At 29.4% G+C, this 105,715-nt stretch overlaps 7 protein-coding genes across 9 annotated transcripts; 5 read left to right on the top strand and 2 right to left on the bottom strand.

The window, feature by feature from the left end:
• The first annotated feature begins 4,605 nt into the window (after nt 1-4,605).
• LOC107438677 (lysozyme 1B) lies at nt 4,606-14,654 on the top strand. The gene is made up of 5 exons (XM_016051006.5): nt 4,606-4,820; nt 7,392-7,483; nt 12,519-12,576; nt 14,302-14,377; nt 14,523-14,654. The coding sequence occupies exons 1-5, from the start codon at nt 4,682-4,684 to the stop codon at nt 14,596-14,598; spliced, it is 441 nt and encodes a 146-aa protein (XP_015906492.1). The 5' UTR covers nt 4,606-4,681; the 3' UTR covers nt 14,599-14,654.
• Nucleotides 14,655-17,065: 2,411 nt separating this feature from the next.
• LOC107438680 (mitochondrial fission process protein 1) lies at nt 17,066-26,700 on the bottom strand. 2 transcript variants are annotated; one of them, XR_015428683.1, is made up of 4 exons: nt 26,185-26,700; nt 23,298-23,425; nt 19,344-20,705; nt 17,066-19,219 (listed from the first exon to the last, which is right to left on the bottom strand). XR_015428683.1 is itself a non-coding variant. In XM_043048440.3 (3 exons), the coding sequence occupies exons 1-3, from the start codon at nt 26,240-26,242 to the stop codon at nt 20,421-20,423; spliced, it is 471 nt and encodes a 156-aa protein (XP_042904374.2). In that variant the 5' UTR covers nt 26,243-26,700; the 3' UTR covers nt 17,066-20,420. The 2 variants fall into 2 exon arrangements, 1 of the variants encoding a protein (XP_042904374.2); XM_043048440.3 differs by having other exon boundaries at nt 17,066-20,705.
• Nucleotides 26,701-28,957: 2,257 nt separating this feature from the next.
• Nucleotides 28,958-36,215, bottom strand: GatC (glutamyl-tRNA(Gln) amidotransferase subunit C, mitochondrial). The gene is made up of 4 exons (XM_043048444.3): nt 36,060-36,215; nt 35,347-35,513; nt 33,538-33,641; nt 28,958-29,141 (listed from the first exon to the last, which is right to left on the bottom strand). Exons 1-4 carry the CDS (start codon nt 36,138-36,140, stop codon nt 29,107-29,109), a joined length of 387 nt encoding a protein of 128 aa, XP_042904378.2. The 5' UTR covers nt 36,141-36,215; the 3' UTR covers nt 28,958-29,106.
• A 36-nt stretch (nt 36,216-36,251) lies between these two features.
• Plekhm1 (Pleckstrin homology and RUN domain containing M1) lies at nt 36,252-43,147 on the top strand. The gene is made up of 2 exons (XM_016051012.5): nt 36,252-37,685; nt 42,244-43,147. Exons 1-2 carry the CDS (start codon nt 36,435-36,437, stop codon nt 43,081-43,083), a joined length of 2,091 nt encoding a protein of 696 aa, XP_015906498.3. The 5' UTR covers nt 36,252-36,434; the 3' UTR covers nt 43,084-43,147.
• A 5,212-nt stretch (nt 43,148-48,359) lies between these two features.
• Nucleotides 48,360-50,494, top strand: LOC147805952 (THAP domain-containing protein 2-like). The gene is made up of 2 exons (XM_087150033.1): nt 48,360-48,713; nt 50,401-50,494. Exons 1-2 carry the CDS (start codon nt 48,500-48,502, stop codon nt 50,463-50,465), a joined length of 279 nt encoding a protein of 92 aa, XP_087006159.1. The 5' UTR covers nt 48,360-48,499; the 3' UTR covers nt 50,466-50,494.
• Nucleotides 50,495-58,285: 7,791 nt separating this feature from the next.
• Nucleotides 58,286-76,639, top strand: LOC107438682 (tubulin alpha chain, testis-specific). The gene is made up of 4 exons (XM_016051013.4): nt 58,286-58,441; nt 72,620-73,169; nt 74,761-75,288; nt 76,187-76,639. Exons 2-4 carry the CDS (start codon nt 72,642-72,644, stop codon nt 76,484-76,486), a joined length of 1,356 nt encoding a protein of 451 aa, XP_015906499.1. The 5' UTR covers nt 58,286-58,441; nt 72,620-72,641; the 3' UTR covers nt 76,487-76,639.
• A 10,289-nt stretch (nt 76,640-86,928) lies between these two features.
• Nucleotides 86,929-98,029, top strand: SF2 (splicing factor 2). 2 transcript variants are annotated; one of them, XR_011636721.2, is made up of 6 exons: nt 87,026-87,297; nt 90,282-90,460; nt 91,231-91,403; nt 93,332-93,514; nt 95,810-96,687; nt 97,698-98,029. XR_011636721.2 is itself a non-coding variant. In XM_016051014.4 (4 exons), exons 1-4 carry the CDS (start codon nt 87,131-87,133, stop codon nt 93,476-93,478), a joined length of 666 nt encoding a protein of 221 aa, XP_015906500.1. In that variant the 5' UTR covers nt 86,929-87,130; the 3' UTR covers nt 93,479-94,188. The 2 variants fall into 2 exon arrangements, 1 of the variants encoding a protein (XP_015906500.1); XM_016051014.4 differs by lacking the exons at nt 95,810-96,687; nt 97,698-98,029 and having other exon boundaries at nt 86,929-87,297; nt 93,332-94,188.
• The last annotated feature ends 7,686 nt before the right edge of the window (nt 98,030-105,715 follow it).

The raw sequence follows: 105,715 nt of genomic DNA, 5'->3' as shown, positions 1-105,715 counted from the left end.
TTAAGGTACAAAAACTATGTTATTCTCTATAATTATGTATGAAATATAAAATCAACATAGCGAAATGTAGAGATGGGATGTAGTTTTGCCAGAGGCAGAACTACATCCATCAGTGAACTAAATCAATCAACTGTCGTAATTTAGGTGTTGTGAATGCAAGTAACTATTAGCACTGTTCCTAATGGTTGATATGTATTCTCATTCCTATTCGCATTCCAACTGATTGCTATCTAACTGATTGATCGTTGATGGATTGCTAATGGTAGTAGTAGTTAATTTACGTCGCACTAGAGCTGCACAATGGGCTATTGGCGACAGTCTGAGAAACATACCTGAGGATGATCCGAAGACAAGCCATCACAATTTTGATCCTCTGAAGAGGCGATGGCAGCCCTGCTTCGGTAGCCCAACGACTTGCACGCGAAGTCGAGCACTTTACGGTAGAGGAGTTCAACGAGGACCAAATACACCTAGTGGACAGGTAAGTGAAGTGATGGCAGCTTAGACTCCACTATAACTTTCGGGTGTAGAGAGCTAACGCAAAAAGTGGCAACGCCAATAGAATTTTTATAATTTTTTTCAACGGAATCCAAGAATGTGGACAGTCTGATCATTCATGTGGCTGTTGAAATTATTTTTATGTTTTAGTGAAAAAAATTTATTGATTTCTTACTTAATACACTTAGTTCACTAACACTTGGAAAAATATTTTCTGAAACTACTCAAATTCCACAGTAGCTGAAGGGCATGAGAATCAATAAGTTTGAATTTTTTAAAAAAATATTTTAATGCAATTGGGCCATGATAGGCAAAATGTACCGATTGAGTTTTCTTCTCCTTAAAGAGCTGTCATGACGTTATAACCAAACAATAATTACTGATAATGTCAGTGTTATTAGTGACTTTGAAAAACGTGGTAATATTCTCCCCTTCCCCTTGTCACATCTTGATGCTATGGTACTCTTCTGATTTCCTCTTTCGACTCCCGGATTTTTTCTAGTATTTTTTACCTATATATTTTATTTTCCCATTTTTCGTTGCGTTTTTTTTATTTTTAAATCTGTTTCTTTCCTCTCTTTCATCTTGTGAGTCATCTATCATAATAGACTATCACAGTCTCGTAGTAGATATACTATCGCATTCAGCTTGTACCTATTTAAACTATTTATGTCTTATGGCTACCAAAAGGATTTTAAATAAATTAAAACAATATCTGACACCAGACAAGTTTTACTGCCCTTTTACATGGAACAAAAATATGTAAAATTCTATGTATGTGACAGCTTTATTTCGCATATTAAGTTATTGCTCTCCAATTCTTTATCTATATTTGTGAATAAGAAAAAAAGTTTTTCTAATATATCCTAAGATAATATCTTAGCAAAAATATGATACATTCTGTTGACAGAAAATGTCAATAGAACTTTTATTACATTTTGACGCGAGTGCTGATGAAATCAAAGTGAGTGAACATGACGTCTACACAGTCTGAAGAATCAATTAAAATAAAAAGCTCAATGACTATAAAGTCATGTCAGCCAGCACTATAAATGTTTACCAATAGACAATTGGATAAATCTTAAAAATTTAACCTATTATGGTGCCCAACAAAAAAAAAGTGCGGAAACAGAAAAAATATTTTTTAATGTTTTTTTTTCCAGCACAACTCGATATTGTTCTAACCAGCCTGCGCTATTGTGCTAGTTAGATATCAATCCAATGTGCGCATAGTGGTAATATATTCATTTTAAAATAAGTTTGAGCTATGTACCAATTTTCTTCTCTGAACTCTACCATTATAATATTAAAAATATACACTATCATACTTGCCAACTTTTAATTCCTTCATTATGATTTTTCCCAGTGGTATTAAAACGGAATTAAAATTTCAATTTTAAGCAACGAAATGCATTGTAATTGAAAACACTTGAGCTGAAATAGTTGAGAGTAACGCATAATAATATATATGCGTAAGTTTTTTAAAAATAGTGGTGATCAAAATCATTTAAAAATTAAGTTTATAAAAGAAAAATTTGTATATATTTACTACCACTTTAAATGTAAAAATAAAATTTTACGCCAAATGCGTAAAAGTTGGCAGGTATGCATTAAGAATACAAAACGGCTGTCAACTTTCTACGCTTTTTATAAAAATTTGTTCTAAGTGGTAGCTAAGTTGATGTTTTTATGCAATACTTTTCATTTATTGAAACTTATTTTCCACACCACTACATATAAATGATTTAAAAATTCCCTTTGTTCTAGCTCTCTCGGGGGGTGGCCTCCCTGACAGAGCGGTATCACCCGCCAAACACTGTGTGAAGCGTAGAGGTAGCGAGTTCGAATCTCGACCTAACCCTGGATATATTCGTTGTTTATGTCCTTCTCTAAATTGTTCTATCTGTCTTTCTACTTGACAAAGGTTTATAAGCCTGAATTGAGCAAACAAGTCTGCAAATGTATTTAATTTGAATTCTAGTTCTCCCGTGACTAAACTGTCCGATTTCACTGCTAAGATTAAAGTTATGCTTTAACCTAAAAATTTCCAACAGCGCCATTAAATATTTGTCATTATTTTTTTAATCTTCCCAGCCTGTGGCCTCAGAACTGAAATTATTATCCAGTTTGTACATTTAATTGCATCGCAATGACTACGTCCTATTTAGAAAAGTCTAATAAAAACAAGGCTAATTCATAATAAGAATATAAATAACTTTTTAGGAACAATGCATAGGAATGCGTTTGATCAACGAATTAACAATGGAAGAAAAACAAAGGAAACAACAACGAAAGAAAATTAACTATGAATAATCATTGTTAAAAGATTGCGAATTTGTATTTATTTCTTCCGTTTGCAAATTTTTCATTTTAATGAATTAGTTTTTAGGAGTTAGTTCCAAGCATTTAAGCTATTTGATGCCGAATCTAAATTTTTTTTACAATGACGTAAAAATTAGTAAATATATGTTTTATATCAAGCAAATATTTCTTTATGTTACATACCCTCCAACGGTTGAGAATTTTCGTGAAATTTGTATCCAGTAATGGTGAACTAAACCCGAAATTTTTATATTCAATAAAATTTATAAAAATATTTAATCATAAGATCAAGATCTTGACCTTATATCTATATGATCTTTTATCCGCCTGTTTAAATTATTTAAATTTAGTGGTGAACAAAGTTCTTCTAATTCCAATATATTGAACTGTTAATGCGTAACCTTTAGCTCCTGGTGAATTTCGAAAACTTCGTTACTTATGCAGTAATTAAAGGACTTACTGTTGCCAAACATTTTAACTTTTAAACAACAGTGCTCCATGTTTACATATTTTTAGTTTCTATTTAACATATTTTTATCGTTATTATATCATGGTAAACAGAATTGCATTGTTTTCACAAAATAAATTCTCATAATGAAACTCTAGGTCTACCACTTTTTATTTTTTTAAGAAAATTAACATTATAAAAGAACGCTAGACACGGAAGGATTAAAGGCATTTAAAAAGGGCTGGTTTGATAGTGAAATGAAGCATTCCCGGAAAAGTTCGTTGTGGATCTATGAGGTATGGATGCTAAGGTTCCATAATTTCTTAATGGTATGATTGTGGTCAGAATTGCGGACAGGCCGTCTTTACTTCCCGTGCGACCTGGTATCCATCGATCCGATCAATCCGCCACTGAGGATCGAACCCCAGTTCTTAACTGAAGACAGTTCAGTGCCGTAACCACTGAGCCATCGTCGTTTGACAGTACTGTTTCTTTTTATATAACCTTCGTTGAACAGCCGATCCAATTTTATGGGTTAACGACTACCCCTGTACAACTCCGTAGACTTGTAATTTTGAACCCAATCCAGAAGACAAGGAAACTCCTGGATAGAGTATTGGGAGAAATTTGCCTTCTTGGAGGACTTTTTGATGGAACCAACCCGCATTTGCGTTACATAAAGAGGAAGACCACAAGAACCTCCCACGGTTAGCCTGATAGCAAGGGGACTCGAACCTATGATCCGCTGAGGATATTTCACTTCAGCACGGTGGTCGGTGAAAGCCGGATGCGGAATTCGTATCGACTGGGATTCGAACCCGGTTCGCCTCATTGGAAGGCAAACGCTCTATCCCCTGAGCCATCGCGGCTCTGACAGTACTGCTTAATTTTTTCCACAAAGAAAAAGTGCTTTTTTAAAACTTTGACGTCATCTCATTTTTCCATACTGGCTTTCAAAATGTTAAAAATACGTGCACAAGTACCGAGTATGTTCAGGTTGGTTTCCAAAGTATCACGTGAACTCGAAATTTTTTTTATTTGTTTTTATTCTGACAATTTAAGGCAAGGTTTGAAATCAAACTATCTTTTAAATACGAATAAGAAGAAAAAAATTAAATAAGAAATTGTTTTTCAAATTATGTATTGTCTGTTGCAAACTGTTAAAGAGCACAGAAACAAATGTGTGAAGAATGTTTTTCTGTAACTGTTAGAAATTCAACTGAATCAATTTATTTCACTAAATTAAATTGACTCAGTTGTGTTCTTTGTCACTCTAAAGCGATAAACACAACTAGTCAGTTCAGGATTTCTCTTCAAAATTACAAATATTTCGTCATAAATAACGTCATTTCCCTGAGAAACCGAGTACAGGTGGATTTGAACATTCTCAGTGAAAACATTAGATGCAGCAACATGGCGCAAACGAGTTTGATTGTCATCGCTTTGTGTGGTTTTTTACCAATTTTTATCAAAGCAAAAGTCGTCAGTCCGTGCGCTGTGGCAGATATTTTCATGAATAAACTACATCAAAAGAAAGCTAATGCTGCGAACTGTAAGTAAATTAAGAATATTACGGGTATGGTTTATGTTAGATTAAGCAAGATATGCAAAACGCCTAACGTCCGAGAAATGAAATCCGCGAATTATTTAATTGTTGTACGCGAAGACTGATGAAATTTACTATTTTATCTTGAGAAACTATAAAATTCGTTTTAAATGAAAGTATAAATCTAGGAATAACTATTAAATTCGTTTGAATATATAACTAAGAAGGATATTTATGAAAAAATTGTTTAAAATTTGCAATGTGTTAAATAAATTTCCAAACAAGGATATTATTCATTAAAGATATTAAATTCTGCATTTAAGAGAATGAGTATGCGTTCGCATAAGTAAAGCTTTTTAATTCCAATTGATCTTTTTATAGTGGTAGAGAAATAAAAATTAAATATATAATTACACTAAATTTTAACAAAACTTCAGACCCTGAGCAGCGTTGGCTCAGGGGATAGAGCGTTCGCCTTCCAATGAGGCGAACATTGTTCGAATCCCAGTAGATACAAATTCCGCATCCGGCTTGCACCGGCCACATTGCTGACGTGAAATATCCTCAGTAGTAGACGGATCATTAGTTTGAGTCCCCTTGCTGTCAGGCTGACTGTGGGAGGTCCCCGTGGTCTTCCTCTCCATGTAACGCAAGTGCGGGTTAGCTCCATCGAAAAGTCCTCCCCGAAGGCAAATTTCTCCGAATACTCGATCCAGGAGTTCCCTTGTCTTCTGGATTGAGCTCAAAATTAAATTACAAGGTTACGGAGTTAAACATTTGTAGTCGTAAACCCATAAAATTGGGTCGGCTGTTCAACGATGGTTATAAAATAAAATATTTCAGACCCTGACGAAAAGAAAAAAATTGGTAGTAAAACTATTTGCTTTCCATCTTTTTTGGAGGATGAGGGGGAAATATTTATTATTATTAGAAACTATTAACAAGTAAAACGTATATTTACTTATTAATAATTTCGCTTCACAACTGAATATGTATGATACTAATATGGAACAAAAGGTTAGTCACAAATATTTTACTTCTTCCAAACAAAAGGGGATGGAAAGGAAATAGTTTTACTGCCAATTATCTTTCCTGGGTCAGTAATAACCCGTAGTTTATACTTAAAAAAGAATTAGCTACCTTTAAAAGAATGTAGTACTTTAAAGTACCGTTATTAAATACAGGGCTTTAAATTACTGATGTGTATTATCCTTGCCATATGTATTATCCTTGTATTCCTCGCCATCAACCAAGTTTACGGACAAACCTAACTAACTGGTATAAAGTTTCTAAAAAGATATCCGGAAAACTTACTGCCTTATCTTTTCAATTTATTATTCTGAGAACTGAAACCTTCGCAGAGATTGCTTAACAGAAATATTATTTTTAAATGATTATGAAGGTAAAGTGGCAAATTTTCGAATCTTTTTTTTTCTTCCTCTTCTTTTTAAAAATTCTGCTTTCATTTATTTGTTTTTCTGGGCGCTGGTCATCTTAGCTAATTGAGAAACAATGATAGATCACTTATTGGATAAAAGTAAAGTTATTTAAGTAAGAAGTTCGAAAATATACTGGGTAAAAGAGCTTTGTTTTAAATCAATTTTTGGAGACAATAGAGACGCATGAATTTATCTCGGCAAGTTCGAAATATGTTTAAATCTTCGGGATAGGTGAGTCATACATACATTCATATGGAATACGAATGGAAAAATTAAAAACCATTAATGCCTGGAAACAAAAAGTTGTTATTATATAAAAAAACTTTTATGTTAGTGGTACCCCCTTTTTTTATCAAACTAAATACATTTTCCATTAATTATTACTTTAGCTTTAAAAAAATTTGCACTGTGTGTAGACTTCAAAATCAAATATAAATATAATTATAGTTAATATGTTATGGAAGATCGAACTATCTAGTTTCTTCAACAACAACAAAAAATCTTAATATTGAAACACTTGAACTACCACTTCTTGCATTTTGAAAAATAGAATTGTATTTTTAAAAGGAAAATGGGTTAAATATGGGCATGGTTAATTTGAGGTTTACTTTTTCTTTTACTTTAATTCTAACATATTTAATCAATGTTGGTGCTAAATATAACTATATAATTTTTATCTTGAGCTAAGTAGTAGTGAATTAAATAAATAGAACTATGCATTATTGCCTTATCCACAAGTAAACTGCCGAAGAAATATCTTAACTACCAGTTTCATCTTCTTTACGTTGATTGATACCATATGTGACCCAGATGTCTCGAAAAGGTTAATTGTAGTTACAGTCAGAGAGAGAGAGTGATATGCGATGGAAACGATTCACCCATGAAATTCAAAATTTGTTCAAAGTCAATGATATAAGAAACTATGTAAAATCAAAGAGCATCCAATGATTGGGACACAAGTAAAGAAATAAGTAACAACCAACGAACCAAAAAGATCATTAAAAACACACCGTTATTACACTTAATCATAAATTCAACATCGTGTTTTTCTTTTTAATGTTTTCAATTTTTTTTTATAACATGTCAATTATTTTATTATGCCTTCAATCTAATACATTTTCCCACCTTTAAAATCCAGTTGCCTGTCTAGCGAAATATGCGAGTGGATTCAATACGCAGGCAGTTGGAGAAACACACAAAGATGGCAGCGACGACTTTGGAATATTCATGGTAATAATATATATTTAACTGTATTGCAAGCTTTAATGGTTTCAGAGCCAATGTTCCATTTTAGAACATGTATCGCTTTCAAAATGTTAAGGACTGATAACTTAGATCTTTTATTCTTAGCGCTTGCAATTAGAGAATCTGAATATTCCTATACATCAACCAGAATATATTAATAATATAAAATTATATATCTTGTAATGTATATACCATTCTAAAAATTATGCACCAAACTCCTGGTACTACTCTATCAATCAAATATGGCACTAAAACTCAAAAGATTGCTCAATTTATCCATGATCAGCCCCTTCCTTACATATGCCTCACCAATCTTGACAAATATAACACAAACTCAGCTGAACAAATTAATAGTCTGCCAAAATAAAATACTAAAAAAGATAGCAAAAGTCTGATGGTTCGTAAGAAACTACGCAATACACCCCAAAATAGATGCAATCGACGAACATATGGCAGAATTAAATATCAAATTCTATGAAAAAGCCACCTCTTTCTCTGCAGCAAACTTCAAAGAAATATTCCTCTTTGAAAATTTAACTGAAGACAATAACATCAGACCAATAGCAGCATACTATTGCAGTAATTCATGATAGTGCATAGACATCAATAGCATATACATAACCTCATTTTTACCATACCAGCTTAGCACAAGTTACACCTCATATTTTTACATTATGGTCTTACCACCCTACTGCATATGACTTCACTGTCAGAGCTCAATGTTCATCTATCGACATGAATACTCCGTTACTTCATTTGCATTCCACTGCTTCATCGAAACACCACAAAGTTCAAGTTGGAGACAAATGGGAAAAGGGCCGCAAACGGACTCAGCTGCCCAGATATTTAATACCAGCTCCATTCTGTTCTAAAATCGAGTAAATTATTAAACCAAATCGATTATTAATTGTACAAAATAACAATATAATTTAAATGTAAATCTCTAACCATATTTTTATAAAGGCACTTTTCCCATTACTGCAAAATAAGAACCTGGTATGCAAACGGTTAATAAACGGAAGAATACAGCGGGTGTGTATGAAAATTGGAATCGGAAATGGAGCTTGAAAAACGAATTTGATCCATTTCCTTAACTTAATACATTGTTATAAATTAAACGGTCGACTATTATGTTTTTTTTCTTTTTTTAGTACTCAAAAGATAATCTTCGTGATGTTTGCAAGCGCTCTCTTTGGTCAAAATCGAGTTTCACAGAGAGTTGATTGCACGTTCTTTGGGAATTTTTTTTTATCTTTAATCGATTATAGCTGGTTGTTGTTGTTGCTAATTCCCATCTGGTCTGATGGGGTCAGACCAGATCAATAAATCCGTTGACATTAAGAAAATCCGAAACCAGAATGGGAGAGGAATGAATGTCGTTCCGGTCCAGCCCTAAACAGTTCAAGATGTGCTCAGGTGATGCCTGGTTTTTTATATCTGGTAAACCGTATTAGAAGTTTGAAAACTATGTGAAACAATAAGAATTGAATTCTTTATTCATCCCATCATTAGATCAAAAGTTATTCAGGGTGGTCCTTTTTTTTGGAGCACTGTACAGTCAGCAAAAAAAAAAAGATATCACCCTGAATAACTTTTGTTCTAATGATCGGATTTTCACGATCTAAGTGTCAATCTTAATGGTTCCCGGGGGTGACCTCAAATATGCTAATTAATTAGTGCTAACTATTAATTAAGTTACGAAATCAGACACAAAAACGTACTTTCTCTGAATAAACATGTATTTTTTTTTACATATTTGGATTCCTGACCTTCAAAATAGGGGGGGTAGACAAAATTTCGAAAAAAATGGGTTGTAAATTAGGTGGCAATAAGGATTTATATATCTGGCGATGGTTTAAAAATATGCCAAATTACCTCGCCATAGAAGGGGAAATAATTTATAACAACCATAAAGAAACTGAATGAATGACAAGATGGGAAAAGATAGTGCTTCTCGTTGCTAAGCAACCAAAAGAATTTTTCGCGTTGCTTTCTGGGCTTTTTTTTTTTTTTTTTTTTTTTAAATCTCCTTTAAAAAGGAAATTTAAATAAATTAATAAATTATTTTTGATTCTCCAAGATTACAGAATCTTTGAATTTTTATCTGACATTATTTATTTTTTTAAAGCTGTTTTAATGTAATTTGTATGACAGTTTTGAATTAAAACCAAATTTTCATAAGTTATCATAAATTTATGAAGAGTTGTAGGGTTAAATGCTTTTGCCCCTCACTTCGAGTTTCTTAGGAAAGGAAAGAAAAAAAGCGATCAAGCAAAGGTGGACCTGAAAAAAGATAGCTATTCTGATGCATAATCGCAAAATTTTATAGAAATCACGGTATTTATTTTCGATAAAATTGTAAAACTTAATAAATGTTATATGGCATTTTAAAAGCATTTTGATATATATATATATATATATATATATATATATATATATATATATATATATATATATATATATATATATATATATATATATATATATATATATATATATATATATATATATATATATATATATATATATATATATATATATATATCATAATAAATAAAAACAAAAAAAAACACGAAGAAAATTACGAAAAATAATAAGTTTTATTTATTGCGCATAAGCTGCAAGTAAATAGAACTCATAAAATAAGTAAATAAGTTCAAAATGTAGAAAAAACTTGGGAAAAATTACAGAACAATAAAAAAGGGGGGAAGAAAAATAATAATAAAAAGTAAAACTGCAAGAAACCGGAAAAAAAATTCCGAAAAAAGGAAAAAAATTTCTAAAAATATCCGGAAAATAAAAGATATAATCTTTTCATCAGCTTACACGATTATATCAGCAAAAAAATAGCACTTTCTATTATTGTATCAGTATAGACAAAGTAAAATATATCAATGCAATAGTTTGAGAAGCACTCAAAAAAATTTTACAAAAAAATTACAAATGTAATGGAACACAATAAAGTAAAAATATCAAGCGAAATCAGAAAATTAAGTATAAAGAAGAAACAGAATAAAACATGAAACGAAATCTATAAAGCGAGCTGCGAATTCAAATGAACTTATTACATGAACGTGAAATTTTTAAAGAATGATTTAAAATATTTTCGAAAAAGATAGCCACATTACAAAATATGAAACCAAAAGCGGAAATTGAGCTAAAAGCTTAAATAGAGGGCTTTTGTATTAAAGTGCGTTCTTACTGCAGTGTTGTAGTGCGTTTGATTTGTTAGTTACCAAGGATGGGCCCGAAAATGGATGTGAGCAAGGAAATATTTATTATACTGGATAATTTAAAGAAGTTAACAGTTAATAAATTTAAAAAATTAATATTTATTTAAGAGAAAAAAATAGAAAGGAGAAAGAAACATGAATTGCCTGTTTCGCACATAATTTTAGCCACAGATTTGCCCGACATGGATTTGCGCGGGAAAAAATTATATAAATTAACAAAGAAATATTTTGGTAAATATATCTACAATAATATACGATTAACTCAATGATATTATATAACAAATTTTATTACTTTAGTTAGGAATCTATTGTTTTTAATCAAATTTCGAACGGGTTTTTCGATTTGTTTTTTGGATAAATAAAGTTTCATATTAATGTTCCCGATCATGCTTGGTATTTATTTATCGACCCACTGAAGGGATGAAAGGCTGAGTCAGCCTTGCCCGGCCCGAGGAACGACATCGCGAAGCGCTACCGCTCAGCCACCGGGCGAAGTTTTAAGATGATTAAAAATGTTGACTACGCATTAGTATTAATAATTATAAAATATATATTCAAGAAATTGATAAATATATTATTCCAAATCTATGCATACGTATGTATATTATTGAAATTGTATCAGTTATTGAAAAAGAAAATCAAAAATTAAAAAATAATCACATTAAGTAAGCACAATCTGGTGCATAATCATATTCTATCAGATGCACGCCTTTATAAAACTAGACATTCGTTGAATAAAGTGTTTTTTATTCAAAATGTTTTATTCATAATTTCTTTACTGAATTACAAATAAATTATTAAATGACTAAAAAGAAACATCGTATTTTATAGTTTGAAAGAAATAAAAATAAAAAGATTAGCAAACGATTATTAGCGAAAAAAATATGAATGAAATTTTACACTACGCGCGCGAAGTCAAGTTCCTCGCAAGTTTATCACATTTTAATATTAATCGCCCCATTTAATCATTTTTTTATTGTCGCCAAATTATTTTTTTAAAAATAATTAATTTTAATTTTTTTCAGATTCTAATAAATAAAAACAGTTGAAACTTTAGATTTTTCTATTGAAATATATGTAGATTATTATGGTATAAAAAAATTCATACCTTATAATTCAATATTTTTTCATCCTCACTTTAATTAAATAATAAAAAATAATAAATAAATATTAAAAATTATTTTTTGCATGAAATTATCTTTGGGTAAATGAGTTTTATGAGTGGGTGCAATTTTTTTTTGAATTGCTTCATTAGTTTTGAAAATATGACTGAAAACGCAAAAAGCGAAATTAACATTAAGGGGTACGAACTTTGGATCGCTCTCCTAACCAAACTATGGGGACCACATTTCCCAGATTGCGGCTACCCCCTATATTTTGAAGGTCAGGAATCCAAATATGTAAAAAAAAATACATGTTTATTCAGAGAAAGTACGTTTTTGTGTCTGATTTCGTAACTTAATTAATAGTTAGCACTAATTAATTAGCATAATTGAGGTCACCCCCGGGAACCATTAAGATTGACACTTAGATCGTGAAAATCCGATCATTAGAACGAAAGTTATTCAGGGTGATATCTTTTTTTTTTTGCTGACTGTACATTTAATAGAATTGATAATCATATGGTGATGCTTTCGAATCCTGCAGAATTTATGAAAAATTGTACTTATTAGTTTAAAAGTTTACTTTATTTCATAACCACTAGGAAATATCTTCTCCGAAAAGTGTATAAGTCCCCAACTACGTAATACCATAATTACTTATGTGCATACATTATTAATTTTTAGATCAACGACAAATATTGCAGAAAAGGCACCAAAACTAGCTGTGGAGTCAGCTGTACAGGTAATTTTTATAACATCATTTATTAATAATATGTAGGAGAAGGCGTTGTACCTTGGAACAGTTCAAAAACAAAGTTGTTTGTTTTTACTTGGGTAAAGATTACAGTAGAAATTAAAGTAATCTCTCATTGCTTACCATTTAAAGAATCTGTAAGCACTTCAAAACTAAAAATATGTTATTTTTAAAAAGGGAAGACAAATTATTTTTTACACCTTTGCAAAGGTTCCTAAGCGGCAACACCATGTTTTACCTTGGGTTGCAGGATATTGTACTTTGATACTAAATGAAAATTTAAAAAATCTAACAAATAAATCCTATTTAATGAATATAAAATACAAAACGTAACAGGAAAAATTAAAAAAAGCTTCTTTATCTACCAGATTAGTCCACGGGCATGTTATGGTTATGTACACTGAAATCCACAGGAAACTTGAGTGATTGCGGATATCCTAACAGTGTCTGTTATTTTGTGACATAATAAAAAAGTTTTCTTCTAGCCAGCAAATTTAATTCAAATAAAACGGTCCCCTTTAATTTCGCCACATTTGTAATCATAATGAAGAAAGGATACGTCCATTTTTTCCTGGAGGAACACACCGTCTATCAATTCTTGCTTGCTCATATCTTCTTCGTCAAAAAAGTTTTTTGTTCATCCTTAGAACTGGAGAACCTAATAATTTTGACTTTGGTTTTCTTCTCGGCGAGTTTTTTTTCTTTCGCCTGTACCAAAATCCACCATAACTTTCAGCAATTTAATAGTAAAGCTCTTCAATGCATTTATTAGAAAAATTTTTATGTGTTGTACCTTGCAACGTCCTAAGGTACCACTGCAATTTAGTTCTAGAGTACAACGCATCGGGAAAAAAAAACATTTCCAATAAAAGTATTTACGGTTAGAGGTTCAGATTAAGTGACCAAACCATTAAATAGAGCACAACTAAAAGTTCGATACATTATCTTACTTCTTAACACAAATCAAATCGGGAAAAAATAAATGAAATAATAATCATTAACTTTCCAATGAAATTTTTTTCTTTCATTTTCTAGCTCCCACAAATCTCTGATTAAAGTTGCTAGCTTCTCTACACTATCTCTTGGTGGCAAAGGGAACAACTATGCCAGGTTAATTTTGTTAGTCGCCAATTGACAGCAGGGCTTTGTATATATATATATATATATATATATATATATATATATATCAAATTTAGTTTTCCTTATAAATTTACCATAGTTTCCAATCTGCTCTCACATGGACCCCAAAAGGAAAAAAATACTTTATATCGAAAGCACAATACTTTATATCACATAACGTTAAACAAGTTAAAGATCTTATGTATTTCAATACAGGAACAAGTCAGGTTTGTTGCTAATGGCAGACTTAGATAGAGGGATATGCTGAAGGCCTTATGTGCCTGAAATTATGAGTGAAAGATTGTTCAGTAGTATATAAAGCGGAAGCCAAATTTATGATTAAAGATTTTATTCTTAGTTTTACTTATTCGAATTAATATGATTTTGCCTATTAACCAAGAAAAACATTCAATCATGTACACAAAAGCCCCCCCCCCATGTTGTTTACAAGTGCTGTACAGGCGAATTCTGGGTACCTTGTCCTTTTAAAACCACATTAAACTGTCTCCTCAGGTGCATAATTGGCTAAAAGAGCAGGGTTGGCAACTATGCTATTCTATAACGTTGTCATACATTGCATTTATTTTCTTGTAGATCTAGTGTCAGACAATATTGAACATAGTGCAACATGTGCGCTGGCTATCATGGAAAAGGAAGGATTTTCGCATTGGTAAGGAAATATCTCCTATCTTCAGGATTTATTAGAAAATATTTGCAAAATACTTTTATAAATTTATTGCAGTTGAAGGATTCGTTTTAATTCTTAGAGATTCTAAGCAATCGTGATTAAGGCAGTATTTTTCTTTCTTTTCTAGGCCAGAGTGGAAAAATTGTCAACACATCCCGACTTTAAGATTTATTGATAAATGTGATGTAAGCCCGAAAGGCTGAAAACCTATAATTCTATTGTAAATTGAAGAACAAAAAATTAGTTTTAATTTTTACCACTTTCAGAATATAAAAGTTCGACTCAGTTCAAACAATTAATGTGCTGTAAATGTTTCTGATAGTTTTTTTTAACGATTTCTTGAAGAGAATACACTACATAATTGCTTTTTTTAACGATTTCTAAAAGAAAAGCAACTATAAAGTTGTTGTTTTCAACGATTGTTGTAATGAAAAGCAACTATATAGTGGCAATGGAACAATATAAATTTATAGCCATTGTAAATTAAAATAATTTAAAGTAAAAATGCTTTCCATTTGCATCTACATTTTAGAATGCTACATTTTAGTATTTCTAAAAGAAAAGCAACTATAAAGTTGTTGTTTTTAACGATTGTTGTAATGAAAAGCATCTATATAGTGGCAATGGAACAATATAAATTTATAGCCGTTGTAAATTAAAATAATTTAAAGTAAAAATGCTTTCCATTTGCATCTACATTTTAGAATGCTACATTTTAGTATTTCTAAAAGAAAAGCAACTATAAAGTTGTTGTTTTTAACGATTGTTGTAATGAAAAGCATCTATATAGTGGCAATGGAACAATATAAATTTATAGCCATTGTAAATTAAAATAATTTAAAGTAAAAATGCTTTCCATTTGCATCTACATTTTAGAATGCTACATTTTAGTATTTCTAAAAGAAAAGAAACTATAAAGTTGTTGTTTTTAACGATTGTTGTAATGAAAAGCAACTATATAGTGGCAATGGAACAATATAAATTTATAGTCATTGTAAATTAAAATAATTTAAAGTAAAAATGCTTTCCATTTGCATCTACACTTTAGAATGCTACATTTTAGTATTTCTAAAAGAAAAGCAACTACAAAGTTGTTGTTTTTAACGATTGTTGTAATGAAAAGCATCTATATAGTGGCAATGGAACAATATAAATTTATAGCCATTGTAAATTAAAATAATTTAAAGTAAAAATGCTTTCCATTTGCATCTACATTTTAGAATGCTACATAAAGATTCACGTCTCGCAATTAATGATTAATAAGCAATATGTTAAGGCGGCCGTAAGAGGTTCAGTATATCTTGTTCAAAACCTTATTTTGAAATTGAAAAAAAAAAATTTAATTCTGATTCTATCGAGAATTAAATAAATATGATTAAAAAGAAGTAAATCATTGAACTAAAAACTAATTTTGAGTCTTACAACCATACATGACTAATACTGGACAACATCTGAACTTCTAATATCGCGATAGTGATGAGAAAGGTTTTCTTCTTTTTCTTCCTACAGAAATAAATTTTACTCATTGGGTAACGATGTAGTCGGTATTTATAGAGTATCCCTATTTTTTGGTATTTACTAAGTGTCTGTTTTTTTTGTTTTTTTTTCTTTCGATATTTATCCAGTCTCGGAATTTTAGCGACTGTCAGAATTTATCAAGTGTCGGTATTTATCGAGTGTCGAAATTTTTTTCCGATATTTATCGAGTGTCAATACTTTCGGTATTTATAAAGTGATGAAATTTTTCAAAACTAATCTGAGGTCGATATTTTTTTAATAACCGTCATTGAACAGCCGATCCAATTTTTTGAGTTTACGACTGCTTATTTTATTTTATATTATAACAGTCATTGAACAGCCGACCCAACTCCGTATCCTTGTAATTTTGATCCCAATCCAGAAAACAAAGGAGCTCCTGGATCAGTACACCCAAAGGTATTGATTTGTTATGGGAACATAGAGGACTTTGCGACCCGACAGAATTAGCGTGCATCAGAAACCAGCTACTATATGGCGAGTCTTCGGCCTGTGGAGATCGAACCCACGATCTCTTCGACATGGGCTCAGTGCCCTACCAACCAGGCTATCCCGGGCCTTTTAAGAACTACTTATGTTCAACTCCATAACCTTATAATTTCGAACCCAACCCAGAAGACATGGGAACTCTTGATTCAAGTATTCACCTTCGCAGAGAACTTTTTGATGGAATTAACCCGCATTTGTGTTACATAGAGAAAAACCACGAAAACTTCCCAGGATTGGCTTGACGACAAGGGGACTATAACCCACAATCTATCACTGAGAATACTTTACGTCAGAACTGTGGTCAGTGCGAACCAGGTGCGGAATTGGAATCAACCAGTCATCGCGGGGATTCGAACCCGGTTCACCTCATTAGAAGGCGACCGCTTTATCCCCTGAGCCACCACGGCTCCATATCAATATTTATCGTATTCACGATATATTGTGAGAATATGTCCTCAATATCGCTATCCCGATAATTAAAAAAGATCGATATTTCGTGATACATCGCCCACTTCTAATTATGACAAATTCCAAATGGTTTGTTTTCCATTACCCATTCCAAATCATTAACTTTTCGTCATAGATTACACTTTTTTTTAAAGAAACCTTAACCTTAACGGTAAAAAAAAAGAAATAACGACAGTATAGAATAAGTAAACATGCTTTATTGAGCTTTATTAAAATGATTATTTGCTTTATTGAAAATGATTGCAAGAGAATAATAAATAAATTTATTGCTACAAAATTAACTCTTTTGGAGTTCCAAAGTTTGTATTTTAAAATTTCATGAAAGGCACTGAATTATTCATGTTAATAACACAAACACAAGCAAAATTTCAAGCATATATACTACAAAAATATATTAAATATAAAATGAGATCATAGTTCTCACATAGTATTAAAATAAACTTTGAAGGTAACAACAGTTATTTTCTAGAAAATGACAAAACACACATAACAAAATGGATGGAAGGCAATTGAGCAAAAGGTCCAAAAATACTTTAGAGTGAGGGGGGGGGGAAGATTTGCCAACATTAAATAACCACTATCTATTCAATTAAAAAATTTATACTACACAAAATCGTATATTGTAATTCAGAAAAAAATCTTAGATAAGAATGAGACATTTAATAGACAATGAGATAATAGATAATGAGACAGATAGATAAATGAAACATTTAGGATATTTATATTGACGGTAAAAAGTACAGTGAAATACTCTTCTTAAAAGTAAAATTAATAAAGAACCACAAACACCCATGAGAAAAAATAAATATTTCCAATAAAAATGAGTAAATGTATAAAAAAATTTTTGTTTTCTCCCATTCAAGAAATAAATAGCATTTAAACATCAAACATAGATTTAATTGGCAAACTTCCAAAAACAAATTTAAAAAAAATACTCAAAAAAATTCAGCAATTCCTATAAAATGTGTTAATATTTTAGTTTTTCCATTTAAAAAATACCTAAGCTAGTCATATATTTAGCTATTTCATTATTACATTTGTATATTACATTGTAGTACTTAAAATTAAAAAGAACAATAACATACTGAAAAGTGCGTAATGATTCTAATAAACTATGTTTAAGATTTCCTCCCCCCCAATTTAGAAATTGAAGTAGAGAAAGCATGAAAAATACGTTATGAGGCATCACGCTTAACTTTCCAGTATGAAACAAAAAAAGTTCTACGTAAGTAGATTTATGTTGGCACCATTATAACCTAACTTTATTTATATACAAATATAAAATTTCACTTCTTCATTAAATCATTGTCAAATTACATCTTGCTTTTCGTTGATGCGAGAGTTTGATAGGTCCTAATTCAAATTATTGATGGCTCAAATATAAATCTCAATATTCAATAGCTCAAATATTTTAAATAGGCACACAGAAATTCAGAAGTACTCAGAATTCTCCACAGAAATTCCGAAGGATTCATAGTTTCGAAGCGGAATCACTGAAGTTATAAGTGCACAAACAGATAACTAATTAATTGGTATATTTGGAACGTGTTACTCAAAAATAAACCTAATCAATAGCAAAATAATATTTTCATTCAATATTTGTACAGTAATATTTCAATATTTGTACTTATTAATAGATGCATAACAAATTAAACAATTCATATTTTAAATAGGCACCCAGAAGTTTGGAAGTATTGGGTCCTAAGGATTCAGTTTCCAAGGGGAATCACTGAAGTTATAAGTGCACTGATAGATAACCATTTAATAGGCATATTTGGAACGTACTACTCAAAAATAAACCTAATCAAAAACAAATATTTTCATTAATACACATCTTGAAACTCTCGAATATATCCCACACATCCAAAAAAATTTCATAACTAGGAAATTCCTTTCATGTTATTTAACAATTGAAGAAAATACTCCATATAAATTTTAACTCATATCATTTTTTTAATAATGAGGAGTAATTGAGGATTATTTACAAAGGAATATAATTATACTTCTCAAACAAGAAGCAAAATAAAAAATAAATAAGATAGATAAATACATCATTGGAAATTATATTATTACATATTTATAAACCCTTTAACAAAACATGACAGCAACTAGTAAATCTTTAATTCAATATGGAGAAATCAACATAAAAAAAGGAAAAAACCAATTAAAAAATGAATATAAACATAAAAACATAGGAAGAAATAAATTAAGCAACATATAAAGAAATTATACAAAATTTAAATTTTTGTTGTTACATACATAAGCTACGATACATATTTCGCATTTTATGCGTTATTGTAGGTGAAATTTAATCAGATAATTCTTATTCATCTTGCATAAAGAAAGATATAAAACTGGAGTGAAAACTAGTAACAAGAGGAGAACACTTAGGAAGAAATAATTTCTAAAATAAAGAACTAGAAAAGAGACTTTTAGCAATTGCCATTTACACAACAAAGCAATTGATTTACAAACAGAAGAAATTCTTAAGCTAGATGTAAAATCATTAGAATGCATTCCTTATTGAATAAAGGTTACAGGAAAAAATAACTTTTCTTAAATAACTGCATGCTATCTTAAAGACAAAAAGTGACACTTAAAGTAACAATGCATTAAGCAATGCTACACTGGATGAATAATACAATGCTACACCGGAGCACTATCTCCAGTGCTCAGTACAGAAATTATAAATTTATTTAAATGCAATATATCTATGATTAACACTAGTTTTGTCTTTCAGAAAGATTATCCTCATATTTTTATTTTGCTTAATGAAATATTACATGTTCTACTTTTTAAAAAAATCATCAATAAAAATTCTAAACACTTCTAAAGTATATCATAAAACACTAAATGCTTATTCATGAGGATACTACGACTATTCAAGTCAATATCAATGTAAAACTATCCATATAAATGGTAATATAAAACTATAAAGATTATACAATGTTCTATTATCAGAAAAACAACATCTCCAAGAAATTCATTTTTATGTTTTATCTGAACTCTAAAATGTTCTTTTTTTTTTTTCTTTTTTAAGTTAAGATTATCTAGATTGTATTATACCTTTCCCTGTTGTTTTCATAAAAGAAGAATGCAAACGACATTAACTGAAAATTGCCAAGAATATACCAGAAATTTACATAAATTCCACATAAAACATTTTCAGCATCTCCACAAGGAGAAATTAATTAACTAATTTAATGTTCTATCCACATACTAAAATATTTTAAAAATTAAGAACATCTAGATTATATTTCTCTTTCACTGTTGTTTTCGTAAAAGAAGAATGCAAACAATATTAACTGGAAATTCCTAAGAATATACTAGAAGTTTTCTAAAATTCTACATAAAACATTTTCAAAATCTCCACAAGAAGGACATCTTTATATTCCTATCCACATGCTGAAATATTTCAAAAATTAAGAATATCTAGATTAAATTTTTTCTTTCATTGTTGTTTCCATAAAAAAATGCAAACAATATTAACAGAAAATTGCTAAGTATACACTATAACTTCACATATTAAATTCTACATGAACCATTTTCTAAAAGTATTGTTCATTATAGAATCTACTAAGTGATCTATTGGTTTAACAATAAAAGGGATGCTACCAAGACCTATAGCTACTGTAGTCCATTTTCTAGTGGAAGACGGTAGTTTAGTATTTTTCTTTAGCAAATACATGGAGGTTGCACAAAGCCTATTGATTGTAAATCCTGGAATAGCTACAGAAGCTAAGGTTTGCCAAACTAGAGTATCCACAGCAGATGTAACTAGTTTTACTTTTCTGGAAGGGTCATTTTCATCCAGAATCTAAAAGATGAAAAAAATAAATTTTTTAATACAGATGTAATCAGAGCTATGCACATATGCTTAACTATTATACAATGTAAAATAAGCAGCACAAGAAGGCAAGATTATTAAAGTGTAGAAGAATAATGTAAAAAGTGATTATCATAAAAAAATTTAATTTTTAATTTGAAATGTGTCTGAGCGAGTCAGATTTTAGATATACAAAGAAAGCCAAGTATAAGGTAACACAGGGTAAGTCAATAACTAGTTTTATATCTTCAAAAAACTGCAAAATGTAAAGAAGTTTTAAATATATATACTGTTGTATGTATAAAAATTAATATAGAATTTTTATAAAAAATAAAACTTTCAAAAACATTAAAGAATAAATTTTTTCAAAATTAGGTGATGATAAAAGGATTGAAATCAGTGCTGAGATATATTGAAATTTTTAATACCACGATAAATTATTGGTTAATATCGATACTTTAGATACAACTCTAATGATATCTCTTAATTATATTTGCGATACAAATTAAATGGAATTTTTTCACCAATTGAAAAATCTTAAACGTTGACCCCCCAAATATTGAACATTATCTATTTAATGACCATTTATACATTTCAGATATATATGCATCATATACCTTACTAATTTAATGTCAGTTTTCTACAGATGTTCCTTTTTATTAATTTTTTAGAGAATTGGATTTAAAGAAAAACTATACGATACACTATAAAAAAAATAACGGCTCATTCATACAGAAATTACTCATTTCTTTGTTTTAGTATACACAGTTTGGAAAAAATAAGCTGGCCAATACATTTATTATACCGCCACTCGAAAGAAACAGCACTCAAGCAAAGCAGCTCAGTCGCTAATGTCCTCAAACTGTTTAACACTGTGCAAATGAAAAGATTTTAATCATTGGGTCATGATAAAGTCTGTACTTTTTGAGTATCAGTATTTATCGAATGTCAATATTCTTTGGTATTATTGGGTGTTAATGTTCATTTTTTGCTGATATTTATCGTATTCACGAAATATCCTGATAAAATATTTTTAATGTCTTTATTGCGGTAATTAAAAAATATCAATATTTTATAACATATTGCCCAGCTTTAGTTGAAACTAGTTACAAGAATCCATAAATTGCTAGTAAAAATTATTTTTTAAGTGATTTTGCATCCACATGAAGTTTTTCATCCTATCTAAGTTTGTGAAGAGACTAGTAGACAAAAAATATTAATTGATTTTTTACAAACATTTAAACTATTGAATGTGAAACAAGCTGCAATCAGCCAGTAGGTGTAGAATAATAACCGTGATAGAATTGTGGCTAGGGCGCCATTGTCGCAGAAAGTTACCGAGTTCTTCAAGAAAGATTTTTCCTTTGAGAAGTAAAAAAAATTGGTTTTCTTTTCAGCAAAAAATTTTCGAAATATATTATCTTTTCTACAAAATTATATTTAAAAGATTATTTTCTCGCACATTGGTGTAGAAAAAAAATGCTTGTGATTTTTCTATTCTCATTTGAGAATAATGAAAAATAAAAAATAATGAAGCAAAAAATTTTGGTCTTCTTTTGTACAGAAATTATCGGAAGATATGCAGATTTGCAGTTGATCTTTCCTTTAGAATAACAATCAAAAGATGCCTTTCTTGCACATCGGAGTAGAAAAAAACGTGTGTAGTTTTTTCTATTCTTGTTTGAGAATAATGAAAAATGAAGAATAATGAAGTAAAAAATTTGGTTTTCTTCTCTGCAGAATTTTTTGTTCTATTTTTTTATGCAGGTATTACTATAGATTTTCTCATAGTTTTTAAAATCCGATGTTTTTAATACGATATTATTTATTACAACAACTGAATCTCGAAATGAAAACACGCATTTAATTAACACTTTTTGAAGAGTATGATTCATGTGATTTTGCTGACGTTCTTTTTTTCGGTAGTTACTGTTACAGATTTCATGATTTTTTTAACTTTTTTTTTTAATGTGATGATGATTTACTTAATGCAAATAAAGAAATAATCAGTGCGTTTTTCTCCAACAAAATAAGAGAAGATCGCCCGTAATGTTAGAATTTAAAAAATATTACACATTCAATTAAATTAAAAATTCAATTACATATTCAAAAATTATTTTATTTGATCCCAAAAAAAAATTTTTTTTTGTGTAGTTGATGCTTTTGTTACTTTAAATTAGCAACATGTATATTTGTTCTTTTTAAAAGTAACTTGCAGAAAGATATTAGTATTAGAGAGGTATGGTGCAGGAATCTTGAAAAAATTCGGTCACAGGGAGGACAATATTCAGCAAATAATTTAAGTAAGCTAGTTTTCTATCACATAACATGAGGGATAATTCTATTCCAAAATATTTCCACTAAGAGATTAAAAAATACTGAAGGCATTAAGCTTTCTTAACCTAATAGTGAAAAAAAAAAGAATTACTGAGCATGTTCATGATATTGCAAACCATAGCATAATCATGAATGTGTGATATCTGCAAGCAACAAGTTTAAGAGCTGGTTTGTCCTTGACCTCATTTATTCTGCTTTAAATAATAGTTTAAGTTACTAAGGTATTAAATTCTATAAATAACTTACTTTATTCCTTTTTTTTACTTTATCTGCAGTATCGGCAAAAACATACCCAAACGCTACCACATAACTAGCATGAACAAAACTCTTTTTAACCAAAGCTCTGAAAGATTCTCCAACTTCATTTGCATAACCTGAAATTAAAAAAAATACATTAAAATAAAACTTATTAGACTGCAATAAGTACACAAAATTAATGTTACATTTCAATATGAAAAGAATACTTTAATCATTTTTAGCCAAATCTAGTTCTAAATTTATTATAATATATTTCAACACGACAAACAAATTTTCTTTCAAATGTAACTTTCCCTATGGCAGAATTTTTTTGGGCTTTCTGCAACAAACCTTTCTAGCACTATTATCTTTCTGAAAGATATTTTCAATAATAACAAATATACATGTTACTAAATTTTTTTTAAAGGAAAAAAAAACAGAAGCATTGTGTTTACAAAAAATAAATATATTAGGATAAAATAAAATGTTATAGAATTTTTTTATTTGAATATGAAATATTTTTTTAATTTCAATATTATGGGCGACATTCTCGCATTTTGTAAGGGGGAAAATACACTAATTATTTCCTTTTGCATTTTGAAAATCATCATATTGCAAAAAAATAATAAAAATCCTGAAATCCGTAGTAGTAACTAGTGGGGGGAGGAGGATGCCAATGAAATAACGAAAATCGGACTCTTGAAAAGGTGTTACTAAATGTATGTCTCGTTTCAAGATTCGGCTGTTATAATAAATAATAATAGAAATCAAAAGAAACTGTCAAAAACCAATCGATAGAATCATTACGTTAAAAGTTAAATATTCAGTATCGAGATTCGAATTTTCCATATTTTTATAAATATATCAGGTCACTTGAAAACCACGTGAAAATCAATATCACATATCTACCAACAATATAGAACAATGATATAAAACAATGGAGATTTTACAAGCAACATTATTTTGGGCTATGACTAAAGTTTTGTTACATCATGCATAATTATGTCAGTCAAAAAGAGAAATTAAAAATAGGAAATAATATAAGCACCTACATTTAGCGCAGTAAAAATTTTATGTACATAGAACTTAATCTAAGGAAGATTTTTTTTAAATCATTATTTATAATTACTTAAACTATAAACACTCAGCATACTGCAGTGCTGGCATTAGCACTATTTGTTGAGAAATAAGAGTATTTGCTATTAGCAGATACTTTATCGACAAAATTGTTTTACTTTATTTCTTCAACAATTACAGAGAAATTTGAGAATATACAGGTAAACAGGAGATAGTCGTAAAAATCAGGAGTTTTCGTTAAAAAAACAGGAGACTTGGCTTGTCAGGTATGATATCATTAACTGCTGAAAATACAATCGAAACACTGCATATATATATATATGCTTAGATATTATATATATGCTTAGATATTATATATATACAGTACAGAACCCGTTATCCGGAAATCAGTAAACCGGAAAACCAAAAAACCGGAACGAAATTCAATACATTTTCCCGCCATTTTTTTAAAAAAAAAAATTTTTTTCCTCATAAGATTTTAGGATTTTTCTTTCTTTTTTGAAAGATGTCTACCTTACCATCATTTTGGAAATAATCATTAGTGTATTACTTCATTTTTTCAAGATTATTTCCAAATAATTTTTTTTTAGTTGGGTTTAACAATTAAAAAAACGGCTTTTTGTAGCGATCCAGAAAACTGGAAAAATCAGTTATCCGGAATAGCGATGGTCCCTATCGTTCCGGATAATCGGTTCTCTACTGTATATTTACTATCCCAAGAAATTTTGAACACAGTATACAATTACTACTTTAGTTTTCATATTATGAAATGGATTATATCTATAATAAATGAGTTAAAGATTGGAAGTGAAAAATTGAATAGGGGTAACTTGTGTGGTACATCTCATCACCACTCTTGGACAAGCCTTTAACTTATCAGAAGTTAAATAATTAGTCAGAATCGTTTAATACCTTGATGAGCTTAGTTGGGATGAACTGGAACCTGTACAAAAACCTGTATCTCAAAAGAATGGCTAAAAAAAGTTCATTTTTCATTTATCATAATAATGATTGATATTTAAAACTGATCCATGATCAAATGAAAAAACTTCACTCTACTTTCAGATTAGATTTTAGTCAAACTAACCTCTCTAACTCTGTTTAATATTCTCTATTGATATTTACTAGTTAACTCATTTCTGTATTGGTTCCTGCTTACACCAAACACCTTTTCCAGGATGCCAAAAAAAAAAAAAAAATTTAACAAGTAAAAATCTTTAAAAAGTATAAAAAGAAAATTAATAACTTGCAAGGGGAGATTATAAGTTGGTCCCTTTTTGTAATGTTTTTCCTCAGTTCCTTTCATACCAGTACTAAGTTGGTGCCAAAACTTAATGATTACTTACCCTACCTTATCATAAATAAAAAAAATACAAATAAAAACAATATACATTTTATATGATATTGAACTGAAACAATCATTGAACCTGAACAAGCAGATTAGCACAACGTTTAAAATACATTAATTTAATAACTGTTAAAATTAATTTTAGTTATGATGTAAAAGAATTTTATATAACTTGCTTTATAGGCGCGAGAGGTTATGTTCATAAACAAAATATTTCCATAGATAGTTTATCTATTAAATAAATATAGTTGTATTCAAATTCACTTACATGACCGATTACATTTTTGTAATAAGCCAGTAAGCTAATAAAATAGTAAAAAACCGCATAGAAATGTTCTATGTTTAATAAATGCCTATTGGTTATTCTAATGCATTATTACATCATGTAAGTTACAATAATACAAAATAATTCAAAAAATAAAATAACTAAATTTGAATTCGAAAGATATATAAATAAATAAAAATATTTACCCAACAATCTAATAGGAGTGTCTCGATAAATGTCTATTTCAGCAGTTTGATCTCCCATTTTAATTTCAACTATGTCCTGCTTCACCTTTTCCCGTGCATGTCCTTTTGATTTTGTTTACATTACAGAGGATAATAGCGGTAAACTTTATACTCTCTGTTTCTGTCCTACTTAATGCTAAACTATTTCTCCCTAAAAATTTATTTTGAGGAGCACTTCAACTTCAACTCAAAAACATAATTACTACAGGACAATTCGAACTGAAGTTTACGTATGAAAATTCGAACATGCGAGTGAGAACCTGATTGGTTTAATTTGGAAAAAACTCGCTAATCATGTTCTCGCTCGCATCTCTGAACTCGCATATGGGATTTTTTTTTTCGCAGGTAATGTGACAGACCCTAACTAATGTGTTGTAGTAGTAATAATACTTTTATTAAGTCACATTTAAGAAGCTTTAGAAATATATTTCACTGATCTGGTTCTCATATTTCTCCGACGGCAATCGGGTGTGCGGCAACTGCATTTTGGCGTGAATGTTCCTTTTCACTTTTCCCTCGAGCCGCTTTGACAGCCCAGGGTCAACGACCTCTAAAGAGAGCATTTATAAGATTTTAGGAAATACGATATAACATTTCCTAAATTCATTAAAACCTGAAGGCATTTATATAATTATTTTATTAAAAAAACAAATTTGATATGCTTAAATATAGTGCAGCGGTGATACTTCATCAATTAGTAAGGTGTAGGTACTGTGGTAATAGGTTTTTACGACCTCCCTAAATAAAATTTTTAAAAGATTACATTTTCAATTTTAAAGTGAAATTGTTCACGAAGGTCTCCTGTACATGTTTTGATGAAAATCCCTTTTCAAAAAACATTTTAAATATAATTCTAAAACCAATCAAAGTACCTACAACCAATCGATATTTTTCGATTGCGTTATAGCAGAAATTTGAAGAAAAAGTTTCTATTTCAATTTCGATCCCTTCGGAGGCTATCAGTAGCTTTCCAAAAGCAACTTTTTTTTTTTGTTTCTAGTGAAAGAGTAATTTTATTTACAATGTCATCGGTTCTTTGACTTGATTGAAGAATAATCTATGTCAATGAAGTAAAAATATAAATATCTAATTATTTTTTATGAGTGGTTATTATAATCAGCTCAATCGGGAAGCTATCAAAAATTGCCAAACTATAATTGATACCAGCGAGGCTCATTTAATTATAGTAATAAGGGCCTAATATAAGTACTGTGATAATAGTTTTTTTTTTTACGCTGCCTAAACTTCAGCCTAAGTATCCAGCTTTCTTTTAAAGAATAGACAATAATCATCACTTACAAACAAAATTTGTATTAAAAAACCTAAATACTTTTTCAAACAATAGCTTAATTATAAAATATGGGGAACTAAATTTTTGTCATCGATTGTTCTTATATTGAGGTTTCAAGTAATTATATTGCTCTGAATTTTAGGATCAGAAGCTGATTTATAATTTTCTAAAAGATCTCCAACAATATCGGGTATGATTCTATGTTTACAAGGTGTCTTTTCGCACTAAATCGATGATTGATTAGATTGTTTTATAGAATGATATATATTGTTAAACAAGACATTTTAATGAAACTTTGATTTTTATCATAAGAAAATGTCAACATACTTCTGCTTTTTAGCATAGAACATAGATTTTTTTCCGATTTTACATCTAACAATCTCTCGGCCTTAGGCACCCATGACTGACATCTAATGATCACGGTCTTGAGACACAAATTTTACCCATGCAGTGAAATTGGGTAAGCAAAAGAGAACGTTTAAAATTAATTATTTTGTGGTTAAATTTTTAAATTTTATTTGAAAAAGCAATTTTGTGATTAAACTTTTGATCTTCATTCGACTAAACAATTCTGTGATTAACTGTTTTTATAGAAACCTAGAGATGCTTTATTTGTGTTTGTAACTTAATACTCAGGTTTGACTGTGATTTGCATAATTAGTTTTTTAATAAAAATCTAATTAACATTTGTAAATATCTGTAATAATATACTTTTCAACTTTTAATTCAATTCCTGGAATGCATATTTTTTTTTAACTTCAAAATTCTTTTTTTTTATTAGTTAACACAGTTTTTGGTTAATTCTGAAGAAGCTCAACATGATGATGGTCCTATCCACACAACTGTGTTTTCAGTAGTTACAGCTACACTCAAACTTTTCCCAGAACTCTGTTTTATCGTGTGAAGTACTTAAAAAAAATTTTTTTTTGCACAGTCAACTTATTATTTTTTAAATTGTTTTTTGCAGAAAGTACAGACACAAGCTGTCTGAACTGGAAAGGCTGATCAAATCGTCAAAAAAAAAATTGCTTAGAATAATAGATTAGCTCATATAAACATGAATAGTTATTTCTTAATAACTTTTCCCTGATAAATAATCCAATTTATTACTCTAAACAACTTTTAATGAATTTTTTCTTTAAGTTTTAGCATTTTTTTGAGCATGAGTGTAAATTAAATCTTGCAGAAAAATTTGTCTTTTAAAAGTAGTTGATTAGTGTCTACATTTTTAAAGTAGTTTGTAACTACTACTTTTAAAAAAAGTTATAGTGGTATGTAATAAATGTAGTTAACTACATTTTTAGTAAAGTAGTTGTAGTTAGTTACAAAAAAATTTAGTTTTTCTGACCACTGCAAAGAAAATCTAAAATTTTAGAGGTTTCACATATCATGCTTTGTACTTATAAATTCGGACAAATAAAGTTTTACTAAAATAACAAAACAGTGGTTTATAATAGATTTATTGTCTTTTTTTTTAAAACTACATTATATACAGAGAGAAGATTCATTGTAAAAGACAAATCAGTTATAATGAAACGCATGAATAGATTCTTAAATAACTGTTTTAATTTCATATTAAGCCTAGTACTCGGTTAGCTTTTATCTTGTTGATTTGTTGAATAAGTACCTAAAAATAAATATAAGCCAATGTATAATAAGTAATGCAATTAATAAAATAGCAATAAATAATCAAAGGAAATTAGTAAACAGTAAAAAAAATAAGACAATATAACAGTGATTGACGAGCTTAGTAGAAGAAAATTGTAAGCAACACTTTAATGAGTTTTAGAACATCAACTTTCGAAAACCTAGCAACAGTTGGAAGCTGTTTATTAAACAAATTTTTCTATCAATTATTGTAATGGGTAACTGCTGTACTATAGTGTACCAAAATACTGTGCTTTTTGCAACCTTTTATCACTAAGATCTTTAATTAAGAAATAATTATGCATAAAGATTGTGAAGATGCACGGGCAGCAGTGAAGAGAAATGTTGAATAAAAAGTTGTTTCCAATAACAAATTTTTAAAAATTTTTTTTTAAAAAAAGATTAAATCTTTAGAATAATGAAAAGGACACAGGTTCTCAAATTCTCTGTTAATACACTGAATTCCTATGTAATCATAATTCAATGGAACTCAACTACTTCTTGTTTGCTTACTATTATTTTCAATCCTTTTACCTTACGCAGAACTACTTATGAAATAAGTTATGCTAACATCTTCAATATTAAATGACAATAAATGTTCATTGGAACTGATAATATTGAATTTTTAACTTGAAATTTATAAACCAGTGAAAAAAATTATGCTTGCTATTTAATATCACATAATGGCTAAAGAAAAAATTTTAGAAAAAAAAGAGACAAATAGATAAGAGAATATAGATAGGTAATAGAAAGAGACATAGTTTTATTTCCTCATCTATACGCAAACATGTATTTTATTAGCATTTACTACTTTAAACACATTTTTGCAAAATGAAATTAAGAAGTTTTTTGCTAATGTTTATTCCCAAGCTTAAACAAAATGTTACATAATTTTATATTGATAAGATCACTAAAAAAGCTATGCCCAAAAAATAAAAAGATTTTCTCCACTTTTTATATGGGAAGTTTAAGTTTATTATGTTTGCAATCTACGGCATAAGTTTATTTCGACCACTATATATATATATATAGCAATTTCGAGGGTAAGCCCCTTAATTTACTGTTCTTGAATTGAAGTGCCACTTCATACTTTTACCATTACCTTTTTAATTTATTTTACGAACTTAGCACTGTATGAAATTTTGGTTACACATATTATAACCAAATTTTGAAATAAAGACAATACCAAGCAATATAAATTGAGAGAAACAGAAAAAAAGGAAATGAATTTAAATTATTTTGACAGAAAAGGCTTCGATTAATGACTATGCGCATCGCATATAGTTAAAATTTACTTGAAGGCAAAGCTTAATGTTACAAGAGCAGAAACGAGCTCAAGCTTATTAATTGAAACAAATTACGGATATACCTTACACACTGGAAAAACACTTTTCCACACTATTGTTAGCTATTAAGCAGAAAGTAAAGAGTTAAATAACTTGGAATTTTTGAGGGAAAAATAAAACATACCCTCGTCTATTAATATAATCCCTTATGTACAAATTCTGTTACACATTTCAAACAAAAAATATTTATTGAAGTAAGGGAAATTGGTCCATAGTACAACATATTGTACCTTGAACCATTGAATGTAGCTTCTAGTAGAACACTCATTATGAGTGATTTTTCTTTAAACTTGTTAGTCGATTAATTTTTTTTTTTTTTTACAAAATGTGAGTGGCATATTTGTGAAAATTGAGCTGGTTGTATTTAGCTTATAATGATCTAAGGTACAAATACACAGACTAGCCAAGGTACTATAAGCATACACTTTGTTGATTTTCATAGGACTTGTGCAAAAATGAGCTTTTACTTTACTTTTTTTCATTTTTTTAAAAAAAAGAAAATTAGTATTTTACTGAGATGACTTTTAGTGCCCACTTACTTTATTATTTATTAGTTCTGCTTGCAAGTTCTATAATGTTCAATTTTTTAAAAATTGATTGGAAAAAAATTCAACTAAAAAACAGAAAAAGCTCTCTATCACATGCCTGTGTCCAAGTTTTTGATAGGAACCCTCAGGGCAATAGAAAAAGAGGGAGACCAAAAAATATATTGTGCAGGACAATTGAAAACAATAGGAAAGACAAGGAGAGAGGCAAAATATCTGGCCACAAATAGGGTGAAATGGAAAGTTATGATAGAAGGCCTATGCTCCAATTCGGAGTAAAAAGGAATATGTATGTATCACATGCTCGTAAAACCTGAAATGGTCCCTAACACATCATGTAGCACAGCATATTAAATTATGAAATATACATGGGTTATTTTCTCAAAGCATTAACTTTTGCTTAAGACAATTAGGAAAAATTCATCTCATAATAACTTAGTTGGTAACTTTTACATTAAGGTCATATATCAATGACCAACAATAGAAAATAAAAAAAAATTGACAGTTTTAAATTGTAATTGCTTGGGAAAATGTAATTACTGTCTCCTCACTTAAATTCTTTAAATACATAAAATGTTAAATTTTTTTTCCATGATTCAAGAATTAAAAAGTAAATATGGGAGAACATATTAGGTAATATTTATTTGAAAATGTAAGTAACATTAATTAATTATTATTTATCGAGAATTTTGAAGAACTATTAGTAATTTTCTTAAGAATTTTCACTTTTTCACTGCAAAAACAATTTTGTATCACTCATATTTTTATATTACATAAGACCACATTTTTTAGGCTAGCACACAATGTAAAACCAAAACTTTTGTTTGTATTTTTAAAATGATTTTTTGAGTACAGGGACTGTAATGACAATAAGCTGGAAAAAAAACACCTTTTTTTAATGAAAAAAAAACACCTTTTTTTTCATTTCCAGGTATAATTTTTCTTAACTACACCATTTTCTCTATAATAAGTTAAAAACATAATAGATATTGTTTGTTTTACTCATTAAAATATATTTTGAATAATCAATCTAAATTGTTTATGGTTAGAAATTTGCTTTGGTGGCATTTTTTCAAATGACGTACAAATTCATTCTTTGTATATCTTGTGCCATATATATATATTGTTTCAATAAAGCCAAAGCTTTGGCTTTATTGATACAATATCAGAAAGCACTCTGTTTTGCGGATATAATCGTGTGGGCTGAAGAAAAGATTATATCTTTTCTTTCCGGTTTTTTAAATAAAATTTCATCCTTTTTCTTTTTTTTTTCTTCCTTTTTAAACTGTTGTTTGTTATTTTTTTTACTTATTTCCCCCCCCTTTTTCTTCATATGTCTATTATTTTTCTTTGTTTTATTCTTTATTTTGAACTTATCTAATGAGTTCTGTTTACTTGCAGCTTAAGCGCAATAAATGAAACTTATTGTTTTTCTTAACTTTCTTCATGTTTTCCTGTTTTTATTTATTAATATATATATATATATATATATATATATATATATATATATATATATATATATATATATATATATATATATATATATATATATATATATATATATATATATATATATATATATATTATATAAAATTAAGAAATGACAATGAGTAATTAAAGTTTTTGAAATTTTTAAAAATTAGTATTTTTTTAAGTTACCCTAATACTTATTTATGCTCACAATTTTTTAAATAAAAATTGACATAAAATCAAAATTATGAAATTCACTTGTTAATGTTGTTAAAATTATAACATAACAAAATGTGCAGACATTCTAAATTATTCAATTCTAATTGTTCTGAAAAGAAAGAATTATTTTTGCAACCTGGAAGTTATATTTTATTCAATTAGAGCAAATAGAGTATCCATTTATCACTGTTACACTTTCATAATATAGTGTTTCAATGGCACTTTTTGTACTTAGGATAGTAATTATACATAGTTGGGGACAGAAACAATATGATGTGTAGAACAAAGCATACAAATTATTTGAAGAATATTGAATATGCATATTCAAGTCGACATTCATATTAAATCAGAATATGTATGCTTTTATCACTGTTACACTTTCATAATATAGTAAATTAATTAAAATGTTCTGAAATGTGCATGGGGGACAAAGTACAATGATGACATTTTAACATAGTTTATTTTTTTTTTAAATATAAAATGTATCTGGTGCATATTTCTTTCACTCCAGGTCAGTATTTTAAGCAAAACATACCATTAAATAATAAAAATGAATATTTTAATGAGAAATATTGCTTAAGGATGCTAAAGTTAATAAATTGAAAAAATAACCTAATATAATTATATTAAGAAAGAAAAAAAAATACTTGAGTTAAAATGTTCACTAAAAGGTTGATTATTTCTACTAAAGTATTTTTTTGTCTCATTTAATGTTTATAATCAATTATTTTACAACTTAAATATAAAAGAAATATTTCAAATAAAATAAAAAAGCTGACAAATTATTTTATATTACCTAATGGAGCAACATAATAAAATTCTTCTGACACAGGTGCAATTTCCATTAATTCTTTTCTATTGAAATTTGTCTTAGCTTCATCATTTCGAAGATTTTCGTTTCTGAAAAAAATAGTGTTCAATAATTAATGCAAACTTAATATATATATATATATATACAGTCAAACCTCGTTAATTCGACACTCTCGGGACCTCTGAAAAACTGACGAATTAAGCGGAGTGACGAATAAACCGGAGTTGCATTGTTTTTCAAAAAATTTGGAAAATACCTATAAATTAACAATTATTACATACAGTAGCGAAATTTCAATTTCTTAAAATAAAAAAAACGTTAAAGAATTTGCATTAAAACAATTCAATTAAAACATAGCATCAGAAGAAAGACAAACAGTATGGTTTACATACTTGTCCGAATTCCGTTACCCCCTCGTAAGGTCAGAGAAAAGGAGCATTATTGCAACTCTTTCTGCAAGAGGTGATGGAAGGAAGGGTGAGACAAAAGGGCAGGGGAAAAACGCTTCCAGGGTCCGAATTCCAAGAACCAGTTGCCTACTGCGAATGGCAAAATTAGCCAAGTGGAAATTTCCGCAAAAGTTGACTGGAGAAAAGCAATTTCCCAGTGAAAACATTCTTTAAAGTGTCATTTTATCCGGAGTTCATAATTCCCCCATGACGTATTAAACGGAGTTTGCTAACACTGAATCCAATGCAAATCAATCGGGACTTGAAAATAACCGTCGAAATAACCGGAGTGACGAATTAAGCGAGTGTCAAATTATCGAGGTCCGACTGTATAAATATAATTTTTTTTTACTAATTTGACAATAACTATTGAAAAGAAGTTTACAGGATGGCCACTCAAATCAGCAAATTTCCCTGATTTTTCCAGGTTTTTCAGGAAAAAATTCTAAAATTTCCAGGTCAATGTGCTTTTTATCCCCTAATAAAGTGTAGGATGGATGCAAGAAAAGTGTCAATACATTATAATTTTTTTTTTAAATGTTATTTTATCATCTTTGACTCAGGGGATAGAGTGTTAGCCAGGTCACCTCATTTAAGAAACCATTAGAGTTTCATGTGGCATTTTAGTTTAACAGGGTTATAATGGACCAAATTTTTATGCAAGCATAAGTTGATGCTATTTCAACTGTTCGGCAATAAATTTCTGTCTTAAAGTGGGTATACCAGATGGTAAAATAATTTTCATTAAGAAAATTAGTAAATAATTTAAATTAGTAAAATGAAGAAAAATAAAAGAAAAAATTCCAGCTTTTCATGCCGAGAAAAAAAAGATTTTCTTTCCAGCTTTTCTTACCCAGAGAAAAAATTCCAGGTTTTTATCCAAATTTCCCTGATTTTACCAATACAAAAAAAAATCCCCTGATAATTCTAGGTGGGTGGCTATCCTGGTTAGGGAAAAAAGAATTCAAATTCATAATAGCTACAGTGAATGCATAATCAAATTTATTTAAACTAAATAGTTTAGAAATAAGATAAACCAGGAATGTTTTTATGTAGGTACTCCTGCCAAAATAATCACCAAGTTTCGGGGACTCCCACGCAATGGTCTGCAAGGAAAAAAATCACAAAATCTACAAAAATAAATAAATCACATAAGGGGACTAACTTGAAGGACTTATAGCCACCTTCAGACAAACCTCAACATTTTCTTAATTGTTTACTTTAACTACAATTGCTAAGTGGCAATTGTAGTTGGCACTAACAGAAGATGACAGGAAAATATCTCCAGTGAACTAATGATAAAATATTTAAAATGCTTTATTAAAGAAAAATTATGTATATAAACCTGTCATATACTGTATTAATCAGTGGTTCAACAGAATCTGTCTTGACTTCCATTAAATTATCAGCAAACTGTATTGATTTTTCAAGCCTCTGAATGCCAGCAGCAGTTGAGAAGTCCACCAATGCCAATCTCTCTAAGCTTTCTACAGTTTCTTTACTAACTGAATGCTAAAAGTATATAATTTTTAATTAAGACATGGAGATTTTGTAACAACTAATTTATATAAGCCTCACTTTTTTGTCTTTACATTACAATATTTGTATATATTTCCATTTCGTGATCTGTCACAGCAATAAAAAAAAAGCTTGTAGAGGTTTCCTCATGTTTGGCTAAGAGATTCCATGATGTTTTTTAACAGCTGCTCTGAAGCTGCTAGGATTTGGCGATTATTCTGCCACAGATCACGATACGGAAGTCTTCCCTAATATTTCTAAGCAGATTTTGTAGTGAACAACTTTGCAGAACAATATAAAAGGAAACTTTTTTTTTAACATGATTCCGTTAAAACAAGTTTTAATGATAAAAACTTGTAATGAATATTCAAAGATAATAAATAATTGTTTCGAAAAAATTTAGAATTTAAAAGTGCAATCGAAAACTAGAGTTAACGCGAACAAGTGAAATCATACGTTCAAGATTAGAAATTTTGCATAGGACATTAGACAAAATATTTATTAATGAATTATAAAGGTAGGTAGAATTATAATTTTTACCAAAACTGAGTTTCCTGAGAATTTTCTAGTAGAAAATTTAAATAAATGTTTTTTACACAAACTAATAAGAGAATAATTCATTTTGAATATTCTTTATGTTTACACTGCAGAGCTACAGTGGGAGTTACAGTTAAAATTTTAACAAGCAAACCACAGTTAAGCTTCCTTACAAAATTTTAAAATTATTGGCTCAATGAAAAAACATCTCAACTTTACACCGATATTAATGGTTTATTTGTTGACAAAAGAAATAACAGCACAAAGGATGCTGATAAAGTTTTCGAAACGAAAGTGACAGCGAATTAAATGTGCATGTAGTACAAAACAATACTATATCTTATATTTTCAATCATCATTTCATGAAAATTATACAAAATGGATATATTGTGGAAGAAAGCTACACTACCCAGCATTGAAGATTTTGCAAAGGATATAATCGTTAAAAAGAACTTAACCACTGAGTTAAGTAAAGCTATCCGGAATGTACAAGAAGAAAATGTTGGAAAATCAATCATCACCGATTACGAATCGAGTAATATCTTTTGCAATGTTTTGGAAGCAATATTGATCCACGGGTTGAAAGACAAGCTAAGTAACAAAATGTCATCTGTATTTAGTAGTTCACCTGACAGAATGCCAGAACCCCAATTTTGGTCTGTAGTTTCTCGATACAGTCACAGTAATGTTATCTCAGAAATAAAGACTTTTAGTAATATCACTACGGACATTGGTCGCGGCCGAGCTTGGTTGCGTGCATCGTTAAATGATGGTCTAATTCTAAGTTATATGAGCACAATGACTACTGATGTATCAAGTTTGCAAAAGTTTTATATCACTACAGCATTTTTGAGAGACAAAGAACAATCAGACATAATGAAACAGCTTTTAGAAGGAATCAGCGTATTCAGTTTTGAGTTATCTTGTAATGACAGTGCTTTAAATGTATGGAACAGTTTGCCTCTTACTTTGTCTAATTTATGGACACCCCCTGTTACTCCTCAACCTGTTATGCCAGCTGTTGATGTTATAGACTTTTTTACTGATCCAAAAAATCAAGCCAAAGCTGCAACTAAAAGTGATCAAAACAGTCCTAGAATTAAAAAATCATCAGTAATTGAAACTCAAACTGATATGCCATCATCTTCTTGTGGGGATCCTTCTAATGATTCTGATCATTTGAATCAGTCAGACCAAAATATCATTACTCATAATGTATTAAGTAGTGATATAGATGATGCAATTGCGACAAGAGTTAATGAGATGAGCGCTGTTCAAGGTGCGACTGTTAATCACTCTGATGATGCAGCAACTGTAGATGCGTTCCATTTAGAGGAAACCAGTTCAAAGATCTCATCATCAGATTCAGTTCCTGATTTTGGTCTGGAAATAGTTGATAGTGATTTGGAGTTCACTCATATTGGTTTAACCGGAAATAGATTGAGTTCAAAATGTGGATGGTCTTCGGCTTTTGAAGAACCAACAACCCCGACCTCACCAGAACAAGACCAGAGCTATGATTCATTGCTGCAGAGTTATAATAAAAATCTGAATAAAGTTGTAATTGGAACGCCTGAATTATCAGATACTTTTTCTTCCATAATGGGAAAGAATGAAGATGATTATTGTGTAAATTTAATTTATATATTCTTAAATTGCTATGAAGATAGGTTTGTTTGTCTGTCTACAATTATTTATTAAAATACTATCTTAAGTGAACATGTAACTTGCTTCGTCTGCAGTATCGCAAAAATCTAGACTACCTGGAAGATTTGGACAGCCCATATCCAGGAAATTCAAAATTGCCAATTTTAAATTATTTATAATTTAATAAGGATGTCCAAGTTACATGATCTAAATTATAAAAAAAAGGTTGGGGGGGTTAGATTCGATCGTGAATTCATGTGGATTTTTGCTCTTTATTTCTGTATATATGCAATTTTAAAAAATTGCTTATGATTTTTAAATTCACGATATTTTAATGTATCATGATATATAAATATTCAGTCTCACTTCTATTTTACTATGCTATCACTTCGTGATGATTTTATTCTCATCGTGTAGTCTTATTGCTTGTTTTTTTTTCTGGCACTTATTATGATGCATTTTGTCGTGGTTTTTAAAATCTCAATATTTTTAATTGCATATTATTGCAACAACAGCAAAATTTTGAACCACGCATTTAATTTTTGTTGCTTGATTTTTTTTTCTGGAAGTTATCACGCTGCATTTTTTCTTGGATTTTAAAATCTCAATATTTTTAATAACATATTATTGCAACAGTAAAATTTTGAACCACGCATTTAAATAATCCCTCTTTGATTTGCTAGTTTTCCTAAAATCAATTATTACGATACCAAGTAAAATGACATGAATTTTGAATTGGATATTTAAGTCATTATTTTTAGTATATTGCTCCATTGGTGAGGATTTCATTATTATTAGTTTCCGCTTTCTTATTGATAGTTTTTTTTTCGTAAATTATTAAGTAGTAAATAATTTATGTCTAATTTCAATTTCTCACAGTATTATTCCCAGTAAAAGCCATTTTTTAGAAAAATGACTGTGTTTTTTTTTTTTTTTTTTTTTTAAGTAGAATCAGCTTTTAAGCTGGACTTGGTTAAAGTTGTGCTTTCAACCTTGCATGCCCAATTGCTATGGATATTTAAAAATCTCAATAATTTTAATGGTACAATAATATAACTTTTTGCATGTCAGATTCATTAGAATTTTGTTCTAAATATGTATAGTTTTTTTTTAATACTCCTTCAACAGTTATTGCTTTGGAATTCCTCCCAGTTTTTATTTTAAAATCGTACTTTTGAATTAAAATTGATTTAGCTAGATTTTTTTTCTCATCATGAGTTAAGAAAATAAGTTTTTCAAGTATATAGAAGTAGTTTTGAAAAATTTAAAAAAAAATTTCCAAAATGCGTCATAAGGCATAAAGGAAAACGAAAATAAGGCTGCCAAGACATTGCACAAAAATTAATGTGTCAGATTTAATGGGAAAAATAATTTGATCCACAAGTTGATAAATTGGTAGTTATCAAAGCAAAAAGTAGATAAATTGTTAAAAGTTGATTACAGCAAAAAGTTGATAACGAAGAGTTTTGACCTTTTTACATCAACTATCTCATTTTTTTTCTTTTATTAGCCTTTTTTAGTTTTGAACCACTCAATTTATTTATGATATTCTAATTTTAAACTATAAAAAAATTACAATAAACTATTTTGGCTGCTAATAGTTGTGCTAACTATACTATAGTGCATTATTAAGTTTGGAAACGAATTGAAATTGTGTGGCAATAAATGAATTAATGCTTACCTATTGCTAATTGCAATAATTTTAGTTTTGTTAACTATATATTTTTTATTAATTTGTTTTATTTGCACTCTATATTTAATTAATAACAATATATTTTAATAGTTAATGAAACTGATTTAACTAACAGAATAATATTGCAGTTAGGTCTTTTTAACTCAATATGTTATTATAATGAATCAAAAATAAAAAAGAAGTATAAGTAAAATTTAATCTTATTACTCTGCAATGTTGCCAAATTCTTGATAGCCTACTCAATGCCACGTACTGTAAAAATTTGTATAGATTTTTTATCTCTTTCTTTTAAAAAAAAAAAATATATTTTTTCAATTATTTACTTTAGTTGTATTATCACTATTTTTAATTATTTATCTATTTTTCTACATGTCCACAATATTTCATACATTTGTTTGCTTAATGTTTTTCATTGTCTTGCATTTTAGTTTTGTGAATTTTATTTACATTAATTCTTAATTATTTTTTACTTTGCATGCAGTTTCTTTCTTAGAATTTGCTTTTTATTATTTTTGCTTTGCTTGTATCTTTCATTTATTGTTTGTGTTTAGATGTTTTTAAAATTTTTCAGTTATGCATTGGGTTTTTTTTTTTTAATTAATAATTTAATTTAGTATGTGAAGTAGTTTTTATATTTAATATAAAGAAGTTTTTATGACATTTAATAATTCATATATTTTTGTGATTTTTTCTGTTCTCATAGTATGCTCTTGATAATTCAAGATTGTTTCGAACTCAAATAATGCATGTTTTATAGTTTAAAATGAATAATAGTCTTAAAAATTATTATTTATTTGAACTTTAACATATTCTGGTCATATTTGAAGAATTACAATCATTGGTTACAAACAAATTATGTTTTCAAATTGTAGCACAATTATGTTTACAGCAGGGTTGGCAAGATTTTGCCGCAGGTGGAAAAAACCATGGTAAATACCGGTAAAAACTGTCCTGGCAAAAACAGGTTTTTGCCAAGCAAATTGGCAAAAAGTGGCAAAAACCTATATTCTCCAAGATGAGAGGACAAAAACACATTTTTTGTACAAAATTATTCCTAAAATTGAAATATATACTATGAATATAAATATAATTACAGAAAAATTAACAAAATCATTATTAAATCATAATTAAATGATAATGTAATAATATATAATTTTAGTAGTTTAAAACATTATTGATTGGAAAATTTGTGATTATTCTCTTTTTTCCAGTGAAATGAACTTATTTTAAATTAGTATAACTATAATTTAAAGCATAAAATATTTATCAACATGTGTAGTTAATTATTGTACAAATAATAATTTTTTATAATAAATAATAATATTATACAAATAATAATATTTATTTATTTGTAAAAAAACATTTATTTTAGGATTCTAAAATGAAAAGAGATCAAAAACTTTCAATCTTTTGAAAATTATTACCCTTATATTAATTATTAATATGTTAAAAATAATTTTTTCATGTAATGTATAAAAATTATTATTCCATATGATTGATTTAAATTTGTTTCAAGTATTTTGTAATAATATTTAATCAGCAATTTAGATAATTTGGTTTTTGCCGGTTTTTACCAGTTTTTGCCGGTTTTTACCAGGTTTTTGCCACTGTCCTGGCAAAAAAACCTTTTTGCCGGCAAAAACTCCAACCCTGGTTTACAATATTTTTTGCCATCAACATGTAACTATTCTTCTCCATACCTCGATCCATCTCTAGTAATTGAAACTATCTAGTTATTGTAACTATTCTGAATACTTTATTCGTAATTTATTTCATAGACTCTTAAATATCCCGAAAATGTATTTTAAAAAAAAGGATTCATCTAGGCAACAAGAAGTATATATTAGTTACGATATCTTAGTAATAATTAAAAAGCCTGTATTTGGATCTAAACATCTGATACTTTAAATAATTTAAATGACAGTTAACTTGAAAAAGGTGTCCTTATTTTAAATAAAATCTGGTTAACAACTATTTTATCTTTCAAAGTCCTGTATGATATTGTAGGTACTAAAAGTTGGAACTTAGTTTTTAGAATTTTTTTTTTCATACATAAAACTATATTATTTGCAACTAAAAATTAAACATTTTCTTACTCTCCTTAGATTAAGTAGAACTCAGATTAACAGAAATAAAATGCATTCAATATTTTTTATGTGTTTATTTCTCCCCTTTTTTATTAGTGTATTGATATTGATACAAAAATAAATTCTTGATCTCTCACTTTATATCTAATATTTCCCATACCTTGAATAAGATTTTTATATCTTTTAAGTTATTTTCTTGCATCTAAAATGAGATAGTTTTATCTTTATATTAAACTTACCTAAAACATGATTTACAGTTATTGTTGTTTCTTGATCTCATTATAAAATATTGTTTTGAATAATCTCATGTAAAAAAAGGAAAATTTATTTTATGTGTATTTACTTATTTTTTAAGACTACTTGAATAAGAATTAATATTTTTAGTATGGACTAAAAAAAATTTTTAAAAGAATTTTATTGATAATTATAGTTTCTAAAGAATTTTTTTTTTAAGAAAATGTTTTGTATCTCTTTTTAATTTAGTGTCTGCTTGTCACTTTATTCTTTTATTGAGATATGATACATTTGCATAATTTACTGATTTCTTAAATTTTTATATTTTCACTACAAAAAAAATTTTTAGAGAAACTATTTCTGATTATTTCAAGTAACTTTTGTTGTAAACAATTTTTCAAATATTTGTTTACTATTAAAAATGATATGAATGCGTCATATTTATTTCAACTGTATGATATTAATGATGCACTTTAGTAATCATTGTCTGAAATGTTAAAATAGACTTTTTTAAAATATTTTTTAGGAGTTTTCTGAAGAAACTAAATCTCCTGATTTGGATTTTGAGATTGTTCCTAAATACCTTTCCTCTGAACATGCTGATGAAGAAACTAAGTTACTAATATCTATTTTAGGAAAAGTATGCCCGGAACAGGGTCTTGACACTCAAAATTTTCAATGTTACTCTTGTGGAAGGCAAATTGGCTTTATTTATGGCAAAGCAAGGCTTTGCTATTATGATGGATATAATTATTGCTATGATTGCCATGATAATGAAGAAGAGTATGTTCCCGCCCGCATGATCCATAATTGGGATTTCAAGCAGTACCCTGTGTCTAAAAGAGCAAAAGTTTTTTTGTCAAGAATAGTCAAAGATCCTATGTTAGACATAAAAGAACTGAATCCTGTGATATATACAGCAGTTGAAGAAATGGCACAAATGCAGCTGTTAAGAACTCAACTTACTTTTTTGCGATCCTACATCTTCACTTGCAAACAGTCAATCGCTGAAGATCTGCGTATGCAACTGTGGCCTCGAGAATATCTGTACGAACATGTGCACTTATATGCGATAGACGACATTTTAGATATCCAATCTGGTGCTCTTGCACAAACTCTTCAGAAGGTTATAGCATTTGCAAAGAAGCATGTTTTAGCTTGTCAGTTGTGTCTTTTAAAAGGGTTTATTTGTGAGGTTTGTAAAAATTTGAAACCAATTTATCCATTTGATGTTGATACCACCTATCATTGTGATAAATGCCTTGCTGTTTACCATGCTGTTTGCATGGATGCTAATAAATATTGTCCTAAGTGTATCCGTCAGATGAAAAGAAGACAGTTGTTAGATTCTGCTATCGCTGACTAAAATTATTTAGTTATTCTTTCTTTTTTTTAATCTGTGAGGTGTTCTAAACTAATATGTCAGTTTTCAGGCCATTGAAAACTTTCTAATATAATTAAAGTGTTCCTTATTTTTTTTTATGTCGTCTCAACTGCAAGACATCATAAATTTTAAAAAAATTCTTTTAAATAGTATAATCAAATTTTGATTTAAAAAATCAGGTAAAAATTTTGTTTTTATGATAGTTTATTTTCTGTTCATATCTGGTAACAATAAATTAGTTTTGATACATATGTTCATCAAATAAATATAAAATTGTTACAGATCCTTATGTAGTCTTTTACATTGCAGTAATTGATTAGCTCAACAATTTTAAAGTGAAAGAACTTAAAAAAGTTTATATGTTTGTTTGTTTTTTTTCCCTTCTGTCAATTTGTAGTTTGTTAGCATACCTCTATATTGACACATGAAAATATTTGTTGCAAATAAAAAAAAAATAATACACTTTAAATGAAATAGTTATGATGATAGGTAGAAATCCCAATATTGATAGTTCTCAATTAATTGATATTCAAACCATGTGTCAGTTTTAAACCAAATTATTTTGTTTTTAAGTGTTATGTGTTTATATTATCATTTATGTAATGAAAATATTGCAACTTTAAATGTGCTGAAATTATTTTAATTTTTTACTTATAAATTAAGATCTGCATCTTATTTTCTTAATGATAGGTATCTATAAATAATGAGAATTATATATAGCACGAAAAATAAATCTAATACATTATCCCCCCCCCCTTCTATGGTTTTTATATTAACTACATTACATTTCGGTTTCATTTTAGTGACTTATATTTTTATTATTTATAAATTATACATTCTTCTGATTAGAATATTACTTAAAATGTACAATTTGATAAATGATAATAATCGGTGTGAATTAAAAAATTGGAGATAAACTAATATTTATTTTGTTACTAATATTTATTCCTTAGGAATTATGTTAACGAATTCTGAATATAAAGATTTATTATTTCTTTAGCCTTTTCTTTTCCAGGTACTATGAGAGAGGTTTATACCAAATTATATAAGAATATTTTATAATATTTATTTCAATTTCATTCTTTATCAATTTTCATTATTTGCTATTAAAACTAAACTGATTGTAGAGAATTTCAGATAATTTAAAATATTTTTGAAATGTTTCTACTAAATTTTCTATGTCATTTTGATTTTCTTTTCTCTCAAAGACTCTTAAACTCACGTATTTCAAACTTCATAGAAAATTTTTATGATATACACTTCAATTTGAATTTTGTTTAGTCTCTTAAAAATTAGTAACATTAATTTGTAGCATTCATACAGCAGTATTTATGAATCAATTTATTTAATATAGAATGCTTGATAAAATATACAAAATTTCTGATTTATTAAAATATTTTATTAATAAAATTAACTATTTTAATATTTAAGAAATCTTAACTTAAAAGTGTATTGTAAGCGTACTCTTGTATCAACCTTTATTAGACTTATGTTTCTAAAAATTTAAATTAATTTTATATTATATGTATTTAAATCTGGTTCTCCTCAGTTTCATCCTATAATTTTATTTATATAATTTTCTTCCTATAATCTTTTATAAGTACATTTTATTAAAAACATTTCAGCAAGTGTTGCATTGCACAAAATTCAAGTAATCATATGTATGTTCATCACTAAAAGTTTAGTTTTATAATTTCTGTGATAGACTTTAGAAATCATTTTTAAAGAAAATATTCAAAAATTATAACAATTTTCATACAATCATATTTCTTTTTCATGTCGAGATCTAGTCAAATTCAATCCTTTTTTTTTAAAAAAAAAGAGAGTTGTAAATAATATTTTAATTAACAAATCATTATAGATTTCTAAAACTATCTAGTACAAATTATCCTGTATCTAACTAGGTACAAATTATCCTGTATCTCACGGTCTTTGCAAATTATCCTGTAGGTCACGGGTTTGTGCACATAGTATGAGTTTAAGCCTAAAATAAAGTAATAATTGTTTTCATTTATCATTTAAGTCACCATAGAATAAATAAAGATATTTATATATTATTTTTATTAATTTTTGAATAAAAATTATGGGGAAAAATATATTTTTCCATAATCACTATTAGAAATTGTATCATAAGTATTATCTATTCATATTTTTGCATGTGTAGTTAAATGGCTTGTGTTAGATCTGCTTTTATTTAAAAGTTTTCTTCAAATATATTCTTGAAACATTTATTTTATACTGTAAAAATATCTAATCCTGAATGTTAATGAATTATTTGCAAGACAGTATAAAATAAAAGTTTTGTTGATCCAGTACTTTTCAGTCATTGAAAAATTAAACTAGATACTATTTAATCAAAGTTAATTTTTTAAGTTAATTCAATAATCAGTGTCAGATTAATAATTATAAATGTCTAATTGTGATAAAGATTTGAAGAAATTAGTACTTTTTCTTGGTCAGTATAAAGACATATAATGAGGAAATGAATAAATAAAAAATAATTATTTCATTCCTTAGGATTTCAAAAGCAATATTATACAAAAATAATAAATGCTAATACATTTTCTAACTACTCCTACCCTCTGCTAATTTAATTTTATATTGTAAATACGTTTATTTCGAGTAGTTAAAATATTTGATCAATTTAGTCAGTTTCTTTTACTTTTTTTTTTGGAACCTGTATGTATATATATAATCTTTTTATTATTTGTTTTAAAGAAAACTAAAATAACAAGTGTTACAGAACTATTAAAAATGTTAATTAAGGTGCTCTTAGTATGTGACTTAAATAAAAATTATATGACAAATGCACCATTTGAAGATTTTTATCTTGAAAGCAATATTTTTAATTAACATTTCTAAAAAAATATTATTTTGTTGTTCTTTCCTTCTGTGCTCTGGATGCATAGATTTAATTTGTATTCTATTTTTAAAGATTTTGGTTGTAAATAAAATATATTTAAAAAAATTTTTAATTTATTTTCTAATATAGTCATGCAATTTATAAAGACATTTTTATACCATTTATGTATTTTACATTATGATCATAGTAAAAATATATTTTGTAATATTGTTGAGCAAATTTACATAAGCCTATTGTGCAACTTTAATCTAAATGAAATATGGTAAGCTATAAGTTTAGCAGTTAACATTTCAAAAACTATGAACAAATTTTTGTAGTGAATATTATTATACCTAATAATTTAAAACCAAAACCAACTAAATTTAATCTGTACAAAAATTTAGACTCCAACACATAATTTGTTACAAATTAAAATATTTGTTTTCTTTTGAAAATGTTTTATTAAAAGTAGGTATCTTAAAATGAAACCAAGAATTAGATTCTAAATTTTTTGTAGCTTTATTCTATTAAAATGTTTGTAAAATAATTTTATTTCATTTATTTATTTGTCACTCAAGAAATAATTTTTTTTAAATGACCGTGATTTAATTTTATTGGTTATGTAATTAGTTCTTATTCTGTGATATCATACCTAAATTAGTTGATCAAGTACGTAATGAGACTGCCTTAATATATTTATATATATATTTTAATAAAACGTTAGTCATACGACCTATTTTAATGTGATCAAATTTTCTATGCTATTTTTTAATTTTCTAGAAAAGGGATTCCTAAAAGTTGTGAATGGATTTTCTTGTAAAAATTTTTTTAATGCAAGTTTAACTAAGTAAAAAATTTTTACATAATTTAATTATTTCAATAACGCAACTAATTTTTTTTATTGAATCAGAAAATTGTCTTGTAATTTTTATCAAAAAAAATTTATCAAATTCACTTAACCAACTTTCTGAGACATTTGTGCTAAGAATTCGCATTTTTCTCTAGAAACATATTTTTGTCGAAAAATTGGTCTATAAATAATTTCTCCTGTTAAATTAATATTTGTGGCAAAAAAAATTTAAAAAGCTACTGGGGACAAGATTACCTTGAGCTTTTTTTTATGCTAAATAATTGATGTAGTAAAGGAACTGTTCTCTTTCTAATGTTTTAATTATTGTTTCTATGATCCTTTTCACAATCTTCATTTATTTTATTTTTATAGCATCTGCTGTGGTCTTCCTGAAAAATATGTGTGGTGGAGCATAATGGTTATGCATATGAGATCTGTTATATAAGAAATATCAGTGCATGTCTTCAAGAGCCTGTGTCAGCCGGTTCAATTTATATTAAATTCTTCATGGTTAAACTATTTAATTGGTTTATTTTTTTATTGGCTCATATATTAATATGAATATATGTCAAAATTTTCCAGATTGATCAGACATTCCCATGATCCTTTAAACTTTGAGAGAAGAGGAGCATGTTAAGTTATATATATTTTTTTAGCCTCCTTCCCCCCAGAAAAAACCATTTACACAAAGTTTTAAAGTAGGCTTATCAAATCATTCTTTTGGCATCATGAGTTTGAACAAATCTCAGCAAATTAACACCATTCTTGAAGTCGAGAACTTACAGAAATGAAGGGATAATAACCGTGCGATTTAAAGAGCCCCTCATCTCTTTGAATATTTATATGACCGAGAGTTTTGATTTTGTGTCTACGTATGAACGAAAGGCCACTGAAAAAAACAGGATTTCTTACCTTAGTGAGGCCTTGTGTAAATGGAAACTTATAGTGTAAAAAATAAAACAAAGTTATTTATTTATTATTACTATCTATTTATTTATAATTTGCCTTTTCAGTAAATTACAGTTTTGAATTTATGACTCACCCGAGCATGTTCTAAAAAATGAAAAATGGATTTTTAAAAGTCTGCCTAACATGTTCTTGCATTAAATTCTTCCCTGACATGTACTCATTGAAAATAAATAGATATGGAATATTACTAGCAAATGGAAGATATGTGGAAGAATAAATAGTGTATATTCTTTTTCTTTCACTGACGAAATTTTCCTTACTTATTTATGAGTTTTTCTGTAATTTATTTACAAGAAAGGTTGAGTGCCATTTTGGGAAAAGTTTTTAGACACACAATACAATGAAATTTCATAAAATTAATTAGCCTGCTTAAATTTATCAGTTTACAATTTCTTCCAATTAAATAATAGCCTCATGCACTCATATTGCACGTTCATTGATCATATGTAATATATATCATTGAATGTCATGTATGAACTTACAGCCTCCCAAAGATTTTTGCTCACATAAATACAAAACATTTGTTGAAATGCTATTTTCTTCAACTTACGGTGTGATATTTAACATTGAGTATCCTATATGATTTTGTAATGTTCGAATTAGATTTGCACACATAAATTTTAATAGATTTAAATGTTAATGTTTTATTTATACTTGTAGTTCAACAGTATATAATTGCATTTGGACAATAGTATATTGATTAGATCTTTCTCACAGGTTTTGCTCCCCATTTTATTATGTTGAAGAAAAGTACTGGAAATAGCGGCAGGAATTGTTGTGTTCCGCAGTGTCATTCAAGAGCAACTCAGGATGGTGTTAGTTTCCATCGCTTTCCAGATGATAGCCTGAGAGTTATGAAATGGAAAAAAAATCTTAGAATTGGGAAAGAGGTGACAAAGAATATGTTGGTCTGTTCAAAGCATTTTAAGGATGATGATTATATAAATCCTGGTAAGTGACCTAATACTTAACATGTTCTTTTAAAGAACATTTAGTGAATTTTGCACTTCTTTTAATTTCATGCGGTTTTACAAAGTATTATTTAAATTGTTTATGGGTGCGTAAGTGCAGTAAAATTTTAAAGTAAAGCCAATTTTAATTTTTCTATTCATGAGTCTTATTTTACTAAAAACAATTATACCCTCAAGTAAAAGAAGAAAAAAAAACGTCATTTTAACTATTTGATAAAAAAAAAAAAATTAAAAAAATTCTATAAATGACATATTTTCTATTTTTTTTCTTCCTAATTTTCATTTATTAACTTTTGTTTTTGAATGGATTAAAACGTAGTAAGATAGATTTAAATAGCGAAATATTCTGTAGCAATACTAATACAGCTAATTTTGATATATTTCTTACAGAAAATATGTACAGATTGCATTTATTTATTCAATTTGTGCTTTAATTTATTGATACAATTAGTGTTACTATATGAAATGGAACATTAGCTTTAAACTCATTATTCAATTATAAATTCTGTACTTTCTATAAAATATCTCAGAAATAAGTTTTGTCATGCTTACACAAAAATAGTCAATTTTTATATTACTTAACCTTTTTTCAAGAAAAACACTCTATCTTTACTTTGATTGATTGTATTAAATAAATAAAAATGTGATTATCAGCAAAAACATTGAACTTTTTAAATTTTCTAATATATGAATGAAAATTTATATTTACAAGGTTTTTAAAGACTACACAATTGATTAGTTATAATAGATTGCTACGAATTTGAAATCTTTTAAAAGTGGAGAAGATCACTCTTATAGTTAAATCAGTTTTATAATTAATGAATTAAAATTTTCTATTGGCACTATTAATATATATATCTATCATGACAGAATTTTTATTATTATTATTAATAATAATAATTATTATGGTGAAAAGTGACGACCATAACTAATTTATTAAAACGTTTGTTAACAAATACAGAATAGAACACATAACAATTAACACAAAGGAAAAGGCCGTCTGTCTCACAAGCCTTCAATCACATTTGCTGTGCAGGAAGAGCATCAATCTGTAATAGCTGTAGTTAATGGATTAAGAGGTGTGCAATGGGATGCATAAAGAGGTGCACACATTCAGTAGAAAGTACACTTCCTACATTATTATAATTATAATTTCTTCTTATCTGCTAGTTTTTTTTTTGTTTTTTTTTTTTTCAGAAACAAATGTAGTAAACATTGCCAATTTAAATCTATTATACCTACAATGGAATACTCTCCTATGTTCTGGTAATTCGTTTTTCAAACAAGTTATATGCTTCATAGCCATAGAAAAATTTCATAAACTAGTCATAACACTTTTGCATTGCTTGAAAAGTTTTCCTAAACAGGAAATTATTCGAGTTTTTCCTGTTCACCTGAAACAATTCCCTAGTTGTATACTTTCATTTTAATTTTAGAACCCATGGATAATTGTACTTATTAGTATAATTTTACTTGTAAAAATAATTTTACTACTTTAAAAGAAACATTGACAAAAGTGCTACTATAAAAAGAAATGGATTTTTGAATCATGATTGGGAAGTGGAGCCCTAAAATGTTTTTTTAAAAAAAAAAAGTAGTAACAGTATATATGAATAAATAGAATTGATTGAATTAATTTTTCTAATGTTTGTTTGTGTTTTCTTTAGGTCATCCTGTACAAAAACCGAGGCTGAAGAAATATGCTGTACCAACTCAAAATATTCCATTCTAATAAAAATGTTATCTTGATCATGCATAAAATATTTGTTTTTTCTTTTCCTGATATCAATAAAACATTAAAAAAAAAACTTCGAATTATTTACTTTTTTTGTGTGTATCCAGGTTTTAAATGCTTACTGTATTCTCAAAAGGTTTATAGTTGAAAAAATTGTTTTTGAAGGGGATTACAATAATTTAATGCTTTGTATAAATATAAATAATATTCCATTTCTATGTTACTTGTATCGCTTCTATGTTACTTGTATCTGAGTTCTAGTTAATTGTATAGAATATTTATCATGTGTCACATGAGAAAATAAATACATTCCTAATAAAAATCAGAACATTTTATGAGGTATTGCAACATTGATAATACATTTTAATTATTATGAAAATGGGACAATTTACTAAACACGCAGAATATTTATAATATCATAAAAAGTGCCTGTGTCAAAGAATGGACAATAGGTCTAGGAAGTATAATCTATTCATTTTTTCCCTCCTTACTCTACTAGCAAAGCAAACTTTGCTGCTTCCGAGCTCTTTAAAGATTTTAGCTTTTAGGCATTTGCAAGATGCTTTAGCCAGAAAGAATATTTAATAGAATGTAGAAAGTATAATTTATTTTTTATAATCATTTTACTTCTGCAGAGCTTATTTTACTCTCATTTGGTAATTACACTTGAACACAAGACAAAATTGTAATATTTCCTCTGATTACTCTTGTTTTATCCTATCAGTTTTTTTTTTTTTTTTTTGTCACCTTTAGCTTAACAATCACTGTCCTATTTTGTTACCCTGAGTTTCCTTTCATCTTTTAACTCTGATTTTTTATTTTTTTTTTTTTCAGAAAAGAGTATCAATAATAAAATATTTTTTTTTTCAATCCCTAGGGTAACAATCACTATCGCATTTAGTTATCCTGAGTTAACCTTTCGTTTTTTATGATCTGATTTTTTTTTTCTGAAAAGAATGGTTGAGTGTTGATAGTAAACTCAGCTTTTTCCACTCTTTTTTTTTTTTTTTTTAATGATTAATCACTGTCTCATTTTCTTATCCTGACTTACCGCTCGTTTTTTATGCTCTGATTTTTTTCAGAAAAGAATAAAGTGTGGATAATGAAATCTTTTCTTTTTGTGTGTCCCCCTCAGTTTAACAATCACTGCCCTATTTTATCACCCTGAGTAACCTTTCGTTTTTTATGCTCTGATTTTTTCAGAAAAGAATAAAGTATTGATAACAAAATCTTTTCTTTTTTTTGTGTGTGTGTGTGTCCCTTAGTTTAACAATCACTGTCCTATTTTATCATCCTGAGTAACCTTTCGTTTTTTATGCTCTGATTTTTTCAGAAAAGAATAAAGTATTGATAACAAAATCTTTTCTTTTTTTTGTGTGTGTGTGTGTCCCTTAGTTTAACAATCACTGTCCTATTTTATCATCCTGAGTAACCTTTCGTTTTTTATGCTCTGATTTTTTCAGAAAAGAATAAAGTATTGATAACAAAATCTTTTCTTTTTTTTGTGTGTGTGTGTGTCCCTTAGTTTAACAATCACTGTCCTATTTTATCATCCTGAGTAACCTTTTGTTTTTTATGCTCTGATTTTTTTCAGAAAAGAATAAAGTGTGGATAATGAAATCTTTTCTTTTTGTGTGTGTCCCTCAGTTTAACAATCACTGCCCTATTTTATCACCCTGAGTAACCTTTCGTTTTTTATGCTCTGATTTTTTCAGAAAAGAATAAAGTATTGATAACAAAATCTTTTCTTTTTTTTGTGTGTGTGTGTGTCCCTTAGTTTAACAATCACTGTCCTATTTTATCATCCTGAGTAACCTTTCGTTTTTTATGCTCTGATTTTTTTCAGAAAAGAATAAAGTGTGGATAATGAAATCTTTTCTTTTTGTGTGTGTCCCTCAGTTTAACAATCACTGCCCTATTTTATCACCCTGAGTAACCTTTCGTTTTTTATGCTCTGATTTTTTCAGAAAAGAATAAAGTATTGATAACAAAATCTTTTCTTTTTTTTGTGTGTGTGTGTGTCCCTTAGTTTAACAATCACTGTCCTATTTTATCATCCTGAGTAACCTTTCGTTTTTTATGCTCTGATTTTTTTCAGAAAAGAATAAAGTGTGGATAATGAAATCTTTTCTTTTTGTGTGTGTCCCTCAGTTTAACAATCACTGCCCTATTTTATCACCCTGAGTAACCTTTCGTTTTTTATGCTCTGATTTTTTCAGAAAAGAATAAAGTATTGATAACAAAATCTTTTCTTTTTTTTGTGTGTGTGTGTGTCCCTTAGTTTAACAATCACTGTCCTATTTTATCATCCTGAGTAACCTTTCGTTTTTTATGCTCTGATTTTTTCAGAAAAGAATAAAGTATTGATAACAAAATCTTTTCTTTTTTTTTTGTGTGTGTGTGTCCCTTAGTTTAACAATCACTGTCCTATTTTATCATCCTGAGTAACCTTTCGTTTTTTATGCTCTGATTTTTTCAGAAAAGAATAAAGTATTGATAACAAAATCTTTTCTTTTTTTTGTGTGTGTGTGTGTCCCTTAGTTTAACAATCACTGTCCTATTTTATCATCCTGAGTAACCTTTCGTTTTTTATGCTCTGATTTTTTTTCAGAAAAGAATAACGTGTTGATAATGAAATCTTTTTTTTGTGTGTGTATGGCCCTTAGTTTAACAATCACTGCCCTATTTTATCATCCTGAGTAACCTTTCGTTTTTTATGCTCTGATTTTTTTTTTCAGAAAAGAATAACGAGTTGATAATGAAATCTTTTTTTGTGTGTGTGTTCCTTAATTTAACAATCACTGCCCTATTTTATCATCCTGAGTAACCTTTCGTTTTTTATGCTCTGATTTTTTCAGAAAAGAATAAAGTGTTGATAGGGAAATCATTTTAAAATTTTTGAATTGCATTATTTTGTATTTCTTGTGATTCGAAACCCACACTTTTTAGATTAATAGGTAGTATTCCCGTTTTTTTAGTTCGAAAATAGCAAATTTTATAGCTACTGAAACTCCTGAGCTTTCATTTTAAAAAGTGGTAACAATATGCGTGTGAATTGCTTAAAAAAGTTGAAATTCAATGGTTTTGACTACCACGACATATAAATAAATTTAAAGTGCCAAATACATTCTTAAAAAATATTAAGTGATTACATCGTAAAAATAATTCTTGCTTACAATTGTAAAATCAATTGTTGTACCACTACAGAAAGAAACTTAACCAGTAAGTGTGAAAAAAATCTTTTTTTGAATATTAAAAATTTTTAGTTACATCATTGAAACTGATAACCCCAATCTTAGTAATTATTATCTTATTAATTGCTATTCTTTACTCATTAATTTTTAACCCTTTTTCGCTAACTGTCATAAATGCTTGCCAGATGAAACGTTATCAATCAGGAGGAAAAGATAAAACAGGTAACCAAAGTAGCTCTTTAGCAATTTATTTGTGAGTGAAGTTATAATAAGTTGATTCATTTAATCAGAAATGCTAAATTGCTCCGGACAGCAAATATATAAAGTGGTAGTTTATCAATTGTGATTCTTGGTTTAATGAATTTAATTAAGTAGATTTTTATCCACCACTATTTCTAAATAATTCGTAGGCTTATATAATTCACCACTTTTTAGTACACATGTCATGCTATACCTTTTAAGAAGCAAGCAAAAATAGTCAAATATTTGCAAAATTTACTTTGTAATTATTTACCGTTCTTTTAATTATTTTGGGAGTCTGGAGTCAGTTGGTACCTCTGTTTAATTCATCATCACTTAGTTCAAAAGAAAAATTATATTGTTAAAAAATGAAAATGACAAATTTTTAATCATGAGCATTGAAAACTTTCCCCTCTTTAGCTTTCTCTTCATTTTCACGATAGAAAATAATTTATCAAAATTACATATTTATTCAATATAAATAATTTGGTAGTATGCCAGAAATAAATGATATAAACCAAAAAAATTGTCCCTACCATTTGTCTTATTGTAATATTGTCTTGCAAAAAATCAATTTAAAAAACAATTACGTTTAATATTAAAAATATATTTATTTCAAATCTTGTTTCTCATTCAAATGAAAACAATATTGCCACACCCTTAAAATATCTACCTGCCTTTTCCTCTGTTCTGCAATGCAGAAACGATGCGATGACTTGAAATGAATTTTTCAATAGCGCACTCAGTTGGCAATGTTTCCATTATTTTTTGGCACTTAAAACTAGTGTCTACGTATACGAATGATGACGTTTGGCATTAAAAAAAAAAAAGATTTTTAAGCCATTGAAATATCCTTTTAGAATAAATTCTCGAAAAATCTTCGCGTGTGGCCACATGATTCAATTATAAATCAATTTATTTGAAAGTGACGAAATTATTATTTTATTTTATCCTCAAATGTACAAGTCCGGAGTGTACGTTACAGGGTTAATAGTGATTTAAATTATAAGGTATAAAAAATGCTTATGTCTCATCAGTCAACGAAATTTCGTATCCTAAAAAACAGAATTTAGAACATATTTTAATTAGTGATGTAATCATTCCAATCAGTGAGACCAAAACTTCAATACAATAAAACCTGTTCAAGTTGAAAATTGACCACTTGCGGTGCATTTCTTTACCTACTTGCAGTGCATTGCTTTAGCTCAGGGGTTTCCAACTTACATGAGGCCGGGGGCCGCAATTAAAAACACCAATCAAATGGCGGGCCACAACTTTATCAAAATTTTATATAGAACTCTTTTATGTTTGAAGGAACATTAAATATTGCTGTCAGATATTTATAAAAGTTATATTACAAATAATGCTTGTTACGTATCATTTTGAATCTTCTTTTAATCTGAAACTTAGTGACAAGATTTTTTTTTACTTTCAAATTTAATTCTGTAATAAATTAACATTTTTTCGACTTATTAGGAATTATAGCAACAACTAAAAATTTCTCAAGCATCTGAAATTAATTTTTTTTTTCCTTTGCGCTCATGTGATATTCAATTCAAAGAATTTAGATAAAACATGATAATCATTCCCTCTTTTATGCACTTTAAAATTTACAAATATAAATAGTTTCGTCCAAAATGAGTGGTTTCAAAAAGATAAATTGGAGAATTTCTGATACACACATGTTAAATTATGTTCACAAAATAAAAATAAAAGAAGAGAGCAACATACACGATTATTTTTGTATTTGAATAAATATTTTCTTGGATGCAAAACCTGAGAAATAAATTTTTTTGCACCGTTGGTATGTTAAATTTCACAGATGACAAAAAAATTAGTTTTTTTTTTTTTTTTTAACGTGAAAAGTATTTTAAGCCTTTATAGATCTTTTACGAAAATTGTCCGCTATGAAAACTAATATATTTTAGCTCGCGGGCCACAAAAAAAGGCTTCGAGGGCCGGATGCGGGCCGCCAGTTGGAAACCCCTGCAGCTCTTTATTTTAATCAATAGATTATTAACTTAAATTTTATTTTATAACCGTCGTTGAACAGCCGACCCAATTTTGGGTTAACGACTACAGATGTTCAACTCCGTAGCCTTGTAATTTTGAACCTAATTCTGAACACAAGGGATCTAGTATTGGGAAAAATTTGCCTTCGGGAGGACTTCTTTTGATGGAACTAACCAGCATTTGCGTTAAATGGTGAGGAAAAACATGAAAACCTCTCACGGTTAGCTGGACGTATAGGGACTTCTAACCCATGATCCGTCTACCACCGAGGATATTTTACGCCGGTGCGGAATTCGAATTGACCAATCATCGCTGGGATTCGAACCCGGTTCTCCTATTTGGAAGGTGGGCGATCTACCTCCTAAGCCACCACGGCTCAACCTAAATGGTATGCAATTTGATATTAATTTCACTTCCTGATCAGCCGCCAACTGTCTCAACTCTTTCACTGTTTATATACCAATTAATCTCAGTTGCTCTAGGGCTCAATCCAGATTAAAAAGTAGAGTGTCCATTTCGCGGACAAGGACTCTGAATCACCACATATGCATGCATTCGCCACATATTCTTTGCATTCACTTTCTATAGCAAACTGAAAACAATATGCTAGAAAAGGTGACAATTTTAGTCTAGTTTATTGAAGTTTTGAATTTTATTAGTCACCACATTTTGTATTTTTAGTAGCCCGTGGCTACTAAAAATACGGCTACTAGTGGCTTGTAATATTTATTAAATTTGTGTTGCCAAATTGGTGACACAGCACTGAAAAAATTATTTTTCAAAAGTTGTTTTGTGACAAGTATAATATTTTTCGATAGGTTATATACTGATATTTTAAGATTACAGTGGTAGTTAAAACAAAACAATTTTATTAACATTTGTTATAAATTTGCGAGTGCTTTTCATACTTTATGAAATTATAAGTTATCCTGGGTCTAATTTTGGTACAGTTTAGCATATACCTATATCTAATTTATTTTATTTCTTGGATATCACCATGAATAATTTGCATTAATTATCTTTGTTTCATAAGTGGAAAATATTTAATTATTAATCTGAATTTTTAAAATAACAAGGTGACTACAGCTCGACCCGCCCATCAACCTTCGCATTCATCATTATTTTTTTCTTAATAGTCGTTATTTACACGAAAAAAGGAACATTTTGATAGTATGTTATTATAATTCTATGTACGAACATTTTGTTAGTATGTTTATCGCAACGAAATGAATGGTTATTTGGATTTGAAAAATAATCAACTGTTCTTGGAATAAAAATTTTAACTTAGGATTACAAAAGGTGTGACACAATCAGAAGAAATAAATGACTTGTAATTTTACTCGTTAACGATGTTTTTATCATGAAAAAAGTTTGAATAGGAAACGGTTTTGACCGCTCTTGTATTAAGTTTTAGTGATTTTGAGAATTTTAATATAATTTTTAAGCTTTGTGTATAGCAACATCTAATTTCTCTATATTTTTCTTTACTTTTTATTTATTTACTTAATATTAATTTTGCAGCAACTCTATTGACACAGAATTTGACGGCAACTCTGCCGCAAGCAAACAAATAATAAAAAATTACAAATTTTTTAAACAAGCTTCTATTTTGAAAAAAAAAAGCTTGAAGTCAAAAGTTTTGGAAGAAATTTAAGAGTGAAAATGGTCAAGCACGTTAAGATTCAAGTCTGTTGTTGCATTTGTGCGGTCTTCAGAAAGGTCAGCATAGTCTTATTTTAAAGCTACTTTAACATTTAATAAATCTCGAACTAATTATGGAGCGTTATTTATTTTTTAAATCCATCGTACTCTAGTATACATTTCAGCACACCATCTCAATTTCATGTTTCTTAGTTTTTGCGAAGCAAAACAAAATTATCGTAAATTATTTATTTTTTATTTATTGTTTATTTTGTATTATTGCGGTATATATTTCACCACACCTTCGCAACTTCACGTTCCTTAGATTTTGCGAAGAAAAACAAAATTATCGTTAATTTGTGCAATCCATGAAGTTTATCACCCAGCGGCTCTTCTTACGGTATTCAATATAGAGAGAAAGAGAGATAATACATTAAACAATATTTCACTTTTATTTTTCTTAAAGTTTTCTTGAAATTTATTCTTATATATTCTAATAAAAACAAATTGGGGTAAAGAGATTAAAATCTTCCTAATTCCAATTTCCACTAATGCACAAAAAAGCACTTAAAATCTTCTGCACGTTTAACCTCATAAAACAACTGCCAAGCGACGGAACTTTCTTGGTAGATATTAATGTTTTCATTTAATATTTATTCTGTTGTGAGGAGCCAAAAAGTGAGTCATCCGTCTGTCGTATTATTCCGCAGAGTATCCTTCCAGGACTACAATTGATCCATTTCGAGCATGCGCATTGAGTGCATTACCTAATTGGTGCTACTGTGCTCAAAGATGCGGTGGAAAAACTGCATCGTGTGATTCAGGTCTAGGGCGAGGCAACGTAACACGTCTTGCTTATTGACTCAGAACATTCCTTCTGTTAAGGTTAGTATAAAATGGCATTTCTGACAATTTTTTTCTAATTTCATAAGTATTTTAGTATGTCTAAATATTTACTAAATAAATATTTTTAAAAATACAAATAGAGATAATTACGTAATTTTTGAAAAATTATTATAAATTCTATAAGAATTGCTAAGATTCTGTTCCAGAACATCTGTTCTTGCATTCATATTTTTTAAAACAAATATAATTTGTCTATTTTTTTTTTTGTAAAAAACTTTCGAATTGAAGAAATATTGGTTGATAATTCCAATTTTAATAATTCTTCTAAAGGAAATTTGAATTCTCATAAAATGAACAATTGTATTATAATAAAGTATGCAAAGCAATTTTAAATCTTTAATCTTATGCCATCATTATTTATTTAACTTAACAAATAAAATGGACTTTCTTTTAATTCAGGAATTCATTAAAAAGTATATATCTTTCAATGTGCAAGTTTGTAAGTGGTAGACACATCTTTTTAATATATGTAGTAGTATAGTTGCCAACCTATACGTTTCATAGTTTGAATTTTTTTTTATTCGTGTTGAAAAATTTGTAAATGATGATTTTTTAAAATGAACAATTCAATGATAAATAACTTTTCTCTTAGATCTAAATAAATTATAATTTGGAAGAGACGTGTTTGGAATATTTCACATTTAACTTAGAAGAAGTGGTCACCATTTTTTCGCTCTGCGTTTTATAACTATAAATTATTAAAATGCTAAATATAATATTTTTCACTTATTTTAATCTAAATTAGTAAGAAATTATTCTAATTATTTAAGATATAAAAAATATGATTAATAAAAATTCTGCTTCAAAAGGTTAATAAATGTAATTTAAAAATATTTTGCCAATTAAATATATACATACTTCAGAGACAAATTTATAAAAACTTGATAGTTGCACGATAAGTGCTAGCTTAATTTAAAAATAAGAAAAAAATATTTTATTGCTTTTTACTACTATTTTAAATACTAAAGGAAAATGTTCCAATGGCATTGAAATAAAAAGCATTTCGCAATCACTCCTTCTACGATCTTTCTTTCAACATTTTCTTTTTATTCTTCTAACTTTTACGTCTGTATTTCCGTTGTTAATAAAACAATATTTCACATGAAGCCATAAAAGAGTTTTTTGTTAACTAGTAGAGCGGCGCGCAACATAATTTTTGAGTAAATAAGCATTTGTCTGAGTGTTTAGATATGATTCATACCCTCCAACTACTACGGAATTTCCGTAGTTTAAGAAAATATATTTCCTTGAGGTTAAGAATTAATATTTTAATTAAATAGAATTAAACCTTTTGACGCAAATGGGTCACCGTAATTCCTTATATAAATTTTTTTCTGACGCTCTTTCTACTAGAAAAAATTACTTTTGGTATTTTTAAATTGCAAAAAACAGTCTTAAAAAATCTGTTAGATCTGTAGAACTATATTTGAAATGTTCCGATGGCATTGAAATAAAAAGCATTTCGCAATCACGCTTTCTACGATCTTTCTTTCAAAATTTTCTTTTTATTCCCCAAACTTTTACGTCTGTATTTCCGTTGTTAATAAAACAATATTTCACATGAAGCCATAAAAGAGTTTTTTGTTAACTAGTAGAGCGGCGCGCAACATAATTTTTGAGTAAATAAGCATTTGTCTGAGTGTTTAGATATGATATACCCTTAAACTACTACAGAATCTCCATAGTTTAAGAAAATATATTTCCTAGAGTTTAAGAATTAATATTTTAATTAAATAGGATTAAACCTTTTGACGCAAATGAGTCACCGTTATTCCTTTTATATATTTTTTTTTCTGACGTTCTTACTACTAGAAAAAATTACTTTTGGTATTTTTCAATTGTAAAAAACAGTCTTAAAAATCTGTTAGATTATATGAACTATTATATGAAACCGGTGTTTAATGCCGTATTTCATAAACCTATATTATTAAAATATTTAATACAATATTTTTTACTTATTTTGACCTTAATTAATACAAAATAATGAAAAATTTGCTTAAGAAAAATTCTGCATCAAAGCGTTAAGAAATTTATTTGTATACCATAAATTTGTATATAAATAAATTATTTAAAAATATGTATAGAATACCAGGTAGACAAACGGCTATATTTTTAGGTTTTAATAAAAAAAAAAAAAATATTAATAAGCTTTGTGTATATTAAAAATTCTCACCATAGTTCACTACCACTAGATAAAATAATTCGCAAGAATATCAAATATTGAAAGGTGTGCAATATTTTAATACTTTCGAAAGAATCTGGTAATTGAAATTTTTGGCCAGATTTTTTAAAATTTCTAGCTGTAGCTATTGAAATATTTATTCATTTATTTACACTTAATTTTACTGCTGTTGCTTTACAGATTTTAATTATTTGATACTGGTTCAGAACATCTAATTTTAAAAAATAAAATTTTCATTATATTCTAAAAAAAAGAAACAACTGTACTCAATTTTTTATTTATTTATTTATGTTGTTTTCCCCCGATCAGTAATAGTATAGGCAAGCAAATTTGCCCCATATTGTTCTAATCATAGATGAATGGATTAGAACTTTCGGTCTGATATCCAGTAACTAGTACAGATCAATTTGTATCAATCACCAAAATGTATTTGTAAAATTGTATATTTTGATCTCAGTTATACATTTGCTATATTTTTAATCACCCAAGTGGTAGTCACATCGGAACCCAGTAACTTAAGGAAGAAATTTCATAATAATATTACATTTATTTTGAAAATAATCACTATGTTGTTTCAAAAATATTTAAAGAATGATTGGAGAATGAAATTTTTTAATCGTTTAATTACATTAATGCTATCCCCAGTAATGTCTTTACGCATGGGCACACCCGGGCAGTGCCCGAGGCTCAGGCACTCAGGGTCCCTTGTGAATCTCACTTTTTATAAATTATACTTAGAAAAACTAGAAATAAACAAAATTGCCATACATTTTTTTAAAAATAAATATATTCCATTGTATAAAGTGCATTTTGTTATTCTTTCTATACATAGTGATCGATTATCATGCAAACAACAATAATTTGAATAGTTTATCACCGGGAAAACTTAAAAAGTCAACCGAAATCTATTTTTATACATTCCAATGAAGTTTTTATGTGGATTCAATCTTTTGGGGAAATCAAAATGTATTTAAAATTGTTTAAATTATTGCATGTGTTAAAAATTCTTTATTTTATGCATGTGAAGTTCGATTTTAAACAGTATACAATGTTATAAGGGCCCAAAAAATTTCTGTGCTCGGGGGCTATCCCTGTTGCAAGTTAAGAAGAGACCATTACTCCAATGGAGAAGAGCCTGCTTGCATCTAAATGGATGCCAAGCTCCAAACGCGAACGAATATCAACATCGCCAATTCTTGAAACAACGTAGCGCAGTCTTCTTTTTGCTTATAAAAAATAATTTTTGTCCGACGAGTTTAACTTTTAAAAACTTTTATATTGTTTTGAAAGCATAATTTTATAATTTGATAGCTGAATAAAACAGAACTATATGCCGTCGCGGATGATTACTGAAATCCTACACGCAATGGTCTTCAACGGAGTCATAAAGTTGGGTTTTATACAAGACAGTCGAATTTACAGTTAGCGGGTATTAATTAGTATATTTGTGGGTAGCCCTTATAAAATCATTCAGATATCTCACGTTAATACTTAAATGTTAAATTTTTGTTTACTTTTGATTAGATGATTGTAGCGTGAGTTTTTTATTTTTTATTTCTTCTTATTATTTTTATGCGCTTGAGTTTAGTTGATTTTTCTTGCGTGCGAGAAAAAAGTAGGTCGAGTTTTTACTCTTAAGAAATTTTTTAGCCACTTATGTTTTCGTTTCGTATTCCCATTAAGTGTGGAAAATCTTGGGTCACATAATTATATGATCATCTATGCTATACTTTGTATTTAATTTTTAATGTCACGCAAATGGCATTTTGAGTTCATTTACGCTTACACGCAATGCCTCATGAGTTTCTTGCTTAATGTTTTTTTTTTCTTTCAAACTCAGATTGAAATGAATGGTCCATCTTGTTTAAAAAAATTTATTAATTAAAAGCAGACACTGACAAGTTTTTATTCGAAAACACTCCCTCAGACTTCTAAACAAGTTTTTCTTCTTTTTTTGCTTTGATTAACAATAGAAGATACAAAAACTTTAACCTTCAGATACTCCAGGCAGAAAATAAAATGTGTACATTAGAAGAAAGTAAACTATGTAAAACTTAATTAACCTTTTCTGATTATTTTTAAGTATAAAATATTATGAATTAAAAATTTTTACTCCATAAACTACCTCTACGAATAAAATCGAAAACCTCTATTTTAAATTACAAGAAATTATTAAAAGTATATATTTTTTCAATCGAAGACAGAAAATTTCTTTAGTTCTAAGCTCATTATAATTTTTTGTGAAGCTCATCAGTTTATTACTGCTACATTTTTCAAAATATAATATCTTCACATTTTATTTTTTCCCTTGTGCTTAATGTTTCAATTTAAATTTTTTCTAGCTGCCTGAATGAGGTTACTCTTTGGCAGTACAAATCTAAATTTCTTCTTGTTTTTATTGTGTTCTTGTATTAATGTGTTTTTGTTTAATTTGATTAGAGGAAATTGCGTGTTTTGGTTATTTTTTACAAGCATTTTTTGGTTGTTCTAAATGAAATTATTGATTATTTTTTAGCTTTTTTTTTTTGAAAATTATAGAGTGTTTTCATAGTGTATTTCTTCACATTTTCGTTATGAAATAAAATCTATTAAAGTCACATGAATGAGATATTTTTGAACTGTCTCAAAAACTGTTCAGGTTCTTGTCGGAATCGAATTTTTTAGTTTCTAATAATATTTAATTGTGATTAAAACTCCAACCTTTGATACATACAGTGTATCTTCGCACCTGGGAAATCATGAGAAATCATTGAAAGTCATAAATTTTTGATATTGAACAAAATTTGTCATGATTTTAGCTATTTTTAAAAAAAATCATGGAAAGTCATGAATTTAGGTAGCCGAAATATATACCCCCCCGCCCCTATTTCATGGTGTTCCGAATATCTGAATTTATAACAAAATTCCCACTCACTGTCCTATTTTATTAAAATATAAAATGTTTTATCATGTTCTTTAAAAATTATGGTGTTCTTTCAAAAAAGGAAAGAAAAAACATCGTTTCTGTAGCAAATTATCTTTTAAACTTCTGTGATTTCAGAAATTTTGATATTTTATTTTATCAATTTCAAATTCTAGCTGAGGCGAGCCAGTCATTGGCGAATTTTTTTTATTCCGAAATGAGAACAAAAAAATCATGAGCATTTCTTTCCTTTCTGATGAACAAGAATAGTATCTTTAGATTATGATTCTGCAGAAAAAAATTATTTGCTTTTGTACTTTTTTCAGCTGTTTTATTGCTTCATCTCTATCTTTACTCATTTTTTTTTTTTTTTTTTTTTTTTTTTTTTAAATTTAAAATCTATTAATATGGAGATGCAGAGTATAACAGTTTTGGCTATACCTATCATTTCAATTAATGTTATTATAATGCTTTCTTAAATTTATTGTTGTGTTTTTGTCGGAGAAAATAGTAACGTTGTTAAAGTCATGAAAAATTCTTGGAATTAGTCATGAATTTGAAAATCTTAAATGTAGCAGATACCCTGTACATAGATAATCATAATAGTTTTTAACCTATTTATGCCTATAGCCCTTTTAAAATAAATTTTTTTTTCAAAAAGGAAATAAACTGGTAGTTAAATAGTTTATTTATTTATTTATATATATATATATAATATTAATCGATACTCAAATTATGGCTCGAGAGGTGCTTGAGGAAAAAATACAGAGCACGTAATAGAGCATTTTGATGAGTTTTCTATCTTATCTCAAGACAGAGATGGAAGTAATGTTAATGCTTCTGCTGCCTATGGATGGGTGATCGTGTAAAGCTAAGGGTGGTGGCGCTAGTGGTAAAATTGCTCTTTCAAGACTTCCGGGTTACTGCTTCCGATATATTTTTACGCCGCAGATTGAAAAAACGCGCCATCATATTATTGCATCATATCTTATGCAGTATTTTACATGTACCGAGTTCTTTCTTTCAGCCTTTAAACTTCAGCATTATCATATTAATATTATAATCATTGGAATATTTTTTAATTAGGCTAACTTAAAAAGATATTTTTGGCGATATTTTATTCAAATGTAGCCAAATAAGGGATAAAATACAAAACATGGCAAACCTTAAGAATTATTCACAATGAGATATTAACTTTCCAAAATTTTTTTTGGTCTTACGACCTCTGAGAATCAATACATTTCTTTAAGCTCTTATGAATGGTACAATTATGTTTAGATTTGAACCCAAATTACGATAACAAAACTGCATAAAATATTAGGCTTGTTCACACATCGCCTCGTAGTCATAACATAAGCGGAGGGATACACCGGAAATTTTCTAAATTTCTTCCGGTTTAAGGATGCTTGTTATTGTTTACATTAGACCACCCATCCATTATGCTAATCTGTCCCAAACTCATACTAATACTACGGCTGTTAGTATGATTACATGGCTCCCGAACAGATTTAAAATTATAACTAAAATTTACTACATAATAAACTTTGACAATATCACAGTCATCTCTTGGAAATAGTTAAAATTGAAATCCATTTGAAGTATTTACGTATTGAAGTATTTTTCGCACGGGTAACAGCTAGACGGTGAAAAATTTTGGTTAATATATTGATAAACAATAATTGTTTAAAATGAATTAAGATGAGCATTGGATGAAGAGTTAGAAGATGCTACAATTTCATTATTTACTAAAATTGCAATAATTACAGACAATATGTGTAATAATTATAAATAGTTTTCTTTGATTTTTACAGATACAATAATTTTGTTGCCTCTTTATACATTCAAGTATTTTGTAAGAGGAATTTTTACGTTTAGCTATATTGTTATTCGAATCTTACGAGACATTTTTACGGACAAAAATGTTAACCATATTTAATGTCATATTGTTTTTTACGAACTTATCAAATTTGAAAATGTCAGTTTTCTATGCTTCGTTATTACATTTCAATAGGAACATTTTCAACCTGCTATTAGTAAATTTTATCCAACTATAGACATTAAATTTGTATGAGTAGAACCTTTAGCTGCTTACTTACAATTTTCTGTAGCAATATTAGTAATTATTATTACACCCCATAAGAAATACTCGATATTGTTAACAGTGGCGTATCTAGGGTATGGCAAGTATGGCGAATGCCATGGGCGCATTATTTCAAAAAGGCGCAAAATCAATCAACATCAACGATTATTTTTTTAATTAAAAATTTTACTAATTTTTTTTTCAAGTTATGGCAGAATTAAAAAAAGCATCCAGCATTTAACCTTTCCTCGAGGGCTCGAAAAGAAGACATCGAGGTCTTTCGAGGAACTCTTTTTATAACTGGGGGAGTGAAATATGAAAGGGAACCGCTAATAATAAAAACAAAGTAGGTGACGAGCGTTAAACAATTTTAACCTCCCACTGTTTTTCATTTTTTTAATAACTTCGTTTGAAAACTCATAGACCACCTCAGTTAGGGATAATAGGAGGGCCAAGGTTTCCAGCGCTTTTACATAACTCGAAAAGCGCGGGAAATCTAAGTTGTTATATTGGATTCAACATTTAAAAAAAATGGGGGAAATAAGAAAAAAAAAACATTCCACATACCCCCTCTTTTTAAACAACTTGACGTCTGTGTAATAACAATTCATACACGTTTCTGCATTCATACACTAGACACTTTTTCTTTCATTATACTTTCAAGTTGAGCAACAGAGGATTCGAAATAAATAAAAAAAAACTTTATATTCATGAATACATTCAAGATAAATACTAAAATAAATCAGTAATTAAAAGTAGCTTTCTCTTTCCTACTATTATATTTACGATGATTTCGGCAAAAACCAAATTTTAATTATAATATCGTAATTTAAATAATAATGCAGAGTTTTTAATAATTATAATTATAACTCTCTTTACTAACTTTTTGATACTTTCCAATAAAAATATTTTTAATTTCAGAGAATTTCCTAAATATTTAACATTTAATGTCGATCAAAATCCTTTGACAAAAAGACTTTTAGCCCCATATTTAATTTTATAACCGTCGTTGAACAGCCGACCTAATTCCGTAGCCTTGTAATTTTGAACCCAATCCAGAAGACAAGGGAACTCCTATATCGAGAAATGGGAGAAATTTGCTTTCGTGGAGCTAACCCGCATTTGCGTTACATGGAGAGGAAGACCACGAGAATCTCCCACGGTTAGCCTGACGGGAAGGGAACTCTAACCCATGATCCGTCTACAACTGAGGATATTTCCATGATATTTCACGTCAGCACTGTGGTCGGTGCAAGCCGGGTGCGGAATTCGTATCAACTGGGATTCGAACTCGGTTCGCCTCATTGCAAGGCGAACGCTCTATCCCCTGAGCCATCGCGGCTCCCATATTTAAATTAAAAGGAATTTAAACTTATTTTTTTCTAAAATGTAGCTTCTTATTGCTTCACGATACGTCAAAGCTGTAATAGAAAGAATTTAAGTTATCGCTGATAAAATGAAAAGACAAAATGTAAGCTCATTATTTATTATAGAAAATTACAGGGAATTTTATTTATTTTATTTTTTTAGTGCATTATTAATTTCATTTTTTCTACTAAAAACGAAAAATAAAGCACAAACTTAACGTGAAATTTTTTGAGGAAAACGAAAAAAAAAATTTTTTTTTCCAGGTATAAACGATGATAAAATAAACAGTTTAATAATGTTCATTCAGAAGGGTTATTCACGAGTAAGAGTTATAAATATTGAAGTTCCCAATATTATAAACAAGCAAGACATTATAAGACTTTATTGAAACTGTAACTCAGAGTCAAACTATAATATTGCACAAGGGAAAAAAAAAAAAAACACTAAAATAGCCACAAAAAATCATGGTTACATATAAAAGTAAAAAAATTAACTTAATAACATAATTTAGATTACAAAAGTATGGAATATGTACTAGCATTAAGAATGTATATTGTAGAATTGTATTGAATGTGTATTGTAGTACTATGTATGATGTTATAGCTCTTGAGTAGCAAATATATAGATATAAGTCAATGCCTTTTTCCTCGGCAATACATAGCGTATTTGTTTAAAATCGTGTCCTTTTTTATAATAAGATGATAAAAACAGAAAACAAATCCTAAAAATAATATTTATTGATTTCGTTTATCTAAAATAGTTTACTTAGACAGTCAATTAAATTTAAAATAATTTATTTGGAAAAAATGCTTTTCTACTTAGATTATTTGATATTATTTATGTATAATTGAAAATGCTATACGTTAAATATAAATTATAATAATATAAGCTGAATCTTTAAATTTAAAATATTTATCTATATGAAAAAATTAGTAGTACAACAGACTAAAAAAATGAAAGGCGAACGAAAGAAACTTTGGAAGTTCAAAAGTTGGTGACAAACGTAAAGAAATTTTTCTCCCCTTTTCTTAAGGAAAGTGAGACCTCCAGTTAAAAGAACGATTTTCGGGGGAGGAAATGAATGGAACCCCTTCAGGCAGAAAAACCAGATGGCCAGATGGTGATGACCAGAGGACAGAGAGATGTGAAAACCATGGGGTGTCCCAGTTTTGCTTAGACTAATTATTCTGTAGTGAAATGCTTGTAAATCTTAAATTTTATCAGGGGTTAAAATCTCTTTGAAAAACGTTTTCGGAATTTGCTGAATAGATTTCAAGTAGAGCCCCTTCTATAAATTAGCGTAAATTCTTCCTCAACAGGAGATTTTTACCACCCATGGTGGGAATCACAGCCACTAAAGTGTGAAATACTAAAAATAGGAGGTTCCTCTGATGACTCGGTCTACAAATAATTTAAACCAATGGAACGATTTAATAATGAATACTTTCCACTATTTTGAAAAATAAAGGGCAGGCGTTATAAGTAGTTAGATGCTCATTCAAAAAATTCTGCTCGTTTTAGTTAATGTTTCAAGATTTAAGCCAAGAAAATCAAATATTTAAAGTCTTTAGATTTTTATAATCTATTTTGAGGCAGCTTCTGGACTTTTATAGTTGGTTCATAGATTTAAGAAAACAACGTGTACTACAAGGATTTTCTTTGATTGTAAGTAATCATTTCCTAAATATTTAAATTAATGCATTATACTTAAATTATTAATACCGTTATATGCGTTCGTTATATTTTCTAGAAATGATGTCGATATGCAGGGATGTAAGATTTCTCCGAAATATTTTATTAAGTGGTAGAGAGTTAAAAACTAAACCTTGCAAAATTTTAGATGATATTGGTAAAATTTGAAATTCTTACCACAAGGTAACTGGAGTAAAATTGTATTTCATGGAAAATTTCGAATTATACATACGTAGTGGCGGAAAATATAATTTTAAATCAGATTTACATAAACCAAGAATAAAACATCAAAACATAAATTTTGCTATAGAAGAAGTTCCCCATTAAGTTGCAAGTTAGCATCTCTGTATGTGTAGATCGAGTGGGACATTTGCTCCTTTTAATGCTATAAATTAGAATTTATAATATTTTTTAGTTTTTATTGTTACTGTTTTATGACAGTACATTTAATATGCACATAGATTTTTTGTATTAATAATTATATATTGTATAATTAAATACTCGTTAATGCATTATAATTATAAATAATATGTAATAAAAAAAGCAATGAATGTTAAAATTTCTAATGTTAGTGGGAATATATTTTCTTAATTTTCCTGAAAAATAATTGCGATAAGTAAATAATTTTGTGTTTATTACGTAACATTCATTACGTTCAGCAAATAGTTTCCAACAACCGATAAATGTTTCTCTTTCTATTCATAAATAGATAGATTTTGAGTTTAACCACTTGTTTTTTTTCCTTCTTTTCTTTGAAGGGTTATATTAAGGAGCAATGCTTTAAGTGTAAGTTTCAATAATCCTTTTACTTACAAATTGATTTTTTTTAATTCATAAAGACATGTTTGTTTTGTACTTTTAAATTACATTTATTTAATATTTATCAACCTTTCTTCGAGTTATGGAACACGCTTCCATAGTATCTCGGGTGCAAAATTTTTTCATCTTTCTTTCCCCTATATCTTTTATTTTATTTCAGATTACAATTTTCTTCCCTTTTCAAAAAAAAAAAAAAAGAAAAGAAAAATATCACTTACATTATGTTTATATCACTACATATTATATTACTTGAAAAAAATCAATAAAGTAACAATCACAATAATTATTTTTCATTAAATAATTATCCTTATTTTAAGAATATAAAAAAAAACAATAAGCATTTTAAATATTGAAAAATTAGACCTTGTTAAATAATGAAGTATACGCATTCTTATAATGTATTTTCATAAAGATACAAAAAAAGCCCTCTTTTCCGCAAATATTCCAATCACTTATATTTCTCTTCTTCCTAAAAAGCAAATTTTAAAGCTAATTAATTTTGATTATTTTTTAAAAAAAAGTTTTTCCCCCTGTTATACAGGTTGGTCTAAATTCATGTTGTTTCAATATGGAGTTAGGATTCCTGAGAAATAGAATTGAAAAAAAGTCGGATATTTAAAATTTGATTTCTATTTTGACTATAAATTTGACTATTTGATCAATTTCGCTAAAATGTAGTATTTTTTAAAACAATGTAAAAAATGTACATCTAACAATTGAATTTTTTTACGACTATTATAAATAAAATAATAAATATTTACGAAAAGATATTTTTTAACAAAGGACCTTTATAGTGTATTTTATGGGAAAATTTTTTTAAAATTCGATTGAAAAGCTCTCGAGTTACTTCTCATATTGTGACTACCCCCAATACTTAGGGGTACAGAAATCCAAATCAGTCAAAAAAATGGCATGTTTATTCAGAGAAAGTACGTTTTAGTGTCTGATTTCGTAACTTGAAATATTGTCCCTGCACTTATTAATTAGCATATTTTAAGTCACCTCCTTGAACCATTGACATGAGAAGAACGTGAAGATCTGATTATTATATCAAAAGTTATCAGGGTAGTCCGTTTATTTATTTATTTTTTTGCGCACCGAACGTCTACAAACTTGTGATTCAAATCTGTTTAATTTTTTTCTGCTTTTTCTCTAATTTGTTCCATTCTGATGCGAAGAAAATTTTTCATAATTAGATTTTTTTTTTGGTCTATTTCTTAACTTTTTGCCTTTTTTTTTTTCACTGTTAAAAAATCAATTATTTCTAGATATTCTTAAACTAAGACGTCAACTTCCTCTAATTTATTTCTCATTAAAGAATGTATTATTGTCGCTATTTTGTCTAGAGTTCTGTATTAATTACTATATGTATATTTTTTCTTATTATCGGTTATGTGGGGGGTGGAGTTATTCGGCCATTATATTAAGATCATCGGTTTTTTGTAAATAAAAAGCTAACGAAGTTATAAAATTTGATTGTAGCTATTTTATTTGTAATTGTCATAACAAATCGTAATTATTTACACTGTGATCTTTAATGAATTTGTTATATCTCGATGATTTTATTGTTTTGGTATTAGCAAAGCATGATTATTTCTAAAAACAATTAATTTTATTCAGTTTAAATTTTGAAAATAATGGGTAATCATCTGGTTATGTTATAGTTCTTCTTTAATTCAGAGACATTTGTTGTGCGTGCGTATTTTTGTTACCTAATTGTATTTGTTGCTTAATTAAACAAATTGTTAGAATTGTTATTGACAGTTGAAGAAACGCAAGAGAATCTTCTTTAAAAATGATAAAGCAGACTTTTTTTTTATTTCTAACTAATGCTGATTTCGAACACACTTGAATGCATTATAATTAAAAAGAGATAATTTTATTGTTGTAGTTAATTTTTATTTATTTATTAATCTATTAAAAAAATTGCGTTGCAATCTTTTTGGAAAATTTTATAAACGTTGTTGAACAGCCGATCCAATTGTTTGAGTTTGCGACTGCTGATGTCCAACTTCGTAGCCTTGTAATTTTGAACCCGATTCAGAAGACAAGAGAACGCCTGTATCGAGCATTTTGGAGAAATTTGCTTTCGCAGACCACTTTTTTGATTGAACTAATCCGCATTTGCGTTACATGGAGAGGAGGATCACGAAAGCCTCCCGCGGTTAGTCTGACGGCAAGGGTAACCAATGATCCGTCAAAGAGGATATTTTACGTCAGCACCGTGGTAGGTGCAAGCCGGATACGGAAATCGTGTCGAGCAGTCATCGCTGGGAATCGAACCCGGCTCACCTCGTTGGAAGGTGAATGCTCTATCCCCTGAGCCACCGCGGCTCTTTTTGCAACATTGCCAAAAGGCTTAAATACTTCAAACAACGCTTTTATTTCGCATCGCATAAAAAAAGAGATTATAAATATTTTAGGAAGGGCGCCAGTGCGAGATTTGCCATAGGCGCTTCCTTCCATAGATACGCCTCTGATTGTTAAATGTATTTTGTAAATTAACTATTTAGAAATAATTTCAGATGATGTTTATGCCAGTCACGTTGAGAAGTGTTTATAACGAAGCAAAATTTACCCCAATAAAAATGTTAAAAAAAAAAAAAAAAAAAAAAGTCGTATTTTTTGGAATTGAAGCCGTATTTGGAGAACTATTGGATCGATTTCATTAAAAGATTCAATTTTTTGTCATTTAAAGTTACAAAATTATTTTAAACAATGTATGCCACACAGTTCTAAATTTATTTAATTAACAATCCGAACTTTCGATCGATGTTCTGCCTCGCTATTGGGACTAAATTTTTCAGATTGTGGCTACTCCTCATTCTTTGTTGATTAAGAGTCCAAATCAGTTTAAAGAAAATTATATGTCTATTCCGAGAAAGTACATTTTTGTTTCTGATTTCGTTACTTAAAATACTGTTCGCCCTGATTTACTAACGTATTTAAGGTACAGCCCTCAAATCTTTAAGATTAAGCCCCTCTTAGTTAACGAAAATCCTATAAATTTAAAAGTTACTCAGAGTGTGCGTTCACTTTTTTATTTAGTGCACCATAAACTTTCTTGTACTTTTTTTTCATATGCTATATATTAATTACTTATATTCATTTTAGGTTAAATATTTAGATTTCAACCATGCGTGAATGTATCAGTATCCATGTTGGCCAAGCTGGCGTGCAAATTGGCAATGCTTGTTGGGAGCTGTACTGCCTGGAACACGGCATTCAGCCTGATGGTCAGATGCCAAGTGATAAAACCATAGGCGGTGGAGACGATTCCTTTAACACCTTTTTCAGTGAAACTGGAGCAGGAAAGCATGTCCCAAGAGCAGTCTATGTCGACTTAGAACCGACAGTAGTTGATGAGGTTCGAACCGGGACCTACCGACAGCTCTTTCATCCGGAGCAGCTAATCACGGGAAAGGAAGACGCTGCCAACAACTACGCTAGAGGTCACTACACCATTGGCAAAGAAATCGTAGACCTAGTGTTGGACAGGATTCGAAAATTGGCTGATCAATGTACTGGTCTGCAGGGATTTCTCATATTCCACAGCTTTGGAGGAGGCACTGGGTCTGGCTTCACTTCTTTACTGATGGAAAGATTGTCCGTAGATTACGGAAAGAAGTCAAAGTTGGAATTTGCCATTTATCCTGCTCCTCAGGTGATTTTTATTATTACAATTATTGTTATTAAAAAAACATACTTGACCAGTTTGAGGTTATGAATTACTTAAAAACACATTAGACTTTTCTAAATTGTGAGCCCTATTCTAGTATTTTACAAAAAAAAAAAAAACAGTAGAGTACTTTCCTTGGGGGGGGGATGCTGGGCTTCAGCCTACTAGTTTCAAATAACAGGTTCAATGGTTGATTCAAATGCAACTTTTGACTCATACTAATCAGAACACTGAAGTGACTAACTATAAAACAACTAAATAGTTAATAAGTCCGTATATTTTGATATTGAATTGCTACTTGAGTAAATTTTGCTTTAATACTTCTAATTGTTGTTTAATCCAGATGCTATTGCTGCCCCACTAAATAAAGACTATTTTTGCCTTAATATTTCAAAATGTGGATTAATATTGACTTCTAATACAATTACTGCCCGAACAAACGAAATAATTTTTGTCATTACTTAACTCTGGTAATGCATGTTATTCTGATTATTGCTCTGTGGTACAGTTTTAAAAATTTTATTAAAAGTCTTACATTTAAAATTTTACATTGGGGAACATTTTTTTCTTCTGTCGCTTGATATTTTAAACGAGGCTACAGTTTTTATGAAATTTAATAATGTTTTCTCGATCAGGATTTTTTAACACTTTTCATTCGAGCTAATACTAAGTGTTTCACTCCCACTTCTTTGTTGCGTAAGGCGAGATTGAAGAAAGGGGATAATACATTTCAGTTTATGACGTGATACGTTAAGTTCATATGTGTTTTGTCTCAAGTGTTATTTTCAAAGGCGCGGACAAATGTATGTATTAAAACATATACGTTCTTTACTAAAAATAACATTTTGAAAAAAAAATTTACGTTCGTTGCAAAATATCTGATTTAAAATCCCCACACCCGAATTCTCTAAGATCAAGTACTTGTATAATTGCATCAAAAAATCTCAATACGCGGGAAATAATACACCGATTTAGTTTACATTACATTATGTTATTTTAAATGACGAAATTTAATAACATGATGTACAAAATTTCACAAACATAGCTTCGAAATAGTTCGATTATTTATAATAAAGTATAATTTTAAAAAACATTGAAACTTATTTTTCGCATCAAACCCTTTTTGTTAAATAAGGTTGTTAATTGTATCTGAAAATGTTTCGAATTGCCCAGTTAGTTTCAGAGATAAGCTGAAAAACACAAAGAGTAAAAATTATACTACTTAACCTTTAGTTTTCAACAACACTTGTAAAAAAACTGTGAGGGCTTTATTTTTAGGGTTGTGACTGTCCCTCATATCTTAATTTAAAATTCACTTTAGGCAGAGAGAGGGAGATCTGTTTAGCTCAAAAACCAGTTTTACGTTGAAAAAGTGGGAAAATCTTGAAATTGAGATTTGACCACTTCCTGACTGAAGTACTTGAATTTCAAGTGAAGATCTATGGCGGGTGACGTTGAAAATTTATATCGTTTACTAACCCCTACAGGCAAACTGTATAGCCATTTTTCAACGGAAAAAAAAATTAAGAAATACATTAAAAAATTCTCCGAGCCTAATATATGAGTTTTCCCTTAGGTATCCACAGCAGTTGTCGAACCTTACAATTCCATTCTTACCACCCACACGACGCTGGAGCATTCAGACTGCGCCTTCATGGTCGACAACGAAGCAATCTACGACATCTGTCGAAGAAATCTCGACATCGAAAGGCCCACATACACAAATCTTAATCGTCTGATCGGACAGATAGTATCTTCAATCACAGCCTCACTCCGCTTCGACGGAGCACTGAATGTCGATCTGACCGAATTCCAGACGAATCTCGTGCCATATCCCAGAATCCACTTCCCATTGGTAACCTACGCCCCTGTGATATCAGCGGAAAAGGCTTACCACGAACAACTGACTGTAGCAGAGATCACCAACGCCTGTTTCGAGCCTGCAAACCAAATGGTTAAATGTGATCCAAGGCATGGAAAATACATGGCTTGCTGTCTGCTGTACAGAGGTGATGTAGTCCCCAAGGATGTCAATGCAGCCATCGCTGCCATTAAGACTAAACGTTCCATACAGTTCGTCGATTGGTGCCCAACTGGGTTTAAGGTGAGTAATATTGTATAAACAATGTATTACATTTTACTCTTATTTAAAATAAAATCATTTCCGAACAGCTCGCTGTGGGGCAGGGGGTCATGGAGATTAAAGCTCCGTAATTTCGTGAACAACGGTATGATTATGGCAATGTGGTCAGAACTGCGCACAGTGCCGCCTTTACTTCCCAAACAAGATGGTACCCATCGATCTGATTCTGGGTAGGCTTCAGGCCGCCTCTGGGAATCGAACACCAGTTCTTCACAATGACAGTTCAGTGGCTTAACCACTGAGCTATCATTGTGAATTAATTATACATATTATTAATTATACTATAAAAATAGGAAAAATACAAAAAAAATTAATTTCTATTTCTATTAATTATACAAAAAAAAAAGGAAAAATATAAACAAAAAAAAGTTACCCAGTGAAAAACTGCTAAGTATAACTCTATCATAGTTTTTCATCGCTTAAATCGTATTAGCTAACTTTACCATTTTACCCTTTAAATAGCAGGGTATACATTTTAATATTTTTGAATTGAGTAAATCTTTTAACAATTTGGACTTTAACGGTGTAGAACTATGTTATTTTTTTAACATAAATCCTAATAATGAAACTTTTGTGCTGCCAATTTTTTTTTTCTTTACGATAAAAAGATTTCTTTTTTATGAAGAATTCTAGGCACAAATGGAAAAAAGCCTTAATATCGGATTGCCGTACTCAAAGTACAAAAACTGCAATTTTGTATACAGGATCTTCAAAAATTCGAAATATGAAAATAGGGCTTTTTGTGTTTTGAGGAAGGAGTCCGCCATAAATTTTGTCTTTGGTCCCGTAAAACATTTTGTTCTGCCTTCTCTACTATTATAAGATATTAGAAAATAAAAGTAAATAATTTGATTTATAGGTGGGTATCAACTACCAGCCACCGACAGTTGTACCTGGAGGTGACCTGGCTAAAGTACAGCGCGCTGTTTGTATGCTCTCCAATACTACAGCAATCGCTGAAGCTTGGGCACGACTGGATCACAAGTTCGATCTCATGTATGCTAAGAGGGCTTTCGTCCATTGGTATGTCGGAGAAGGTATGGAAGAGGGCGAGTTTTCAGAAGCAAGAGAAGATTTGGCAGCTTTGGAGAAAGATTATGAAGAAGTTGGCATCGATTCCACCGAGGGTGGTGAAGAAGAAGGAGAGGAAGAATATTAAAACTTTTTTTCCAGGACTTTAACAACAATGTTGTTTGTCTGCATTTCTGTCATACTACGTTCTTGGATTATTATTTTTTACTTCGACCGTATGGTTAAATTTGTATTTGCTTTTTATTGTTTAAAAATCTATTAAAATCATTTCAAAATTGAATTGTAATGCTGTCTATTCTTTGTATAAAAAGTACTAAAGAACCTACCGGTGAATGCGACGAAAAAAAAAATCCTTAAATTCATTAGAGCGCCAATTAACCGGATCATTGATGTACCCTGTACTGGTCCAAAACTTATCTTTGGTTTTTCACGAAAATACTTCTTTATTTTCAAAATGTCTGAAAAGGGGGTCAAAAATTGGCTTCTTTTGTGACCTTAAAAAGAACCTCACATTCATTCCGCATAGTTTCAATGTGGGTGAAAGTAGTTTCGAATAAGGGAACAGGTTGCAAATGGTAAATTCTTTTTTTAGAAAAAAGTAAAACTTCTAAACACTCTCTAAAAAGCAAAAGTACAAAACTGTACTTCTAATATTTAAAACATAGGGTAAACTAACCAGTGAAGGAACACTTAGCTTCGTTTGCCTTTTAAAAAATTATATTAATTTCAAAATTCGTAATTTTAGTTAAATGACAGTGTCAACATCTTAGTTACTAATTGCAAATTATGTAAAAAAAATTGTAGAGAACTTACATAATATTATTTTAAAGTTTTGGATGTTCAAATAACAAGTAGTAAGAAGACCAAGTAAAGGAACAGCTCTTACCAGTGAATGAACACCCAGTAAGGAACACTTAATTTCGGTTATTTTTTAATATTCTTTATGAATTTATAAACCATACAAAAATTTAAAAACAAGTCTATTCTTGAAATTATAACATATAAATACTTGGAAAATGTTAACTTTTTTTTGTAATCATGAATGGAAAATTAAAGTGTCAACATATTAACACATACTGTTCATTCACTGGGAAATCTATACCCAGTAAAGAAACATCCCTGTTCCCTCACTGGTTAGAAGTTATTTTTCGTATTTTTAACATATTTCGATGCGGAACATCACTAAAGGTAGAAGAAAATTAAAGTTTATCTTTTATTTTCATTAACTTATAAAAAATCCAGTAAAGGAACACTTGTTCCTTTACTGGTTTTTCATCGTATTGTGATCCAGTGAATAAACACCCCCTTATCTCAGTACTTAATTATGCTTAAAAAAATAAAACGTCACTTCAATAACTATATTTTGAATTCTCTTTTTCACAGTGAAAAAAATAAAACTATTACATGCAATTAATTCCACTTCAAACATATAAGTTCCTCATAATTTTTTCAAAGAAACAAGATGTTACCGAGATAATAACAAATTCAAAATTTTTTTACAGAGAAGTCTATTTGACCAGGTAATCCAAAACATTGCTAGATGACTTTTTAATGTTTGGCAGTAAGCTATTGTTACCAATCAATCTAAAGAAAAACTTTCAAATTCTTATTTTTAATCAATATGTATGAAATGTTCCTTCACTGGGTAGTGTTCCTTTACTGGTTGGTTTACCTCATATAACCTCTGATTTAAAGCAAAGAACAAAAGCAAAATAAATCGCAAATGAAAGTTCATAAAATAAAGAAACGAAGAAAGTTTTCGCTTTTTTCACGTTATTTTTTGCTTTAATCTACATAGCACAAAGAATACCTTATCCCAGGGGTCGAAAAAACTCAGAAATTTTACCCGTTCCAGAGGACGGCTTGTCCAACAATGTACCCGTCCTCCTTTGAAACTAACCCGCAGCTTCTAAATAAATAAAAATATAATTTTCTCTTATTTATTACAAACATTTATATAAATTGCACAATGAATTAGCAGTTACTAGAATTACAATATACAGTAATAAAAGAAATACTAGTTTACTAATAGTAACCTAGTATTTATTTTATAAAATAATTTAAATGACAAGGGTCAATTTATCCGAGGGTACTGGGTTTTTTAAATGAATCAAATATGACGCTTGCCAGTTCCACAATCAAGCCAATGATTTACAGAGGTTTCAGCACAGAAATCTGAAAGGAGTTTTCCATTCAGGTAGATGTTCATAATTGCGGTTGACGCTTGTTCTTTAAGACCAGTACGTAATGTGTTTTTTCATAAGTTCATTGCTGAAAAGCCCCTTTCAACCGCTGCAGTACTCCCAGACAGAGAAAACATCAACTCCACCATGCGCAGTATGTTGCTGCATTTCGAAATTAGAGGGTCATTTTAGAAGTGAGGAGCTAGACTCCTGTAAGATAATAAAAATTGAAAATGTATCACGAACATTAACGGGAAGATGGCCGTCTGCGCGGACGTCGAATTCGAAAAATTCGTTGTCCGCGGGGAATTTTTGACCGCCGAGGACGGGCGGTTTTTCGAGCCCTGCCCTATCCTTTGTTGAACTTCTAAACTATTCGATATTGGAACTTCTAAACTATGGATTCAGATTTTCCAACTAATTGACGCCCACTTTTTACAATGAAATCAGTTTCGAATAAATTCTGTTTTGCAAAGGATTATAAAGAAATCGTAAGATGTCCACCCTTTTAGTCAAGACACACTCTAAACTTTGAGTAAAGTGGACAAAGCAATTTTCTATAAATATTTAATGAATTATACGGGTGTTTTCAAACTAATTTTGATGCTCACTTTTTAATAATACATTACTTAGAAACAAATTCCACCAAACAAAAAATTGTTCAGAAACAAATTCCGCCTAGCAAAAAATCGTTTATCTTTATGTTAACGATTTTGCAATGCACTGTACGAAAAACATTTCTTTTTATTTCTTTCATAAATAATTCTGGCCTTTCTTACTTTTGCACTCCATATGTTCTGATCATCGCGTGCTTAGGACCGAATAATAATTTTTCAAAAATTTTCTGATAATATTTTAGACATATATTAGTATTTTCAGAAAGTATGATTCTCATAAAATATATGTCAATATGAAACAAGTTTGAAATGAATATGTCGTAAAAAAAAATTGTAAGTTGTCCTCGCTCTACATTTGGAATTTGCATGATATAGGCTAAAGAATTTTTTAAAAACTTCCTATAAATGTTTTTAGGCACACATTGATATGAATAGGTAATATTATGCTCATATATACTTGCATGAAATAAGTTTCAAATGAATTACACGTAGACATCATTTATAAAAATTCCAACATTTTCTTTGCATTAAGTCCATAAATCCATTAAATTTCGTTTGTTTTGGATTTTTTTTTTAAAAAAAGATTATTATTTTTTTTTCTTTAAATTTCAATACATAGTTTTAGACTTACATTATGCATATTTTCGAAAAATAATGATGCCCATATTTTGCTGTCAAACATCTTTCAAATTAGTCATGGAACTGAATAGTTTTAGAAAGATCACAAGGTTTTCACACAAGGAATAACAATATGTGTGCTCTGGAATAAGTTTTCTAAAACTATCTCTAAACATACTTAGAAATTTCTGTAAAACATTACACCCATATTTCAACATGAAACAAGTTTCAAATTAATCCCGCCTCTGTTGCATGGAAGGTTAAACATTTCACAAAAAATCCTCAGTTTCGTAGCTGGATGGGGGGGGGGGGGGAGAAGACATGTCTCCCGTTCGAAAATAAAATCCTTTTCAATTTTTAGTCCAATTTTTTTTAATTTTTCCATGATGTCTATTATTAATATAGTTTTCATTACACATAAGGTTTTTTTTACAAAAAAGGAAAAAAAAAGCACTTTAGAATAAATGCTTTTTATTCAATTAAATTAAAACTATAAACGCGATAAAAAAAACATTCGAAATGTAACGGAAGCTACAGCTGTTAAATTTTTAACCAAATAGAAGGAAAAATTTCTTAAACACTATTTAAAGTTTTCAAAATCTTTTCAATGCGCATTTTACAGTTAAGTGTCAATTTTTTAATTTTTCTGCAACTTAAAATGGTTCTAAGAAGCATGTACTATTGATTAACCTGACTTCATATCAATGGTTGACTGAATGTAAACAATAACAAGAACAAGTCTCATAAAACCGGAAGAAGTTTAGAAAATTTCCGGTGTATCCCTCCACTAATGTTATGGGTGAACAGTCTTAATATGTAATTATGCGATGTGTAAACAGTCTTAATATTCCAGGACGTTTTATTATAATGATTTGTCTTACGTGTAACTTTACCATTAAGAGTTTTCTGTAATTTATAAATTCTAACTGCACTACTGGCCATTAAAATTGCTACACCAAGAAGGCGACGTACCACGAACGTGAAGTTTGCAGGACGGATAAAGCATGTTGTGGTATGCAAATGATTAGCTTATGCTTATCAACGCATTCATGCAAAGCAGGCTGCTGTAGCGACAACTACAATGTGTATAAAGGAAGATATTTGATAGTAAGTTTTTCATACAGAAATTGAATTCGAGCGTAGTTTTTGGGTAAACATTTTTTTTGTTATGCCACGTGTAAGAAGGAGAAATTCCTACCAGCAAGTGTCTGAGTTTGATAGAGGTGGAATTGGGGCCTACCGGGATTGCGGTTTATCATACCGAAGTATTGCTGCTCGCGTTGGTCGAGATCTCATGACTGTTAGCAGAATATGGAATCGATGGGTTCATGAAAGTCATATAGAACGCGGTGTAGGATCTCAGTTGCCCCCCCCCATCACTAACAGCCGAGAAGACAGACATGTTATCCACGTGGCCTTAAGGGATCGTACAGTTACGTCATGAACCCTGAGTCAACCAATGCAGTCATTTGCAAGATAACAAGAGTCTGCACGAACAGTTCGACGACGTTTGCAGCAACATGGACTGCCAGCACAGCGACTATGTCTTCGACTACCCTTGACGCTGCATCACAGACAGGAGTGCCTCCAATGGCGTGATCAACGACAAACCTGGAAGCAGGAATAGTATGACGTCTTCTTTTCAGACGAATCCAGGTTCTGTATACAGCATCATGATAGCCGCATCCGTGTTTGGCGACATCGTGGAGAACGCCCATTGGCAGTTCACATTAGACATCGTCATATTGGCCCATCACCTGGAGTAACGGTATGAGGAGCCATTGGAAACCAGTCTCGATCACCTCTTGTCAGCATTGCCGGCTTTTTGAACAGCTACCGTTACATTTCTGATGTGTTAGGGCCCGTTGCTCTGCCTTATCTTCGATGCCACAATAACGCTATGTTTCAGCAGGATCAATGCACGACCGCATGTTGACTGCACTGTCTTGACCTTCCTTGACACAGAACATGTCCTCCTGGTGCTCTGGCCAGCACGTTCTCCTGACTTCTCACCAATTGAAAACGTCTGGTCAACAACTGGCATGTAGCCACTCGTCAGTCACTACGGTCGTTGAATTGTGGGATGATGTTGAATCTGCATGGAATGCCGTTTCCGTCCATGCTATCCAATCTCTGTTCGACTCGATGGTGAATAAGTGCTTTTATTGCTGCCAGAGGAGATTGCTCTGAGTACTGATTCCTCAGGATCTATACATCCAAATATACTGAAAATTTATTTACTTGTTCTTTCAATTAGAATGTATGTGCCCAATAAATATCCTTCTGTTATTTGCATTCCTTCCTGGTGTAGCAATTTTAATGGCCAGTAGTGTAGTTGTGGGCATAAAAAAAATTTAAGAAAATTAATATCACAACATAAAGTGCTAGACTTGCCATGTTTTCAGCGTTATCCCTTATTTGACCATATTTGTGTAAAAAATCACCGTTTTTAATTTTCGGATATCATGTTGAAACATATAGCATGCTTGCGGAGTCTTTCAAACTTCATTGTTTGTTGATTTCGTTGAAATTTAAATTGAGAAAAAAATGTGCTATATTTTAAACACTACAAGTATAATAATATTGGATGGAGCGCTTTTTTATGCTGAGGTTTAAAATACAATAGGAAGAAGTAACCCGAAAGTAAAACTAACGATGAATTTTAAGCACTAGCGCTATCTGTACTTAGTTTTACTGGTCCAAAAATCCATTGAAAAGGGGCTCAAAAATAGAATTTGTAATTGCGGAGTCTTTTTTTAAATTTTTGCTATAAATATTACTTGACATATATAGGCATTTTCTGAAAGTATGTCTTCCATAGTTTGGTAATTATATATACTTGTTTCATGTATATTTCCCGATCTATGAAACAAGTTTGAAATGAATTTCGGGTTACAAAAAATTTAAAAAAGAAATTACCAAATTGTCCACATTTACATTAATGCTTTGTATGTTCTGAAATTTGCATGGACTAAAGAATTTTTTTAAAAATTGCGCTATAAATATTTACATATATTCATATTTTTCTGTAAATATTTCTAGTAAGTACGCGCTGTAAATATCTGTATTAATAGAGAATATGATGTTCATATATTAGTATGAAACAAGTTCAAATGAATTCCACGTTGCAGAAAACTGCTAAAAAGAATTACCAAATTGTCTACTCTTACGTCAGCGTCTTATAAGCTCTGGAATTGTGCGTAATTTGGGCTAATTCTGAGTTTTGAAAAAAAATGTATAAATATTTCTAAGCATTAAATGGTATTATTGGAAAACATGATGTCCGTATTTCAATATAAATTTCTTTTTAATGAATTCGTGTTGAATAGACAGGTATAAGACAAAATAATAGAAGCACCTGTGAAAGAATGGAGTCGTCCTTCGACCGGTTAATAAACGGCGGGCACGTGTCGCAAGAGTGTACCACCTAGTGGTGATGAAAGGAAAGGTATCAGTCTAGCATTTGGCAGAGTGAGAGTTGCATGAGAAAAATCTGTTCCTAGCAAAGAGAGATTATGTACGACCTCTCTGACCTTAAAAGATGCATGATAATCGGAGCTCGCCTCACTGGAGCGAGTCCAGAACAGCGAACCTTGTGGGTGTTTCAAGGACCACTGTATCTAGGACTCTGTCAGCATACACAAAGTTGGGTAAGGTGTCTTCTGCGAAGCACAACAGCGGCAGGAAGTTGTCGGACCGTGATAGACGGGTGTTGAAGAGGATAGTCGCTCGAAAATTCAAGACTACACTGCCGGTGCTAACGTCCGAAGGTGGGTATTCATCTACAGTACCCCGTATCCATGAAAACCCTTCAAAGGGAGTTGCATGCTGCAAACATTTATGGCAGAGTAGCTATTCCAAAACAATTAGTTTCAGCTCGGAATGTTTTGAAGAGACTACAGTGGTGTCAAGACCACCTAAAATGGACACAACTGCAATGGGACACAAGTCATCTGGTCTGATGAATCCTCTTTTACACTATTCCAGACCACCGGACGCGTGTTCGTGTGGCGAACGCCGGCAGAAGCATTTCATGTTGACTGCCTGGTTCCAACCTTGAAATGTGGAGGTGGTTCTGTGATGGTGTGGGTAGCTATATCTGCCCGTGGATTGGGACCTCTCGTTGTCTTGAGGGGGGTGGTCAAAGGTTACCATTACCGAAGCATTCTCGCAGATCATCTTCACCCTATGCTTCATACTCTCTTTCCGGGAGAACGTCCTGTGTTCCAAGATGACAACGCCCCTGTTCACACTTCTCATTGTGTTCAAACATGGTTAAATGAGCATAATGATGAAGTGGAACATCTAACGTGATGTCCTCAGTCCCCTGATTTCAATATCATCGAGCCTTTGTGGGGTTTTTTAGAGATAAAAGTCTGTGCTCGGTTTCCTCCTCCACGTACTCTTTGAACTCGTGACGGCCCTGCAAGAGGAATGGCAGCAAATTTCGATGAACTTTGTTCAAGATCTTTATTTGCCAATCCCACGTCGAATGCAAGCTGTCATTCAGGCCAAAGGTGGCCCAACTCCTTATTAATAAAATATTTTCATTTTTTCACAGTTGTTCCTATTATTTTGTCCTATACCTGTATTTATATATATAAATCACAAAGTACAATCAAAATTTACATGTAAATAAAAAGATGCATGATTTGGACCAAACAATTCTTGAAGCATTTTCGATGAATATTTTAAGGGCTTATTTGCAGATCATGATGCCCATATTCTAAAACAAAGCAGATTGCAAACGGATCCCTGCTTGTAAATAAATAAACTATAATGTGATGTTATAAAAAACCCGTCGTGTACGGAGTCTACTTCTCATTTTTTTCTTTGGTTTCTGGGAAAATATTTCGTTGTACTTAAAATATTTCCTTATGTGCTTTAAATAATTTGAAAGTAGTTTATTACACGTTTCGTTATCTCTTTTCGTTTATTTATTTATGTGGCTTTTATTGTTTTTAAAGATATTTCATTGTCAGATTTTTACCTGGTACAAAGTAAAATATTCGTGAAAAAGCTATGCAAATGTTGAAATTTCAAAACTTAATGTTCAGGACTTAATTTTTCAGGGCTAGATTTTAGACAATCAAAATATTTTTTTGACTATGAGCCCATAAGATGACTTTATGAAGCACAAAGAGAAGAGCGACGTTTTGCTACATTTGTAATAAGTAGATTGCTTTTCAGCATTTAGATGCAGTGGAATCATAGAAATTTTGCGAAAAAAAAGTCCAATACAAATATTATGCAAAAATGTTTTTGAAAAGCATGTTATTTACTCAAAGGTATTTAATGTAACGAAAACAATAATTAACCGGAAGTTATTGAAATTTACAAGCTTAATAGTTTTTAAATATAAATTTAATATTTATTCTTATATGAGTTGTTGTTGTAGTTAATTTACGTCACACTAGAACTGCACGATGGGCTGTTGGCGACGGTCTGGGAAACACCCCTGAGGATTATCCGAAGACATGCCATCACAATTTTGATCCTCTGCAGAGGGGATGGCACCCCCGCTTCGGATGATTGACTGAATGCATACAGTAACAATCTTCCTAAAACTGGAAGAAATATAGAACACTTCCGGTGTATCCCTCCGCTTATGTTATGCTTACAAGGCGATATATGAACAGGCTTAACATTCTAAAAAGTTTTACTGCAATAATTTTTGTTTAAATTCATGTGAAATGCTAGCATTCATAAGAGTTTTCTGTAATTTATAAATTCTTCATGAGCGTATGGTAAATTTAAGAAAATTATTATTACAACCTAAATAAAATTTAAGATTTGCCGAATTTCGAGTGCCATCCGTCCCGTTGTGGACTGATCGTTAAGACACGGTTCCCAGCAGATCACCGAAGTCAAGCATCACTGGCTACGGTCAGTGTGCGGGTGGGTGACCACTTGGACCAGTCTGCGTAGGGACCGAGGGTGTGCGGTATTGGTCCTCGCTAAACTGTGCTACCGTAAAGTGCTCGACTTCACGCGCAGGTCGTCGGGCTACCGAAGCGGGGGTGCCATCCCCTCCGCAGAGGATCAAAATTGTGATGGCATGTCTTCGGATCATCCTCCGGGATGTTTCCCAGACCATCGCCAATAGCCCATTGTGCAGCTCTAGTGCGACGTAAATTAACAACAACAACAAAAAAATCGAGTGCCATCCCTTATTTGGCTATTGGCGATCGAAAAGGGCTGCAGGTAGCGCAGAGCAGAACTCTCTACCTATGGCAACGCTTCGCATGCTTTCCCCATTAGCATGTGGAGAGTCATAGAGGATGGAAGTACGATAGTTTCTCTCTTCATTTTCATATAGATTAAAATCTTTTAAGTTGGAGAACTATGGAACTGAAAACTACACTTAACATAGTCCTAAAGAAAAGCATCATGGAAATCTTTTTATTTATTATTAAATAAAAAGGAAAAATATTAAGAAAAGGGAAAATATAGTAGTACATTCCTATACAACTGAAAGAGGAGGAGAGGGAAGGGAGAAAGGCATGAAACCGGTCTCTCCTCAGATGGCGTATTCGAGTGTTGCGATCGGCAATAATTATGTAAAATATCGCCGTTTGTTATTTTTGGAGCAACATCATAGCATGCGTGCGGGGTATTCCGAACTCATTTATTATTCGTTTCGTTGAAAGTTAACTTGAAAGGGCACGTGATATTTCGAACACTATACCTCACACTTATATATAAGTGTACTAATATTGAATGACGCATAAAAATCAATCGGAAGTTGTAACCTGGAAGTCTTACGACAAATTTTAATCACTAGCATCATATGCTCTTAGCTTTACAATGTCAACCATCCATTGGGTACTGAGGTGCTCTACCTATGGTAACACTTTTCATGCATTTAACATTAGTATGTGGATAACCATACAGGAAGGAAGTACGTTAGTTTTGTCTTGATTTTCAAAGAGATAAAATATTTTCTAGTTGGGAAACTATATGGAACTCAAAATTGCATTAAACATTGTTCTTAAAGCTTCATGAAAATTTAAAAAAATATATTTTTAAATTTATATTATAAATAAAAAGAAATATTTTTATATGAAAGCTAGTGAAGTATTCCATACTAAGAGAGTTCTGCTCGACGCCACTTGTAGCCCATTTTGTTGGTGGGTTTAGACATGGAATCGTACTTTTCCCCAGATGGCGAATTCGAGCGCTGCGATTGTGAAAAATAATCATGCGCAATAAAATGTTTATAAGAAGTGCTTAACTTCGACCGAGATTAAAATAATCACTGGATCGGTTTCCCGATAATAATTGCCATTTTCATATCAATATCGTTTGATATAAATAAGAATCAACTACCTATTATAATTTAATAATTTCATTATGTCTTATAGAAATAACGATTGCAGAATTTACGTTGGTAATTTGCCTCCTGACATACGTACTAAAGACATCGAAGATTTGTTTTATAAATTTGGAAAAATAACATTTATTGATCTGAAAAATAGACGCGGGCCTCCTTTTGCATTTGTAGAATTTGAAGATCCTAGGTTAGTCAAAAGCTTTTTGACCAATATTCCTAGATTTCTTTTAGTGTATATCAAATTTGTTTTTATTGTTCTCTATAATATAATGCGCAATTTAATGTATAATTAATTAGTGCAATATCTTATCTCAGGAAATGTAAATGCATACAGTTTAATGTTTCCCTGTTAAGTCCTGATATTTATGATTTGTTCTATATTAATACCTGACTGCTAATTCTTATTAATATTTAAGCAAATTTTAATGTTAATAGCCATTTTTTTCACGTTTATTGAATATACTTTATTATTCAGGTCTATTGCTAATTAATTTTTGTATACTTATCTATCATAAGACTCCAAGTTTTTTCTCCATAAGCAAAAGCATTTATTAATCCCGCATTGTAATGTGTTTGGTTTTTAAGTTTAGATCTCAACATTGTTTTATCAAAACAATTGTTTAAAATAATGTTATGGCTGGTTTTGATAATGTTTTATCAAAACAATTGTATGTATTTAAGACATCTATTTTAATATATATCCGTAGTTGAACAGCCTACCCAATTTTTGGGTTTACGACGGTACTTACGTATTATCGCAACCAGGTTGGCGCGATTTGTAAGTTTGAGTAAGAAAATATGAATAGAAAGAAAATGTACATTTATTAATTGCAGATAATTTTTAATACAGTTTTTTATATTATTTTGTTTTAAAATTATTTAAAACAAAATTATTATTATTAAAACAAATTATTATTATTAAAAAAAATTATTATTAAAACAAAATTACTTATTATTTTGTTTCTTTACGGAAAACCACGTATAACACGTAGGGTTGCCGCAAGTAGGGTCATCAAATTTGGCGATTTTTGGCTGGTTGCGTTAATACGTAAGTACCTTTATGACTGCTAATGTTCAACGCCATAGCCTTGTAATTTTGAACCAGTCCGTAAGACGAGGAAACTCCTGGATCAGTGACCCAGAGGTATTAATTTGTCAGTAATAGGGGAGATTTCGTATCAAGATCTGTGGCAGAATAATCGCCAAGTCTTGGCAACTTCCGGGTAGCTGCCTGCGAGAATCTGAAGAAATGAAAAGAACACAGAAAGAGACCAACTCGAAAGGTATAGCTCGTAGCCACCCCCAGGCTAACATTTACGCGTCTTTTTAAAAAAAAGTAATATTGGAAATCCATTCGGCACCTTGGCGATTGTAGTTGGCGAGATCAAGATACGGAAATATCCCCCAATAAGAGTTAAACAATATATTTATAACCCCAGAAACTGAATAGTGCCTTTATGTAACCAAAGTATATGTGGTACAAGAATCTGTATAAGCCATACATTAAAAAAACTTGTTATACCAATATTGTTTTATTTAATAGAGGTTTGCAAACATGTGCTGTTGAATCAACAATGTGTGGACCTTTGTTATTCAATTGAGAATTTGGTGATATTTCTTTTGAATATCTGGTACATCATTGGAATTTGATCAAATATTTAACTTTGAATAAATTTATAAAATATATATTGTTGCAAGCTCTGTGGATGTTGCAGAGATGATTGCTCTCTGGAAAAAATCCCGGAATTTCCGCTAGCCGTGATCCAGAAATCGAAGGTATAGAAGTTTCAAGAAATCGTCACGTTGTGTATAAAAATTCTTGCATATTTTTTCTGGTAGAATAATAAATGTGATTAGAGATAGAAGTAAACTTATAATTATTCATTTAAATTATGCTGATTTTTATAATTATCATTTAATTTATCTAGAATTTCATGTTTTGAAAATATTAATGACTTAAATTTATAAAGACTTCAATCTTTTTGAAATGCGTCGTTAATGACTTTACTCAAGAAATTTTCAGGATTTTTGAGTTGGACTCACCATCACCCCTGATGTTGCTAGATTAACCTTTTGAAATTGTTTATAAAATTAGTTTTTTTTAGTGATTATGAAAACTGAATTATTTTCAACTTATGAAAGCTAAATGTCTTCATTTAACTTTACTACTCCCATTTTAGGGTTAATATGTTCTATTCTTTAAACATTTTGTTTTTAGCATGCCAAGCAAGTTTTTCCTAGAAATTACAGCTTTTGCAGAATTTACTTTTGTTTTACTAGTTATCAACATATTCATTGAGTAGTAATTGAAAATTTAGGTATTTTTTATTATATAAATTACTCTCACTCATATACATACCTATAAATTAAATGACAACACCCAGGATTTGAGTCCACTCTTCCCAAAATCTGGTTCCTGTTTAAAATTATTTCTCTACCTCTTTATTCATTGATTAATGTGATACAATGAAATAGTTAATCTTTGATTTTTCATGGCTTTTAATTAGAGCAGACCAAACACCTGTGTTAAGGAAAAACAACAATGTAATTTGACACTCGGGTACTATTCTAATTTTCTCCTTCAGCTATCAATTGCAAAAGAAGAGAATATAATCTAACAGTGATACTGATATATGTATATTTATCGTAAGATTTTTCTTAGAAGTCCCTATTTTGAACTAAAATTTGTTGGTACACTGTTTTTCTTCGTGGTGATGAATTGTGTCCAGGTAACAAGTATAGCGAACACATAACTTATTTTTTGTGTCCCCTCTAAGGTTTTTGTATATATAATGCGCTATAGTGGGTTGTTGTTGTTGTTTTCGTGTCCATGGGCTATAGTGGGTAAGTGGAATCAGTGGATATTTGATATTCTAAGTTTGCTTTATACATGCTCTGATTTTTTTGTCGTTAGATAAACAATTCTTGAATGCTTATATATTTTTTTATTTTTCCTTTTTTTTTGCAGAATTTACTTTTGTTTTACTAGTTATCAACGTATTCATTGGGTAGTAATTGAAAATTTAGGTATTTTTTATTATATAAATTATTCTCACTCATATACTTACCTATAAACTAAATGACAACTAACCAAACATAACTAAACCAAATGACACTGAATAAATATGCAGTGATGGAATTTTTTTAAAAGTAATGGTTTCATTATTTCAGAGATGCAGAAGATGCAGTTCAGGCTAGAGATGGATATGATTACGATGGATACAGATTAAGAGTTGAATTTCCTAGAGGAAATGGCCCTGGACGGGGAATGGGAGGTGGAGGAGGCGCTCCTCGAGGAAGAGGGCGTGGACCTCCTGCAAGACGTTCTCAACATCGAGTGATTGTTACAGGTATATGCAGGGTTTGCTGATTTAAATCTAATGGGGTTTAAAATTTTTATTACTTATATAAATAACTTTAGTTCGAATGGAACCACATGAAAAAATATTGAATTTCCTCATAAAAATTTTCTACTTTTAAGTTTAATTATTAATAGAATCTGTAGTTTCCTGAGTTAAGCCAAATCACTGCTTCCGTCATAATATACTGTACAGTATGCTATCATTCTCTTTAAATTTCTGCCTAATACTTAATATTCTTTTCGCTTAAACTTGATCACTTAACCAAGTCTAAGTTTTATTCGTTAAAATATAGAAGACAATTTCTTTTTTTTCTTTCTTATAATTATGCAGCTTTAACTATATGATAATTGATCCTTACTATTACTAAGAAAATGTCTTGGTATGATTAGTTTAATTCAGTGTAAGAAGAAGTTTAATATTCAAATTTGAAAACTATATTGAATGATTTTGGCCTGTCAAGTCTTTTGTCTTATTTTAAAGCATATATTGCCAATACTTTAGGATGTAAAAGAAATCTGATGTTAGATTCCAATTTGCTAATATCGTATGAAAAAGTTTAGTAATTTATCTGAAAACGAAAGATGCATGACTTAGTTATTATGATTGGTTTTTATTTAGTATGCTTTGTTATAGACATTCTTTAATGTGGATATTTAGTTGGTAAATCATAATTTTTTTTTTATCTTGATTTGGATTGAACCTTGTAATTAACATTAAATTGTAATAAATATATTTACCTGAATTGTTTCTCTAATTAGGTTTACCTTCAACTGGCAGTTGGCAAGATTTAAAAGATCACATGCGTGAAGCAGGTGATGTTTGCTATGCTGATGTTCATAAGGATGGAACAGGAGTTGTTGAATTTTTAAGATATGAAGATATGAAATATGCTGTTAAGAAGCTAGATGATTCTAGATTCCGCTCTCATGAGGTAATTATCTCGTAATTATTGAACAGGGAAATAAAAAGATTCAGTATGAAGTACCGCCAATTAAGGTGTAACACTTAAAATAAATTTTGGCACCCTTGTAGTCATTTAATTACTTAAGATGATAGAAAGAATTCCAGAATCTTAAATAAAGATTCAAATAAGAATTGTGATGAATATATTGTAGCTCAGTAAAGGCTAACTCATCCCAAAAGGTTAATGAAATCTTTTTTTATATATACAAGAAAATATTACCAGTTTAATGTAATGCTATTCTTAGATTTCATAATAAATATTGGTCTTATATGAAAGATCTTTTGTTGATTGATATGCTTATAAAACAGCCTGGGATTTCAGATCGTTAAAATTTCAAGTGCCATATATATCTGTGTATAGGTCGACCACCTATACCACCTATTTCTTATTCCGAAGTTGCAACTCATCAAAAGTTTCTAAACTAAAAACTCCTTTCCAGAAAAATATTTAATCTTATGAATGGTTGCTGGAAAGTGAAAAAGCTATAATAAAAACGGAAAATTTGAAATTTTCGTGTTTCTTCTAAGAGCTTCATATGCAGTCTTAGATATCATGAAAAACTTTCTGCTAGCACATCTTGATTTAAAAAAAGAAAAAAGGGAAAAAAATTTCTCCAAGTCACAGATTTTTTTTTATAAAAAATATTTTAATACTCTAGATCAGGGGTGTCAAACTCGCAGCCCGAGATGTATATTTTTGTGGCCCAGTCGATATATCTGAAGCAAAATAAAAATATTTTGGAAATGTGAATTAGAAACATCCTAAAAATCAAGATACGAGCTTGTTCTCCGATTAAATATTGTTGCAAGATTTATCTTTTATGGTTGATATAACCCAACACTTATCCGATTTACATTTATTGTTACAAGGTAAGGATCAGTTCATTACAAACATGTTTGACATAATTAAAGTATTCAAATGTAAACTATTTCTTTGGGAAAGGCAACTGAAAAATGAAGATTTAGCGCACTTCCCAACATGCAACAAGAGCAAATCTAGTTTAGATGATACTGCATTGTAACAAAAATAAGCAGAAAAAATTTCAAATCTTAGAACAGATTTTGAAACAAGGTTTAAAGATTTTAATTCTTTGGAAGGTAAATTTTGTTTGTTTATTTCGATTTTCTCAATATAGACTCAGTACCCAGGTATATTCAAATGGAAGTGATTGAGATTCAGTACGACTCAAATTTGAAGGCAAAATTCATTGAAGTGGGTGTGCCTGAATTTTACGAATATTTACAGCAAGGTTTGAAAATACTCGAAAATTCGCATATGAAATTATTTAGTATGATAGAATTATTTTATTTAAGTACTTATCAGTGAGAGCAATTATTTTCTGTTAGGAATGGAAATAAATCTCCTGTCCGAAACCGTATTAATAAGGCTCACGTTGGGTCAATTTTGAAAGTAGTCTCGGCTAATAAAATTTTAAATTACTATTTATTCATAACTATTTCTTTTCATATTTCAGGATCAACGAATGTTCAACTTTCTCACCAGTGTATAATTCGACCCCATGATTTTCATAACATATAAAAAGTTGAAAAGTAATAGTTAATTTAATACTGTAGTAATAATTACTTTAATCATGACTTTTATTGTGTTTTAAAATTAACTGTCAAGTTGCGTTACTTTTTTGTTTGTAAGGCTCTTATTGGAAGACAATTTTTTCCCACAATATATTTACGTAATTTATAGCTTTAGGTAAATATATATAGATATAGCTAGATGTCACTTTCTCTCTAGTTTTCTTCATTGCTGCAATAAATTAAATACACTTTTTTATCATACTTAATTTTTATATTTAACAGTATAAGAAAAACTTCTATTTTTGCTATTTAATGAACGTTGTGCTATGCTTACTAAGTTAGTTATTCCTTTATAAATTTTAGGGGGAAGTTGCTTATATTAGAGTAAAGCAAGATTATGAAAGTCGATCAAGAAGCCGCAGTTATTCGCCTCGACGTACAAGAGGTTCACCGACATACTCTCCAGCCAATCGTTCAAGATCTCGTTCTCGCTCACGATCCAACTCATAGACATTTATCGAGACTGTGGACTCATACCCAAAACTGGTATCTGCATTAGATACTATTTTCTGTTTAAATTTTTTTATATTCATTACAGATTATGTTTCGTTATATGGACATTTTAAAAGAATTTTCTTTATAAAAAAAAATCATTGTAAAATTCACATATGTCTGATTGAAATGTATTTCATTGATCTGTATCACTTTGTCAAGTAACATTTTATAGTATACTAGGCTGAATTCAGCATTTTTGTGTAGGATGTAACAGCTTTCCAAATCTGTAAAAAAGTGCTTACGATGTTGCCATAATTTATTTTAGGTTAATTTTAAGTTTTTTTTTTTTTTTTAAATTATATGTACTAATTTCATCAATTTTGCTCAATTGTACAGTTTCACTACCTAAAAAATAAGCTGCTGTGCTCGACTTGGTTAATTTTTTAAAAAAAGATTATTTTAAGAGATGTACATTGTTTTTATTAGCTGTTAAGCTTGTAAGAAATGTAGTTATTTTCACAAAGCTAGTTTCTGGTTATACTATTATTCCTGGTGACAATTCATGGTCTTTAAGTTACTTCAGTTTATTTAATTTGTTTTAAATAAATTTTTAATTTATCTTACAATATTTTAGTTTTATGATTATTTGAAGAAATGGTATTTGACGAGGTTATGATATAAATCTTTGTTTCCACCTATTTATAATATAGATTTTACTTTTTTTTTTTTTTAAAACAAGAAACAATTTATTAATGTTCTTGAAATATCAGCTAAAGTAAGCAATTAAGTTAATCCTAAATGTATAATTAATATAATAGTTTTGTAAATTTAAAAAAAAAAATAGATTTAAGAACAGCAACACCAAATTTAGAAGTATTAGTCTTAAGAAAAGATATAATTCATTTCATTAAAAAGCCCTAAATTGAGACTGGTATTTCAATCATATTAGCAATAATGATGCCTGTATAGGTAATCCTTAGTAGTCTGGAACTTGTTGCTTGCTAAATATGGATAATCTATTTCATTCTGTTACATTTTTATTGGGGAAGGGCATGTAGACAAAGTTGTGGGGTTTTTTCTTTTGTATTGGCAGCTATATCTGCACAGATTTTAACATGTTAAATCCCATGATCAGGGGTCTGTCCAGACAATTTGTGAAAGGTCCGTTTTTGTAAAATTGTGAAAAAATTACTCGTAATTTATGAATATAAAATAAACGTTAAGTCACATTCTTTCAACCAGGGTCCGCTTTTGTGAATTTGTGCAAATAGGGTCCGTTATTGCAAAAAAAAAAACTTATTCAAGAAGTTTTTAAATTGTAAAGGCATACAAGATTATGCTCAACACTGTAAAATTATAATTAAGAAAATTAAATTTTAAAAAATAACAATTGCTACCACTAAATTAGCGATGCGACATATAAATATTTGATATTTAGCCTATACTGCTGAACGCAGAATATTCTTTTCGGACGAATAAAGGAAGAAGCGTCTGCGGAAGACAAAATTTAGTTTGTTTACATCTGTCTTTCTTCCTGGGAAGGGTTTATTCGATAAACGAAACAATAAGGAAGATGAACAAATTTGTGAAGGGTCCGATTAAAAGAAAATTCATTTTGTGAAGGGTCCGTTTTTAAGTTAAAATATTTTGTGAAGGGTCCGTTTTTATGAAAAGGTATTTTGTGAAGGGTCCGTTTTTATGAAAAGATATTTTGTGAAGGGTCCGTTAACGGACCCAAATTTTTTTCTAAACAGACCCCTGATGATATATACTTGTAATCAAGCATATAATATATAAATTATTTTCAAAAGTATTAATGGAAAGGTAAATAACAAATCTCACTCACAAATTGTGGTCTAGCACAGCCTCACTTAAACAAAATATTTTAAATCAAAAATTTCCATAAGTGAGACATTAACAGCATTTAAAAATTGGGTTCTTTATGATTTATACCAAAGTTTTGTTCTAGAACCTAAACCTTACACTTAGTATTAAGCAAACATGGCAGTTTTAGCAATTAAACTCTACAATACCTTAAATAAGTATTAATGTTTATTGTGAATTTAAATTTATGTAAAACAAAATGTTTGCTTTGCTGCTGTAAATGTTTTTAAATATTAGATCAGCATACAAAATAAATATATGTATGGAATTTATTGTTTTTGGAGAAATAACTCAGTTTTAACCTTGTCAGATACCTTAATTTAATCAATAATAGTTAATATATTAATATAGTTTTAAATTTTTTCTTGTGTACTGATTTTTTTTGTTGACGTTATGTTGTAATATGTATTCAATTCATTATTCATTTGAAAATAAACTAATACAAATTTCACTTATTCTCAGATTTTTTGCAAAACATGGAGAGGAAAATCAAATAAATTATGGAGAGGAGCATTAAGGAGCTCAAAATTTTTAAAGGAATCCTAATATTTCAAGCAGGATGGAAAGGAAGGCATTTCATTCTGCAAATTTAGGCTAAGAATTAAATTGCCGGAAACCTTGATATTCAAAGGAAAGCCGCCCTTGCGAGGATTCATAGGATAATTCTGCGCTTAAAGGAAATTGCATTCATAAAGCCAGGAATCCCATCAGGAATTTTTAAAAAAGTCTATTAGGTATCATGTTTGAAAACAAACCGTTAAATTTGGAACTTGCAATTATTAAGATGTTTGTTTACATGATGCAGGAAATTTTTACTTTTTAAAGGAATGAGCTAGCAAGGAATCTCAAAATATTGTATGCTGCCTTATCCAATTTCTATTGGATAAGGCACTTGAAACATAGTTGATGTCCCGTTAAGGATTCTCAGGATATTATCTGCATTTAAAAGGATAAGATTGTCATGGCAAGAAAAAAACATAGTGTGCTTAAATTATTCAGCATTGTGCTTGAATGTGAATTCATAATTTTGGAAGCAGATAATGGATTTTCAATTTGGATAAAGTGCCCTTTGCACTCATTAAACTTGGATCATCGTTCCAAAGTTTTGTGTGCTTTTATTACACTGTGGCCTTGCTTGGACTTAATTAAAAAAAATTTGAAGTGCATAGGAAAACAATTAATGCTTAATAGTTTTTGGATCAGAATTCTGGATCAAGTCCTGGATTCGCTAAAAGTGCCCATGGGAGGATATAAATTTAATGTTCAAGATAGGATACCTAATTCTGGTCTCAGGATAAGGAGGACACATAACTTAACTCTGGAGTGGATACATAATTTAGGTATGGCTAAACACAATTAACCCTAACTTCAAAATCACAACTTGCATGCTGTATAAAATAATTTAAAGTTTAAAAAAAAAAAAAAATCATAAAATATTAAGTGATGTAAAAAATTTATCACCTGCCAATTCATCAGTTTCTATTGAATTTATATATCTAAATATACTTGATACTTTTTCAGTTTTTTTTCTTTTTCTTAAATTATATAATTTTACATAAAAATTTTATTTTGGCTTGTGGAGCTATTACAAAACTTTGTTTTATTTAAATATTATTCAGGGGTCTGTCTAGGTTTTTCTGAGAGGTACTTGGTTTGTGAAAATTTAGACATAATTTGTGCAAAATTATATTAAAATAATCAACACAAAAATATGGATTTATCATTTCTTGTGGGATGCAAAAATAAAATTTAAAAAAAAAGTATTGTGTAAACTACCGTTTTTCCTAAAGTTAAATTTGTGAAAGTACTGCTAAACGGTAGTAAATTTGGCCTGGACAGACCCCTGTTAATTAATATTAATGTGCAAGTCATTAATATTAATGTGCAATTTGCAAGTCATATTTTTGTTTATCAGGGAAATAAATTTATTTTTTATAATCACCTAACATTGAGGCTTTATCTTAGATTTTTTTGTTTATTATAAAATTTTTTTTTTTTTAACTTATTTTTATCTTTGTGGTAAAAACTCTATACATAAGGTTTAAGTGATATTTATTAAGTTCCCTGGGTAGTTAATCTTTCTGTCCCTTTTTCTTGATTTCAACGAAATACTAATACTGTAGGCTCCAATATTTTATAAATAAAATTTATTGGAATTTAGTGGCTAGATTTTTTTTTCCTTGTTAAAAATACTTCAGTTAAATGAGTTGGCAGTTAAATATCTGATTTTTTCTTCCAAATAAAATCTATGCTAAGAATTTTTATTTTCCTTAGTTTAAACTTTTTATAGTAGCATCTTCATACATTTAGTGAATTCTGTGGTATCTAAATCTATCTTTGTCTACCCAAGGTTTCCACATCGAAGCACAGCAAAGACTGCTAAATATGTAAGGATCAAATGCAGGGAATCAAACAAACTGGATTCTTGGACAGGATCACTCAAATGGAAAGGATTCCAGTATTTAGTTTTTTTCTCTCCATAATTTGATCTGACTACTAATAGATTATTTAAAATTTCTAGAACCTATCAGTTACTTAAAAATAATTCTCTGGCTTGGAAGTTATCTATAATTTTAAATATCTTCATTTTCCTTTTTAATGTGTGGCTTAGTTCTGACTTTCTTAACTGTGCCATTATTTTTCTAATCTTTTCCTTCTATAAAATTAATAATTTTTTTAGAACTTTAGTAATTGTTCATTTCTGTATGCAATAGCTTGAACATCAATTACTAAATTGTTACTTATTTTTTTTCCTTTTTAAGTTTAGAATTTTTTTAAAATCTTCTTAAAAAACATTTACAATATCTCGAATAACAGTGCATTTTTCTGTTATATACACATAGTAATGATTTATTGTTCAATTTCTTAATTTCAATTGATAATTTTTTTCCTTTTGACTGATCATTTTTTTCCAGTAGCAGGCATTAACTGATATTCTTATGTCAAATTTTAACTTGATAAAACTAATTTGTATCATAAGACTAAAATCGTGGACGAAAATGAGTTTGCAACTTAAGCTAATTGTAAAAAAAAGAATTTTAACTACGTTAAATATATACATACTTAAATATTATATATTTTTATGGGATTATCCATTTTTGTTCTTTATTAATTTAAGTGAAAGTTAATAAGTTTTTAATCAGTAGAGTGACTTAAAGAGCTGTTTATCTTTTCTAGAATGTTAGTTTAATTAACAAGTTTTTTTTTCTTCTTTAAATGTCTTTATAATTAAATCTTACCTTAATCACTATGTTTTGATTTTTACATCCGTAATGAAAATAAGAGAAGCAGCATGATATTTTGAAATTATTAATAAAATCAAAATTCAACAATTGAAACTACTCTCAAAGAAATGGTTTGAATATGTAAGCTTGTTTAATATAAAATACCAAACATCAAGTACACTGAAATAAACTATTTAGTGGATAACAACAAATAATAGAAATTTATCACTTTCAGAAAGAAAATGCTTAAAGGTGATTTATTCGATGCTGGAGGGGGTGTTTGATTTTTCAGAGGTTGCTATTTTTATGGTTATGTTCAGATTTACTTTTTGTTTTGTAAAGGTTGGTGTGTATAAAAGCAAATTCAAATATCTGCATAAATTTTTCTGACAAAACTTATATTTCCGATGTCTAAACAAGTGCTTTCCAGCTGCTGCTGAAATAAAAGGCAAATTCAGATTTGCTTGGAAATGAATTTTTTTTAGTTCTTTATGTTACATTAAGATGAAACAATGATTTAAGTTTTAAAACTCAGAAAAAACAGTGTTCAAACTAAGTAATCTTGTAAGATTGTTGAAGTAAGGAACATAAGTAGTTAAATAATAAAATTTCCGTGAATAGAAGTAATTTATAATAATACTAATGGATAGACTAAAACTATATTTAATTTTACTTTTTGTTAAACTCCAAAGTGTCATCATCAGTACTGAAATAGAATAGAGAGAAATATAAAAATTGTCCTTTTTTCTTTTCTTATATGGAGCTGTAACATTTCTTTTAGAAATGTTTAAAACTTTTAACTGTGGAGTCTGCTGTCTTTATCCAGCACTTGCGGGCATGCGATTCCTCCAGCTGATTCATGGAATTCAGCGAATCTAGAGAGCATTGATTCGCGGACATCCTCAAATCAATAAATTTTCTGTGAGTTTCGCTATTCCAAATTATGTTATTACTTACGCAAAATCTTATTAACAAAACTTTTGTCCTGTTCTTACCAGTACCGTCTGTTTTTTTCTTCTTACGTTCTCATTCACAACTTTTTTTTATGCAACTTTTTCTTACTGAAAAACGCAACTTCCGATAAACTTAGAGAAAAAAGAATTCCTTAATAATAAAAATACTAAGGCAATCACAAAAGTATAAAATTTTAATCTAAAACGATAATTACGAAATCGAATTAAAAATTAAAAACATTTTAAAAAGGGTTTGCTGAAAAAATTTTTTTTTCTCTTTCTTTTTATGAACTTATGTTTTAACGAGTTGCAATTTTGTTTTGTTAAAGAATAATTATTTTATCAATGTGATATATTTGCTTCGTTTTTTAATTATGTGATTACTATTAGACTGAATAAATTTTTTGTATGATATTGCGACATGGAATTTTCGAATCGTGCATTTCAGTAATTACTTTACAACGCGTTCAATACCATAGTTAATCCATGTTTCAATATCTTTTTTTAAATGCAATTGATTTTCTTATAGTTTTTGGAGTACGGATATTATAAAATGCAAAATTTGAATTGCTCATTGAAATCATCACTTTTTAATGCGCTCGCTTCTGTCGGTACCGTTGTGATTCTGTGCGGTGTTTCGATCGTTTTATCGCCTGCTATTGCTACGAACATTTTCTTTTTTATATACATATATATCCCTAGATTTTTTATACATTATTATAACGAGGCACGAAATTCTTTCATTTGTTGGTCACTTTTTGACGCGACGATATCAATGTTTTTCCGATGTAATTTTTTAACAGTTGCTACTTATATCCACGCGGTTTTTTAAATCCCTATATTTTCATCCAATATTCTTAAGAAATGAAAAATTCGAATCGTATATCTAAGTAAATACTTTTAGCATACGATTTGCAATAAATCCACGCAGCTTCTCAATCTTTTTTTTTCTTCTTTTTTTTTTTAAATCCTGATATTATGATGCGAGAAATTCAAATCGCGCACCTGATTATTCACTATTTGACGCTATAATTTTATCGTGTTTTCAAGCAGTTATCACTACTAATTTTTGCATATATTTTAAAATCTCGATATTTTTAATGCATTAGTATTTTACAGCAATTAACCCTTTTCAACGCATCTAATTCGTGTGATTCCTTCGTAAATATGCGTGGGTTTATCTTCAATCTTTTTTCAATTATTTTTGATGCGAGGACTACTAAAGTGCGAAAAAGGAGGAATATATAACTTTTTTAATTATATATATATGTATTTTATTTGTTGATGAGGGAAAAAAACCTATTAGACTAAAAAAAAATTCTTTCCCTTTAAATTTTGTTTGTTACATAATTTAATAATTGTTTGTGCATAAAAATGAATGTTTTTTTTAAAAATTTCTTCTATGTACAAAACGAAGAATTATTGAGAACATTGAGAGAAAAAAATTCAAGTAATTCCTTATTCAGGCAATCACATGTCTGACTTGTTAAACCAGCAAAATTTAAGGTTTTTCTGAAAAACTTGTGAAAGAGTTTTCAAAAACTTTTTTTATCCTCAATTTTTTTCAGATTTAAGAAGTTTTTTATGCAAAAAATCTACTTAGAACAGAAATTTCTCTATGTATTTAAAAAAATACTTAGAATTTCCATTTAGAACCATAGAGTAGTCTATTTAAAACGTCTTTGGATTACTATTGAATGAAATATTTTTTAAATTGGCTAACTTATTCAGTATATATTTTTTTATCAATGTTTTTTTTCTTCATCTTGTGGTAACTGAAAGGATAAAGGTAAGTATATTATCTATTCTACTGTGCTTGACTTCATGTGTTCAACAAAACAAGCCTGTATTTCAAAAATAAACAATTTTATTAACTGATTGTTTTGATTTATTAAAATTATTAATCATGATACAATGAATAATTTTTTGCATAATTGAATATATTATAAATTGCAAATAAACTGTATACACTCTCATTGATTCTCTAAGAAAATCTGATCATAATATTAAAACATTCTCATTTATTAAAACATTCTCAAGTGAGTCCCCTTGAAACTAAGAAAGAATTTTACTTCATCCGTGCTAATCTATGGAGAAATATGTGTATGGAAGTTTCTTATTTATACTGTATCTAATTAATATTTTTGAATAATTTTGTTTCATTTTATTCATTTAAATATGTTTTATGTTTAATTGAACTTAGTTAAAACTTTTTCCAAAGTGTTTTAAAATTCAAGTTTTAAAAATTCTTATGTCGTTGTTAAAATTTAAAATTCGCTAATTGAGATGAAGGGAACACATTTTATTGAATGAAATGAAAAAAATATTATTTAGTTACTGAATAAATAAGAAAATTCCAGACATTCTCTCTGGGTAATAAAGAAAGAAAAATATATTTTCTATCTTTAATAACAGGGTGCGTAGCGTTTTTTAAAGGTGCTTATTTTCGTTTTTTAAAAGCCCTTAAAGGTGCTTTTTTCCAAGGATGATTTTAAAAAGAGCTTAATTTTCCCTTTTCCAAAATGTGTTATTTTTCTTTGCCCTGTTGATTTTCACTACAAATTATTCACAAAGACATTGTCCTATTCGACGTTTTCATAATTAATTCAACCCCAATCTATTTCTGCGTACCGCCAGTCTGTAGTGTATAAAAGCACCATTTGTTTTACATGTTTGATGAAGTACTTGCGTATACTGAACTGGATTCAGTGGTAAGGATTTTTGACTCTCGTGTGCAACCCTGCTGCATTTTGTAAGATTCATATTCAATTCAGACTTCATATTCCGCTCTCTGTAATAGAATCGAAAGATCTCTCGAATTTTTGCTGATTACGGGGACCAACTAAACATTGTCAAATTTTTTTCTTCATCAGTGATAGAAAATTTCATTTCTCTTGTTAATTTCATCGTTTGTGACGCGCCATCGTCTTCGGCACTGTAAATAAAACCTTCAATTGTCAAAAACTAGCCAACCCTGTCTAATTATGATGTCCCGCAGTGGACTGATCGTTACGACACCGTTCCCGAAGTCAAGCATCACTGACTGCGGGTGGGTGACCACTTAGATTTGTCTGCGTAGGGACCGAGGGTGTGCGGTTTTGGTCATCGTTAAACTGTTCTACCGTGAAGTGCTCGACTTCGCGTGTAGGTCGTCGGGCTACCGAAGCAGAGGTGCCATCCCCTCTGCAGAGGATCAAAATTGTGATGGCATGTCCTCGGATCATCCTCAGGGATGTTTCCCAGACCGTCGCCAATAGCCCATTGTGCAGCTCTAGTGCGACGTAAATTAACTACAACTAATTAAGGCGACTGCCTGGGTACGATGAAATTTTTTTTAAAAATTAATTTTTTTTTTAAAATATATGTGTTATTGGTTCATGTGTGACATAAAATGATATAAACAAGAAGAAATATTTTTGAATATCGCATAGTTTTTAAAATATTTGAAAAATTAAGCCTAAAATGAGCGAAATTTAGAGCTTACGCCAGACACCATACACTTAATTTAAATTAATAAAATACAATTTCTTTTTCTGTACAGATTATTATGACCCTTATCTGTGTTCTGAACTAAAGGTTTATGAATATTTTAAAAATTACCCAAATTAAGTGGTAAAATCTAGAAAAACAGCAATTTTTTTCAATAGTTTTTTATGTTTATATACCTGTAACATGACCAAATATTTAAATAGAAACTTAGTTTTAGTTCAAAACACAGTATATATGGTTTATAACATTTTTACCAAATTTCATAAGAAAATTTCCATTAGTTTTGGAGTATGAGTGTCTGGCGTGAATCAAAATATTAAAAAATACAGTTTTTCAGAAAACGCTTTTAAAGATTTACTTAAACAAAAATAGTTACATAGACTTATTCAACAAGCTTTAATTTAATAATATTTGTAGTTCAGCCCTTTATGTAGCTCTTGCTTTTTACAGTTTGCATTTTAATCTATTATCTTTTTTTTTATGACCAATTTTCTATTGAGCGACAAACAGTAACTCGAGCCCGCGATTTTCTTTTTTTCAAATTGTTAGTTATGTATGCAATAGTTCACAGCAAATTACCACCAAACTCCTTCTAAAACAGTTTTAGGTTGTTAGAATCAATTGGCAAACAATACCTAAGTCATTTTAGAATATAGTATAGTTAAATATTTATATTTTTTCATAAAACAGGCAAAAATGACGCGTTAATTTTCGCTGTATTTTGTATACATAACTACATGATTAAAAATATTAACTTCATACTACACACTAATATTATTTTTAACTTTATTTCAAACAAAAACTGTATTATTTTAAAATAAACATTATAAGATATGCCTTTCATATGAAAACACAAAATTTTACAGTACATAATTTTGAAAAAAGATTTACTATGTTAGCATATTTGTTTACTATAACTAAACAGTGAAATAAAAGTACTTAAATAACAATAAAAAGTACTTAAATAACAACTAAAACTACCGTCAATTTCATATTAAAGCTTTTTTTAATAAGATCGTGGCAAATTTGAACGCTGAATAAATCATAGCAAACAGAAAATATAAATATCAAAATTGATGCAATTCAATTTCACTTCCTTTAAAAAGTTTATACATAATTTGTTGCCACATGCGTTTAATTAATATTATATAAAAAAAATTAACAAATATTAATATTTTTAATAGCGTTACAAGCAAAAAAAATTCTTATTGGCTCAAAACTACATTGTTTACAATTAATTTTGACGTTTTCAGTGCACTTCCGGTTTTTCGGAATTTCACTTCCGGTTTCAAAATCAGCTATAACTTTGCTTCTAATTATCGTAATTTTAAAAACAAAGCATTTTTAGAATCCTAAGAGTTCATTCTTTTCAAAAATGCAAAAAACAGAAATTCGAATTATTTGATGAAATCGGTCATTTTAAGGCAGGCAGATACCTTAAGATATTTTTCAAAGTGCTTAAGAATATTTTTTGAGTTCTTAAAAGGTGCTTATTTTTTGTTGATAAACTTGGCTATGCACCCTGAATAAGCATCTTCTCACAATGCATTTATAGTTTGAAATATTGACGCAAGTTTTCGAGATCAAGACATGTAGAACAACATTATCAGTTCTTGAAAAGATTTTTTTTTTATATTGGAAAAATTCTGTTAAATTAATAGTCTTGGCTAATTGCTCAATTTGAGTTAAAAAAAAATATCGGTAAGTTGCAACCGTAATATCTGTTACGAAATCACTCTTAATTTCACTTATCAGAAGTTATTAAGCGAGAGATTTCTCCAAAAGAAGATATTTGGGGGGGGGTAACATTTAGTTCAAGTAAATAGATCTAACCCTTGTTACAATAACGAATTTGCGTCTGAATTGTTTTCTGTTCCTTAATGACCCAGAAGTTGGTTGAAACTTTTTGGAAAAATCTTAATTTGAAAATATTGCCGAAATACTTCTATGCTAATACATTTTTTCATACTTCTCCTGAAATATTTTATACCTTCTGGCGTGTTTAGGTCATCCGATTTCTTATGCGAATCAACGAAGTTGAAGCAAACATACAGGCAGAATAGTGGAAATACTTCTATACCAACACGTGTTTTGATTCTCTCTCAAAATTTACCATGGTGCGTGGCGTTTTCAAAAGGTGCTTATTTTCCCTTTTCGAAAATGAAAATTTCGAACGGGAATGTCGATTTTCGCCATGTGTTATGTAAAAACGTGCGTTCACAATTCAAACACGATCACTTTTAGCGTACCGTCAGTCCATAGCGTATGAATGTGCCAAACAATGCGTTTTCTAAAACATTATTTAACATTTGTGATTTATTGACGGTCCCTCAAACCTCTAAAAGCTTTAAACTTAATTGATATGTATGGGCAATCACTTAACTAAACACATCTGAAAAGTTACAAATTGATTCTCTTAGTATTTCTGGAAAAATATGGTTTTCATCATTTTGTCCACGCCTTTTATGTCAAGTATTTGGTTACCTTTTTACGAAGGCTTTTTGCTTACGTTTTAGTTACAATTTAGCAGTATCAAAAATTTTGTTGAGAAATTCTTTTTTTTATTGTAACATAAACCATTACATGTGTTCCCCCCAGTGGCGTACGCAAGGGAGGGGTTTAAACTCCCCCCTTGAGTGTTCTTGGATCTTTTGGATGTCAAAACGCAAGAATTTAACAATTTTTAATTAATTTGAGAAAAA

The sequence above is a fragment of the Parasteatoda tepidariorum genome, chromosome 8, assembly GCF_982258835.1.
Source record: "Parasteatoda tepidariorum strain Cologne lab strain chromosome 8, Ptep-v5.0, whole genome shotgun sequence".
In the NCBI taxonomy this organism is placed as follows: Eukaryota; Metazoa; Arthropoda; class Arachnida; order Araneae; family Theridiidae; genus Parasteatoda; species Parasteatoda tepidariorum.
This window is presented reverse-complemented; position numbering and strand designations above follow the sequence as displayed.

Excerpts from the sequence above, each read along its gene's own strand:
- LOC147805952 (XM_087150033.1), top strand. The coding sequence starts at position 48,500 with ATGTTGAAGAAAAGTACTGGAAATAGCGGCAGGAATTGTTGTGTTCCG. Across the intron at positions 48,714-50,400 it reads TGATGATTATATAAATCCTG|GTCATCCTGTACAAAAACCG; the intron begins GTAAGTGACCTA and ends TGTTTTCTTTAG.
- GatC (XM_043048444.3), bottom strand. The coding sequence starts at position 36,140 with ATGAATTATTCTCTTATTAGTTTGTGTAAAAAACATTTATTTAAATTT. Across the intron at positions 35,514-36,059 it reads TCTCAGGAAACTCAGTTTTG|CATTCAGTTAGTAAAGAAAC; the intron begins GTAAAAATTATA and ends ATATACTTTTAG. Across the intron at positions 33,642-35,346 it reads ATTAATACAGTATATGACAG|AAACGAAAATCTTCGAAATG; the intron begins GTTTATATACAT and ends TATTTTTTTCAG.
- Plekhm1 (XM_016051012.5), top strand. The coding sequence starts at position 36,435 with ATGGATATATTGTGGAAGAAAGCTACACTACCCAGCATTGAAGATTTT. Across the intron at positions 37,686-42,243 it reads AGAATGAAGATGATTATTGT|GAGTTTTCTGAAGAAACTAA; the intron begins GTAAATTTAATT and ends AATATTTTTTAG.
- LOC107438680 (XM_043048440.3), bottom strand. The coding sequence starts at position 26,242 with ATGGGAGATCAAACTGCTGAAATAGACATTTATCGAGACACTCCTATT. Across the intron at positions 23,426-26,184 it reads CACTCCTATTAGATTGTTGG|GTTATGCAAATGAAGTTGGA; the intron begins GTAAATATTTTT and ends TTTTAATTTCAG. Across the intron at positions 20,706-23,297 it reads AAGTAAAAAAAAGGAATAAA|ATTCTGGATGAAAATGACCC; the intron begins GTAAGTTATTTA and ends TTCATCTTTTAG.
- LOC107438677 (XM_016051006.5), top strand. The coding sequence starts at position 4,682 with ATGGCGCAAACGAGTTTGATTGTCATCGCTTTGTGTGGTTTTTTACCA. Across the intron at positions 4,821-7,391 it reads GAAAGCTAATGCTGCGAACT|TTGCCTGTCTAGCGAAATAT; the intron begins GTAAGTAAATTA and ends TTTAAAATCCAG. Across the intron at positions 12,577-14,301 it reads CTGTGGAGTCAGCTGTACAG|ATCTAGTGTCAGACAATATT; the intron begins GTAATTTTTATA and ends ATTTTCTTGTAG.
- SF2 (XM_016051014.4), top strand. The coding sequence starts at position 87,131 with ATGTCTTATAGAAATAACGATTGCAGAATTTACGTTGGTAATTTGCCT. Across the intron at positions 87,298-90,281 it reads GTAGAATTTGAAGATCCTAG|AGATGCAGAAGATGCAGTTC; the intron begins GTTAGTCAAAAG and ends TCATTATTTCAG. Across the intron at positions 90,461-91,230 it reads ACATCGAGTGATTGTTACAG|GTTTACCTTCAACTGGCAGT; the intron begins GTATATGCAGGG and ends TTCTCTAATTAG.
- LOC107438682 (XM_016051013.4), top strand. The coding sequence starts at position 72,642 with ATGCGTGAATGTATCAGTATCCATGTTGGCCAAGCTGGCGTGCAAATT. Across the intron at positions 73,170-74,760 it reads CCATTTATCCTGCTCCTCAG|GTATCCACAGCAGTTGTCGA; the intron begins GTGATTTTTATT and ends GTTTTCCCTTAG. Across the intron at positions 75,289-76,186 it reads GGTGCCCAACTGGGTTTAAG|GTGGGTATCAACTACCAGCC; the intron begins GTGAGTAATATT and ends TTTGATTTATAG.